At 40.6% G+C, this 144179-nt stretch overlaps 4 protein-coding genes across 7 annotated transcripts in view; all 4 read right to left on the minus strand.

The window, feature by feature from the left end:
- Positions 1-7716: 7716 nt before the first annotated feature.
- On the minus strand, positions 7717-102267 carry LOC124265712 (myogenesis-regulating glycosidase-like). 3 transcript variants are annotated; one of them, XM_046700517.1, is made up of 4 exons: positions 102150-102267; positions 59532-59757; positions 54540-54593; positions 7717-10234 (listed from the first exon to the last, which is right to left on the minus strand). In XM_046700517.1, the coding sequence occupies exons 2-4, from the start codon at positions 59607-59609 to the stop codon at positions 8303-8305; spliced, it is 2064 nt and encodes a 687-aa protein (XP_046556473.1). In that variant the 5' UTR covers positions 59610-59757; positions 102150-102267; the 3' UTR covers positions 7717-8302. The 3 variants fall into 3 exon arrangements, with proteins under 3 accessions (XP_046556473.1, XP_046556471.1, XP_046556472.1); XM_046700515.1 differs by lacking the exon at positions 102150-102267 and adding an exon at positions 96056-96132; XM_046700516.1 differs by lacking the exons at positions 54540-54593; positions 102150-102267 and adding an exon at positions 96056-96132.
- Positions 102268-114014: 11747 nt separating this feature from the next.
- Positions 114015-121156, minus strand: LOC124265659. 2 transcript variants are annotated; one of them, XM_046700456.1, is made up of 4 exons: positions 121056-121156; positions 120043-120367; positions 115832-116069; positions 114015-115163 (listed from the first exon to the last, which is right to left on the minus strand). In XM_046700456.1, exons 2-4 carry the CDS (start codon positions 120352-120354, stop codon positions 114757-114759), a joined length of 957 nt encoding a protein of 318 aa, XP_046556412.1. In that variant the 5' UTR covers positions 120355-120367; positions 121056-121156; the 3' UTR covers positions 114015-114756. The 2 variants fall into 2 exon arrangements, with proteins under 2 accessions (XP_046556412.1, XP_046556413.1); XM_046700457.1 differs by having other exon boundaries at positions 121045-121156.
- Positions 121157-122832: 1676 nt separating this feature from the next.
- LOC124265700 lies at positions 122833-131576 on the minus strand. Its single transcript, XM_046700502.1, has 3 exons — positions 131199-131576; positions 125098-125353; positions 122833-123828 (listed from the first exon to the last, which is right to left on the minus strand). Exons 1-3 carry the CDS (start codon positions 131520-131522, stop codon positions 123419-123421), a joined length of 990 nt encoding a protein of 329 aa, XP_046556458.1. The 5' UTR covers positions 131523-131576; the 3' UTR covers positions 122833-123418.
- A 10952-nt stretch (positions 131577-142528) lies between these two features.
- Positions 142529-144179, minus strand: part of LOC124265723 (kxDL motif-containing protein 1-like) — a 6234-nt gene continuing 4583 nt past the window's right edge. The window contains exon 4 of the mRNA XM_046700538.1: positions 142529-144179. This exon is cut by the window's right edge and continues 293 nt beyond it. The gene's annotated coding sequence lies outside the window, so the exon portion shown is untranslated.

Genomic DNA, 144179 nt, shown 5'->3' on the forward strand with positions numbered 1-144179 from the left:
CTGTAAATAATCGAATCTGTACCAGACAATCCAGTGATCAACAGCATGAGCATCGATCTGAGCAATTGGGAATCGATGACATGTGTCGACCAAGTCAGCCAGCTTGACCGATCCCGTTAGTCGCCTCTTACCACAAGCTGAAGGCCAATATTCTAACCCGGACCTTTGGATACGATTACATCGAATCTAATCGAATCCCCGTTCTCTCACTGAGAGACATACGCTCTGTCCATTGGACCACGTGTCTGTCTAACGCTCTGCTAACTGTACAACAGAGGGTGGCGGGTAGGGATAATAATAAATCACAAAAGACGGAGCAAAAACTGAAGTAAGTGCGAACATATTTTACCACTTAAACGTTCATAGTGGAACTTTTGTAAGGATTTGTAGCTTAGATGAGGTCACAATCCATTGCATTTGGCAGTATTGAGCGAATCTGCAATCCTAATGGTGTTTTAATCATGATTGGTGTTGAAGGGACTCCGACACGAGGATGGAGGAAATTGCCCTCATGTTTCAGTTCCCCTTCTGTGCAGTGTTAGGCTTTCTAGGTTTACTGCCAGCGCTATCCATATCATGATCGTAATTAAATAACATTTTCGGAGAGACATTGGTGCCTTGGGCTCCACTGGGAATATTTACGATTATACTCTTACCTTAGATCACATTACAGACGGATTAGCTTTTCTTGAAAATAACCATCGTATCACAGCAGCATCTCATGCAAGAAATTATTGCCGCTACTCGTCTATGGATAAACTTTTATATTTTATCGTTTACTGATTATCGTCAGCTGATGAGAATGAAAATATATGTGTGCCCCTGGGGTCATTAATGAGGGTTATTTAAGTGTGGTGGAGAAATTACGCTACAATAACCATGCTGATTGTACAGCAGTAAGAAGCAGATGCTATTTCTCTCTTCCTCTTCTGTGTCAGATGTTTAACACATACAGTGATCATAACATCACAGTAAGAGAATATTGTTTGCAGCCATGACAGGAATTCATTTACATCAGGACACCCCAGCATGTAGGAGAAAGTACAAGTTGATGTGGGTCTAATGGTAAATCCCAGGAGGTATGGTGTTGATTAACCTGAACACAGTCTGCCAGTTCAAGGCTAAGGTCATGGACACAGCTCTGCAGGTCAGATGTCCATCTCCACACTTTGCCATCCAGATTTCATCCCCAGATGAGCATTCTACTCAATGGTGGATCTTCCATAGATGTATTGGTTCGGAAAGTTGCCATGGTAACATCATGAATATACAACAAAGTTTGGCAAACAAAGTTTAATGTTTATTCTTAATAAAACAAGAGTCCATTTGAAAATACTGTAAAAAAGTGTAACAACCCAATTTGCAAACAAAACCGTGCATGGCCACACACTTCAGAATATGAAGCTACACTAAATACTGACTGGAACCAACAAATAATATACACATATGATAAGGTAATCAGTTTATATACCCATTATTCTCAACACAGCAGAACAATATGAAGCTGTAGCAGGTGAAACAGCACAATATAATGATCAGATTCTGTGATTTAAGAAGAAGTGATTTTGTCTCTTCTCTCCCTTTAAAATTCAGTATAACATAGTTAGATGCAGATGGTAATGGCCAGTGCAGCAAGAGTTATCTGCTCCTTATCATTCACAGAAGCACTCGGTGCAGCATCCCTCTCCAGTAGTTTTAGGTTTCAACCTGCACACAACACCTTCAAAGAAGTGGGTTCGGACTGTTTGAACAGATATATGTGTCAGCTTGACGTGGAAGAAGAACCTGATAGTGTTCAACATTTATCTGTTGGTGAAACCTTCACAGGTGCTGACATACCAAGGGACACTTTAACAGGTGGACATGCTGCACAAACACTCAGGGCAAGTGGGAATGAGTGAAAACCCTACAGCAAATCATGTCAGTTAACTCTATCATGGCTGGGTAAGTGTGAATTAGTGTAAAACCCTGCACAACTCTTTCAACTTTACAATTAACCCTTTAGCTGGGTATTGATTCGATATCTTATATATGATCAAGTCAATCTATAAAATCTCTCTTTTAAATATTACATTAAACGCATACAATCATACAAATAAAAGTGCAATCTGTTTTTCATGAAACCATGACGTAGATTTTTGCTACACTGACATTATAAAACGTAAGACCCTATGAAAAACTGTATGAAATTATGTCCAACTTCCACTGATGAACAATGACTGCTGGGTAATTTCCTAACCTCAGTAAGGGAGCAAATCACCTTTCCTCCAAAGGCCAAGGGACTACTCTTGTAGGTTGGTTTGTTGCTTAATGCCGCAATCAGAAATATACCAGTGATATGGCGTAGGTCTGTAAATAATCGAGTGTGGACCAGACAATCCAGTGATCAACAGCATGAGCATCGTTCTACCATCATGAATATACAACAAAGTTTGGCAAACAATGTTTAATGTTTATTCTTAATAAAACAAGAGTCCATTTGAAAATACTGTAAAAAAGTGTAACAACCCAATTTGCAAACAAAACCGTGCATGGCCACACACTTCAGAATATGAAGCTACACTAAATACTGACTGGAGCCAACAAATAATATACACATATGATAAGGTAATCAGTTTATATACCCATTATTCTCAACACAGCAGAACAATATGAAGCTGTAGCAGGTGAAACAGCACAATATAATGATCAGATTCTGTGATTTAAGAAGAAGTGATTTTGTCTCTTCTCTCCCTTTAAAATTCAGTATAACATAGTTAGATGCAGATGGTAATGGCCAGTGCAGCAAGAGTTATCTGCTCCTTATCATTCACAGAAACACTCGGTGCAGCATCCCTCTCCAATAGTTTTAGGTTTCAACCTGCACACAACACCTTCAAAGAAGTGGGTTCGGACTGTTTGAACAGATATATGTGTCAGCTTGACGTGGAAGAAGAACCTGATAGTGTTCAACATTTATCTGTTGGTGAAACCTTCACAGGTGCTGACATACCAAGGGACACTTTAACAGGTGGACATGCTGCACAAACACTCAGGGCAAGTGGGAATGAGTGAAAACCCTACAGCAAATCATGTCAGTTAACTCTATCATGGCTGGGTAAGTGTGAATTAGTGTAAAACCCTGCACAACTCTTTCAACTTTACAATTAACCCTTTAGCTGGGTAGTGATTCGATATCTTATATATGATCAAGTCAATCTAAAACCTTCTCTTTTAAATATTACATTAAACGCATACAATCATACAAATAAAAGTGCAATCTGTTTTTCATGAAACCATGACGTAGATTTTTGCTACACTGACATTATAAAACGTAAGACCCTATGAAAAACTGTATGAAATTATGTCCTACTTCCACTGATGAACAATGACTGCTGAGTAATTTTCTAACCTCAGTAAGGGAGCAAATCACCTTTCCTCCAAAGGCCAAGGGACTACTCTTGTAGGTTGGTTTGTTGCTTAATGCCGTAATCAGAAATATACCAGTGATATGGATACCAACTACTCTTTGTAAGGGTCTGTAAATAATCGAGTGTGGACCAGACAATCCAGTGATCAACAGCATGAGCATCGTTCTACGAAATTGGGATACGATGACATGTGTGTCAGCAAGCCTGACCACCCAATACCAACTACTCTTGTAAGGTGTATCCATCATGAATAAGGAATCATTTGGATTCAGTAACAATGACATGACATGTGTGTCAGCGAGCCTGACCACCCGATACCAACTACTCTTGTAAGGTGTATCTATCATGAATAAGGAATCATTTGGATTCAGTAGCAATGACCAATTTTGAAAATATCAGATTCAAACAGAAAACACAAAATGTGTTGCCAATGGCTGATTAAGTATAATACCGTTTTAGTATGTGACCTGGGTTGAATGCAAAGATCAATACAGTGGGTATTCATTTTGATAATAATGGAGAGGAAACAAATGTTTTTAAGGGGTGGACATTGTTCGAACCCCACTATTCCACCTGCATCAAGGCAGCAAGTAACCAACAGAGAACATGAAGGTCATCATCACGCAAAGCTGGTACGATGTTACAGTATCAACCAAGTCCGATCATCTGATACTCTTAAACAAGGATGTCTTTAAGGAGACATAAGGTTGTATTTGTTTGTTTAATACTGCAACCCACAATATTCCAGAAATATGATAGCGCTCTGTAAATAATCAAATCTGGACCATATACCAGTCATTGATATCAATGCAATTTGATACAATTAGTCAAGTCAGACTAGCCTGATGTTCCAAGTGGCTAAGTCACCTTCACACTAACCATAGGTTGCTAGGGACCTTCAGTCTTACCTGGAATCCCCATTTGGTTGTCAAGAGATTGGAAAGCAGATCCATGGATACAATCAAAAAAGACTTTGGACAGCAAAGAAGAAGACACAAGATGTTGTGACGTGGAAGGACAGGGACATTAGGACTAGCAGAATGCTACATAGACTCATTGTTGATTAAGACAGCTGACAAGAAACAGAGATCAATGGGAGTGAAATGAATGGAAGCAACGTAACACTGACATAGTCAGCAACAATAGGAAGCTTACAGAACATGACAACCATGAAAGTTATTGTCAAAAACCATAAAGATATATAAACATTTGTAGAACATGAAAAGGGCAAAAGTTCACATTTTCTTTTTAGATTGTGTTTCATGGAGATAATGAATTGATTGTATCAGAACACTGACTATATGGTGTTATAAAAAACAATATATCATGCAATGTATGTAACCCGATGTGATACATTAGTGTACAATATATAACATATCCATAGTGTGATTGTTCACCATACTAGATATCTACAGATAGATTATTCAACATATTACATATCTATAGATAGATTGTTCAACATACTACATATCTATAGATAGATTGTTCAGCATACTAAGTATCTATAGATTGTTCAACATACTACATACCCAAAGCATGATTGTACATTATATTACATAGCACTAATAACCAGTGTTCACGAAAAGTGTCTGATCATCTGACAAATCCGGCAGATTTGCCAACGGTCCAATAGAAGTCTACAACCCACCAGCCCCAGTGTCTGACTGTATATATCACAATACTTTGACTTAAGTTGTTATATCTGACATGTGACACTTGTTTGCTGTTCATATATCTTGTATTTGTTAATAATTTCAGTGCCAGTTATAAGAAATGTTAAATCTGAAATGTATGTTTAATTTCATTCCATGGGTCCTGTGAATTTTCAATGGGTCAGACAGACATCTGAAACTTGCAGGACCCAATGTCCTGTTACCTTGAAACACCATTCGTGAACACTGCATAACTGATAAGAAAGTTTGACAATAATTCTACACTTTTTCATCGGTACTACACAACTACGGTGAGATGTGTTAATACAGGTATAACACACTGTAACCTACCATTCATGAGCTGCAAACAATAGTTTCACTATGAGTTTATCAATCAAAACAATTACTACAAACACTGAACCAAACATTTCGGGTATAACTCACTAACTACCATACTTTAGCTGCCAGGTTTACACATCCACCTTATGCTTTTCAACAGGAACAGAATGATAAATAAGGATCACTGATCCCAAAACTCTCTGTGACATTTATACAATAAACAGGAAAATGTAATGACATACATATACTTGGGATAGAAATTTAGGATACCAAAGACTTAACACTGGAATGAATAAAGGATAGCTTAGTAATTGACATACACAGATCCAGAAATGTTGATTATCGAAAGTTATACTGAGGGAAACAAATAAGGGATCACATGAAAGCTCCTGTGTTCCTCTATTTATTCAGGTTTCTCCACAAGTGTTGTATCGCTTCGCTTGTGAAGAACACTGGAAACAAACCAAGGAACACTTGAGCTTTCATGTGATACCTTATTTTTTTCCCTCAGTATATATACCCTTACCATATTTAGTTGATGAGAAAGGAAAGGTCAAAGCCAGGAAAGGTCGAAAGGGGAAGGGGAAATAGTCCAAATGAGATAGATTGGTGAAATGGGGTAGTGTGTGGTATTTCCTTTTCCTGTCACTGACAGATACAATACCAAGAAGACACACTGGGTTTGTTTAACTTCTGTTGAATTTTGTAGCTAACATATATACATGGAGCCATGATCCTCTGTAGCTCACCTGCATGTGCTTAAATATGAACTGACATTTTCAGTTTGGCTGCCACCTTTAGAATCATATCAAAATTCCATCAAACACTGATTAGGCTGGTACCAAATACAAAAGGTTTCCACCTCTATAAACAATGTGGCAGTACTAGACTTGTGGAGATCTCTGTAGGGTAATAAAATCAAAAGAAATCAATATGTTACAAAAACTTGATTGATTTGTCTAAGGAATTATGACAGTACTTGGTTCTGATTGGCCAATGAGAAGTTTCAAATCACAAATACCACATCTGATTGGAGCAGTTTATTTGAGAGCTACATCACTGTGGCCAGTAATTTTCATTGAAAAGTACTTTCTCAGTCAATGTTAGTGCTTTAAAGAAATATCATTTTACAAAGTGCATTTGGTTTCAAATAAGCATAGTAAATCTGGAGGTAAAATATTTCCCCTTTGAGAACTCAGAACACTTATATCATACATCATGTCTGTCACTCATATATTTCAGTTTTAGTGTTATTTTATAAAGCAATCCAACCATTAAAATTCTATACAGTGGACTGACCTGAAGATTAAAAAGCATGTTTTTGAATCTCAGCAGAGCAAAAAATTCTTCAAACCAGTATGTAGGAATGCAAATGAAACACAACGCTGTTGCAAATTTATATTGTAAGACAATTTCACAATCAGTATAAAGAATGAACATTATGAAGACCCAACACTCAGTGTTGGACAATGATATGTGTAATACATTTACAGTCCTGCATTGAAAGAAATACTTGTCTTAACTATAACACAAAACAAATCTCAAATGGTATATGTACATAACACACAACTTCAGGAAAAAAAGATAAATAAATAATAACATGGATTTCTTTTCACCAAACATTCATGTACATGTATCAACAAAATCATTTTCGGCAAAATGCCCATGGATTTATTTTGGGATTTTTCCCGTTTTGCTCATATGAACAGACTCTGTGTAAATACTGATACACACGAGTCGGATGGAACTAAGTCTCGTGTAAACACAATGCATCGTCTCCATACATAACAGGCAGTAATCAATATACCGTGGCAGATAGTGTGTACAAATGCTGCTGTATGGCTACGCTCCTCTTCTCACATTAAACTGGCTAATTAGAACTCCTTCAACAAAGCAACTGCAACACTGGTTGCTAATAATCCCATGATATCACCGAAACATTGCTTTGTGGAGGATGGTTCAGGTGTACAACACCCATATATCACCTACATGTATGGTATCTAGGGATGCCGCGATTCAACAATACTTTTTCTAAGATGATACAATAATCGATACATTCAAAACTGTATCAATATTTAGTTTTGAAAGTATCGGTTTAAATATGTTTATGTATCGTTTACATTTTGCAATTGTATCATGTTTTTTGATGTTATGAGAGTTATAAATGATTATTTTTCATGCACAAAGATAGGAAATTAGAACCTTTTAATCTCAGAGAATAAAAGATGTTGATCTTTTCATGGACAATTATAAAATATGAAACATTAATGTTTCAAAATGTAACTAAATTTACGCAATAATGCCGAGAAAATAGGTATCGTGATACATATCGAATCGTGACTAGGGTATCGTGATATGTATTGATTCATGAAACTTATGTATCGTGACATCCCTAATGATATCTGTTCAGTTTCAAAGATCAACAAAATAATGAGATCCCCAAATATCCACACACAATTTCAAATGTGACAATTCACATATAACATGAACATCTCACTAAAAAATACCAATACTCTTTCATATCTGCTGTTGTAAACATTTCAACAGAATACTAATTTTGGATGGATAGACAAAAATATTTAATTACAAAAAGAAGCATGTGAAGGACAGATGCAATAGTTAGCCTGCATAACATGAGTATATTAGTAAACAAAAAAGCAGAGATTCAAAAATTCTAAAGAAATCAGTTTTTCGGTTTCCAACTGATACAGTTGTTTTAATCCAGTTCCTGACTTTATCTACAATGAGTACAGGATTCCGCCCTACAGAGCTTGCACATATATATACATAATATCAAAGGTTCCTCACAACTCACAATACACAACTCGGATTCAGTGAAACATGTCACATTCTAAACAGATGTCTATGTGGAATAGTGTCAAAATTCTACCCTGCCATGATCTATGGTATCTTGAAGAAATGTGGAACATTTGTTATATCTTTAACATTGATGGTGATGGTTTGTCCACCCTCAATAGGCTTATTCCCACTGCTGCGCCATTTTCCCTTCGGGAGGTACACCGAACGAGTTTTCTTGCCTTCACACAACACAGGTGCAACCATCAGAACATCCCCCACCATGAACTGATCATCAATGTTTTGTGCAACAGGATCATTTGGTTCCATCCACCAGACCGGTCGAATAATTGGGTCACCCTTTTGATTTTGGGCAGCAGTCTCTATGTAGGTCAAAATGCTCTGTCGTAGTTTGAGGGCACTTTCCAACAGATCCTCCACATCCTCCTCAGACAGAATTGATAACATTGGGATCCTAATACCTGGGAAAAATGCAGCTAGCTGCAACCATCGAGCAAATAGTTCCTTTGAGAGTTCTAATTCAGCCAATCCATCCAGAAGTATATTTGGGTATCCACCCATTCCATTCTGTAGAGCGAGGGGGATAACTGTATTGAAGCATTTGGCTCCATTGATTTCAAACAACTCTGCATGGATGGATGTGAACACTGACTCAGGGGTGAATCCAGCCACGTAATCCAAAACAACTGATGTATTCATTGCTGAAACAACTTCAGCAAATAGACGAGGATAATCCAAGAATGTGACGTTTTTATCCATATATGTCACAAGTCGTGGGATCTCAATGTGCAGGAGTTTAAAGCCTGCAATGTTGTAGTCCTCCACTAGTTTTTCAAGAAGTCCTTGGAACCACTGAATGGCATCAGGGTTAGTCACATCTAACACTGCACCTTCCTTCCCTCGCCACTTAATCATTTTGGTAACAATATCCATTTCATCACGCAAGAAGTAATCGTTGTCCATACCTTCCATAAAATGTTTAGATCTGTATGTGAAAAGTGTTGACACAGGCATCAAGACCTTACAATCAGTTCCTGCCAGATCGTCCAGAAGTGTCTGTAGCTTCTGAAGCTTCTTGGAGTTGAACTGAAGGTCCCCAGTCTCATTCTCCCAGTCCCAGAAGATTTCAACATAACTGCACTGTGTCTTAGAAGCCACAAGCTGGTCTCTCATCTCTGGAATGTCATCCTCTGACAGAAGTGCACGGACAGGGTTGGGGATAACTTTACCAACCTTTGGTCCTAAGTCATCACCATAATTTTCTCTAATATGCTGCTGAGATTTATGGTATGCATCTTTCATGTCCGTCCCACGACAGATAGTGTACTTCAGAAGGCTCCCTCCCAGACCAACGTCATCAAAAGCAAACTCAGACAGCATGCAGAACTGCTGTTCTTCAGTTGTGTTGACTGATATTAAGAATGGGGTGTTGCTGTCCACAAAAAGAGCAACTCCTTTCGACGATAACCACATTGGAATACGATTTCTCTTTTGACCTACTGGATATTTTGGATAAAATGTGGCATTTTTAATAATTAACTTTGACATTGGCCATATACCATGTTTGTCAGTTATTAATCCATACCATTTAAAGCCAAGCAAATAGTAACAATCTTCAGCTTTGAAATTGTCAGACAAGCCTTTCCACTCTAGGGTATAACAAGGCAGTGTTTCATTATCGTCCTTAGAGAAGTGTAGAGTTGCCATCTTTCGCCACAGCAGACAATGCATGTCGTAATCCAGACGGTGCTCGTCCCAGCAGTAATGATAGGATGTGGCCTTCAGATGCATGCCAAGGTCACCATACATTATTGTGTCCTCATTGTTGTTTTCCAGCTCCAGCGTTCGCATCTTCACTGTGAAGGTGAAGGACTCATCAAGCTTCACAGCTGCAACGTTGTCCTTGTGAAACAACCAGATGGCAAAGACACCAAGTGCAATGATACCAAACATGAAATAAACGGCTACTTTCATAATCCGCCGTTTCCGGCGCTTGCTCTCCTGGGCCTGAACAGCCTGAAACAAAAGAAAGAATTCAAATTACAAGTCACATCAATATGCCAACATGACAAAGTAGATATATGATAAAGTAGTCAGGGACATTGTAGACAGGTCAGTAAAAGAACATGAGCAGGTCAGGAAGGCCAGGAAGGTCAACATTGTACACGTCAGGTAAAAGAAAACATGTAATTGAGTGAAGTGGACAGGTCAGGGACATAGGCCAGGAAGGTCAAGTACATTGTACACGTCAGGTAAAAGAAAACATGTAATTGAGTGAAGTGGACAGGTCAGGAACATGAGCCAGGAAGGTCAAGTACATTGTACTCGTCAGGTAAAAGAAAACATGTAATTGAGTGAAGTGGACAGGTCAGGAACATGAGCCAGGAAGGCCAAGTACATTGTACACGTCAGGTAAAAGAAAACATGTAATTGAGTGTGGACAGGTGGACAGGTCAAGTACATTGTACACGTCATGGACAAAGGCCAGGATTGAGTGGTGGAAGGTCAGGAACATGAGCCAGGAAGGCCAAGTACATTGTACACGTCAGGTAAAAGAAAACATGTAATTGAGTGAAGTGGACAGGTCAGGAACATGAGCCAGGAAGGCCAAGTACATTGTACTCGTCAGGTAAAAGAAAACATGTAATTGAGTGAAGTGGACAGGTCAGGGACATAGGCCAGGAAAGCCAAGTACATTGTACTCGTCAGGTAAAAGAAAACATGTAACTGAGTGAAGTGGACAGGTCAGGGACATAGGCCAGGAAGGTCAAGCCATTGGTCATGTAAAAGAAAACGCGTAATTGAGTGAAGTGGACGGTAAAGTAAAAAAAACATGTAACTGAGTGAAGTGGACAGGTCAGGGACATAGGCCAGGGGTACATAGGCCAGTGGACAGGTCAGGGACATAGGCCAGGTAGGCCAGGTACATTCAGGGAAAAGAAGACAAAATTAATAAAGTAGACCGCAGACAGATCAGAGTCTAGGAGATAGCACACTAAGTATTGTTCAGGGACAAAACCAAAAGGGACAAAGTAGACAAGATCACAAACAATTTAAATGCAAGATAAGTGAGGGACATTGTAGATCAGACAGGGACTTGAAGATAGCCCATACACTGTAGAGATAGGTCAGGTGCAAAGCAGAAAGGTCAGGGGGAAAGTAGATGGGTAAAAAACTTGATAAGTTAGGGACATTGTAGATAGGCTATGGCCATATTAGATAGGTCAGGAACATGGGTGAAGGACACAGGTCAAAGCCCAACCAGATACGTCAAGGACATGGGTGAAGGACATAGGTCAAAGTCCAACCTGATAGGTCAGGGACATGGGTGAAGGACATAGGTCAAAGTCCAACCTGACAGGTCTGGGACATGGGTGAAGGACATAGGTCAAAATCCAACCTGACAGGTCTGGGACATGGGTGAAGGACATGGTCAAAGTGAAGTACATAGGTCAAAGTCCAACCTGACAGGTCAGGGACATGGGTGAAGGACATAGGTCAAAATCCAACCAGATAGGTCAAGGACACAAACATTTCTGATCATTGATATTTGCAACTAAGAACCTTTATCACTCAACTGACTAACTGAGTTTGGTTTTTCGCCGCTTTTAACAATATTCCAGCAACATCATGGCGGGGGACACCAGAAATGGGCTTCACACATTGTACCCATGTGGGGATTCGAACCCGGGTCTTTGGCGAGACGAGCCAACGCTTTAACCACTAGGCTACCCTAGCGCCCCTTTATCACTCAAAGCATTTGAGTCTATTATTACAGTTTCTACTGAATGGACATTAACATAGACAGCATGTCTACAATGTACTCCAAAGACTTTTTGTGTGTATCAGAATAAAGGTTCTGTATGAAAAGACATTCACACAAGAGTTGTAACACTTCTATGTTAAGACATTCACCTGTATTGTGATGCTATGTTAATACATTCACCTGTATTGTGATGCTATGTTAAGACATTCACCTGTCTTGTGATGCTATGTTAAGACATTAACCTGTCTTGTGATGCTATGTTAAGACATTCACCAGTATTGTGACGCTGCTATGTTAAGACATTCACCAGTATTATGACGCTGCTATGTTAAGACATTCACCTGTCTTGTGATGCCATGTTCAGACATTCACCTGTATTGTGATGCTATGTTAAGACATTCACCAGTATTGTGATGCTGTAGTGTTAAGACATTCACCACTATTGTGATGCTGTAGTGTTAAGACATTCACCAGTATTGTGATACTGTAGTGTTAAGACATTCACCAGTATTGTGATGCTGTAGTGTTAAGACATTAAACTGTATTGTGATGCTATGTTAAGACATTCACCAGTATTGTGATACTGTAGTGTTAAGACATTCACCTGTATTGTGATGCTATGCTAAGACATTTGCCAGTGATGAGGCAACATTGAGACATTTATTGGTATTGTTACCCAGATTGTAGTCCAAAATGAGATCGTGAAAATGTTTGCATCAATTACTTAGCCATGTTTGAGATTAGGGTCACACTACTCAAACAAGGCTACTCACTCAATTATTGTTAGGGGCTTGGGTTTTATCACATTAATTTGTTTGACATTGCGTCAGCACTCGCCATCATTTGGTCATTAGGTGATAGTATCCACATTAATTAGGTCACCAGGAGTCAGCACAAGGAGTGGGTATTTCAGAGAATTTTCATATTGTGATATATTGCAATGCGAAAGCATACATTGCGAAACATATTGCAATATATTGCAAGACGTTTTTTGTAACAAATACTACTTATAATTGAGTTAATGCTTGATTTATAAAGTAAATACACAACCAAATGACTATGCTTGATTAAGCTTTAATAAAAACTTTTAATCATGACAAAATAAAAATGTAAATAACATCTGGCACAAATGAAACAAGGAAAAGAACAATTTAACATCCCAACACAGTGGTTACTAGTTTGAACTACTTTCTCCACTCTCAAAAAAAGCCCCGAGATTTCAGACAGCAGCTTGACCTGGTCAGGACATACCAGAGACCACTGGTCATTAATGAGTAAATAGTTAACACATTCAGATCCCAAACATTGCGAAACACTTGAACAACAATTAAGAACACAACATCAAACCGAACATAACAATCCAGTTAAATGTAATTTTTACCACGATGATTCCCACCACCATTACCACAATTGCCACAATCATCAACGTTTCTGAGTGTTACGAAGTTTTCCGAATGCAAGTCAAAATACCGCTTTTCAATCAGCGCATTGCAATATGTATCGTTTTCATGTATGAACCGCTAAACCGGTTATATTGCACAGCCCTAGTCAGCATCCATATCAATTTGGTCGCTAGGGGTGAGCACTCCCATTAATTTGGTCGCTAGGTGAGTGAGCGAGTGAGTTTAGTTTTACGCCACACTCAGCAATATTCCCGCTATATGACTGCGGTCTGTAAGTAATCGAGTCTGGACCAGACAATCAGTCAGCAATGGCATTAGCATCGATCTGTGCAATTGGGAACCGATGACATGTGTCAACCAAGCCAGTGAGCCTGACCACCCGATCCTGTTAGTCGCCTCATACGACAAGCATGGGTTACTGAAGGCCAATTCTAACCTGGACCTTCACACTTCTTGGTCGCTTGGGGTCAGCACTTGCATTAATATGGTGGCTTGGACTCCACAGCTGACAACATTTACTGAAGTTGAAGTATCACTGACTATGACTTAAAGCAACATGCACTCATCTAAACACAGGCAGAGACTCACTTGACAAGGGTGAGATTTAATCTAGTCTTGCAATGACTCATGGACCTGAGACAAGTCAGACTGTGTGTCGTGAACACACGTTCCATTCAATTCTTCTTTATCACTTTCCCATCCTTCAAATTACACTACAATCACTTTCTTTATGTATCAGTATACTGGTGACCAGACTCAGCCAGAAGGTGGAAGACACAAGGCTAATTAAGACTCAGTAACACCTTGCCCCTGTCCATTAGTCATGTCACCTGTGGACACAGCGGGGACAAGACTGTCATGCTAGTCATCCTACAGCAGAATACAGCCATAAACCTACAGCCTCCCGATGCAAGGGTTGACAAATAATGTTCCCAAGATGTAGAGTATATTCCTGTAAAGCTCATGGAATCAATAAAGCCTAAAATACAAGACAATGTTGCTGTTTTCATGTTCAGGGAACAAAGCGACTTTAATTGTGTAACTGATTATGCGCAAGCATGCAGGTTTTATTTGTGTCTCCACTGCTGTTCCCCAGGCACCTGCTGGAGTCACATGTGATGCTATTTCAGCTGATGTGTCTCACAGTCCCTGAATCATATATCTTCCCTTCTGCTCAGCCCTTACAGTAATCCTGTAATGACGTAAATGAGGCAAGTCCAGGTTCTGAATCTGCCATTTCACAGGGCCCCTTTCCAATTACTACATGTCAAAATGATACACATTCAGACTAAGCATTGTCTTCATCTGATGGTGTTCCATCATCTTGCTGACTACAACATGACCAAACTGTTTGTTAATGTTTGTTAATATGATAGAGTGAGTGAGTTTAGTTTTACGCCGCACTCAGCAATATTCCAGCTATATGGCGGCGGTCTGTAAATAATCGAGTCTGGACCAGAGAATCCAGTGATCAACAGCATGAACATCGATCTGCGATTTGAGAACCGATGACATGTGTCAACAAAGTCAGCGAGCATGACCACCCGAACCTGTTAGTCGCCTCTTACGACAAGCATAGCCGCCTTTTATGGCAAGTATGGGTTGCTGAAGACCTATTCTACCCCGGATCTGCATGGGCCCATGGGTTGCTGAAGACCTATTCTACCCCGGATCTTCACGGGTCCATGGGTTGCTGAAGACCTATTCTCCCCCGGATCTTGGGGTCCATGGGTTGCTGAAGACCTATTCTACCCCAGATCTTCACGGGTCCATGGGTTGCTGAAGACCTATTCTACCCCGGATCTTCACGGGTCCATGGGTTGCTGAAGACCTATTCTACCCCGGATCTTCACGGGTCCATGGGTTGCTGAAGACCTATTCTACCCCGGATCTTCACGGGTCCATGGGTTGCTGAAGACCTATTCTACCCCGGATCTTCACGGGTCCATGGGTTGCTGAAGACCTATTCTACCCTGGATCTTCACGGGTCCATGGGTTGCTGAAGACCTATTCTACCCTGGATCTTCATGGGTCTATGGGTTGCTGAAGACCTATTCCCCCCCGGATCTTCACGGGTCCATGGGTAGCTGAAGACCTATTCTACCCTGGATCTTCACGGGTCTATGGGTTGCTGAAGACCTATTCCCTCGATCTTCACCCGGTCCATCTTATTCTACACGGATCTTCACGGGTCTATGGGTTGCTGAAGACCTATTCTACCCCGGATCTTCACGGGTCCATGGGTTGCTGAAGACCTATTCTACCCCGGATCTTCACGGGTCCATGGGTTGCTGAAGACCTATTCTACCCCGGATCTTCACGGGTCCATGGGTTGCTGAAGACCTATTCTACCCCGGATCTTCACGGGTCCATGGGTTGCTGAAGACCTATTCTACCCCCGATCTTCACGGGTCCAATATGATAGACATGGAGTCCAGGTCATAATCCAAATGTCAAAGTAAATCAATGAAGGGTCCCAAGATTCAAATATTAAAGACCTTAAGTAAAACAGGACAACCAGAAAATCGACTACCGTATGTCACAATTTACAAAAATCAATCTAAAAGAATATGAACATTGATGTAGAGTGTAAAATATTAGAGTTTTAAGACAATGTTTTTTGTCCTGTCAATATTAGCCTAATTCACTGTCATCTTCCTTCCTCAATCGTTCAAAAAAGACAGGCATAGGTAAAAAAACCAATCTGTCATCATAAAGAAAATTATGAATGAATCATCTGAGTTTAATACATTTGATGCAAACCGTTTTTAAACTGCACAAAGAGGTTCTGGTTTCATTTTTAATGAGTTCCTAATCAGATCCGGCATCATGGATGACAGGTGATTGATGAGTTCCTCTACAGATTGAGGTAGAAGCAGTGAATTAACATTAGTCCTCTGCACATATATTTGTGAGTGGTTTAATGCTGGGTCATTACAACAGCCTGTAAATTAATCCAGTCAGAACCAGCAGAACCAGAAACTCCAGTCCTTGATATCATATCAGCAACAAGTGTTTGCAGCTGATATGGCAATGTCCCCCGCCACTAAAGAATGGAATATCTATATTTACTACTTTTTATTTTTTGGTCACATACAAGATGCCTGAAATGATTAGTGTCTGCATAATCACCCCAGGTAGGCTGTTGACATAAGTGAAAACATTGGGTGTATTGTTTTATGAGATATCGCGTTTACAAGAGTTTGAAAAGTGTTCAAAGTGTCGTGGTGACCTTGAAGATAAGGTCAAGGTCACCCAAATCAACTGGTGTCTGGGTAATCCCCCAATGTAGGTTGTCACCAAATTTGAAGACATTGGGTACAACAGTTCATGAGATATCGCGTTAACAAGAAGCGGGACGTACATACATACGTACGCCGCTGAATACATAGTCCCCCGTTCCGCGTTGCGGCGGGGGACAACAATCAATGGCCTCTAGGTACCAATGACATGCTGTCCCATAAGTTGCTTGCCATCATCCACGATATCAAGCCTCCCACAAGTTGTCTGCCATCACACATGAGACCAAGCCTCCCTTAAGTTGCCTGCCATCACCCACGAGACTAAGCCTCCTACAAGGTGCCTGCCATCACCCAAGAGACTAAGCCCCACACAAGTTGCCTGCCACTTCCCACGAGACTAAGCCCCACACAAGTTGCCTGCCATCACCCACGAGACTAAGCCCCACACAAGTTGCCTGTCACTACCCACGAGACTAAGCCCCACACAAGTTGCCTGACACTACCCACGAGACTAAGCCCCACACAAGTTGCCTGCCACTACCCACGAGACTAAGCCCCACACAAGTTACCTGCCACTACCCACGAGACTAAGCCACTACCCACGAGACTAAGCCCCACACAAGTTGCCTGCCATCACCCACGAGACTAAGCCCCACACAAGTTGCCTGCCATCACCCACGAGACTAAGCCCCACACAAGTTGCCTGACACTACCCACGAGACTAAGCCCCCACACAAGTTGCCTGACACTACCCACGAGACTAAGCCCCACACAAGTTGCCTGCCACTACCCGAGACTAGCCCCCACTCCAGAGTTGCCCCACTACCCACAAGACTAAGCCCCACTCAAGTTGCCTGCCACTACCCATGAGACTAAGCCCCACACAAGTTGCCTGCCATCACCCACTTAGACTAAGCCCCACACAAGCCATGCCTGCCATCACCCACAAGTTGCCTGCCACTACCCACAAGACTAAGCCCCACACAAGCCACTACCCATGAGCTAATCACCCACGAGACTAAGACTAAGCCCCACACAAGTTGCCTGCCACTACCCACTTAGACTAACCCACTCAGAGACTGCCACTACCCACACTAAGTTGCCTGCCACTACCCACGAGACTAAGCTATTAAGCCCCACACAAGTTGCCTGCCATCACCCACGAGACCAAGCCTCTCACAAGTTACCTGCCACTATACATGAGACCAAGTCTCCATAAGTTGCTTGCCATCACTAACAAGACCAAACCTCGATTAAGATGCCTGCCATCACACATGAGAATAAGCCTCACAGATGCCTGAGTGAGTGAGTGAGTGAGAGTGAGTGAGTGAGTGAGTGAGTGAGTGAGTGAGTGAGTGAGTGAGTGAGTGAGTGAGCAGGAGTGAGTGAGGAGTGAGTGAGTGAGGAGGAGTGAGTGAGTGAGGAGTGAGTGAGAGGAGGAGTGAGGAGTGAGTGAGGAGTGAGTGAGTGAGGAGTGAGGAGTGAGGAGTGAGGAGTGAGAGTGAGTGAGTGAGTGAGTGAGTGAGTGAGTGAGTGAGTGAGTGAGTGAGTGAGTAAGTGAACTTTTTAGACCTATCCTGTAGGGGGACACCACAAATGCCCCACCATAGCAATTTTGGAAATCCCAGACGTTTGTCATGAGAGGCAAATGCTTTAACCCTCGTGGCTAGTGACCCACTGGCTCTAATGATCAACTACCCAAACCTGTATACAGACTTTTCTGTTTATGTAGTTTTGCAATATACTAAAAGAGCTATAACAATTATTCACTCACTCTCCGAAAACAAAGAATCCTATCTCTACTTCCAAAAATATCCTTAGCTAAATAGAAGGAATTGAGAAATGCAAACACCAGTTGCGAGAAGTCCCCAGACAGATTTACTGAGGATGTTACCAGACAGTCTGACTGGTCACAGCCCCTGGATACAGCACTGATCACAATAATTGAAATCTAAAACAAATGAAACCAGATCGGGATTTACTTCCTCGGGTAGGCCTGTAAACACATACTAAACACACTGTAGAGTAAAGCCAGCCACTAAACTGAGCCGACGGTAGTTCGAAGGCATGTTGCTCAAAGCTATCTCAGCCGTCAAATCTAAGACAATCTCCATACTTAAACATGAACATACCACTGTTGTAACACTCATTTTGTGATCATCAAGAATCAAGACTACTTGTCTACATTTCATGATTTCTGAAACACTCTGGTCAGTTAAAAAGCAACTATGTAACGTGAAAAGCCAAATCAATTCAAAACAACTACATGAGCTTTGTTGAGGCAAACCTTTTCATTTCTCCTGTATTATGGAACTCAGATGAATATAGGCTCATCACGGAAAGTTAACATGATCTTAGTCTCTGGTTACCATGAAGACAAGTGTTAGGCTGATAATATGGCAGCTGATATCAGAAGATTCACTGAGGTCAGTCTGACAGTCTCTGTATGGTCTTTGAACTTTTGTTGAAGAAACGTTCACGCTTACCTTTAAAACCTGCCAATAAATATGTCCCTTTTATCATTTACAGTTACAGCTTGATAATGTCAAGAATCATTTGCAGAATCTAGTAAAATGCAATACTTCATCACTTTCAAGGTTGACTAAAATGTTTCTTTAGCCAAAAGTCAAGATGTGTTCATGAATCAAATGCAATAGAATATCATACAGTTTGCCAACTCTGGCTATGAACATGCTAGTCAACATGTACTCAGTGGTTATTCACACTCAATACTTCTATACATACATACAGTTTACATGTATACACATAAATATTGAATCCAGTGAGCGAGGAGGAAAAAAACATAGCCTTTGACGGAAACCTCATGATATCTGTTCCTGACATGATGACATGTATACACATATGAATCCTTACATAGTTGACCAAACCTCAGATTCTGTTCCTACAGAGACATCATACAAGCATCTGATATATTTGTGAACTTCATCACGGTGTTCATACTATACTGTACTTCACATTACCTTCAGGTAAAAAACACAACTGCTGTGACAGATTGGAAATATTTTCCAACACCAAACTGAACTCCCTGTTTTGTTGAACTACATCTAGACTTTGTGTCCAAAAGAATCTGAATTTCCATCAGTGAAGAACTCAGGCCCTACAACATGAATACTTTATTGTTTCAGCCATTGGCCAACTGTAGAAGGAAATATAATCAGATTGAACTAAAAAGATCTTTCAATGAAGTTGCCCCTTCACATACACAAAAATAGTTTTGGTGACCCCCTCTTTTGCAGTGTCATTTTTTAAGTTTAATGAATCTCTCACCTGTGACTTGACTACAGAGTGAGTGAGTTTAGTTTTATGCCGCACTCAGCAATATTCCAGCTATATGGCGGCGGTCTGTAAATAATCGAGTCCTGACCAGACAATCCAGTGATCAACAGCATGAGCATCGTTCTGCGTAATTGGGAACCGATGACATGTGTCAACCAAGTCAGCAAGCCTGACCACCCAATCCTGTTAGTCGCCTCTTATGACAAGCATGGGTTACTGAACATCAATATTCTAACCCGGACCTCCACAGGTGACTTGACAACAGAATCTCTTACCTGTAGTATGACTACAGAATCTCTTACCTGTGGCTTGACTACAGAATCTCTTACCTGTGGCTTGACCACAGAATCTCTTACCTGTAACATGACTACAGAATCTCTTACCTGTAACATGATTACAGAATCTCTTACCTGTGGCTTGACTACAGAATCTCTTACCTGTGACTTGACTACAGAATCTCTTACCTGTAACATGACTACAGGATCTCTTACCTGTAACATGACTACAGAATCTCTTACCTGTGGCTTAACTACAGAATCTCTTACCTGTGGCTTGACTACAGAATCTCTTACCTTAACATGACTACAGTGGCTTGACTACAGAATCTCTTACCTGTGGCTTGACTACAGAATCTCTCACCTGTAACATGATTACAGAATCTCTTACCTGTGACTTGACTACAGAATCTCTTACCTGTAACATGACTACAGAATCTCTTACCTGTGGCTTAACTAGAGAATCTCTTACCTGTAACATGACTACAGAATCTCTTACCTGTAACATGACTACAGAATATCTTACCTGTAACATGACTACAGAATCTCTTAGCTGTAACATGACTACAGAATCTCTTACCTGTGGCTTAACTAGAGAATCTCTTACCTGTAACATGACTACAGAATCTCTTACCTGTAACATGACTACAGGATCTCTTACCTGTGGCTTGACTACAGAATCTCTTACTTGTAACATGATTACAGAATCTCTTACCTGTGGCTTGACTACCTGTAACATGAATCAGAATCCTACCTGTGACTTGACTACCACAGAATCTCTCTTACCTGTAACATGACTACAGGATCTCTTACCTGTAACATGACTATAGAATCTCTTACCTGTGGCTTAACTAGAGAATCTCTTACCTGTAACATGACTACAGAATCTCTTACCTGTAACATGACTACATGATCTCTTACCTGTAACATGACTACAGAATCTCTTACCTGTAACATGACTACAGAATCTCTTACCTGTGGCTTGACTAGAGAATCTCTTACCTGTGACTTGACCACATGATCTCTTACCTGTAACATGACTACATGATCTCTTACCTGTAACATGACTACAGAATCTCTTACCTGTAACATGATTACAGAATCTCTTACCTGTGGCTTGACTACAGAATCTCTTACCTGTGACTTGACCACAGAATCTCTTACCTGTAACATGACTACAGGATCTCTTACCTGTAACATGACTACAGAATCTCTTACCTGTGGCTTGAGTGCAGAATCTCCTTACCTGTGATTTGACTACAGAATATCTTACCTGTGGCTTGACTACAGAATCTCTTACCTGTATTTGACTACAGAATCTCTTACCTGTAACTTGACTACAGAATATCTTACCTGTGGCTTAGAGAACTACCAGAATCTCTTACCTGTAACATGATGATCTCTTACCTGTGGCTGTGACTACAGAATCTCTTACCTGTGGCTTGACTACAGAATCTCTTACCTGTGGCTTGACTACAGAATCTCTTACCTGTGGCTTGACTACAGAATCTCTTACCTGTAACATGACTACAGAATCTCTTACCTGTAACATGACTACAGAATCTCTTACCTGTGGCTTGACTACAGAATCTCTTACCTGTAACATGATTACAGAATCTCTTACCTGTGACTTGACTACAGAATCTCTTACCTGTAACATGACTACAGAATCTCTTACCTGTGGCTTTGACTACAGAATCTCTTACCTGTAACATGAACTACAGAATCTCTTACCTGTGGCTTGACTACAGAATCTCTTACCTGTGGCTTGACTACAGAATCTCTTACCTGTAACATGACTACAGAATCTCTTACCTGTAACATGACTACAGAATCTCTTACCTGTGGCTTAACTACAGAATCTCTTACCTGTAACATGACTACAGAATCTCTTACCTGTAACATGACTACATGATCTCTTACCTGTAACCATGACTACAGAATCTCTTACCTGTAACATGACTACAGAATCTCTTACCTGTAACATGACTACAGAATCTCTTACCTGTAACACTGACAACCTACAGAATCTCTTACCTGTGACTTGACTACATCTCTTACCTTGACTACAGAACCTGTAACATGACTACTTACCTGTGACTTGACTACAGAATCTCTTACCTGTAACATGACTACTTACCTGTAACATGACTACAGAATCTCTTACCTGTGGCTTGAGTGCAGAATCTCTCACCTGTGGCTTGACTACAGAATCTCTTACCTGTGGCTTGACTACAGAATCTCTTACCTGTGATTTGACTACAGAATCTCTTACCTGTAACATGATTACAGAATGTCTAACCAGCTTACAGTTCGATTCCTCCTGTTACTGAAAATGTTAGTCTATGACGATCCTTTTAAGAGTAGTATTTAAAAACATACCTTGACAACCTTTTTCTGAAAAATATTTCATTGTTTGCATCTGATAACTTCATTCAGCTCAGTTTCTATGTATATTCCAGTACTTTGGTGCGATCTTAGACCATCTAGAAGACTATAAGATAACACAATTCAAAATGACCCTCAGCAAACTCAACTTCATCAGTCTAAAAGTCATAAATTATGAGAAAGTTCTCAAAGTTGAAACATACAACTTAATGAAGAATCCTATAAATCAATTTGAAATAGAATCATGAAGTTGATGGTGGTACATTGCACACTATTTTCCCTCATACTCTCAAACAGAATGGCAATTGGCTCACATGTCAATACTTAAAGTTCCATGTCACAAGGCGTACACTCAGCTGAGTTCAACCCTGTAAAGAACAGCGTTTAACAAGGTTAATTAAGGGATCACTTCTACACTACCCGTGATGTGTACTACCGATTTGTGATAAAATCAATGAGGAACCACACAGACTTGTCACAAAAAAGTCAGCGTTACAGAATAATTACATGAAAAATCACATCCTCAGGCCAATCTGTAAATCCTATTTGCTTGCAATGGACGAAGGAGTTACAGCATCAGTGGACCCACCCAGACAGCCTTCAGTGTCAGTACCGGACAGATCACAGGTATGAGTATACACTTGGAGGAACTAATGGTTAGGTCTGCTAGCCTGTGCACAGATGAAGCTCACAGTGATGGTGTTAGATTATAGCAAGTAGGGTTGGGATGTGATGGTGTTAGATTATAGCAAGTAGGGTTGGGATGTGATGGTGTTAGATTATAGCAAGTAGGGTTGGGATGTGATGGTGTTAGATTATAGCAAGTAGGGTTGGGATGTGATGGTGTTAGATTATAGCAAGTAGGGTTGGGATGTGATGGTGTTAGATTATAGCAAGTAGGGTTGGGATGTGATGGTGTTAGATTATAGCAAGTAGGGTTGGGATGTGATGGTGTTAGATTATAGTGGGATGTGATGGTGTTAGATTATAGCAAGTAGGGTTGGGATGTGATGGTGTTAGATTATAGCAGGTTGGGAGTATGGTTAGATTATAGCAAGCAGGGTTGGGATGATGGTGTTAGATTATAGCAGCAAGTAGGGTTGGGATGTGATGGTGTTAGGTTGGGATTATGGTGTTAAGTAGCAAGTAGGGTTGGGATGTGATGTTGATGGTGTTGGAGATAGTAGGGTTGGGATGTGATGGTGTTAGATTATAGCAAGTAGGTGGTAGCAAGTGTTGGGATGTGGATAGGGTTGGGATGTGATGGTGTTAGATTATAGCAAGTAGGGTTAGGATGTATGGTGTTAGATTATAGCAAGTAGGGTTGGGATGTGATGGTGTTAGATATAGCAAGTAGGGTTGGGATGTGATGGTGTTAGATTATACCAAGTAGGGTTGGGATATGATGGTGTTAGATTATAGCAAGTAGGGTTAGGACCCGATTCACTGAAGTGTCACTGCATTAAAATCCTCAGTGCATCATACAAGGGCGATCAAAAAGTAGTCAGCCTCACCAAGAAAATGATACAAATGCAGCTGTTTTTATGTTGTTTTTTTCTTATTAGTATGTGTCCCCTCGAGCAAATTGGTTTTGCTGTGTTCCAGCCTCACAATCCCCATTTCGGTATACTTTCTATCTTGGTTCCCCCCAAAAACTCAAAATCTGTAAAAAATGCATCACAAACTTCAGGAAACAAAATATGCAAGAAACATTTTGTGTGAGATAGGTAGAAGTTCGCTAGAATCAAACTTAGATATCAAAGTGCATAAAAAAGCAATTTGAAACTACAATCGCTTGTTAAAGTGACTCCCCCTTTTGGTTTACTGAAAGAGCTTGTTTTGGGGACACTACCCACCCCTTTCAGATGACATAATTATAAGGATATAAATTGTGTTAATGTTTTCACTCATTCATACATGATGCCATACATGATGTTCAAACTAAATACTGAATGGTCACACAAGTGTCAGCTCTTAATATATTGTAAACAGTGCCAGCTTGAATATCTGGACACAATGGTTTTGGAAGACTAAAATGGGGGTGTCCTTAAAAAAAATGGGTGGGTGTATCATATGGGTGGGTGTATCTTGTGGGTGAATGTATCAGGTGGGTGGGTGTATCAGTTGAAAATATCAGGTGGATGGGTGTATCAGGTGGGTGGGTGTATTAGGAGGGTGGGTATATAATATATCATGTGGATGGGTATACATGTGGGTGGGTGTATCAGGTGGGTGGATGACTCAAGTATCAGGTGGGTGTATCAGTTGAATATATCAGGTGGGTGGGTGTATCAAGTGGATGGGTGTATCAGTTGAATGTATCTGTATCAGGTGAATGTATCTGTATCAGGTGGATGTATCAGTTGAATGTATCTGTATCAGGTGGATGGGTGTATCAGTTGAATTTATCTGTATCAGGTGGATGTATCAGTTGAATGTATCTGTATCAGGTGGATGGGTGTATCAGTTGAATTTATCTGTATCAGGTGGATGGGTGTATCAATTGCATGTATCTGTATCACGTGGATGGTATCAGTTGAAATTATCTGTATCAGGTGGATGGGTGTATCAATTGCATGTATCTGTATCGCGTGATAAATGTATCTGATCAGGGTGTATCAGTTGAATGTATCTGTATCAGGTGGATGTATCCGTTGAATGTCTATCTGTATCTGATGAATGTATCTGTATGGATGGGTGTATCAGTTGAATGTATCTGTATCAGGTGGATGTATCGATTGAATGTATCTCATCAGGTGGATGGGTGTATCAGTTGAATTTATCTGTATCAGTGGATGTATCAATTGAATGTATCTGTATCAGGTGGATGGGTGTATCAGTTGAATGTATCTGTATCAGGTGGATGGATGTATCTGTTGAATGTATCTGTATCAGGTGGATGGATGTATCTGTATCAGGTGGATGGGTGTATCAATTGAATGTATCTGTATCAGGTGGATGTATCAATTGAATGTATCTGTATCAGGTGGATGGGTGTATCAGTTGAATGTATCTGTATCAGGTGGATGGGTGTATCAGTTGAATTTATCTGTATGGATGGATGTATCAATTGAATGTATCTGTATCAGGTGGATGGGTGTATCAGTTGAATGTATCTGTATCAGGTGGATGTATCAATTGAATGTATCTGTATCAGGTGGATGGGTGTATCAGTTGAATGTATCTGTATCAGGTGGATGTATCAATTGAATGTATCTGTATCAGGTGGATGGATGTATCTGTTGAATGTATCTGTATCAGGTGGATGTATCAATTGAATGTATCTGTATCAGGTGGATGGGTGTATGTTCAATTTATCTGTATCAGGTGGATGGGTGTATCTGTTGAATGTATCTGTATCAGGTGGATGGGATGGGGTGTATCAGTTGAATTTATCTGTATCAGGTGGATGGGTGTATCAGTTGAATTTATCTGTATCAGGTGGATGTATCAATTGAATGTATCTGTATCAGGTGGATGGGTGTATCAGTTGAATGTATCTGTATCAGGTGGATGGGTGTATCAGTTGAATGTATCTGTATCAGGTGGATGGGTGTATCAGTTGAATGTATCTGTATCAGGTGGATGGGTGTATCAGTTGAATTTATCTGTATCAGGTGGATGGGTGTATCAGTTGAATTTATCTGTATCAATGGATGGATGTATCAATTGAATGTATCTGTATCAGGTGGATGGGTGTATCAGTTGAATGTATCTGTATCAGGTGGATGGGTGTATCAGTTGAATTTATCTGTATCAGGTGGATGTATCAGTTGAATGTATCTGTATCAGGTGGATGGGTGTATCAGTTGAATTTATCTGTATCAGGTGGATGGGTGTATCAATTGAATGTATCTGTATCAGGTGGATGGGTGTATCAGTTGAATTTATCTGTATCAGGTGGATGGGTGTATCAGTTGAATTTATCTGTATCAGGTGGATGTATCAATTGAATGTATCTGTATCAGGTGGATGGGTGTATCAATTGAATGTATCTGTATCACGTGGATGGGTGTATCAGTTGAATGTATCTGTATCAGGTGGATGGATGTATCAATTGAATGTATCTGTATAAGGTGGATGTATCAGTTTTAAATATATCTGTATCAGGTGGATGTATCAGTTGAATGTATCTGTATCAGGAGGATGGATGTATCAGTTGAATGTATCTGTATCACGTGGAAGGGTGTATCTGATGAATGTATCTGTATCACGTGGATGGGTGTATCAGTTGAATTTATCTGTATCAGGTGAATGTATCAATTGAATGTATCTGTATCAGGTGGATGGATGTATCTGTTGAATGTATCTGTATCAGGTGGATGTATCTCAGTTTTAAATATATCTGTATCAGGTGGATGTATCTGTTGAATGTATCTGTATCAGGTGGATGTATCTGTTGAATGTATCTGTATCAGGTGGATGGGTGTATCTCAGCTGAATGTATCTGTATAAGATGGATGTATCAGTTTTAAATATATCTGTATCAGGTGGATGTATCTGTTGAATGTATCTGTATCAGGTGGATGTATCTATTGAATGTATCTGTATCAGGTGGATGGGTGTATCAGTTGAATTTATCTGTATCAGGAGGATGGATGTATCACTTGAATGTATCTGTATCAGGTGGAAGGGTGTATCTGATGAATGTATCTGTATCACGTGGATGGGTGTATCAGTTGAATTTATCTGTATCAGGTGAATGTATCAATTGAATGTATCTGTATCAGGTGGATGGATGTATCAGTTGAATGTATCTGTATAAGATGGATGTATCAGTTTTAAATATATCTGTATCAGGTGGATGTATCTGTTGAATGTATCTGTATCAGGTGGATGTATCAGTTGAATGTATCTGTATCAGGTGGATGGGTGTATCAATTGAATGTATCTGTATAAGATGGATGTATCAGTTTTAAATATATCTGTATCAGGTGGATGTATCAGTTGAATGTATCTGTATCAGGTGGATGGGTGTATCTGATGAATGTATCTGTATCAGGTGGATGTATCAGTTGAATGTATCTGTATCAGGTGGATGGGTGTATCTGATGAATGTATCTGTATCAGGTGGATGTATCTGATGAATGTATCTGTATCAGGTGTGTGGACGTATCAGGTGTGTGGACGGATCAGGTGTGTGGATGTATCAGGTGTGTGGATGTATCAGGTGGGTGGACGTATCAGGTGGGTGTGTGTATCAGGTTCATGGACGTATCAGTTGGGTGGGTGTATCAGATCTGTGTACATATCAGGTGGGTGGGTGTATCAGGTGCATGGACGTATCAGGTGGGTGGGTGTATCAGGTGGGTGGGTGTATCAGGTTGGTGGGTGTATCAGGTCCATGGACGTATCAGGTGTGTGGGTGTATCAGGTGAGTGGGTGTATCAGGTGGGTGTATCAGGTGCATGGACATATCAGGTGGGTGGGTGTATCAGGTGAGTGGGTGTATCAGGTGGGTGTATCAGGGTGCATGGACATATCAGGTGGGTGGGTGTATCAGGTGGAGTGGGGTATCAGGTGGGTGGGTGTATCAGGTGAGTGGGTGTATCAGGTGGGTGTATCAGGTGCATGGACATATCAGGTGAGTGGGTGTATCAGGTGAGTGGGTGTATCAGGTGAGTGGGTGCATCAGGTGGTGGGTGTATCAGGTGCATGGACGATTGTGGGTGGATCGCATCAGGTATGTGGGTGTATCAGGTGAGTGGGTGTATCAGGTGGGTGTATCAGGTGCATGGACATTATCAGGTAGGTGGGTGTACCAGGTGAGTGGGTGCATCGGGTGGGGTGGGTGTATCAGGTGCATGGACGATCCAGGTGGGTGGGCGTGATCAGGTGTGTGGGTGTATCAGGTCCATGGATCGATCAGGTGGGTGGACGTATCAGGTGTGGGTGTATCAGGTGGTGGGTGTATCAGGTGCATGGATTATCAGGTGGGTGGGTGTATCAGGTGGGTGGGTGTATCAGGTGCATGGACGATCAGGTGCATGGACGATCAGGTGGGTGGGTGTATCAGGTGGGTGCATCAGGTGTATCAGGTGGTGGGTGTATCAGGCATGGACGTGATCAGGTGGGTGGGTGTATCAGGTTGGTAGGTGTATCAGGTTGGTGGGTGTATCAGGTCCATGGACGATCAGGTAGGTGGACGACAGGTGTGTGGGTGCACTCAGGTAGGCAGGAGTGCATCAGGTGGATGGATGTATCAGGTGGGTGAACCAAGTGGGTGGGTGTATCAGGTGAGTGGACGACTGATCAGGTGCGTGTGGGTGTATCGGGTGTATCAGGTGTGTGTGGACGATCAGGTGTATGATCAGGTGGGTGATGTATCAGGTGGGTGGATGCATCAGGTGGGTGGGGTGTATGAGGTGGGTGGGTGTATGAGGTGGGTGGATATATCAGGTGGGTGAACCAAGTGGGTGGGTGTATCAGGTGGGTGGGTGTATCAGGTGTGTGGATGTATCAGGTGGGTGAACCAAGTGGGTGGGTGTATCAGGTGGGTGAAGCAAGTGGGTGGGTGTATCAGATTAGGGTGAAGCAGAGTGGGTGGAGTGAAGCAAGTGGGTGGGTGTATCAGTTGAGTTGGTTGCATCAGGTAGGTGAGAATTATCTGGTAAATGAACTTACTGTCCATGTTGAACAAAATATTTAAAAGGCTGCTGCAAATATAGGTCATCAAACAAACTTTTAGAGACATTGTACAACGTATAACATGGATAAAGTGGGGAGAAATCACTCAAATCTGTTGATGCTAGTAGAATCAATAGACTCTCATGATTCCTCCATTATGGCTCCTGTGAGGAGGAACACCCCAGGTGGGTAGTCAACCATGAAACAAGCAGGTGGCACAAATTCATCCAGCACCACCTTGGACATCGCCACAACCACCGCGAACAGTAATCCAGGAACACGATGAACTGTGTCAACAGTCAACACCCTCATCGCCTCTCACAACATCTGCATTACCCGCAGATACAACTTATTTTGCCCGCCCCAGTCCAAAGCTCTGGGGAACTCACACAGTTGCTGTCCCTGCCCTAACACAATCACCCCTCGCCATTGTATAACTTGTCACAGGAGTTGTGGACGACACATTACTTACACACCACTTTGCGGGCACACCATGTCACAAGGAACACCGCTGTCTGACTTCCATGGTGAAGGAGAAATATGGTTAGCATCGGTACAATTGATTTCTGAAACAGTGACTACTCCAGCAGGTTATGGTGAGAGCTGAAACTGTGTATGTTGTCCCACATGAGGTTGCGTGGGATGTCAGAGACTTGCTGTTATTGTGCAATCACAGACCTACTATAGGTAGTGGCTTAGATAGCCTCCATCCATATTGATTCCAAGTGACTGGTCTCTCAGTGCCGCCACTGTTGCAGGAGTATCACATACACAGCTTGAAAGATTCTTCCTTGCTGATCCACCAAAAGACTCTCAGTGTTTAACTGACAGGCTCAAGGCTAAGTCATTAGCATTCTCGGTAGGTGTCAAAACTTAGATAATATAACAATATCACAAGGAAATTCTTTGACAAGGTCAAATCAAACTAGCTACTTTTTCTTCAGAAAATGAATCCTGGCAATATTGCATTCAATTATTGGTCAACATGACCTAAATCTTTTTGAAAAATGGATCTAGTAATCATTTTCTTTTGTCAAAACTTCCCATCATCTGACAAAATATCAATGATTTTGATCATGCACCTTTAGATATTTTAAAATGTCAGCATAGAGTGATATCAAAGCCAACTACCATCAGGGCTCCAGATAACTTTTGGGGTGCGAGTGAACTTACACACATCATATTGCAAGTGGAGGTGTACTGAGAATTTTGAAGGAGTACTGACATGTTTTTGTGTGAGCGAGTTGGTGATGAGGTTTGTCTGGGACGATTCATCGATCACTATTTTCAAACATGTATTTGTATTTGAAGACGCGTGGAGAAATAACTGAGCTGACCGTGTGATGCAACGAAATGTCAGGGTCCGACTGGATATAAATAGGAACAGTGCAGTTTCTATCCAATCGAAAAAATAGTGACGCTATATCGCTGCATGGCAACGCAAGTGATTCCTACCGTCGGGTTTCCTCATGTGTCAAATCGTGGTTTCTCGCAAAAGAAACTTGACAAGTATTTATCTGAAATAGATTTCCATTTGCACGATATGCACGGAAATTAAATGTTAGACATACAAAGGTATTTATGCGCCGCATTACGAACGCGCTTGAAATCTTACATTATGTCGCACTTAATTGATTTTGAGGTGCATTATTACTATGCTCTCTTTATCTGTAGCCCTGTACCATCCTGTGTTCCATGCGATTGTCAAAATATCCTATTTCTCCTTCATAGAGCAATGGTACAGGTAAGGAAGCTCAACAATGGCAAAGTGTCTTAAATAAACAGCAGATATACTTACGAAAGTAAATAACTTTGCTGTCTCAAAACATACTGACAAAATCTTACATCTTACATACTGTTCATTGTTATTCATGAGTTCTGGTTGATTCAAAAGTATTGTCTTGTGCTAAATCGATATACTTAATACATATGTTTTAATTGATTAATGATTTAAACATATTTTTATTCATGAAGATAAATTGGGATTGGTGAACAAGCATTACTGCTTATATTAACACCGCTCCCATGATTAATTGATTAATTAGTATAAGTCTGTGACTTTGGACACTTGTTTGTAGCCTGTGTGTAGTAAACTTTCTGTAAATGTCATGTGACGTGTTCCGAAAAATTGGACTCAAAAGTTTCAGGCACAGACATTTATCTGTATATTTGGCAAAGAGTTTATCAAATAAAGGAAAAACCGGTAAAGGCTATGCTTGCAGGAAGTGGAAAGAACGGATAGTGGAGCATTTAGACAGATGGATAGACAGGTCCAAGCTCAGAAATACTTTGTCACGGTGAACCAAATGGAGACAGAAATTCCAACCAAAACCATCTCAGTGCGTTGTGTCTATAAGACTACTGATCGATAGAACAAGAGTGGTTTTAGGGGCTTGTAGCAATATTGAATTGAATATGATATGGAAAAAAATCCCTGAAGAAACTGATCTCCACAGCTATGAACTGCTACCTCACTGTAGAACAATCCACTAGATAGACAACAGTGTGATACAGGTAAATCACCAAGCAACCTCACTGTAGTACAATCTACGAGATAGACAATAGTGGGATACAGGTAAATCACCAAGCAACCTCACTGTAGTACAATCTACGAGATAGACAATAGTGGGATACAGGTAAATCACCAAGCAACCTCACTGTAGTACAATCTACGAGAGATAGACAATAGTGGGATACAGGTAAATCACCAAGCAACCTCTCTGTAGTTCAATCCTGAGATAGACAACGGTGTGGATACAGGTAAATCACCAAGCAACCTCACTGTAGTACAATCTACTTAGATAGACAATAGTGGGATACAGGTAAATCACCAAGCAACCTCACTGTAGTACAATCTACAGAGATAGACAATAGTGGGATACAGGTAAATCACCAAGCAACCTCTCTGTAGTTCAATCTCACGAGATAGACAATAGTGGGATACAGGTAAATCACTGAGCAGTACCTCACTGTAGAACAATCTCTGAGATAGACAATAGTGTGATACAGGTAAATCACCAAGCAACCTCACTGTAGTTCAATCTACGAGATAGACAATAGTGGGATACAGGTAAATCACTCAGCAGCACCTCACTGTAGAACAACTCCACGATAGACAATAGTGTGATACAGGTAAATCACCAAGCAACCTCACTGTAGTACAATCCATTGAGATAGACAACAGTGGGATACAGGTAAATCACCAAGCAACCTCTCTGTAGTTCAATCTACGAGATAGACAACAGTGGGATACAGGTAAATCACCAAGCAACCTCTCTGTAGTTCAATCTACGAGATAGACAACAGTGGGATACAGGTAAATCACCAAGCAACCTCTCTGTAGTTCAATCTACGAGATAGACAACAGTGTGATACAGGTAAATCACTAAGCAGTACCCTCACTGTAGAACAATCTACACAGATAGACAATAGTGTGATACAGGTAAATCACCAAGCAACCTCACTGTAGTTCAATCTCTCTGAGGATAGACAATAGTGGGATACAGGTAAATCACCGAGCAGTACCTCACTGTAGAACAATCTACTGAGATAGACAATAGTGTGATACAGGTAAATCACCAAGCAACCTCACTGTAGTTCAATCTACGAGATAGACAATAGTGTGATACAGGTAAATCACTCAGCAGCACCTCACTGTAGAACAATCTACTATATAGACAATAGTGTCATACAGGTAAATCACCAGCAGCACCTCACTGTAGAACAATCTACTATATAGACAATAGTGTCATACAGGTAAATCACTCAGCAGCACCTCACTGTAGAACAATCTACTATATATAGACAATAGTGTCATACAGGTAAATCACTCAGCAGCACCTCACTGTAGAACAATCTACTATATAGACAATAGTGTCATACAGGTAAATCACTCAGCAGCACCTCACTGTAGAACATCCGATGACAGCCAGGTAGACAAGTGTCTGTCAGATTCCATTTGTCTTTCAAGCTGGAGCAAGCTAAAGTGAGCTAGATATGCTAAGAAATAATACACAGTTTGCTGTAGTTTACCATTTTAAAAACAGCTACACCAATTACCATTTAGCAATAATGACATTCAATTACTGTTCCCATGACTGCTGGCATCAAGCAAGACTTCCTCTTTGCACTGCATTGCTGTATTTGAGGCTAAAGTGAGGTGCAACATGGCAGACTTGATCATTTCACTCCTTATGTACAACCACATGTGCATGTTGCTGATTATACAAACCAGACTTACACCGGTTTATACAGCTCTTACAGTTTAACATAGATACCCCCTTCAGACACACTGTCCTGGTCCCAACTCTGTTAGTCATCATTACATTCCCTTAATGCTGAGCGCCAGGTATTAGAGCAAGGAACAACTTTTACTATCTTTTCTTGTAATATAGACACTTGATCTAACCATCAACCTTCCACTCTCCAGGCAGGTGCTCCATCCATGGAGACAGTCTTGAGGCTAAAGGAGTGTACAATTTATAGCATTAGCCTGACTCGACCCAGTACATATACTGCCCTCAGAATCACCCAGTCAAAGGGAATGTGTGGGCCACTAGAGGTCTCTTCATTACTGTTGTGCTGTAATACAATTTCACCAACGCTGTAAACTGCCAATAGTTGACAAATAAATTTATCTGTAATTACATTTTACCTCTCTCATTCACCAACTTTAATCTAATAATTTAAAACATTCATCTATTGAATTTTTAAAACAGAAAGTAAAGGGAAAATGACATTTTCAATTTGGTTTCAATGTAGGAAAAAAGCAAAAATCAATTAGATGAAATGTCAAATGGAGGCAACGAGTTGAAATCAATGTAATAAGAAACGCGAGACCAAGATCATTGCTGAGAGAATATCTTCTATCCCAAATGTATAATGTATTACATGTTATACACCAGCTTACATCAATACTTAGCATCTAGGTAGACTATACAGTAGGTGGGAATGATGGGTACTTTAACCAATCAATGATCTGGCTGTGAAACACCTACATTTCACCAAGTGGATTATTTTGAAACAAGGTCTTGAAGAGTCCCTTCTGTGGGGGTATGACGCATGCATGTACTCACATACTGTTAGGATGTCAGTGGATGATTGCTAATATTCAGGAAAGGGTCACTGCCTCTCAAGTTGGAAGATGAAGTGCAAAAATGAGCTGACTCAAAATGTAAATTGTGGTGGAAGCAATAACAATTACATCCCTGTAATATCTGTGCCTTCAATAGGATTTTTGGTTCAAAAGGGACAAAGGACAATTTTACAACTAGGAACCAGAGGTGAAATTCATTTGGCAACCCATTAAAGCTCCACGAAGTCCAAGCCATAATCACACAATTATTTCCATAAAGAGGACTTAAATTAGTTTCTGAATTATAGTTTAGAAACAACCTCATCATTGCAGAAGGGATGCCCGTCTGCTTAAATTATTATTCCCTAAAAAGGTCCTCTGAAGCCCTTTGCCATTTTCCAGGACAATAAAAAATGTTAAATGTTTTTTGACTCATACCTGATACCCAAAGCCAATTCATAATGTCAGGGATCACCTTGTGAATCCATATAACAGATCTCCACTGGTAGCACTACTGATCTCCTTTTCACTCAGGGATCTGCTAGCTGTTCCGACTTGTATGCAACCACACTACTGATCTGACTGTTGGGAGTCAGGCCCTTCACCCTTGCCATTGTGACTTCCGCCTGAAGGCATGTAAAGACTGAGTGACAGTCTCAGGACCACACTGTCTTATATTTCCAATGTACACATACAGTCAGGACATGACCACCACTTTCAATCTGCTTTGGAAGGTCTTGAAGGCCTTTATCGTGGGGTGGGGAGTGTGTTGTTCGAGGAAGAGGCTTTCGCATTGGGATTAGGAATGTGTTGTTCCTGAGGGAAGGGCTTTCCATGGGATGGGGAATGTGTTGTTCCTGAGGGAAGGGCTTTCACATGGGATGGGGAATGTGTGTTGTTCCTGAGGGAAGGGGTTTCACGTGGGGTGGGGAGTGTGTTGTTCCTGAGGGAAGGGCTTTCACGTAAGATTGGGAATGTGTTGTTCCTGAGGGAAGGGCTTTCACATGGGGTGGGGAATGTGTTGTTCCTGATGGAAGGGCTTTCACATGGGATGGGGAATGTGTTGTTCTCAGGGGAAGGGCTTTCATTGGGGTGGGGAGCGTGTTGTTCCCCAGGGAAGGGCAGCTTCACGTGGGGTGGGAGTGTGTTGTTCCTGAGGGAAGGGCTTTCACGTGGGGTGGGGGCGTGTTGTTCCCTCAGGGAAGGGCTTTCCGCATTGGGATTGGGAATGTGTTGTTCCTGAGGGAAGGGCTTTCACATGGGATGGGGAATGTGTTGTTCCTCAGGGAAGGGCTTTCACGAGGGGTGGGGAGTTATTGTTCCTGAGGGGAAGGGCTTTATCAGTGGGGTGTGGGAGTATGTTGTTCCCGAGGGAAGGGCTTTCCAGGATGAGGCTTTCACGTGGATTAGGGAATGTGTTGTTCCTGAGGGAAGGGCTTTCACATGGGATGGGGAATGTGTTGTTCCTGAGGGAAGGGCTTTCACACATGGGATGGGGAATGTGTTGTTCCTGAGGGAAGGGCTTTCCGTGGGGTGGGGGCCGTTGTTCCCTCAGGGGAAGGGCTTTCCGCGGGGTGGGAGTGTGTTGTTCCTGAGGGAAGGGCTTTCCGTAAGATTGGGAATGTGTTGTTCGAGGGAAGGGCTTTCCACGATGGGATTAGGAATGTGTTGTTCCTGAGGGAAGGGCTTTCACATGGGATGGGGAATGTGTTGTTCCTCAGGGAAGGGCTTTCGCATTAGTGGGGTGGGGCGTGTTGTTCCCCCAGGGAAGGGCGTGGGGTGGGAGTGTGTTGTTCCTGAGGGAAGGGCTTTCCACGTGGGGTGGGGAGCGTGTTGTTCCTCAGGGAAGGGCTTTCCACGTGGGATTGGGAATGTGTTGTTCCTGAGGGAAGGGCTTTCACATGGGATGGGGAATGTAAGTTGTTCCTGAGGGAAGGGCTTTCCGTGGGGTGGGGAGTGTGTTGTTCCCCAGGGAAGGGCTTTCACGTGGGGTGGGGAGTGTGTTGTTCCCCAGGGAAGGGCTTTCACGTGGGATGGGGAATGTGTTGTTCATGAGGGAAGGGCTTTCACGTGGGATGGGGAATGTGTTGTTCCTCAGGGAAGGGCTTTCACGTGGAATGGGGAATGTGTTGTTCCTGAGGGAAGGGCTTTCACATGGGATGGGGAGTGTGTTGTTCCCCAGGGAAGGGCTTTCATGTGGGATGGGGACCGTGTTGTTCCTGAGGGAAGGGTTTTTACGTGGGATTGGGGATGTGTTGTTCCTGAGGGAAGGGATTTCACAACGGATTGGGATGTGTTGTTCCCCAGGAAGAAGGGCTTTCATGTGGGATGGGGACCCGTGTTGTTCCTGAGGGAAGGGCTTTCACGTGGGATTGGGGATGTGTTGTTCCTGAGGGAAGGGCTTTCACATGGGATGGGGAATGTGTTGTTCCTGAGGGAAGGGCTTTCACGTGGGGTGGGGAGTGTGTTGTTCCCTAGGGAAGGGCTTTCATGTGAGATGGGGAGTGTGTTGTTCCTCAGGGAAGGGCTTTAATGTGCGGTGGGGAGTGTGTTGTTCCTCAGGGAAGAGCTTTCATGTGGGATGGGGAGTGTGTTGTTTCCTCAGGAGCGGTTTTCATGTGGGGTGAGAAGTGTGTGGTTCCTCAGGGAAGGGCTTTTAGCGTGGGGTGGGGAGTGTGTTGTTCCTCAGGGAAGGGCTTTACGTGGGCTGGGGAATGTGTTGTTCCTCAGGGAAGGGCTTTAATGTGGCATGGGGAGTGTGTTGTTCCTCAGGGAAGGGCTTTAACGTGGGGTGGGGAATGTGTTGTTCCTCAGGGAAGGGCTTTCATGTGGGTCGGGGAGTGTATTGTTCCTCAGAGAGGGCTTTCATGTGGGATGGGGAGTGTGTTGTTCCACAGGGAAGGGCTTCCATGTGGGTCGGGGAGTGTATTGTTCCTCAGAGAAGGGCTTTAATGTAGTAAATAATTAGAAAACGTAGCAGATACGCACCACAGCAATGGTGTACGGTCTTAGAATCATATACAGACATGTTTATCTGAAAAGTATTGTTTTATTGTTTATTGACCTGTTGTAAGTAGCAATGTTGTGGTGCATATATGAAACAAAACACAAGATTACTGATACTCCATTCATTTCCATTCAGTACTCTAAATGTACTCCTAAGGTTTTCCGGTACCCCTATATTGAAAAAATAAGTAGTACATACTCCTGATGTTGAAAATTTATCTGGAGCTCTGTAGTGTGTACTAGTTTTGGTCCTGGATTTTTTAACTGTTATCAAAAACCAACCACTATGTATTAATTCAGTTTGGTGTAGTTGAAATCAACACAAGCTGTCTTGGCTTTGAGTGATGAACAAAGTACCCTTTATTTTAACAGTTTGTTAACAAACCGCATAAAAACAATTGGTCAGGGATCCCCTGAAGATATGCTGATATCTATACTGAACAAATAAATTAGGGATCATGAATATTTTGGGGATATCACTACAGGAAAAACATCAAATTATTTATGTCCCTAACTTTGTACATTTGTTCAGCAATGTCTCAAAACAAAAATGTCTTTGCTGAAAACCAACTTTGTAAATCTGCCGACTCGGGTTTATGAAGCTGCTGCGTGTTTATTCACTGATTCCTTTCAAATGTTACCACACAGCACCTACAAGGTGTGGGTCATGGCTGGAAGTGCCCCTCATGCAGTGGCTTCTCCTTCAGATAATTTGTACATTATCAATCACTAATATTATTGTATCATGCATGGTGTATGTATCTAATGTTATCTATCCTAAAAATTTCTTCACTTGTTAAAACTTGCAAATACTCCACACAATTATTGGAATTTTCTGTACATCATTACAAGTCAAAAGAATAATTATAATATATTACGACATGTATAATTCTTTTATGTGCTGTCTGTAGTACATTTATCATTCATGTTGTGCATTATCTAATGCTATCTTTTCACCTGTTGAAACTGTCAAATACTCTATACAACTATCGATATACTCTGTACATGTAGTACATTATCATTTATGCTGTACATATCTAATGCTATCTTTTCACTTGTCAAATACTCTATACAACTATCGATATACTCCAGTACATCATTGCAAGTCAAGATAATAGGTATAGCGTTCTATGATTTGTATAACACTTCTATGTGCCATCTGCTGTACATTATCATACATGATGTCATTTAGTGCTATATGTACATCATAATTTAAAACCTCACTAAAAATATGCTATGCTACAATGGTCCAAAATAATGTTATGTCGATTTATACACATTACTGTATATCTACCTTTGTTATGGTGGAGTCTACTAATGCCTACCACAGTGAATAATGCCTACAGTGTTAAAATAAACAACTTTGCGCACCAGTGCTGCTGATTGCACCTGCCTTCAATCTTTCAATAAAAGTGGCATGGTCCTATTTCAAAGTGCACTAATGCCTACAGTATATAGAAAACAGTAACTTTCTATGTTGAGACATTTTATTTGGTCATTCATATACATATCTTTCACATTGTTGTCATATTTTCTCTTTAAGTTTCTTAAACTTTATTCATATCTTTCACATAGTAGTTTGTTTTGAGATAAATAAATTTACATAAATAAACATAATCATTTATTTGGATTAAAATGTAATTAAAACTTAATTTGATTCATGATTATATATACATATATACATCTTTCACACAGTCAACTACCACATTCATTAATAAAGTCATTGTGGTAACCAAAAGTAATTTACATGTATGCACACAGTTTCACACATTCATCAACATAGTCATTTGGTTTCAAGCTAAGCTTGATCAAATATCCTGCAGCAGTCAGGGAATTCCAGGGTGTCTTGATACCAGATGTCAGCTGGGCCTTCAGACGAGTGAGTCTCTGGTCAATTTCTGTGTACGTCCTCTTGATGGGTGGGGGCCGGAGCCATGAGCCATCTGCACCAGCTTATTTCTCTCCGCTTTCTCCAGCTTCTGCAGAACCTTCATAAGAGCCGAAAATGTTCGGGTGGGCTCTTGTTGAGATCACGAATGCCAACCCTCGAGATGATTGTTCGTCCTTGGGCAGCTGGTGAACCTTGAACACACTTCCAGTGTACACACGTCTGTCGCCTGTTGTTGTTGAGTCTGTAGCGGTATCCCTCCAAGAGTACCTGCTGTCCTCCCTTTCTGTGATGTGAAGTATTAGGACTTTCTTGGGATTTGCCATTATTTGCAATGAAGATTTGTATCACAAGCATTTTTAAAGCAATACATTTCCTTCTCCCTTTAATAATCTCTCAATTAATTACTCTATTCTTAAATTTTAAAGCAATACATTTCCTTCTCCTTTAATAATCTCTCTATTAATTACTTTACTCTTCAATTTCCTCTCGTAGTGAGAACTAAATGCATGGAATTATCAAAACATAAGCTAGCTAACGATTTAATACTCTTGATCTTACTCTTTACTCTCCTTGCTGGCCTCCCCTAATCCGCTTTTGTAGGCAATAGTGCACACTAAAGTGGAACAATCTACTTGTGTGCAGGTAAGAAGCATTGTATCGCTGTCACTGCAAACGTTGTAGCTATTATTCCCTGTAGGCATTATTCACTGTAGGCATTAGTAGACCTAACCTTTGTTATACATGAAAATGGGAAATAAATGACTTAAATTTAAAATAATAATAATTATTGTACGAAATATCTATCATTTCTTTAACATTAATAGGCTAACAATGACTAGTTTCAACCATCCTAAACTGCCAACCACACTGCAATGTCAGTTAACAACTTTGCAGAGTACATTACATTTCACTTTGAAAAACTAACTTGTTTGAAAAGGTGCTGTGTCATCCAATCAGAAAATGTTCAGCTGAGCACTATTTCAGGCTGCAATGAGATCTCTCATTTGGCATGACGAGTGATTATGCTTTTACCACAAGGCTATGACCCACTCATTGAAAGTAGATCACAGTCACCTGTTTTCAGTTTTTTCAAACACTAAACAATATTGGCTGGAAAAGGAATGTCATTGAAAATGGCCAACAGACTTCTTTGAAGGTGACCATGGCTGTACACACGGTCACTCCCCTGTTTGTATCTCCCGATGAAGATGTGTTCCCAGTTTGTTTTACTTACAGCAATTTCACTTCAGTTAGGTGGTAAACAGATTTTTGACTAAGGCTATGTCCTTGAGGACATCCTTGACCTTTGACATATCAAAGTGTCAAAACAATTCCCAGAGCTGTAATGCCACCATGTTGCTTCAAACAGATAGCATGGGAGAGGCAGCAAATTCAGCCGAAAACTTTCAGCATCTCAACTTACATTTGGTTCCTTAATGGCGATGAACCAAATAACAGATATTGCTATCTACCTGATCCAGTAATTACGGCGTGCATCAAGTAAATATGTTGAAGAAGACCTATTCCTACCCAAGTCCCTTCAGGGAAAAACACAAGTCTGGCATGATGGGAAGACTGAGTAAAGGTCAGATGGGCAGACTCAATGGACTCAGTAAACAGAATGCTATTCCACCTTTACGCATGGATCACAGCTCATGCCGTCAGTCACTGGGCAATCATTTACAGTTCATTGTTATATAGCTGAAATAATGGCAGAGTTAGTCATTAGCGAAAGGTCTTGTGACATTAACCTGTGGGCTTCTACCATTCCTACTGTACTGTAGATCACAACAGTTGTGGAGATGAGTCAAAATACCAATTATAGACTCAGCCTGAATGATACATACATGAGTGAGTGAGTGAGTTAATATTTAACGTCACATCGGCAATATTTCAGCCATATCGTGGCGAGAACATTTGATATTGAAATGAAATATATGTATATTATAAAAACCTGCGGCGAGAGGACAGTAAAACAACTAGAATATCACAGATATGTATGTAAAACTAGTAATTAAATCTAAAAGCGTTATAACTATAGGGGACAAGAATACAGTTTTAAAATGGACTATAAATCGCCAATAACTGAAGGTAGATCACCAGACCAGGGACCATGGGGACTTACATTACTTTTGCTACCTGCATGGACCCTAGATGGATTTACACCATCCCTTCAGCCATTGGCGACAGAAGAGAAATCTAGCCATAAATTAAAAGCACACATATTCTCTCTCGATTAAAAACCTGGTACACTTAAATTGACTAAATGTTTTGGGACTTACGTATGCCCTCTCAGGAGGACAATAATTTTACAATACTTCAACCCCTTTGAGGGTACAGCCACTAACAATCTCAGTTACTAATTCAAACTACCAATAATAAAATATATATCTATTTACAAATCACTTAACAAATCTAATTCTTTTAAAAAGCAATAATTAAATGAACACTGACATTATTAAAAAGATCCTTCCATAGTGTTTTACTTTGAAATAGATATCCCTTGTGATGGAATATTAGATGCAGTCAAAGCAAGACATGCTTGACTGTGATTCTTTCATCACAAGGGATGCAAAACGGAGGATCTTAAGCCTTTAAGCAAATATTCATGGGTATACCTTGTATGGCCAATCGACATCGCCCACGATAATGACCTCTTCAAATCTGGACTGACAACCCAAGTAAGTGTAACCAATGTAGGGTTTTATTTCATGTAATTTTATTGATACCTACTTGGGTGTCCCACTTCTTCTGCATCAGATCACCAGGATATAGGTTTTAATACAAGCTTTGTAATCAGAGTAAGGAATAAGAAGTGGTGTCACAGATTTGTTGAGTGCTGCCTTGGCAACAATATCAGCCATTGTGTTCCCAGAAATGCCAACGTGGCTGGGTAACCAACAAAGAGCGATGTCACATTGGCCAGTAGCAAGTTCATTGTACAATTCAATAATTTCTAATAAAAGTGGATGTTTGCAAGAAAGATTTTAATAGCCTGAAGACACGAAAAGAGAATCTGAAAAGATGATATATTGTTTATATTCACGGTGTGTTTATTAATATATTTAAGAGCTGTTAGTATTGCGTTTGCTTCTGCTGTGAAAACTGAACTGTCATTGGGTAGTCTGGAAGATATTGTTTTGGACCCAATGACAGATACATACATGAACTGTATGAGTGAGTGAGTTGGCTTAACACCATCTTGAACTGGATGAGTGAGTGCGTTGGGCTTAACACCATCTTGAACTGGATGAGTGAGTGCGTTGGGCTTAACACACCATCTTGAACTGGATGAGTGAGTGAGTTGGGCTTAACACCATCTTGAACTGTATGAGTGAGTGAGTTGGGCTTAACACCATCTTGAACTGTATGAGTGAGTGAGTTGGGCTTAACACCATCTTGAACTGTATGAGTGAGTGAGTTGGGCTCAACACCATCTTGAACTGTATGAGTGAGTGAGTTGGGCTTAACACCATCTTGAACTGTAAAAGTGAGTGAGTTGGGCTTAATACCATCTTGAACTGTATGAGTGAGTGAGATGGGCTTAACACCATCTTGAACTGTATGAGTGAGTGAGTTGGGCTTAACACCATCTTGAACTGTATGAGTGAGTGAGTTGGGCTCAACACCATCTTGAACTGTATGAGTGAGTTGGGCTTAACACCATCTTGAACTGTATGAGTGAGTGAGTTGGGCTTAACACCATCTTGAACTGTATGAGTGGAGTGAGTTGGGCTTAACACCATCTTGAACTGTATGAGTGAGTGAGTTGGGCTTAACACCATCTTGAACTGTATGAGGAGTGAGTTGGGCTTAACACCATCTTGAACTGTATGAGTGAGTGAGTTGGGCTCAACACCATCTTGAACTGTATGAGTGAGTGAGTTGGGCTTAACACCATCTTGAACTGTAAGAGTGAGTGAGTTGGGCTTAATACCACCTTGAACTGTATGAGTGAGTGAGTTGGGCTTAACACCATCTTGAACTGTATGAGTGAGTGAGTTGGGCTTAACACCATCTTGAACTGTATGAGTGAGTGAGTTAGGCTTAACACCATCTTGAACTGTATGAGTGAGTGAGTTGGGCTTAACACCATCTTGAACTGTATGAGTGAGTGAGTGAGTTGGGCTTAACACCGTCTTGAACAGCATTTTAGTTACATCACGGCATGTTAGCTGATTGTGTGATGAAAGCCCAAAGTCATGCAGCTCACAGCCATGAACCACTGAGGTTTCTGTACAGCGAAGTGCAGACGCCCATGGACCTGAGTAAGTAGAAGAATTAGCACAGTGGCTTCTAGACAGATTAGGTCAGATGTAAACAACAGTGGGCAGTCATAATCCCCAGAAACCATGGTGATTCATGTTATATGTGACTGCAGGACTGCTGATTAAACAAACTTGGAGTTTGTCATGAAGAGAGTGGACATAAAAACGAAGTCTAGATTTAGAGGCTGACAGAATAACAAGGCAATCTGTTCATATACAGACGTTATGATTTACAGCATTCAAGCAGTTTGTCATATCTGAAGTTATTGCCAACTTGGAAAGCACTATGTAACATGGGCAATGCTGCAGCAGTGGGAAGAGAAGATCATTTAACCTGTTTCTGCTGGAACAATGCAGTCTGGTATGTTTTACGTGCAGTCATGGCCCAGGAAAATGGGCCATCTGAGAAGATGGTTAAATTGATTTGTAAATTAACCTCAGACTGATCTTAGTTAATTTCCACTATTGTAAAGCAATAACCTGCACAATGTATTTTGCATCATTTTTCAGAGCTATCCATCCACCAGCAATCATCAATGTGATATGGCACCTGGCATTTGCAAAACAGAGCAGGAAGTCCCGTCCCAAATGACCTAATCAAGACTAGAAATGCCATCATATTGGGGGTTTTGTCCATTAGGAGTGAGCATGCATCAATATTTGCAAAAATATGCTGTCATCTGAAGCTAGTTGATTAGGTTTTTCCTTAAGAGTTTCTTTGTTGGAGGCAGACTGCAGACCTAGCTAATTATGACAGCAGTTCTTTACATATCTGTTGAAATGCAGCATTAAGTCCCCTATTTGCACCAGTATTCTATGTAAGTAGGTATAAATTTCAGATATTCTTTCACCCGTGAAGGTCAAGGTTAGAATGAACCTTCAGTAGCCCATGCTTGTCGTAAGAGGCGATTAACGGGATCGGGTGATCAGGCTCGCTGGCTTGGTTGGCATATGTCATCGGTTACCAATTGCGCAGACTCGATTATTTACAGACCGCCACCATATAGCTGGAATATTGCTGAGTAGGGCGTAAAACTAAACTCACTCACTCACTCCAGATATTCTTCACGATCTCATGTTGTCAGCCACACCTGTGGGTCTCAGTGAAGTGGTCAACATGTGATCACTCCAGCCTGCCTCACAGGGCCCCTGCAACTTACACTGGTTGACAAAACGGATCCAGTGGCCCGGCTTGGTAGCTCGGACCATTGTATGTCATTGCATCCTGACAATGTACAGTCTTATTAAACTTAGGCTCCGTATTTTTCATTACACTGCTATACTGAGTCTAACAAACCCTAGTAGAAGGTTGTGTCAGCTAACGTTTTCAATTGGCTAATCAGAACACAGCTTAACAAATCGCGAAAGTTAGCATTTGCACATACTGTTTGAACTTTAAACTTGAAAAAGCTTGTACCCATACGATTCTGAATGATATTTTCCTAATGATCGCTTCCGAGTGATACACATTATTCAGAACAGTGAGTAAACAGTCGCTGAAAACAGCATCTTTGCCAATATTCCAGGAAATCATCTTGCGGAAATATAAGCTAATAGTAACCATGTCATCAGAAACTCCTAAAACTTATATATACTGCAGGTCAAATATCTGTGTTTTATGCGGATTTTCGTTTGTTGAGAGATCAGTGTCAGCAACCGGGGAAGAGAAAACCCCCAAACAGTTTGTAAGTCCCCCCGAACCCTTAATAGTAGCTGTTGTCTGATTGGTTAAATCCTTTCGGCCATCTCGCGTTTGATTGGATGGTCATTGGTCACTCAAAGGTTAGCTGACGCGACCTTCTACTAGGGTTTGTTAGACTCAGCATCGAATAATTCTGAGCCTAAGTTTACTTAGACTGGACAATGTAGAACGTTAACTGTATTGTTTCAGCCTGACTTGATTATTTACAGGCCATCATAAAACTTTGATACTTAATAGACAAACTGAGTCAGTGACTGATTGCCAGCATATATCCTTATAGACAAACAACATGGGGTATGAATGATGATGATCAAGGTAACTTGGGACTGCTAATGTATTTTAGCCCTGTCAACCCTTCAAAGTTGATACAACTGACATGTATGAAACACAGTATCATCAACAAGGTGATCCTAATGCTACAGATGATGTAGATCCGTAGTACATACGGGAATATGGAAGTTACAATCGTCTTAGCTTTGGGGAATGGGGCAGTAATTTGCATCATTACATTTCTGTCTGCAGTAGGACTTTGAATGATTAGAAGAAACTACCAAGGACTGCCAACCTGCTTGAGGCTGGTTTCCATTAAATACCTAAATTCCTGCATTTCCTGTTGAAGACATGGCAGTAATGTAAGGGAATTCTCCTTACAGTGAAGTGGGATATGTGTACAAACCTGGCTACAAGGAGGGTGATAAATTTCACTCATGTTGACCACTGAGTGAATGTCGATCAATACCAACAGAGGAACCGAAGTGATCGGTACAAGTGCTGCACTGGAATCGCCACTGACAATTGGCCCCCATGTGCGGGCAATGATTAGAGAATAAAATAAATCCTATTACAGTCTGGAAATATAAAAGTTTTTGATCTGATCTGTCTCTCATGACCGAAAACCCATCTGCCATGTATTTGCACTGGTTATACAATGATGTGATCATCTGCTGCCTTTTCACTAAGCACGAACCTTCAGCTCAACTAAGGACACAATCGATAATCATTCAGAAAAAGCATAGCACTTTCAAGTGATTGTTTAATCTGAATCGAAGTATCCATAAATGCTTAGACACAGAATTGGTAATGGTATTGGTGAGAAAGAAAATTCTCAAGTTCATTATGAGTCCAATATAATTCTTGATCTGAGTCTTGAGATTGTTCATTTATTATATACTTAAGTGTGAAAGACTAAGATTTCTGGGCATTAAAAAAGTTATATTTTCACGACTGTGACTGAACTTAGAAATGTTAACTGCAGTGAAAATATCACTTTGCTGGAATGACTTTATGGCTGAACAAAGATTTCTGTCCAGTATCTTGTCACAAAACACAATAAATGGCAAAGTAAACACATACACTTTACCAAATGCATTTGGTCAGCAAGTATGGGCATCAGATGACCAACCTGAGCTTAGTAAACTTGCACCGATCAGCTGATCACAGTCATTCAATGTACCAGCACTGAGCGAATGAGACCATGAGTGACTGTCAAGTCCACATCTCACTTCATGCAAGATTATCTCAGTTCAGAACACTTGAGTTATAAGTTGGCAGCATTCAAAACTGACATTTTATGTACAAGTGACTTTATTTCACTCGGTCAGCAAAGGTCATTACCTGTATTTATGCTGATTGACACTGTAAATAGTCAAAAAGAATTCTCAATTATTCTCTTCTCTTTCTCTCGCCATGTTTGTTCGTGGTTCTGTTTGATGCTTACGAAACCAACAGGATCACTTGATGGGTATCCCTGTAAATGTTGCTTTGATTTTTATAAAATTTTCAGCAATACAACTATGTCCTATCTGTGTCTTTAGTTTGCACTGGGACAACCTGGAATTCCTTCATTTACTTTTGTAGGATAAATATTGTTCAAATTAACTCAAACAAAAGTTGGAAGCATATAATAAATAGAATATTTCATTTGTCTAGTGAAATAAGATGTATCTGTCAAATACATCGAGAGACGTGAAAAATGTGATTCAGAAGTATATCAGGAATATATTAATTTTTCTAGACGCATGAAATATTCTGTATATTTTATCATTCATATTAAACCATTTTTGTCAGCATTTACACAATGTCGCAGAGGGCCATGGTGTGCCAGGAAGGAAGATGGAACAGCCTATCGCCTGCATTGTAAACTACATATATACTATTTAATAGCTGTAAATTCAAAATAATCGGTATCTATTATTTGTTAAAGTAAATTCAAAAATGCAAAACAGCGATGAAAATGATACAAATGACATGAATGATGACTGATGATGACCAAGACATATTTGTGTCCATCCTTGCACACCGTGTGACCAGTGACGCATTACTCAGCTCTTCTTCATAACTGCTTTTTCACAGAAACAATCAGGAAAATGAATGGTGAATACTTGTCCACTCACGCTAATTGAAAGATTGATATGTGTGTTTTTAGTCTCCGATAACACGAAGCCAAAGCTCAACACTGTTAGTCTTTCCACCAACATCTCCTGGAAATGGAAAAATCATCAGCTCAACAGATTAGATGAATTAATTCTGAATTGTGAGAAACGATCATGATAAATTTGAAACATTTTTTATCAGTAAAGTAAGTTTGCATTGAACATGGTAACTTGTAGCTGTGTTGTGTGTTGAGTCATTGTGTTGTGTGGTGTGTCATGGAGAGGGTGCCTCACCATTGTGTTGTGTTATACAGGAAGAGAGTACCTCACCATTGTGTTAAGTGATGTGTCATGCATGGAGAGGGTACCTCACCATTGTGTTGTGTGGTGTGTCATACACAAGGGTAACTCACCATTGTGTTGTGTGGTGTGTCATACACAAGGGTAACTCACCATTGTTGTGTGGTGTGTCATACACAAGGGTAACTCACCATTGTGTTGTGTGGTGTGTCATACACAAGGGTAACTCACCATTGTGTTGTGTGGTGTGTCATACACAAGGGTAACTCACCATTGTGTTGTGTGGTGTGTCATACACAAGGGTACCTCACCAATGTGATTGTGGGGTGTGTAATACACAAGGGTAACTCACCATTGTGTTGTGTGGTGTGTCATACACAAGGGTAACTCACCATTGTATTGTGTGGTGTGTCATACACAAGGGTAACTCACCATTGTGTTGTGTGGTGTGTCATACACAAGGGTACCTCACCAATGTGATTGTGTGGTGTGTCATACACAAGGGTAACTCACCAATGTGATAGTGGGGTGTGTCATACACAAGGGTAACTCACCATTGTGTTGTGTGGTGTGTCATACACAAGGGTAACTCACCATTGTCTTGTGTGGTGTGACATACACAAGGATAACTCACCATTATCTTGTTTGGTGTGTCATACTCAAGGAAAACTCACCATTATGTTGTTTGGTGTGTCATACTCAAGGAAAACTCACCATTGTGTTGTGTGGTGTGTCATACTCAAGGGTAACTCACCATTATGTTGTGTGATGTGTCATACACAAGGGTAACTCACCATTGTATTGTGTGGTGTGTCATACACATTGTATTGTGTGGTGTCATGTCATACACAAGGGTACTCACTCATTGTGTGGTGTGTGTAACTCACCATTGTGTTGTGTGGTGTGTCATACACAAGGGTAACTCACCATTGTGTTGTGTGGTGTGTCATACACACAAGGGTAACTCACCATTTGTGTGTGTGTGGTATGTCATACACAAGGGTAACTCACCATTATGTTGTGTGATGTGTCATACACACGGGTAACTCACCATTGTGTTGTGTGGTGTGTCATACACAAGGGTAACTCACCATTGTGTTGTGTGGTGTGTCATACACAAGGGTAACTCACCATTGTGTTGTGTGGTGTGTCATACACATGGGTAACTCACCATTGTATTGTGTGGTGTGTCATACACAAGGGTAACTCACCATTGTATTGTGTGGTGTGTCATACACATGGGTAACTCACCATTGTGTTGTGTGGTGTGTCATACACATGGGTAACTCACCATTGTGTTGTGTGGTGTGTCATACACATGGGTAACTCACCATTGTGTGTGTGGTGTGTGTCACACACATGGGTAACTCACCATTGTGTGGTGTGTGTGTGGTGTGTCATACACATGGGTAACTCACCATTGTGTTGTGTGGTGTGTCATACACAAGGGTAACTCACCATTGTGTTATGTGTTGTGTGGTGTGTCATACACATGGGTAACTCACCATTGTATTACACAAGGGTAACTGTGGTGTGTCATACACATGGGTAACTCACCATTGTGTTGTGTGGTGTGTCATACACATGGGTAACTCACCATTGTATTGTGTGGTGTGTCATACACATGGGTAACTCACCATTGTGTTGTGTGGTGTGTCATACTCAAGGTACCTCACCATTATGTTGTTTGGTGGTTCATAAACGAGGCTACCTTACCATTGTGTTGTGAGGTGTGTATTACACAAGGGTACCTCACCATTGTGTTGTGAGGTGTGTCATACTCAAGGAAAACTCACCATTGTGTTGTGTGGTGTGTCATACACAAGGGTAACTCATCATTATTTTGTGTGGTGTGTCATACACAAGGGTAACTCACCATTATTTTGTGTGGTGTGTCATACACAAGGGTACCTCACCATTATGTTGTGTGGTGTGTCATACACAAGGGTAACTGATCATTGTGTTGTGTGGTGTGTCATACACATGGGTAACTCACCATTGTGTTGTGTGGTGTGTCATACTCAAGGGTAACTCACCATTGTGTTGTGTGGTGTGTCATATATGTTGTGTGGTGTGTCATACACAAGGGTAACTCACCATTGTGTTGTGTGGTGTGTCATACACAAGGGTAACTCACCATTGTGTTGTGTGGTGTGTCATACTCATGGGTAACTCACCCTCATACACCATGGGTTCACCATTGTGTTGTGTGGTGTGTCATATCAAACCATTATGTTGTGGGTGCTAACTTACCATTGTGTTGTGTGGTGTGTCATACACAAGGGTAACTCACCATTGTGTTGTGTGGTGTGTCATACACAAGGGTAACTCACCATTGTGTTGTGTGGTGTGTCATACACAAGGGTAACTCACCATTGTGTTGTGTGGTGTGTCATACACAAGGGTAACTCACCATTGTGTTGTGTGGTGTGTCATACACAAGGGTAACTCACCATTGTGTTGTGTCGTGAGTCATACACAAGGGTAACTGATCATTGTGTTGTGTGATGCATACACAAGGGTAACTCAACATTGTTTTGTGTGGTGTGTCATACACAAGGGTAACTCACCATTGTGTTGTTTGGTGTGTCATACTCAAGAGTAACTCACCTCTGTGTTGTGTAGTAAGTCAAACTCACAGATAACTCACCATTGTGTTGTGTGGTGTGTCATACTCAAGGGTACCTCACCATTGTGTTGTGTGTCATTACACGAGACTACCTTACCATTGTGTTGTGAGGTATGTCATACTCAAGGGTTACTCACCATTGTGGTGTGTCATACTCAAAGGTATCTCACCATTGTGTATCGTGTGGTGTGTCATACACAAGGGTACCTTACCATTGCATTGTGTGGTGTGTCATACTCAAAGGTAACTCACCATTGTGTTGTGTCATACACAAGGGTAACTCACCATTGTGTTGTGTGGTGTGTCATACAGATGGGTACCTCACCATTGTGTTGTAAGGTGTGTCCTACACGATGATTTCAAAATAATGATTTGAATGTAAAAGGTTCCAAAAATATTTATTTTTTTCACTATTTTACATTCATTGTCAAGGTCTTGTCCTCGACGATCCATAAAATGTAGTGGTTCTTTTCTAAAGCAGCAAGTAATACCAGTGCCTTCCTGTCTTTTAATTCTGACCTAATTAGAATAAAATAACCAAACCAGACATATTCTTCTGCCTGAGATTTAGTTCTATTTCAACAAAGTGCACATTATGTCTATTTTAATCTGGCATTCACTTTTATAATGAGAATCTGCATACATGTATAAATTCATTTCTCATTACCAGCATCGTCTGACTTGACACTCATAGAACAAGTCTTGCAAGTTCCAATAGCTCGAAGAAACTCAATTTCATTCTAGCAAATTGTTCCTTCAAACATCAGATTAATTTCAGCAAATGGTCACATCTTCAATCAGTCCTCTAACCAGGGACAACCAAAACATACCACAACGATCATGGATTCAACAATATTATAGCAGCCAAGTTTACCAATTCAGTTGTGAGGAACGCATCAAGAAGATGAAAGCGACAGTGATTGTAAGAAAGGGAGAAAAATCCATAGCAGCCGGGCAATTGGGTTCCGTTATGTAAGGCTCTCAACTGATGGCTATATTGGGACAGAAAACAACAAGGCTGTAGCAGAGGGAAGCTGGTTTGAGTATGTCCTGAGAAATGCTTCCTCCTAGAGGCTGAAATGAAATTATTGCTTTCTCTGCATTGGGAATATAAAATATTGTTCTTGATGACAATGTCACCCATTGATTTCAAGTGTCAATATTGTCAGTACTAAGTCACACTTGAAGAGCTGATCTAGGGCTTAGCTCATCCCATACTGGTCGCTTAGCTTTAACCAATCATGGAAGCGAGATATGCCTGCTTGGAGGAAAGGCCACTAAGTCGTAAAACATACTCCTTAAAAATACAGGATGGACGCATGGAGGAAGGTATTTTCAGCAGTAACATTATACTGTCTCATTTATTTTGGGTCATCTTCAGAAGTTACAATGAAAAAATAAATCAAGCAATTAAGAAGTAATGTTCTGTCTTCTGAATGTGTTTTTATCTGTAGCACCAATTAACTAGATTACTTCATGGGGCAAACTCAGTTTAAATCTTCTTGTCGTTGGGTGATAAGTCAATGCGATGATCACTTGTGTCTTATGCAGTCAGAGCTGAACAGCCACTTTCATATGGAGGCCAACAGAGGATGAATGCCAGCAATATTACAGCTGTATCATCAAGGTCTGTAAACGACATGGTCTGGGACTGACAATATGGCTGACAGTCTGTAAACAACATTATTATTATATTATTATATTATAATATATTTATATAGCGCACATATCCACGCAACTGGTGCATGCTGAGGGAACTGGTATTTTCCCCTCGATCATTGGATGTCAATCTCAACGGCACATCGTATTATCAATCTCAACTCCCTGGGGAGTATACAACTCTTGCTACTACTGGGCGCACCAAGTTATTGTGGCTTTCTCATTCTTACGAGGTACCCATTCACAGTTGGGTGGACTCAGGGACACATAGTCACAGTACTTTGTCCAAGTTTACTGCACGTTGCTGTACCCGCAACTAGGTGTTTGCACGTATTCATGTGGCCACCATCTGGTCATCTACCAATGGATTCGTGGGTTCTTTTAAGTGCACAGGGGTTGTGACAACACTGAAAGAGTCTGCACACAAAGTTGACTCCAAGGTTTTTACACCCGGTCACAGGTGGGCTCGATCTCGGCACCTCAACCTCGCTGGATCACTAGCCTGGTGCTTTAGCCAGTTTGGGCACACACACCTCAACCACGCTGGATCACTAGCCTGACGCCTTAGCCAGCTCGCCCACTGCACACACCCACACACACATGGCATGGGACTAACAAAGGTATTAAAATTAAGCAACATCTCTGAGGCATGTTCACAGAACAGGGCAATACAGCTGATCGCCATTAGTTATAGTCCATTTGATATCATTTGAGAACGATGAATTGCTCACTAACACAAAATGTAATAATTGCAACAAAACCAAATTTTGCTCACTCACATGGAATCAACAGACCAACTGTGATGATTTGTCTCATAATTTTAATAATGCGACATCATCAGAGTTGGTCTGTCGATTTCATGAGACTGTGCAAAGTTCGATTTTGATGCATTTATTAGATTAACAATTAGTGAGCAATTCATCGGTCTGAAATGAAGTCAAACAGACTAAAGCTATCATGGCCATGGGGTACTGGCCCTCAGGTGTGTGTCAATAGTTTGATGATTGGTGTTCCAGTTGTTGTTGAATGTACGACATCCTGGAATTCAAATTTGGTAAGAAAATAAACATGTTCAAATTTCAACCGTACTGACTTTATCTACAATACCTACAGGATGTACAGGTAATCAGGTGGGTGACAGACCCTTACAACAGCCATCTGGGGGTGGGGTACTCTATTCTCACCTCCTAGTCCCCTTTAGGACTGACAGATAGCTGGAGTGGGTGAAAGGAAGAGGATGGTGGTACAGCAAATATTGATGAGAAGATTACCTTCACCAGGAACCTACAACTGCTTTGCATGTACATGTAGTAGGAAGATACACAACTGTTGAGAGTTGGTCTGATTGACCTTCAGAGTTGTGTGGGGTAATGAGAAGCAACCATGAAATCATAAGAATAATAACTTAGTAAAACATGTACTTACAGTAAATATTTTGTAAAAACAATGTTTTTACAGAAATAGTTATTCACATTCTAGACTTCTGGAGTCTAACAGAGGTCTACCAGAAGATAAGATGCTAAACAAAGCTTTAGTTTGGGGTAAGATTGGGGTAATTATCTAATCATCTGAAGATGTAAATTGTTGATCTATACTTGGAAGTCAATATGTTCCTATCTGTAAGACTAATAAGAACATCTTGTTAGACTAGTCAATTTTTTTTATAAGTAAATTGGTAACCATGGTTACAGATAATTTCTTTTAAAAAACTCATTCCCTCTGACAAGAGAAAGAGCATAGCATTAAAAATCTATATAGCAAATTCTAAAGGTGCAAGTGTGCGCTCCAGACCATGCTGAGCTGCTGCCTTGTGTTAGGTATGTTTGCTCTCTGCTGATGTAAATGACATGGAACATCACTTATACCAATGACAACATCATATAAATGACAACCTTTAATCAAGCACCAGTGACATTAGTGACAATTAACCCAGTCATGCTGTTACCATGGAAACACAGCACACGTTTACACGATCCATGTCCACTCACATCAACATCAATGAATGAAAACGCAGGAGGCAAACACAACAGTTTAATGTTGATTATCCGCAGCTTTCAAAATCTGAGTGTTAAATGTGGTTCAAGTCGAAATTCAACGAGAGAGGTGCAAGAAAAGTCAGTCATGCAAATTCATCATTCTGGTTCCATTGAATTTCTTCAGCATTTCAGAGGCAATTTTAAACATGAGAAATCAATTTTCACTTACTTCTGAAAATGACAAAAGTTTGCATTCAATGTTTTTCTTGAACAACCTCAGAATGTGATAATAAAATATCATATGAGTACTGAGCTTGAGCTTGTGAGAGTTTCATTGTGAAAGAGAAAATCAAGGCAAAGAGATTGAAAGAAGGGATTTGGTATAGATTACAGCAAGTTAAACATGACACCAGAGAGGAGGAAGGAGGCACAACATCTCACTATACCTCCTCCGACTGGGGACCATCTGGGTTGTCGAGTGACGATGCCGCTAGTTTGGTCTGTCAACAAAGTAGTCACTTAGTCACAACTGACAACATCAGCCCCCTTAGTGGGCTTAAACCGTGAGTGCATCATTCAGCCATATTTGACATAATGCACAAACTCATTTGTCACCTGTAAGAAAGGTGTCCTTCAATCATAGGTCAATGTGACCTTTCAATCACAGGTCAATGTTACCTTTCAATCACAGGTCAATGTTACCTTTAAATCACAGGTCAATGTGACCTTTCAATCATACATCATTATCTTGCCTCACACATAAATGTTGTTTTCTGATTGGCTGAGCGTTCTATTATTTTCAATGTTCCCCGCTTACAAGCGAGTAACATTTTCTATGTACCCTGCTGGGAATGCCGAACTCATTTGGTACTTCGTAGTAGTAATTCTTTATCTCGAATAACATTGAATCACGTATGATGTACAGAAATTACTGATGTTTTGCGAATGCAAATCGATGGAAGGGAAATAACTCTAAATTATTTTTCTTGTCGTCTGGTACTCAATACTATGAACCAATACCTGTGCTTCAAACAGTTCAAAATTACCATTGAGGTGTTCGGTAAGATAAATACGTTCACTGGTCCCTTGGGGCCCATGGGTTGATGTACCCTCGATGTTTTTTACGGGCTCAGAGAACATAAACAAACATCAAGGGTACATCAGCCCATGTCCCCCTCAAGACCAGTGAACAACTTATAATGTTACCTTTCAACCATAGGTCAATGTGACTTCAATCACAGGTCAATGTGACCTTTCAATCACAGGTCAATGTTACCTTTCAACCATAGGTCAATGTTACCTTCCATTCACAGGTCAATGTGACCTTTCAATCACAGGTCAAAGTGACCTTTCAATCACAGGTCAATGTTACCTATCTATCAAAGGTCAATGTTACCTTTCAATCATAGGTCAATGTTACCTTTCAATCACAGGTCAATGTTACCTTTCAACCATAGGTCAATGTTACCTTCAATTCACAGGTCAATGTGACCTTTCAATCACAGGTCAATGTTACCTTTCAACCATAGGTCAATGTTACCTTCCATTCACAGGTCAATGTTACCTTTCTATCAAAGGTCAATGTTACCTTTCAATCACAGGTCAATGTTACCTTCCATTCACAGGTCAATGTTACCTTTCAATCACAGGTCAATGTTACCTTTCTATCAAAGGTAAATGTAACCTTTCTATCAAAGGTAAATGTAACCTTTCAATCATAGGTCAATGTTACTTTTCAATCACACATCAATGTTACCTTTCAATCACAGGTCAATGTTAACTTTCAATCACAGGTCAATGTTACCTTTCAATCACAGGTCAATGATATGACAGCTATGTCATCATCATCTCACAGGTTGGATTGTTTAGGTAAAATGTCAACCATTTCTTATAGATCACTATATTCAGGAAATGAATTGAAACAATGCTGCTGCTGCTGCTGCTGCTGCTGCTGCTGCTGCTGCTGCTGCTGCTGCTGCTATAACAATATGTACAGGGCTCCAAGTCCATATTTCGACTTAAAATTTAATAGCCAAAATTTAATGTTACTTGCCACATAGATTTTCAGTTATTGTTGATATATTTAACATATGTTCTATTTGGGATTACATTTTCTCAGTAAAGTAGAGATTCTAGTACTTTTTTTGGGTTGAGTCCCACCCGGGATTCGAACCCACACCTTCAGAGTTGATATATTGCCAGATTTACTCAGTTCCACTATAAGAGATAACTATTATTATACATTTTGTAAACAGTCCATTGTTTTTTACTATTGGATATCCACAACCTAAAGATTCTTGAGTTCGACTAAGTTCATAGATAATAAAAGTCATTGAATGAAGGCATGAATGCAGTTTTAAAACAAATCTCCCTCAAATGACAAAACAGTCCCAACAGTTCACAGTTTCTTCTTTAAAATTTGAATCAAGAGTATGTTTCTTAACTTTAGCGTTTGCCCATCGCGACTTTTGCCGCTGACGTATCGTTTTGACAGATGCGACTGGCATAATGTTTTGTATGCGAAATGTAGGGATCGCATAACTAAGACAGAGCCCAGTTAATTGTTTATCGCACTAAGCATTAAGGGTATAGGTGAAACATTAGGAGCTACTCCCCTTGGACTCTAGCCAATCGGTACGTCTCTAATTGCTAAACAATTAATCAATACATTTTTAGATAAATCAAGTTGAAATCATTTATGATGAAAACTGGAAAAACTACCTTAATCTAATTAAATTTTTACCTCACTCGCCAAAGGCAAAGGGTTTCATATTATTTTGCTGCATTTCTCAAATTTTACTCGCAGAGGCGACCAATTTACTCTCGAGTTGGAGCCATGATGTATGTTCAGTGATCATGAATATTGATCAACCTGTATGGGACCAACCTTATAGAACTTTCTCACACAGCGCGCCAACACTTCAGCTGATGTGATCTTTTGTGAATTGTTTTCAACCGAAAAGCAATAAAGTAACAGAAGTCACTGATGTTAAAATGTTTATCAGATTGATGTGAACGAGATAAATGCCTTTCCTTTACTGTACAGTACTGCAGTTTATAGACTTCTATCGTCATCACTGGTGAAGCAAAGCAGTGTCCACAGTACAGAGCTACAGATAACTTTTTGGGTCATTGAGTTATGTACTCTCTTGAATTCATTTCAATTGGGTATCCTAATTTTCCTTTAAGTAACCAAATAAATTGTACCCACCTCACTCGAACTCAATTGGGTATTTTGCCTTTTCCATGAATTGTAAAAATATAATAAAGTTTAAATGTTGGTTTACGTGTTTGTTATTTATATTTTGATCTGTAATATCTGAAACGATAAGAAACACTCAAGTTGCCTTGTTCATGTGTTGAAACAGAACCTCTCAATATACGTCAGTTATTTCATCTACCGTATATGTCCGACTATAAGTCGGGCCCCTTTCTCAACCCTCTAAATTCTTGTCAAAACCATGTAACTCAAGTATATTATAGTCGGCCCCTTTCCCCGTACGAATCGGTATCGCCGCCTCAATCTTCACGCTCGGACACGATGTTTAATGCGAAAATATATGCATGAAGTATTTTTGTCACAGGTCATAACCTAGCACGATACGTCAAATAAGTCCCATAATTTACGTATAGGTAGCGATTTCTTGCAAGCTAAGATTTGACATTTTTGTGTCCTAGCTTGTAAGATCAAATTTATTGAGTATTTACAAAAATTCAAGCGTACTTGTATGCAATAAACTTAATAGGAATTAAGTTTTCACATAAATATTTGCATAATTTATGCAGATACGGAGCTTATCTGTACCTCTGAGTGTATTCCATAAAGAGTAAGGGTAGCTCTGTAGCTCACTGTAGGAAACAGTCTGAATGTCAACAAAGTCTCTACACATTGGTTTCTCATATTCCATATGTTGTTTTATTAAAAAAGATAATAATAATTGATATAAATGAAGTTCATACACTTCAACAATCTTTCCTTCCCAAAATGAAAAAGTTTTTATCATTATTTGTGTAAATACATTTTACAGATACTTTGCATATTTTTAAGAAAATATTAGGGAGACAAACATTAATGCTTAGTTTTAGCAAAGCTGATTCCCTATATTCCAAGAAAAGGAGGTTGTTTTTGTGCCAGCAATACTGAAAACCGAATTGAACCTCTTAAAACAAATGTGATGTCTTCATTAGTTGGAACGTGTACTTCATCAATGTAATGTATTTATGGAAGTAGATGTTTACGACAGATGTCTCTTCACTAATCTCAGTCAACAGTGGCTGACCTAGATAATGTCAACAAAGAAAGCCACAGTTGGTAACAGTATTGATATTCAAGTATTTCTGCATTATACTGATGGTGATAAGCTGAGACAAAAATATCATGATCTGAACCAAATTTGACATTACCTTAAGTAAAAATGTAAACAACAAAGTTCAACTCCCTCAATCCATAAATATTTGGGGAGAATGCATTGACAGACCAAATATGCATTTTGAGAGAATTGAAGAGTGAATTGAGTAATAATCATAAATAATGGCTGCAAAGGTGGTCATATTGAAAACCTGTTTCATATCTTTTGAGTGAGTGAGTTTAGTTTCATGCTGCTTTTAGCATTATTTCAGCAATATCACACCAAAAATGGGCTTCACAAATTGTACCCATGTCGCGAATCGAGCCCAGGTCTTTGGCATGAGAAGCGAATGCTTTAATCACTAGGCAGCCTCACCGCCCCTCATACCTTTAGAACAAACTGAGGTATGAGTGAGTGAGTGAGTTTAGTTTTACGCCGCACTCAGCAATATTCCAGCTATATGGCGGTGGTCTGTAAATAACCGAGTCTGGACCAGACAATCCAGTGATCAACAGCATGAGCATCGATCTGCGCAATTGGAAACCAATGACGTGTCAACCAAGCCAACAAGCCTGACTACCCGATCCCGTTAGTTGCCTCTTACGACAAGCATGGGTTACTGAAGGTTCATTCTAACCCGGACCTTCACTGGTCAACTGACGTATGGTAACTGGTGGGAAGAAGCATGTGAAGTTCATGGAGATCATGGTTTCTGAGGAGTGAGTGAGTTGGGTTAAATGCCACTTGAACAGTACTCCAGTTATACCATGCCATGTTAGCTTAATATGGGAGGAATCCTGAAGTGAGGAATGACTTGGAAATTTATTGAACTGTTTTAGAGGCATTCTAGAAGTTGTATCTAATAGGAATGACAAGTCTTCATGGATGATCAACGTCGCCATTGTACAATAAAGAAGTTCATCAACCATAAAGACTTGTCATTCCTAGAAGTTTATTGTTTCCAAAGAGAAATGGCCACCACATAAGCTCACATAATTTTCATGCAAGCTAAAATGGATACAGCAATACACAGAAGAATCTTAATCATATTTGTACAGTTAAAATTGTCATAAGGATTTTATTACACACCTTGCAAACAGGTTCATTTTCATTTGGTTCCCTTACAAGGGGAACGTTAATGTCCTTGCCCTTCATTGGTTGCGACATGTTGTTGTTGCGACGTGTGGCAGGGGAGTTGAGGCGGAAAAATCTACCACAGCTGTCGGTGTTGATAGGCGGACATGCTCGACTCCTGCCGTCCCGGTGCTGACTACGGTAGTGATCCTTTAGCAGGTTCTCAGACTCTTCCTCAGATCTGTAATACATAAAGTGTGAGTGAGTGAGTGAGCGATTGTGTGTTTGAGTGGGTGAGTGAGTGTTTGTTTGAGTGAGGGTGAGTGAATGAGTGAACCTTGCAAAGCAAATTACGTCACCATCCGTGCCCCTTTCATGCCTAAGATTCCAGCTCATTTCAAATTGTACCACAAAGGAGATTTAACGCTTGCATTATCTGATGTGCGGGAATTTCATGGGTTACACTTTAAGTGAGTGAGTGAGTTTAGTTTTACGCCGCACTCAGCAATATTCCAGCTATATGGCGGTGGTCTGTAAATTATGGAGTCTGGACCAGACAATCCAGTGATCAACAACATGAGCATCAATCTGCACAATTATAAACCGATGACATGTGTCAACCAAGTCAGCGAGCCTGACACCCGATCCCTCTAATCGCCTCTTACGACAAGCATGGGTTACTGAAGATCAATATTCTAACCCGGATCTTCACGGGTTGTTAAACTTTAAGACACATAGAGAGTATATGGTACAATTCTTTTACATCAAATGTTCAGCAATACAAGCAAAAAATAAGAAATAGTTTTTTTGCCATCAGAAACAAATGTTATCAGAAATGTTTGACAATCATCTTCTTGTACTTATATTGCTTCTCACTGTCATCAACCAGGTATAAAAGTATCCATATTACGACATAGTTCAACCAATCACATCGCAGCCCAGGTTCATATAACCAGTACAAATAGCCCACAATATTAAATGCAGAAGCAAAAAAAGATAAATGCCTTAAAGGACAAACAACACCTGTTCAACATCTGGTTGATATTTGTGTTAAATACCATGAAACAAACTGTGGCTGATATTTTTAATTCTGTCCTGGAAACGAAGTCCGTCTTGTTTCCATGGAAATACAAAAATGAGTCGTACACACATACTCAAATACAAGTATACACACATTATACTGCAGAGGTATAAAAAAGGGCCAAATATTCTACTTATGGGAACCTGCAACCACCAAGATTCTAGGATCTGATGTCCTCAAATATGTATGCATCCAGTTGAAAAACATTTTGTAAATTAATCCTATTTCTAAGCCAAAAGACGACAGTAACAATCGGCAAACTACATTGGTCACTTACATGACAAACATGGTGGCGGATCCTGGTGAAGAGCCTCACAAGACCAGAAGACTGCACAATGCAGCTCAACTTGTTGAAGGTATCTCTGTCACACATGCAACATCAACCATGACTGAATGCACTCACACAGTTCACCGTAAACAAATTAACTTGCATTAACTCCTGTCAAACAATGAAGTACAATGTTTTATCATCGATTGATGAAAGAAAAGTCATGCATGAAAACCACTGGGTGTTGACTTCTGTCTGGGATCACTGAAGAAGCAGTTTGAAGTACATGGTAAAAAGTTTTCACTGGCACAAACGCAGACCAAGAAAGAAAACCAGACAAAAACAAACAGAGGAGTGTATCCAGTTGTCATCTACTGAATTAACATAATGATCTCATGACCAAGCAGATAACACTTCATTCCGAAAACTGATCAGTCAACCATCTTTGATACCACTTAGCTGGAGAAACACACCAATCAGCAGAATCGCTGACTGAGAGTCGATTGCTTGGAAGGTTTTTCCACTACATACCATATGGAAAATGCATGTCATTTGTCTCATGTGAGTATGGTTCAAGCTTTATCCTAGAAGTGTTCATGGAAATCCAAACCAATGCCAAATGTTCAATATGTTCAGTTCTCTGTGTTTCACATTTTCTAGAAGCTATGTGGAGGCTTGATGGACTGCCCCACGTTGTGCTGCACACCCTTAAAGCTTCTGTTTACTGTATTCATCACAGAAGTATTGAACAGACCCCATCTTTATCTGGTATGACACGACTGACTTACTTATGATATGTCATGTATTGCGTGTTGGCTTACTTTGGGAGATAAGCCCAATTAATCACCTAACAAGTGAATCATGGCATGTGATTGGATAGCTATGCAATATATTTTGTAGTTTGATGTTCCCATGTATGCTGTCTCCTGACAGGCAAATAGGATGGGTGCACCTTGGGTTGTGTCACCATCAGACGTCATATTGTTGCCTACACTTGTGTGTTAATGATTAAAAAAGAGCTCTGTAAAGCCATTATTAAGTTTGGAAGATTTATTTGTTGACATTCATCAGCTGATACAACTTCAATCCTTATCCTTAAATGTATTTATTTGAAGTGAACTATATTAATGGAGAGACATACTATTGTCGCGACGTCATCCGTCCCCAAAACAATTCTATTCAGGGTTAGGCCGCTTCATTCCCTTGAAATGGAAGTTAAACATGTAAAGTTCGAACTGGACACACAGAACAGGGCTAGATGAGCTGCTGAAGATGGTGCATTCCGTTACACCACACAGAACAGGGCTGCTGAAGATGGTGCTGCTGAAAGATGGTGCATTCCGTACATTCAGTTACACCACACAGAACAGGGCTAGATGAGCTGCTGAAGATGGTGCATTCCGTTACACCACACAGAACAGGGTTAGATGAGCTGCTGAAGATGGTTTAACCCACAGAACAGGGCTAGATGATGCTGAAGACGTTACACCCACAGAACAGGGCTAGATGAGCTGCTGAAGATGGTGCATTCCGTTACACCACACACAGGGCTAGATGAGCTGCTGAAGATGGTGCATTCCGTTACACCACACCACAGAACGAAGGGCTAGATGAGCTGCTGAAGATGGTGCATTCCGTTACACCACACAGAACAGGGCTAGATGAGCTGCTGAAGATGGTGCATTCCGTTACACCACACAGAACAGGGTTAGATGAGCTGCTGAAGATGGTGCATTCCGTTACACCACACAGAACAGGGTTAGATGAGCTGCTGAAGATGGTGCATTCCGTTACACCACACAGAACAGGGCTAGATGAGCTGCTGAAGATGGTGCATTCCGTTACACCACACAGAACAGGGCTAGATGAGCTGCTGAAGATGGTGCATTCCGTTACACCACACAGAACAGGGCTAGATGAGCTGCTGAAGATGGTGCATTCCGTTACACCACACAGAACAGGGCTAGATGAGCTGCTGAAGATGGTGCATTCCGTTACACCACACAGAACAGTGTGAAGCTGTAGGATTTGGGGGTTAAGTGCAGCAATTTCTGGAACTACAAATAAACGCACTGGTTTTTTTAAAAACTTAATAAATACATGACCTTTCTAAAGGTAATACAAGACGAATCTTATGGATAACAACTCCGTTCTTTATTTGTTTACCACAACGTTTCTGGGCTAGTTCTTGCCCCATCTTCAGTTGAATGGTCTAAAGGTCTTGTGATACCGTCCCAACGGGACAATATTTTTAGCAATTAAGTAATTCACCAATAGACAGTTTTGTCTGCCTTACAGCGCTTACGCTCATCACCACGCTACATTGTGCACACATAATGGGGAAAGGGAAGGAACTAGTCTATTTCCTATTTGTAGTTCTGTAACTCTCTGCCTGATTGACAATGAAAAAACACAAGGCCAACCGTTACTGTCAATATGAAGGATCTGACTAGAGAAAGAAACAGTATGCAGTAAAACCCCTACTGAAACAAAGACCCATCTGTCCTATGAATATCAAATGGAAGGTCCTTAAAAGATCACTTGGCTCTAAAGTTGAAGATTGTTGACTTGTTTCTTGTACTTGTTTCTTGTGTAGAGCAGTGTGTCACTGGGTTTTTGACAATACCATGGCTGCTACTGCTCATGTTTGTCTTCATGCAATGTCCTCATGCAGAATTGGCCAAGTACTTCTGATGAACAATTTTGAAATATACATTTTCTGGGAATTCATCTCAAAACTTAGGCTTCTCTACAGGGATGCATCGGTAATGGTGAAGGTTTGGAAAGCAATTTTTTCGTCAACCTGTAATTTTTCTTTTAGTTTGTGTTGGACACCCAGCATTACTGAGACATAAAGTCAGGTGTATACACGTCCGAAACTAAAAAGCAGATGAAAGCAATGACGTGGTTGTCTGTCTTGCAAGGACAAATTAATCATGATAATGTTAAGGATTGAGAATGATTCTGGTCAATTCTACATCAAATAAATGACACTACTTGGAATATTGAGTTGAAGTGCATAACAACACCGAGCCATCCATTATGACATAAGATCAACAGGCAAAAAGACCAGTCGATGTCCAAGTCAAATACAAATTACATAGGCTAAAAAACACATCCTTTTCTGCTATTAGATTTCTTTTATGAAATGATCCAGCAGTTTATTTATCATGCTACTGAATGATGCATCAAGTAGAAACACCATTTTGCAGGCTAGCTAAAAAAGTGATGTCTTGACTTTGCAATGGGCACTTAAGTCCAGAATGTAAAATTGAAGATTCAATAAGGATTGCTTCAACAAATTTGGTGGGATCAGGTCAGGAGATGGTTATGTCACATGACAAGATTCATGCCAACGCTTGCAACATGGGCTGGAACTCTTGACCTGCTAAGATACTGAACTATAAATACTGAGTCCAGTAGTTGACTAAACATGGGCACCTGATATATATTCATAAATAAAGTCACTGGATACCCAAACCTGAAGACTTAGGGCCAAAACGTAAATCTGTGACCTGATTCTACTGTTCTACACTGCCTCCCGCTGGGGTGGCTAATGTGACACAACTGAGGACATGCCACAGAGCATGTCACATTATCACCCTGGAAATACATCCCTTGTCCGTGCAACCTATCCTCTATCTCGGTATTTATGGATATTCTCCTAGGATCACACACAATAGATTGATGGCATCAAAGCATGCAACAGTCAGCCTTAATTACATCACCTCTTGGCTGACAACTAATTCCATAAGATGAACAAGAATAAGAGCCTGTTTCAGGGTTATGTCATGCCTCTGTCGCAGGAAACTTTGTATATGTATAATACAGAAGTGATTATTCAGAATTGTAACAAGCATTGTCACTAAGGTGACATAATCCCCGCCGCAAATTATAAAATCAAACTTATAAAGTAATGAAAGTTTAAGTTAAATGTCAACAAAAACATGACCAGTCAACCTCTCTTGATGTCTTGCTCTTTAGGTGTTCAAACACACACATATTTTCAAGACTGACTTTGACATGAATGTCATAGTGTATGAAATATGCAAAAATAGTACTAAAGAAATTGCTTTTTGAAAAACATTTAAGGGAAGTCTTGAAAGTCTTTGAAGAAAATCCAGTGAACTGTTTTTGAAATATCTTGCTGACAATTCAGGTTAACATGCTCAAATCTTCAAAGTGTCTCTGTGACCTTGAAAATTAAGTGAAGGTCACCAAAATCGACTGGGCCCTGCGCCTTCCCTAGATTAAGCTTTGTATTAAATATGAAGAAAACCCAGTGAAAGGTTCTTGAGATAGCTTAACATGCAGGTTTACATGCTGAAATCTTCAAAGTGTCTCTGTGACCTTGAAAATAACGTGAAGGTCACCAAAATCGACTGGGCCCTGCGCGTTCCCTAGATAAAGCTGTGTATTTAATATGAAGAAAATCCAGAGAACGGTTCTTGAGATAGCTTAACATGCAGGTAAAATGTTAAAGTCCCCTTGTGGCCTTGAAATTAAGGTCACCAAACTTGACTTGCACCTTTCTTATACTGTGATGAACCTAGGTACCAATTATGAAAAGAATCTAGGGAACGGTTCTTGAGATATTCAAATTCGTACGTAGCCTAATACTATATCCCCCGCTTCGCGCTAATCGTGCGGCGGGGGATAATGATCTACAAGAATGAATCTTATAGCGTTCTGCGCAGTTACTCCTGCCAGACCCTACACCAACCCCTGTACAGTTACTCCTGCCAGACCCTACACCAACCACTGTACAGTTACTCCTGCCAGACCCTACACCAATCCCTGTACAGTTACTCCTGCCAGACCCTACACCAACCCCTGTACAGTTACTCTTGCCAGACTGTACACCAATCCATGTACAGTCACTCCTTCAGGCCCCTACACCAATCCCTGTACAGTTACTCGTGCCAGACCCTACACCAACCCATGTACAGTTACTCGTGTCAGACCCTACACCAATCCCTGTACAGTTACTCCTGCCAGACCCTACACCAATCCCTGTACAGTTACTCCTTCAGGACCCTACACCAATCCCTGTACAGTTACTCCTTCAGGACCCTACACCAATCCCTTTACAGTTACTCCTGCCAGACCCTACACCAATCCCTTTACAGTTACTTCTTCAGGACCCTACACCAATCCCTGTACAGTTACTCCTTCAGGACCCTACACCAATCCCTGTACAGTTACTCCTTCAGGACCCTACACCAATCCCTGTACAGTTACTCCTTCAGGACCCTACACCAATCCCTGTACAGTTACTCCTTCAGGACCCTACACCAATCCCTGTACAGTTACTCTTGCCAGACCCTACACCAATCCCTGTACAGTCACTCCTTCAGGACCCTACACCAATCCCTGTACAATTACTCCTGCCAGACCCTACACCAATCCCTGTACAGTTACTCCTTCAGGACCCTACACCAATCCCTGTACAGTTACTCCTTCAGGACCCTACACCAATCCCTGTACAGTTACTCCTGTCAGACCCTACACCAATCCCTGTACAGTTACTCCTTCAGGACCCTACACCAAACCCTGTACAGTTACTCCTTCAGGACCCTACACCAATCCCTGTACAGTTACTCCTTCAGGACCCTACACCAATCCCTGTACAGTTACTCCTTCAGGACCCTACACCAATCGCTGTACAGTTACTCTTGCCAGACCCTACACCAATCCCTGTACAGTCACTCCTTCAGGACCCTACACCAATCCCTGTACAATTACTCCTGCCAGACCCTACACCAATCCCTGTACAGTTACTCCTTCAGGACCCTACACCAATCCCTGTACAGTTACTCCTTCGGGACCCTACACCAATCCCTGTACAGTTACTCCTGTCAGACCCTACACCAATCCCTGTACAGTAACTCCTGCCAGACCCTACACCAATCCCTGTACAGTTACTCCTGCCAGACCCTACACCAATCCCTGTACAGTTACTCCTGTCAGACCCTACACCAATCCCTGTACAGTTACTCCTGCCAGACCCTACACCAATCCCTGTACAGTTACTCCTGCCAGACCCTACACCAATCCCTGTACAGTTACTCCTGTCAGACCTAACACCAATCCCTGTACAGTTACTTCTTCAGGACCCTACACCAATCCCTGTACAGTTACTCCTTCAGGACCCTACACCAATCTCTGTACAGTTACTCCGGCCAGACACTACACCAACCCCTGTACAGTTACTTCTGCCAGACCCTACACCAATCCCTTTACAGTTACTCCTTCAGGACCCTACACCAATCCCTGTACAGTTACTCCTGCCAGACCCTACACCAATCCCTGTACAGTTACTCCTGCCAGACCCTACACCAATCCCTGTACAGTTACTCCTGTCAGACCCTACACCAATCCCTGTACAGTTACTCCTGCCAGACCCTACACCAATCCCTGTACAGTTACTCCTGCCAGACCCTACACCAATCCCTGTACAGTTACTCCTGTCAGACCTAACACCAATCCCTGTACAGTTACTTCTTCAGGACCCTACACCAATCCCTGTACAGTTACTCCTTCAGGACCCTACACCAATCTCTGTACAGTTACTCCGGCCAGACCCTACACCAACCCCTGTACAGTTACTTCTGCCAGACCCTACACCAATCCCTTTACAGTTACTCCTTCAGGACCCTACACCAATCCCTGTACAGTTACTCCTGCCAGACCCTACACCAATCCCTGTACAGTTACTCCTTCAGGACCCTACACCAATCCCTGTACAGTTACTCCTGCCAGACCCTACACCAATCCCTGTACAGTTACTCCTGCCAGACCCTACACCAATCCCTGTACAGTTACTCCTGCCAGGCCCTACACCAATCCATGTACAGTTACTCCTTCAGGACCCTATACCAATCCATGTACAGTTACTCCTTCGGGACCCTACACCAATCCCTGTACAGTTACTCCTTCAGGACCCTACACCAATCCCTGTACAGTTACTTCTGCCAGACCCTACACCAATCCCTGTACAGTTACTCCTTCAGGACCCTACACCAATCCCTGTACAGTTACTCCTGCCAGACCCTACACCAATCCATGTACAGTTACTCCTACACCAATCCCTGAACATGACCCTACACCAATCCCTGAACAGTTACTCCTGCCAGACCCTACACCAATCCCTGTACAGTTACTCCTGCCAGACCCTACACCAATCCCTGTACAGTTACTCCTTCAGGCCCTACACCAATCCCTGTACAGTTACTCCTTCAGGACCCTACACCAACCCATGTACAGTTACTCCTTCAGGACCCGATATCCATCCCTGTGAGTGTTGTAGTTACATTAAACACACTGGTTCAGTATACAGACATTGCACTAGACTCCCACCCCTGGGGCTACTAGTTGGTGTCTGGCTACACCTAGAAGTATGCATGAACCCTATGATTCCATGGACACACTCATATGAGAACTTACCAACAAATTGGCACTAATGAAACAACAAAGTGAATTACTTAGCCTAATCATGGATGACAATTGCCATGAGCAGAATGTCCCCAGTTACTCAACATAATGAACAGTCAGTGATCACCAAGGCCGAATGTTTCACATTGTACAATGTAATGATTCCAGCTCGGTGAACTTCATCCAGGTGACATATTTCCACGTGTTTTCTCAAATTATAGAAATGATTTGAAAGTCTGAACAAAATATTTACAGCAAATGACATTATCTCAAGCCTTAGGTTTAATGTTTGAGACAAATCAACTCCATAACAAAGAACATTATTTGAATTCAACCTGATTTATTACACATACACAGCATTTCAGGTTACATTCTAAAATGCTATTTGTGTACAGGAAAGACATTACCCATAACACTCCTTGTCATGCTTACATCCAGCCTCTAAATGATTGAAAAGATTCTCCATGCAACAGCTCATAACAGATCCTACACCATCCAACAGAATCAGTCCATTTGCATCAGTGGCTACATTGCTCAAGTTTCAATGACCTCAGGTCTTTCATTAAGTTTACCAAATCTGACTGTATTCTCGGTATCTTTGGTTCATTACTGATTTCAGTTTGTAAATGTAGCTGACTTAGTTGGAACATCATGAAGGGCCACACATTTCCTGGTGCCATCATCATTGCTAATGTTTTAAAGAGTTGAGGACCCAGGTAACCTAACATTCAGGCTACTGATGTGTTACTGCAACTATCCAAACAGTGGTGGAATGTCATAGGATATCATAAGGTGTTACGCCGACATTAGCAATAGTCTATTAATATCACAGCAGGAAAATTATACCCTTATGGTAAATGAATCACGACAAGTGAACACTTTGACCACTATGTGACTCCGCCACCTAAAGTATTTCTAATCAGGCAAGACTGGTAGCATGAGCAATGATAGGTGGGGCACTATAATCCATGGGCATGATGATCCACGGCATACGAGACATAATGCCACATTGATTTAAGTCATATTATTCCATGGAACTGGGAAACTATCTCTAATCTCTGCACTGCATGTGTATACAGACACCTTAAACCCCTTTTGAGTTTCCTACATAATGCAGAAAATTTCCACTGTAAATTTGTCAGTTTTACAGAAGCTCTACAGAAATCCTATAGATCTACTTGTAGTATGATGGACGCTAAAATAACACACATATATACTTATGATCATGAGACCCCTGGGAATCTCCAGATAACCTCATCAAGAAACACCAAGATCGTATTCTCATCGTGTCTGCTAGAAAGATCTAAAGCATTCCCACGGGTGAACCGGCATGGTGATTTATATTACTTTCACTAACCTAAAGGCTATCTTATGCATTCTTTAAATAACAGATCATTGGTGAAGCTGTCTAACTGCTTCTTCACAATATATTCACCGTAGAAGCACATGATTGGCACTGGAACTGCCTGCAGTTGGCTCATCATCTATAATGTTACATGAGCCAGAGGTTGAGTGAGTGAGTGAGTGAGTGAGTGAGTGAGTGAGTGAGTGAGTGAGTGAGTGAGTGAGTGAGTGAGTGAGTGAGTGAGTGAGTGAGTGAGTGAGTGAGTGAGTGAGTGAGTGAGTGAGTGAGTGAGTGAACCTTGCACACAAAATGCAAATTACATCACCTTACGTGACTGGCCCATCCCTGCCCCATTCCATTTATACCCAAGATTCCAGCTCCTTTTCACACTTAGCACTTAGGAGATTTAACTCTGAGTGAGGTATGTACTGCTTTAAGGACTAATGCAACTGTACCACCATACAAGGCTCAATGACGTATCTGCCGATGTAAATTACAGACTATCATAGTGATCCCTGATCCTGGACATGTTCAAAGTGAATGGTATAAGGAAACTATTTATCAAGTAAAAACTTAAAACCCACTGCCCTACCTTACTCCATCTCACGATGTTTGTCAACACTTTATCTACAGCTCTACTTTTCTCCATCTCACGTTGTTTGTCAACACTTTATCTACAGCTCTACTTTACTCCATCTCACGATGTTTGTCAACACTTTATCTACAGCTCTACTTTACTCCATCTCACGATGTTTGTCAACACTTTATCTACAGCTCTACTTTACTCCATCTCACGTCGTTTGTCAACACTTTATCTACAGTCAACACTTTATCTACAGCTCTACTTTACTCCATCTCACGATGTTTGTCAACACTTTATCTACAGCTCTACTTTACTCCATCTCACGATGTTTGTCAACACTTTATCTACAGCTCTACTTTACTCCATCTCACAATGTTTGTCAACACTTTATCTACAGCTCAACTTTACTCCATCTCACGATGTTTGTCAACACTTTTGTCAACACTTTATCTACAGTCAACACTTTATCTACAGCTCTACTTTACTCCATCTCACGATGTTTGTCAACACTTTATCTACAGCTCCACTTTACTCCATCTCACGATGTTTGTCAACACTTTATCTACAGCTCAACTTTACTCCATCTCACGATGTTTGTCAACACTTTATCTACAGTCAACACTTTATCTACAGCTCTACTTTACTCCATCTCACGATGTTTGTCAACACTTTATCTACAGCTCTACTTTACTCCATCTCACGTTGTTTGTCAACACTTTATCTACAGTCAACACTTTATCTACAGCTCTACTTTACTCCATCTCACGATGTTTGTCAACACTTTATCTACAGCTCTACTTTACTCCATCTCACGTTGTTTGTCAACACTTTATCTACAGCTCTACTTTACTCCATCTCACGATGTTTGTCAACACTTTATCTACAGCTCTGCTTTACTCCATCTCCATCTCACGATGTTTGTCAACACTTTATCTACAGCTCTACTTTACTCCATCTCACGATGTTTGTCAACACTTGATCTACAGCTCTACTTTACTCCATCTCACAATGTTTGTCAACACTTTATCTACAGCTCTACTTTACTCCATCTCACGATGTTTGTCAACACTTTATCTACAGCTCTACTTTACTCCATCTCACGATGTTTGTCAACACTTGATCTACAGCTCTACTTTACTCCATCTCACAATGTTTGTCAACACTTTATCTACAGCTCTACTTTACTCCATCTCACGATGTTTGTCAACACTTTATCTACAGCTCTACTTTACTCCATCTCACGATGTTTGTCAACACTTTATCTACAGCTCTACTTTACTCCATCTCATGTTTGTCAACACTTTATCTACAGCTCAACTTTACTCCATCTCACATATCTTTTTCTCAGCTCACTTTACTCCATCTCACGCGATGTTTGTCAACTCTTATCTACACTCCATCTCATCTCGACCGATGTTTGTCAACACTTTATCTACAGCTCTGCTTCCTCCATCTCCACGATGTTTGTCAACACTTTATCTACAGCTCTATTTTACTCCATCTCACAATGTTTGTCAACACTTTATCTGCAGCTCTACTTTACTCCATCTCACGATGTTTGTCAACACTTTATCTACAGCTCTACTTTACTCCATCTCACGATGTTTGTCAACACTTTATCTACAGCTCTACTTTACTCCATCTCACGATGTTTGTCAACACTTTATCTACAGCTCTACTTTACTCCATCTCACAACGTTGTTTGTCAACACTTTATCTACAGCTCCACTTTACTCCATCTCACGATGTTTGTCAACACTTTATCTACAGCTCTACTTTACTCCATCTCACGATGTTTGTCAACACTTTGCAGTCCAAAGTGAACCTAAGTGTCCAACTTGGTCAATCTGATCAATGTCTTATGTAAAACACTCTTACCTGACAAAGTATCATAGAAAAACCCACATACCTTAACCCTTTCCATAAACATGTTACCAAAGAAATTACTTTGAAGGTCCTTTAACTATTGAAGTGATGGATCTGGATTCAAAATAACATCAAACATCTGTGTTTTTCTTTGTGGCAGACTCCCACATACATCTTTACCAGTCAGTCACTTCGTGGCTATCAGAGGATGTCCTCTTGAGACCGAATAGTACATGACTATTACAACCACTACAATCAGTTTGGTACATGGCTATCAGAGGACGGCCTCTACAAGCAGTTCGGTACATGGCTATCAGAGGACAGCTTCTACAAGCAGTTCGGTACAGTATCAGAGGACAGTCTCTACAAGCAGTTCGTTACATGGCTATCAGAGGACGGCCTCTATTAGCAGTTTGGTACACGGTTATCAGAGGACGGCCTCTATTAGCAGTTTGGTACATGGCTATCAGAAGACGGCCTTTACAAGCAGTTCGGTACATGGCTATCAAAGGACGGCCTTTACAAGCAGTTCGGTACACAGTTCACCTCCTGCTCACATCCAATCTCCAGATTAATTTACTCCTGATAATAATCCTGTTTTAGGGAAATGCGTTTCTCAAAAGGCCTTTAGCTGCACAGTGAAATAACCAAACAAGTCTAAACTTCATAAGTGGTGATGAAATGAATCAATAGTCCAATGCAAGAGTTAACCTGAGATCAAACAGTCCCCAGTAGTTTAAAACAACTTCTAAGTACACAAAGAAAATAACCAGCAGTATTGAAAGACTCTAATTTCATTAAAACAGAACTTAAAAAGCTTTACTGGCATGAAAAACATGTACTTTGTGAACAGGCTCCAAATTCTCAAAACAAACTTAAGTTTTACTCAAATTTCAAACTGGGTTTGACAATTTGAAACAGCTGAATTCTAACTAAACTGCATTTCTAAAATCAAAACGCCCAAACAGCTCAAGTAACCTATCTACTAAACTTAAATTGTCTGCTATGTTTGAGTTTAATATCAATTTCTGTTTAACCTGGGAAATGCATTTTCCTGTGTTTTCTCAAATTTGAATAACAACGTTAACTTAAGATAAAACTCAAACTTAAGTTTGTTTCAAGAAATCGGGGCCAGATTACATTATATCAAACAACAATGAGCATACACACCAGTACTTGTGAGCAACAAAGGGCATTTTGATTAAATTGTCTTCACAATTGGATATTTGACAAATATAGGTAAAAATTCTCAAGTTCTACCGAACATATTCTAACAAAGCAGTATGTTTTACCATCTTCACACAACTATCCATACCTGGTCTGCCAGTCCAGCCATAGCTGAAGCACCTGGAAACATGCACCTTCTCTGGGAGAAGATCAGAAGTTTATCACACAACTCTAGTAAGAAGAAACCTGGCCTACTCGTATCAAATATTGCCTCCTATAATTAGCTCAGCTGGATCGGCCTCTTCCTCCGAGTGCTAATTAAATGATATGTTCTTTCTAATAATAGTTATCTCTGCAAGGCAGCTAAGAGAGCCACTACCTACGTTAAGCTCAACATTGTGACAGATTGTTTTACAACCACCAGAAACAAGACTGGATACTCTTATGTGAAAGTACAAAAGGTTTGAGTAGTCATTATGTGATAATATGGGAAGGGTGACCTCACTCGGCAACACCGCTCCTGCCAGTTTCTGGAGCTCTGGTCCTGCCTGATGCTGAAGCACATGCTGTACATGTAAATATGGTGTCTCCGTAGGCAAGTTACCATGTACAGGCCTCCATTCACCCAGCAGCTACTGGGTATCTGGTAGTTTGCAATGATTACGTGACCTTCTAGCACCCAACAGGCAAATTCGGTTGATACTCCCCAAGGAGTTGAGAATGAAAACTGAGAACAAAAAGATCTATTGATAAGGTCAAGAATGGAGCACTTTTGGCATGTGTGAATTCCGAGCATTGAGCACATTATAAAGATTTTTGTTGTTGTTGCTGTTGAGAGCCATGGGATATGCAGTTCTCAGTAAAACTATTTTTATGCAGTTTCTCTGGAAGAAAAATCCAATATAAGATAAATAAATGTTTGCAATGTAAGCTCCACTGCATTGTTTGTAGTTTGATACCAAATGCAGCCAAACAATCTTCTGTTAAATGTGCCTCAAACATTTCATATCAGATATCCATATTATGTTATCCTGAAGAAACAAAGAAGATTAACATTTAGTTTTAGCCATCAAATTTGTACTGGTTTATATCGAAGATATATCTGATTATCAAACTTGCTCAACATGTAATACATATGATAATGGATGTTTCAGCCAATCAAACATGGTTAAGATCTATACATGGTTGCTGATACTATTATCTAGGACACAGTGTCAAGTCAGTATCTGCCATTAGTAGGGGACTTGTTGCTTGGTTGCAATACAGGTATTGCCGAGTTTGAACTAGATCTATGTTTACTGAAGACATTGAAAAAGTTAATTTCCCTTAAATCAATCCATACCTGTTAGCACTGTCAATAACTTGTTTGAGGCCTGTCTATTTAGTATCACGGAACATTTGCCAGGGCTGGTTATCATACTAATCATTTCGCCCTTTCCTGATTTAATCATTGCTTTCAATCATCACTGTGTTGTCTTTTCTTTCTGAACAAATACGAAAAAATATGTTCACAATACTGACAACTAACCAGTTAGAAAGGTGAGGTGAGGTGAAATTGGGTTTAATGTCGTGGTTGAGAATATTTCGCTCATATGACGACGTGCATGCGTGTGTATGTGTATGTGCGGCTGTTTGTACTAGCCAAGACTTAAGCTGGTTTTATAGTGCAAGCCCACCATGCTATGCCGCAGTGAAGCATGAATACCCCACTCAGACACATTATACTGACTCCGAACGACCAGTCCTTGTTGTACCCATTAATGCCGAGAGCCAGGCAGGGCCCAACAAGTACCATATTTTAACGTCTTTTGGTATGACGCGGTCGGGGATCGAACCCGCGACCTTCCGCTCTCCAGGCAGACGCTCCAACCACTACAGGACGGAGGCGGTGCAGTTAGAAAGGACGTACTGTAATCATATATATTTTTAAGGGGTGCAATTTGTGCAGAAAATTCACAAAAGATCTGTTAGCGCAGCATTTTTTTTCACGCATTTGTGATCGCTATTACTAGTATGTAAGCCTCTATTCCTTTATAAATTGTTTTGATGTTGTTACCTGAGAGAATAAACAAATTGCATGTTGTTCCTACTTGAGTATTTGTCATGACTTGACCATGAATATTTCGCTTGGTATGATTATTGACGCTAAAAGCGCGAAAATTAATCCCACGGGGAAAAAATACGATTACAGTACCTTTAAAAAAAAGTCATCTAAAATATATTCCACTATTTTTCAAGATTCACATTTTGCACCAACTGATTTATTAACTTTCCTGTATTCAAACAGCATGTTCAACTGCAATGTTAGCTGTACCTCTTTTCTTCCATATAGTTTACATGTAGACGCCATTTTCACATGCGGCACCAGCAGGAGGTCATCTGACCAACATTTAAAACTCGCAACAGCAAAGCATAATCGACCACAAAGTCATAGGCAGGGGTATTGTGCAGCTAATACTCCAAAGGAGTTCGTCATTCGTAACTACTCGCCTCTTTCTGTGACCTACTAGAAGAATCAGTACCTGTATAGTACGCCATTATTGCAAAGAACCGTGGCAAACCAATCAAATTGCACATAGTAAAATGTGAAATGAGGTCAAATAGTTACTATGCGATTATCAATTTTTATTATTTCCGTGATTATAAGGCTCATCTTGTTATTGATATTTGTTAACAACATAAGAAACTTACTTAAAGTGACTTTCATGTTATCATAAATTAATTGGTGTTTTCTAGGAGTAAATGTTTGGAAATTCAGAGTTATGTTTCCTTGAAAATAGTCCTAGACTATTTTCATCTCTGTGCCCGTTTGCGCATAGACAAAGCCCAGTCATGAACATGGGCATTAGAGGGTTACGAGTCGCCATCCGGCTTGCCGAAATGACATGAGTAGTTACAAATAAGGAGTTTGTAGCTGTCATTTGATTTTAAAAGTATTATTAATTGGTAGACAAGCTGAAAAGCCCTCATTGGTAGTTATGCATGCTGTTTTAAGACAACTGGGTTTTCCAAAAATGCAAACGTACTGGTACACAATAAAATTTTATAGTAACTTAATTTTCAACATTATATTTGTGTAATTTAAGCAGATATGAAGTTTTTCTGGAGCTCTGTATAACACAATTACTTACACTAAGTTACAGACACACAAGGGCTTGTTGATATCAAGCTTTTGATACTTCATCTAAGTATGACCAAGTACCAATGAATATGAGGACTCAAGACGTATCACAGATCAGTCAATATCAGGTAGTTATCAGTCAGAAGCTCTGGAAAACATCTGCATACATATGGGCTATGCAGCCAATAAACAACCAGCCTTGTAGATATGAGAGAAAGGTATTTCTCAGAAATGAACAGAACTGATGGGAACATATACAACTCAAAAAACTTTGAACTAACACTGCTCACAATTTGACATAATGATAATACAGTGTTATCTTTCTTTGCTATTTATCAATACCCTCTAAGCCCAAATACCATGTTGATTTCTTCGTTACAATGTTTAGCCATCAGGGCAAGTGAAATGATTAGTGTTCTATACTTTTGTAATGATTGATTTCATAGGTCAATCACCTATACAAAAGTCAACTCGACAATTTAGCACAATACTTCAAACGTTAAGATTAGCCAACAAAATTAAGGATGATTGCTTTCATAGGTCAAGCATTCAAAAAACTGAATCAATCCTTGAAACAGAAGACAATCCTTGAAACAGAAGACACTTGTCAGACCTGGCAGCTATGGCCGTGTGTCTGTGGAAGATATACTTGTGTCTGCGTCTAAACTCCCGTGGGTACCATTAGGTCTACTTGTTAGATCTAAACACTACAGACAAGGAATCTATTTCTACCAGCGGCCACTTCTCATTGTTATGTGGCAGTGTTATTCAGAATAATTTCACAAATTCTCTTCTGAACAAGTATTAAAAAATTGCAACATGCAATAGCATGAACAGTGATTTATTCTCTCATGTAAGGTATCCATGGCAACACAATCCACAAAATCCCCATATAGTTAATTCACATGTCCAGTACAGCAAAGTAAGTGAAATATTTAAATCTCAATTATAAAAGAATGCAATTCATCAAAGCTGCATGTTTCAAATAAGATTCCTTTTGTTCCATTTAAGCTGCATCATGAAATTTATTTCCTTCACTGCCATTAACAAGTTTAATGGGACAAACTAATTGTCCAGCCTGAAGCACTGGGCATGTACAATCGTAACAGTTCTCAATCAATACAAAGAATGTCTCAAGGACCATCCTCTTTATGAATAATTGGTAACAAAACTGAAATCAACAATTCAATCGTTTTTCTTATATTCATTGAATTCTGGAACATTCAAGCTGTCAGTGAAACTGGCCAACAGGCCAATTAATATTCAAAAGATGACTCATCTGACACACTTAACTTTCATTACCGACAGATTCTCTATCAATATTCGGTGCTTCAAGATGCCAGAAAACCTTGACGCCACACTAGCAGACGGTCTTGTTTTCCTTGCGACACAAGGCTAACTGTGACTCCATGGTCTCTAGAACTACAATGTATCAGGACAGACATACTGTGGCTACTGTATCAAGGTCTTGCTGCTATTTAGAACTACAATGTATCAGGACAGACATACTGTGGCTACTGTATCAAGGTCTTGCTGCTATTTAGAACAACAATGTATCAGGACAGACATACTGTGGCTACTGTATCAAGGTCTCGCTGCTATTTAGAACTACAATGTATCAGGACAGACATACTGTGGCTACAGTATCAAGGTCTCGCTGCTATTTAGAACTACAATGTATCAGGACAGACATACTGTGGCTACAGTATCAAGGTCTAACTGCTATTTAGAACTACAATGTATCAGGACAGACATACTGTGGCTACTGTATCAAGGTCTTGCTGCTATTTAGAACTACAATGTATCAGGACAGACATACTGTGGCTACAGTATCAAGGTCTTGCTGCTATTTAGAACTACAATGTATCAGGACAGACATACTGTGGCTACAGTATCAATGCTATTTAGAACTACAATGTATCAGGACAGACATACTGTGGCTACAGTATCAAGGTCTTGCTGCTATTTAGAACTACAATGTATCAGGACAGACATACTGTGGCTACAGTATCAAGGTCTCGCTGCTATTTAGAACTACAATGTATCAGGACAGACATACTGTGGCTACAGTATCAAGGTCTAACTGCTATTTAGAACTACAATGTATCAGGACAGACATACTGTGGCTACTGTATCAAGGTCTTGCTGCTATTTAGAACTACAATGTATCAGGACAGACATACTGTGGCTACAGTATCAAGGTCTTGCTGCTATTTAGAACTACAATGTATCAGGACAGACATACTGTGGCTACAGTATCAAGGTCTTGCTGCTATTTAGAACTACAATGTATCAGGACAGACATACTGTGGCTACAGTATCAAGGTCTCTGCTGCTATTTAGAACTACAATGTATCAGGACAGACATACTGTGGCTACAGTATCAAGGTCTTGCTGCTATTTAGAACTACAATGTATCAGGACAGACATACTGTGGCTACAGTATCAAGGTCTGCTGCTATTTAGAACTACAATGTATCAGGACAGACATACTGTGGCTACAGTATCAAGGTCTTGCTGCTATTTAGAACTACAATGTATCAGGACAGACATACTGTGGCTACAGTATCAAGGTCTTGCTGCTATTTAGAACTACAATGTATCAGGACAGACATACTGTGGCTACAGTATCAAGGTCTTGCTGCTATTTAGAACTACAATGTATCAGGACAGACATACTGTGGCTACAGTATCAAGGTCTTGCTGCTATTTAGAACTACAATGTATCAGGACAGACATACTGTGGCTACAGTATCAAGGTCTTGCTGCTATTTAGAACTACAATGTATCAGGACAGACATACTGTGGCTACAGTATCAAGGTCTCGCTGCTATTTAGAACTACAATGTATCAGGACAGACATACTGTGGCTACAGTATCAAGGTCTTGCTGCTATTTAGAACTACAATGTATCAGGACAGACATACTGTGGCTACAGTATCAAGGTCTCGCTGCTATTTAGAACTACAATGTATCAGGACAGACATACTGTGGCTACAGTATCAAGGTCTCGCTGCTATTTAGAACTACAATGTATCAGGACAGACATACTGTGGCTACAGTATCAAGGTCTAACTGCTATTTAGAACTTCAATGTATCAGGACAGACATACTGTGGCTACAGTATCAAGGTCTTGCTGCTATTTAGAACTACAATGTATCAGGACAGACATACTGTGGCTACAGTATCAAGGTCTTGCTGCTATTTAGAACTACAATGTATCAGGACAGACATACTGTGGCTACAGTATCAAGGTCTTGCTGCTATTTAGAACTACAATGAATACCTGTGGCTACAGTATCAAGGTCTTGCTGCTATTTAGAACTACAATGTATCAGGACAGACATACTGTGGCTACAGTATCAAGGTCTTGCTGCTATTTAGAACTACAATGTATCAGGACAGACATACTGTGGCTACAGTATCAAGGTCTTGCTGCTATTTAGAACTACAATGTATCAGGACAGACATACTGTGGCTACAGTATCAAGGTCTTGCTGCTATTTAGAACTACAATGTATCAGGACAGACATACTGTGGCTACAGTATCAAGGTCTCGCTGCTATTTAGAACTACAATGTACCAGCATATACTGCAGGCTATATACTGGACACCCAAGATGAGCTCACACAATGCATATGTTTGAAAAGGATTTAACACACACAATACATGTGTAAGAACCAATATGTTGCTAGGTTACCATTGACTGTTCTTTCAGTACAATTCTAGCAATATCTGTGATATATACTATGAAAAACAAACTTATATGACATATTTCCATCACTAGGCAGCGTATCCCAGTGTCTCAGAGTACACAGCCACATGTTATTTCACACACTGGGTACTGATGGTTTTCTTCCCAAGTTGGTATTGTTCACTGCATTTAATTTGGTGAACCCATTCAGATTGAATCTGTTAATCGATGAGCAGAACATTTTTTTAAAATTCTGTTTCTATGCAGTTGAAGTAACGTCTTATTAGCATATATATTTGTGCAGTCACATTCCAATTTTTTTGCATAGCCTTACTCTGATACATGTCTAAGTTACATTTGTGTATAATTCACTGCTGTGGATTTCCAATGTCTGCATTCAGTAAGTAAGAAAAGAGCTGAAAAGACATACATGCATGCAAATCTACACTGAGTTATAGCACACAGTCATTCCTCAAAAAACTCTTGATTACGCGTATGCAATGGTTCTATGACTGCTGTGTTCTTCTTTCGCTTTGTCTACATTTCCACAAATATTAATTTGGGTTATTTCCCCACATTTACATATTTTTTTCTCTAACATTATTTTTTTATCTTGCCCCTAAATGGTAAAGAAACACAGTTAATATATATATGCCAAGCCCCCATCAGCCAGGTTACCAAGGGAGATAACTCTTCTGAGACACGACAAATGATGGTGGCTATCAATGTTCTCAAGAACTTAAGTAAGTGAGTAAATTTGGTTTAAATGTTGCTTTGACAGTTGATGCATGTTAATACCAAGACTTGGACATGAAGTTTAACCCAGAAATCTTGATGAAGTACTATACCGGGAGTCAATCAGTAAATAACCAGGCTAGATTAACGAACAATCAACAACTTATCCTGAAAATTATCAAACCTTGCTTATCTGTTTTCTGACATTTTGTCCAGATTGGAGATTTTCCGGATATGTCAATCTCATCAGTTACCTCCATTTCCCAAATTCTAGGGAGGAAACCTCTATGATATAATGCAAAATTTGAGTCAGCGAATTCAGGGAAACAAACAAGTGATAAGAAACTTGGTGATTATATCTGCTATAATTTCATGGAATCTTCATTCAATGGTCAGAATATTTTGTATCTGAAACCAACATTATATCAGGAATAATATATTTTAATATTGTGTTATTTTCCTTACAGCATTTACAACATATTTCAAATAACATCGACTATAGGAGAAGCACGTTTGAGCAAATGATTGCTGCAACCAGATATTTTGACGAAACAAACAATCTGATCAGTAACCACTATCTTGCTAACAAGGTCTCAACAACAAGCAAGTCTCTACCTATAAGTATCCTAATTGGTGACATGAAACCTGAGCAGTTTGACCAAGAGGTGGCTTGAAAAAAAAGCATGTTTGTACATGACTTACATCACTGTGTGTAGTTGCCTATGGCACAATGGTAGAGAACTGTGTGAGGTCCTCAGTCCAACTTGCAGCTGCTGTGACAGACAAGCTCCTTCCTTGCCTGTCACTATCTGAAGGTGGCTCATACATAACTCATGCTAATTGTTATTGGCAGACAGCAATTATCACATTCCACATCACCATATGCAACAGTACACTAATGAGCATCAGATATGTTGAAGAGAGAGAGCTTCATTACAGTTCAACGTCAACACAACCATTAACACACATTGGTTAGACACACGTCACACACCAAGACTTTCAAAATACTACCACCACATTTCACAGGCCAGGCAGGTTACTTCTGCCCTTATACTGCATGAGTGAGGGAGTTGGGTTCAGTGGTAAACAAATGTTCTGTTGTATCACTGTGTGTTGGAGGAACAGTCCATAGAGACTGTGATGTCATCCTCTTTGGTGAAACATCCCAGCACAGTTATGGCGTTGACAAACCGAGAAACATTTAATCAGCTGGTATAATAGGTTTCACGCCTTGGGGAATTACTCATTTGCTTTTACAACAGGATCAAATGTGCTTCCCTTTTTCAGATGGCTTGAGAGTAAAGGATCCCACCTGTTAATCAGCAGAAATACAGCAGGTTCCCAGACATGCAAGACTTAACGACTCTAAGAACAGACCCAGAGGTTTCAAGGACACCTTAAGTTCAAACTGCTGGTTAAATACTGAATAAGAGGTCAATATGTGGTGGCGTGTGGTCCTGTACATAGAGCTCAGGTCACAATCAGTTGAGGTTAGCAACACTGGGCACGGAGAGTCCATGGATGGGTGACCGTGTTTGGCAGTTTGACTCCTGAGAATTTCTAGGACTTCAGCCTTGCCCCACAACGAAGCGCATGTGATACATGTGGTCTCACCTTAGACAAGTGAGTTTGTTCAAAATTGCATCTCTTCACCCAGCAGCAAATGGGTACCCTGTGAAATAAGTCGTGAGACTATTAACCTTCTAGAGCCTAACAGGCAGCTTGGGTTATGAGGGGTAATAATGATCAGATTGTGAGCTTTGAGCAGGATATCTAGCCTGGAAAAGGTATGTTATAAACATTCTCATTATTATTGGAAAAAAGATTGCTACAGCTGCAATCCTGTCCATAAAAACAGATACTGGCCTTGAACAAAATGTCTAAAAGAGACAAGGCCAATTCAACATCTCAAACATTGTACATATTTGTGCAGAAAGTTCCAGCAGTATCTGACTGGCTTGTGTTTAAGAATACCACTTACAGACAATTTCCATTCAATTTTTAAGAATTCAACTCAACCCTGTAAATTATCAGACTCCACAAGGAGTTAATATGAGTTTCTGCTGAATGCCATGTGACCACTTCAAGGCCAATGAAAATGGTGGAAAACAGACTCCACAAGGAGCAATGGCACGGTAATATATTGAAATTTAGATTAAAAAGGTTCGGTGCATGAATTTTTTGACATAACCACCTTTAGTCATTTAATGACACACCACGAAAATAACAAACAAGCCAAAGAAAATGGTGATGAAAACTTAGAGTGATGCTGATAGTTAGTTATGAACAGTGAAACATTGTGTTTGTTAATATATATTGAACAAGTGTAAACCTGTCATTTAGCTATTAAAGATGTTGGGTTTCAGAACAAATGTGCTTAAGAAAGCCATCTTAAACAGAAGACATATCAGTGAAAACAGAAAACAGGTTACATTTGTTTTATACTAACAATAAATTTCAAATGATCATCATCATTGCTACAGTCATTTATTCTAAAACAGGTGGGCACACTTGATTTCTGAAAGGCACATTTAAAATATTTGCCTGGTGCCCTCATCGATGGCACACCTCTGCAAAAAAAGTATTTCTATGATCCCCTGTAATAGTGTTAGTCTGTTTTGAAGTCGTACCGATGAATTTCACTTTTAGGAGAAATTAAGAAATCCTTACCTTGCCAAATCTGTCCAACATACGGGATAAAAGTTGTTAAACAAGTCAAGATTCATATACCATATTATTATTGGTTTGTAGATGGCTGAAACAAACTGGGAGTGCGTGATGAGTGTTTTAGACCAGTACTTTGTTCTGGGTTGTTTTACGCAGCACCCAGCAATATAGTCTGTAAATATTCTAATCTTAATGCAGTCAGGACCAAACAATCTGATTATCGATGAGCATTTCACGCAATTGGGATACCATGACAAAAAAGTCAGTGAACCTGACCACTGATCCTATTAGTCAGTGAAATTAAGAGTTGCTGAATACCAATTCTATAATCTCGGGTTTATGCCTCAAGATAGCCAAATAGAACATTTAAAATCTGCTAAAAGCAATTACAATTGTGACTTTATCATGAGTATAACTTAGCTGTAATACATAAAATGTTGTTTTAATCAATTCAAGTCTGACCAGACCATCCAGTGACTGGCACCATGTGTTATGATGACAGAGCATGTGTTTATGAATCATTATGAAATATAACATATGTTATATTTGGATTACACTTTCTCAGTAAAGTACAGATTCTAGTACTTTTTGGGGGTTGATTCCCATCCGGGATTCGAACCCACTCCCTCAGAGTCAGGCACCTAATCGCCAGCACACACATTATGAAATAGTGATGATACCAGGTGTTCGCGAAAAGGCGAGTGTATCCTGACCTACTGGTGGCACCCGTCATAAACATATGCTAAGTCTAGTCTAATAAATCGGGAACTTATGGTAATGGTCAAAATATGGAATTGAATCGGACATGAAACTGAGCTTAGTAAACTTTAATTGGACCAGAAACATTACCGTTCACTTTGACTGGGTCCTGTATGCTTTCAACACTGAAATTATGCCGACATATTTAATGCAATCCATCCAGAAACAATCATATTCAAATGCCAAAAGAAGTTCTGATAAGTCTTCTATATCACCATGACAATGTATTTTAAGCATGATCAATTGCAAACTGTCTGTAGTGAGTCAGTTGACATGCCGGATCACCAGAAACACCAGTATAGTACCACAATCATGTAATCAGCCAGCTTCATGAAGGGGATTATGTTTTTATGAACAAATCAATGTGAGAATGATTTACAACTATTTTTAGACATAATGTAACACAATCAATCATGCACAACATCTTCCCATTAATATGGGGATGTGTTTTTGGCTAAAGAACAACATTTAAAAACAGCTGCTAATGAAAATGTGGTAGAAGCCGCCCAAGTCAATATTGTTGATTACTCCAGTGTGAAGCACATGGCAAGATGGATGGGACCTGCCGTAAGGGGGCAGACGGACATAACGCACTCTGAAACCATTGTTATACTATACAGTATGCTTCAGTATTGATTACAGACAATTCATTTTTCCTAAGGCCAAGGCCCAAATTGTAACACTGTTAATTTAAGAGCCAAGTTGATCAATACAACTAATTGGTATGCAAAGAGACAGCAGCACTGCTAAATAAACAACAGAACATCCTTCACAGGTGAAGACTTTAGAAAATCAACAGAATCCAATATCATAACACTGGAGCAACTCAACTCACATGAACAAAACCAGGCCATAACTGGACAAAATGGCAGTCTTAGTACATGTGACAGGAGCATGGTGACTGTACTTTGGCTGAAGGGGTCGTTGTCGGCACATGTACTACAGATATGTACCCCAGGTACGTTTCTGTATACAGACATGTACCCTAAACAAAGTCAAAATACAGAAACGTACCCGGTACCCTAAACGACGGACGAGTCCATATTCCCATAAACCCAATACCGAAACCGTGATGTAGTTAATCCCGTTCAGCTGATTGCGAAAGTGGTGTACGTTGTGCACCGTGAAATATTCGTTATACTGTGTATGCTCTTATATAACGCAATCAAATGCATCTAATACAACAGTATGACAGTTCCGATCAAGAAAACTCCAAAATGCAGAATGGAATCGTCCTAGGGTACATTTCTGTATTCTGATTATGGCCAGGGTACATTTCTGTATACAGAAACGTACCTGGGGTACACATCTGAAGTACCCGTGCCGACAACGACCCTTTCAGCTGTACTTTGACACAGATGTACTAGTCATTATTCCAACTTCATGTTCCAAGACAACAATACAATTACACACCTGTATGCATATGTCGCATTTAGGGCCCCAGTCTAAGTAAACTTAGGCTCAGTATTATTTATTACACTGCTATACTGAGTATACTTAGTATAAGGTCGCGTCAGCTAACATTTGAGCGACCTATGAGCGTCCAATCAAACGCGAGATGGCTCAACGGATTTAACCAATCAGACAACAACGGCTACTAATTAGGGTTCGGCAGGACTTACAAAATGGTTTGGGTTTTCTCTTTCCCGGTCATTGACACTGATCTCTCAAAAAAACCCCGAAAATCTGCATAAAACACAGATATTTGAATAGCAGTATATACGCTTAGGGGTTTCTGATGACATGGTTACTATTACCTTATATTCCGAAAGATGACATCCTGGAATACTGACAAAAACGCTATTTTAACTGCAACTGTTTACTCACTGTTGTGAATAATGCGTCCTCTATCTGTATCACTCGGAAGCAATCGTGCAGAAAATAGCATTCAGAATCATTTGAGTTTTTGAGGTAAAAGTTCAAACGGTATGTGCGAATGTTAACTTTTGCAATTTGACAAGCTGTGTACTGATTGGTCAATTCAAAAGGTTAGCTGACACGACCTTCTACTGGGGTTTGTTAGAGTCAGTATAGCAGTGTAACGAATAATACTGAGCCTAAGTTTACTTACACTGCAGACAGGTTTTTTATTAGGATACTACCATCAATGTGATAATCAATTTGTTGCAGTTTGATGATAACACTGAAGTCATATTTGTTGCAGTTTGATGATAACATTATGCTTGAAACAAAGTTATGAACTGGTAGGGATAGTTGTCAATGCATTATTTCAATTTGAAAAGTTTTATGAACTGGTGTCTGTGCATATTTCTAAAATGGGGAGGGAGCGCTAAATATGTCGAATACGGTAAACTAAACTTAAACTATTTCAACATTCACAGAACTGTATAAATGTAATATGTCTAAATAAGTAAAGATTATGAATTCTGAGAAATATGAGGTCATTTATACTTTGTATTTATACTCTGCTATAAAACCCCGCAAAAGTCGACCAATTTAAAATGTCTGATAGTTTTACTGATATTCATACAAAATGAACACCAAATATGAATTTTTCATGTCAGCATGTATCAGGAGTAATCTCTGACGGTATAATGAAGTAGTACCAAAATATACCGAAAAGTTGGGGAAATGCAAAAACACAGCCATGTGGGAGCATGGTGGAAAAGACACAAATTTAAAATAAATGTGAAACATGAATTTATGGGCTATGAAAATGATGTGTTTGGGAAAAGTGAAAACAGGCGACGCCAGACAGGTCAACACAACAACACCATCCTCCGACTGCAGACAGGCCACATGGTTTCGGGGGCTTTCCACATATCGGCAAGCACCATGGAACCACTACAGACCCAGGGGTCAACACATGACCTAGCCTGATCAGGTCAACCATATGTCACAACTGCAGCGCAGGTCAGGTTTATACTGGTTCATCACTTGCGCCTGACAGACTCATCACAGTCACCTCTACCACTACCAGGCCGATGCTGACCTGGAACAAGCGGGCCAATATATGTTGACTGATACCCGTCCACTGTAGGTTAATTGTTGTAAGTTCACTGAGCTGGTAATGGTGCAATGCCAGCCCTCAGCAAGGCGATAAGGGACCAAGAATGGCACCTCTACAGGTAGGGCTGCACAATATAACGGTTTACCGGTATTAACCGGTTCAGACATGAAAACGATACGTATTGCGATACGCTGATGGAAAACCGGTATTTTGGCAAGCATTCGGAAAGCTTCGTAACACTCGGAAACCTTGATGGTTGGTGCAATTGTGGTAATGGTGGTGGGAATGATCGTGGTGAAAACTACATTTAACTGAGAAAAGCAAGATTTATGGATGTCAACTTCTATATTGTGAATGAAGTTGACATACATAAATCTTGCTTTTCTTATGCATTCCACTTCTAAAGGCCCTTCAAAGATTTTACATTTAACTGGATTGTTAAGTTCGGTTTGAAGTTGTGTTCTTAAATTTTGTTCAAGTGTTTTGCAATGTTTTGGATCTGAATGTTTTAAATATTTACTCATGAATGGCCAATGATCTCTGACATGCCCTGACCAGGTCAAGTTGCTGTCTAAAATCTCAGGGCTCTTTTTGAGAGTGGAGAAAGTAGTTCAAACTAGTAACTAGTGTTGATGGTTTCCTTGTTTCATTTGTGCCAAATATTATTCATATTGGTTAGAATTCCTTACATACCCCCCACCTAATTTCAGCGTGAATGTAAGAGAATGTTCACAATAAGACGGGATGCATAAAATAGGCGGGGGGTACGTAAGGAACTCTTTCCTGCTTTATAAATAAGGCGTTAACTCGATTATAAGTAGTTTATTGTTATAAAAAACTTCTTGCATATATTGCAATACATATCGCAATACATGCTTTCACATAGCAATATATCGCAATATGAAAATTCTCTGCAATAACCACCCCTATCTACAGGCCAGTATGCTGTTAGCAAGGTAGACACAAGGCAAAAGCCCTTTGAAAATATACTGGTCAACATTTGATAGGGATAATAACTTTGGAGGATCTCACATGACACAAGCAAGAAGGCCAGAACATGGAGGGAGAAGAGTGTAGGAACATCTCAGGATGGATATGGTGGAGGTTCCATAATGATATGGCTTGGATCCAAATGGCTCGGAGAACAGACCACGTTTTCTACGGCAGGGTACATTAACAGGAGTAACATTAACTTTGCCTTTGATTTACTGGTCCTGAACTCACTATTAAAGACAACAAGCATTGTCACTAAGGTGACATAATCCCCCGTCACAAATTATCAAAGCAAACTTAAAAAGTAATGAAAGTGAAGATTGTAGATTAAGATGAAGTTAAATGTCAACAAAAACATGACCAACCTCTCTTGGTATCTTGCTCTGTAGGTGTTCAAACACACAATTATTTCAAGGTCACTTTGACCTTGACATGAATGTCATGGTGTATGATATATGCAAAAATAGGAATAAAGAAATTGCTTATTAAAAAAAATTCAAGAGAAGTCTAGAAAGTCTATGAAGAAAATCCAGTGAACCGTTCTTGAGATATCTTGCTGACAAGCTTAACATGCAGGTTAACATACTGAAATCTTAAAAGTGTCATCATGACATGAAGGTCACCAAAATTGACTGGGTCCTGAGCCTCCAATAGATGAAGCTTGGTGTTGAATATGAAGAAAATCCAGTGAATGGTTCTTCAGGTATCTCGCTGATGAGCTTACCGTGCAGGTTAACATGCTGAAATCTTCAAAGTGGTGCCGTGACCTTGAAAATTACTTGAAGGTCACCAAAATCGACTGGGCACTGCGCCTCCCTAGATGAAGCTTGGTATCAAATATGATATCCAGTGAACGGTTCTTGAGATATCTCGCTGACAAGGATAAAACGTTAAAGTCCCCTTGTGACCTTGAAATAAAGTTTAAGGTCACCAAACCTGGCTGGGACCTTTCGCCTACTGTGATGAACCTAGGTACCAAATATGAAAAGAATCTAGTCTATGGTTCCAATTCATACGGACGGACGGACGGACGGACAGAGCCTAACACTATATTCCCCACTTCACGCTAAATGCACGGCGGGAATAATAATGCAAGATCCCATCAAGCCCGGGTTGTAACACAATACCTTTAAGACAATTTGCATGATGTCAGATCCTTGACCATGTCAGGATGTGTAAGAAAGAACACTCTCATAACTGGGGTGAACAAGGAGTCCAACCAACAATCATAGTTTTCTGACTTGTCCATGGGACGCAACTCTGAACAGCAGATGCAGCTGCTAAGAGAATTTCTCTTGAAGACAAGAGGACACATATCCCACCTGATCAAATCCAGGGTCACATTACAATCAAAAGCAGCTGTTGCCACAGTGGCACATGTCTGGAAGATATCTTCAATTGATCTGTAACATTCCTCTATTGTATTGTGGTTGCAGTGGTACCAGTTTACTAGAATACCTTTCATTATTCAACTATTATACAGACCTTCTGTATTTTGTACATGTATTTTGAATCATAAATGATTCTATCTCTACCAATGTTGAGTGATACATTTGTAAGAATTCACACTATGGTTAATGAATATTTGATTACTAAACATTCAACCATATTAAGTCACATCCACAAATATGAAACTCATAGATCAACTTAGCCTCAGTTCATCAGGTGAGGGTCCTAATCAGCTCGATGTTTATTAATATTAATATCTTCAGCACAGCACTGGAGAAGACATGGCAATCCAGTAGTTGAGGCTTAAATTCAGGAGTGAAAAGCACACACTGCTAACCTTATGTCATTGGGTAAAGCACATTGTTTGATAACAAACTTTCATCTTCAAAATATTGAGATCAATTACAATCTAATATAGGAACAGAAAAGGACTAGAGTTGGCTATTACTATAGATCATAGAGATTATGATCGTTATGATAATGATAATTGTTAACTAAATATCGATCGATTATCAATAAATATCGGAGACATAACTTTGAGCAAAAATGTCTGAAAGAAATGAATATATTTCACATCACTGGTGAGTGGTGACATGTTTTTGCATGTATTACCTATTTAGGCCTAAAAAAAAGCTTGTGGTTCGATTCCCGCTAACTAAAACAGCCTAACAATTTTGTCATAATAAATTAAATTTATTTTCTGACACATGAGTAATGTAAAAATATTTTGCAAAAAAGAAACAAACCTACCTACCTACCCTATGAAATCGGAACCATAACATTTTTTTTGGGGGGCCTTACTAACAAAACAGTGTCCTGAACAATTTGTTATAAATTTGGACTTGTGTGAGAAAATTAACACAATTTTCGAACACAAAAGTTAATCATTTTTCCTATCGACTACATTTCCAATTATCGTTCATTTTATCCATCCCTAATCTGCAGTGGACCGGAATGTGCCAATGAAGGCTAAACAATGTAGGCTAAACAAGCTGTAATGGACCGGAATGGGATAATGTATGCAAAACAAGTCAATAATGGACCGGATATAGCACCAGTATAACTTACTAAACATTTGCTTTGCAAATATTGCTCAGTTCAGAAGTGAGTTGATATTGACTGAATGACTGAGTTTGGTTTTACGCTTTTAGCAATATTAGCAATACCAGGAGACACCAGAAACTTTACTCATTGTACCCATTTGAACCCTTCTTACCAAATAACGCTTTAACCACTATACTACCCCAAGTGAGTTGATATTGATATATAGTACTGAAAAATGTATTTTCATTAACAAAAGCTGTAATGCTGAATTTTATTCTAAATGGCTCTTGTATCATGGCTTATTCAAAGACGACTGAATTAATTATATTCTTAATTAATTTGTTTGATAATTAAAAATAATCTTGTGTTTGTGTGAATGGTGAGTGAATTGTTTGTCTTGTTTCGTTAGAATGTCCACCTGTATCCCATTAGATTGCTGCATATCTTCAGACTGAGCGGTTACCCGGATACTGAGTCTTAACTGTAACAGGGATTCAGAAATAAAATTTAAATTACAAAAAAAATAATTAAAAATTACTAAACATTTGATCAATGTGATCCACAGCATAATCCAGTAAAGCTGAACAAAACAGTACCACCTCAAATACATACAGTGTTGACATAAATAAAATAATACCACACAATGGCCTACCTTTAGAATTCATGACCACAAAGTTTACAAGCACGTCACAAAATGTGATGATGTAATTTGTAAAATGTTCTTGAACGATACACTAGAAAATAATGCCCTGTGATGTCAACCTCGTAGTCAGGCTGCTTGTGTCATCGAGTATACATGCGCTCCTCTTAGTGATGTGTCATGTCGACATGCCTTGTCATTGAGCAGTCCCAGTGTTGATGCATGGTGTCAGTACTTGATAGTGACACTACTGTAGGCAGTAGATAAGCACTGACTATGGTATTAAACACTGTGTAATACCAGCTTAGTGTTGTTAAACAGTGGTTTCTTTTTGAAAGGTGATAAATTCTTATGAAAGAGCTACAAACTGGTATTTAAGCATGTGATAATTTGACTGACTGACTGAGTTTGGTTTTACGCCGCTTTTAGCAATATTCCAGCAACATCACGGCAGGGGACACCAGAAATGGGCTTCACACATTGTACCCATGTGGGGATTCGAACCCGGGTCTTCGGCTGTGACGAGCCAACGCTTTAACCACTAGGCTACCCCACCGCCCCTGATAATTTGAGGTCCTGCCGAAAGGTATTATTTAACTGTGAGCCCATACAATGGATAGTAAGGTTTTTAATTTTGCCTGACAAAACTATTCTAGGTATCAGGTAAATCCTTGTCATGCTTCAAAATTTATACACAAACACCGACTTCTGTACAGTTGGCAATGCTCCCAGTATAGTCCCATCAGGATCACACATAAAATAACAGAATATCAATAATCATACAAAACACTTCTCAAATAGCTTACAGTTTTACTTTGTCTGCATATAATTAAAAAAATACATGTTGATTAACATACAAACGAGACATGATTAGCATAGTGGAAGACAAATCTTACCTGAATTGTCTAGGTCACTGGGACCGATAAATATTGATCTTGTCTTAACATCATGTAACTGGGCACGAACTATATTACTCCTGATCTCTTGATATACTGTGTTACCACAGTCAGTGTACCACATCATCCAACAGACTGTGACCACTGCACACTGGCCAGCATTACAGGGAAGCTAGTCATGTTTTAACATTGGGACCAGTGGCCTATAAGTTACATGAAATGTCCTGGAGAGAAAAGTTAATGTAGGACAAATCCTGTCACAAACTCTCCAAAGAAACATTTTAGCACCTCAACCATGTTTTGGTAGGTTAAAACCTCAGGATCATCCTGATATCTTTATATGTACCAGAAATGACACATAACTTTAATATACACATAATAATGTTCTGATCAGTCCACATTGAAATTTGATATGTACTGGGTTATGTGTAGTGCACAGATGGCATCCAATATATCACAACACTAAATCCAATACCATTTACAGGCATCATATATTCAGTAACAAGCACAAACATAAAGTCTATCCTCTCATAGTTTTTCCTTCTGCCCACTTTGGAGCTGGACGGACAGCACCAATCCCTTGTGCCAACTTGTCCCCCCACCCCCACCCACCCCCTCAGCACGGGATAAAACAGTTTAAACTGCCACATTGACCCCCCTTCCGCAAATACTATCGAGTATGCTACCAAACTGAAATAATATACATTATCCTTACCTTTCTTAGGTGAATCATCAAGTCCTGGAAGTGGTTATTGGAAATTCTACCATGACTACGTGAAATATTTGAATTTGATTGGAGAATCAATAAAATCAGACACTATCAACTTGGATTGAAAATGCGGCTGATTTCATGACCGCTTTACTGCATATATTCAACACTGCCGCACTATTTCAGCTTGACCACCAACATGGCTAATATCAACACAACACACGTGATTGAAATGCTAATAAAACATTTATTAAAACTCAGTTATATGATTTTTCCTCCACAGTTATTAGAGAACCTCACTATCACATTACCTTCTATTATAAAAGTATTCAAACTCAATTACAATGTACAGTCCCAAATATAAATAAACAATATAAAACTTACAAATCAGAAAGCCTTGTACAAATACATTAGTAACATTTGCCTACCTGGTAAACAATATATTTGTTTCCATTTAGAATGGTTTACCCAACATGAGATATCCAATAAGTTTGAAACACTTACTTTGCGTCACACTTTCGACACTTTCATGCAGAAATTCGCAAGGTAACGGTCAGACAAAACACCTAATTTATGCCACTCACTGCACGTTCAGTTTCAAATGAAATTTAGAGACAATCAATTTGGTCTAACATTCATCTAATTTCCAAACACAGTAAGCTTATCTCCTAAATGCATACTAAATCAGGGCTCCAGATAAGGGCCGTATCGGTGTATGTACGGATATAAAATAAGCACGATACGGTAGGAAATATTTTAGAAAACGTAGCAGATATGCACCACAGCAATGGTGTACGGTCTTAGAATCATTTACGCACATGTCTATCTGAAAAAGTATTGTTTTATTGGTTATTGACCTGTCGACACAAGAGTAGCACTGTTGTGGTGCATATATGAAATGAAACACAAGATTACTGATACCCCATTAAATTCCATTCAGTACTCTGAGTGTACTCTTAAGGTTTTCCAGTACTCCTGTATCTAAATATAAGGAGTACATGCTCCTGATGTCGAAAAAATATCTGAGCTCTGCTAAATGTTTGGACATTTGGGTAAAATGCATCAAGTACTGCTAATTTCAGATGTAATTGACATAGTTCCAGGGACCGGCCATTTATTACTGCGCTACATCATGTGAGAATCCAGTGTGGGTCATAAAACAAACATGAAAGAGTTTAACGTGATTTTTTTGTATGGCTATCTATTCAAACAGACACATATGCTTATTAGTGGGTTTCCAGGTTTCTTTTCTCAAATCCATGGATTTGTGTGAGAAAAACTGCAAGAAATCAAGTCAAAGGGGATGACAGAAAAAACAGAACCTGAAAAGTACCATATTTTATATTCTGCCTAATGCCCATTTGGCAGAAGACAAATGCAATAAGCCTTATTATCACAGCTCACTTTCAACATCTTCAAATAATATGCTGCCAAAACATCATCTAAAGTCTATTTTATTACAATATTTTGCTTACAAAACACAACCTATTGACCAAGATTCATAGAAATCCATAAATCTACAAACCATGAATGATAAAAGTCTTAGATTATTGTTTCGAGCTTTGCACCACTGCCCATGTTTGACACAACCTCATTAAAATGGGATCCTTCACTTCCAATATCTTACCTCACTGTTTAAGATGTCACCTCCACAGAACTTCACGACAGTTGAGTCCTGAAAGATCTCTGACCACTAAACTGAATGTAGGATACACAAGTTCTTGAGCCAATCTCAGATCTGATATCATCTCTCAGCTTGATTTCAGAAATACTGATTAAAAACCCTGAAATTTTTTAAAAAACAAGTCTGGACACAATTATGCCTTTGATGTTACTCCCTTTTGAATGCAGATACCAACAGCTTGTATGTTTACACAACAACATAAAGGTTTGGCATTCCTCATGTATATTTTGGAAAGATAAGCAAGGTATGCTGGTCTGATGTTTTAAAGAACTTAAGGCCAACTGACTGATAAAGAAATGTCAGCAGGGAGGTATCAGAGGAGACGATCTGATCTTAATGAGATCATTTGCGTTTGATCCAAATATCTTACAAACAAACTACTAGCTTGTATGTCCGTAATAAATACATTGATGTTTCTTACAATTAGCTATGCATGGAGATTGAGATTCTATATTATACTGACATCATTACAATAACAAACACATCCCACCTGCACGGAAAGTTAATTGCCAGATCCAAAACAAGTACACATTACTTAAGAAATACATATAGTCCTTGAATTACAATGATAGTTCCTGAAGACATCAAAGAAAGAACAGGGTAGAAATATTTGGAAAGACAACTGATAAGATTTACGATCAGCATTTTTTATAATGATATATTTAACATGAAGTGAAATAGGTACTCAGGAGTCAATGTGTTCTTGGCACCTTTAATATGCAGACTGAATAGATTCTACAAATCAGAACTTGCTACTCTGGGAAATGACCTGATTGCCTCCATCTTCCTGATGCAAGGGAAATTTGACAGCCTCATAGCTGTGTATTATTAAAGAAAGAGGTTGGGTACCCTTTAAAATATTGACTTCTCTTCTGCTATTGACTTTATGTACACTATATTGTATTGTGAATCAACTCAAACTACACTGTATGGATTTCAGGCCACATATATCTGGAAATTTCATTGGTACATCTTTTCCATAGTTGTGCTAAAACCACAGTTAATACTATTCCATTGAACTATATTATATCTCATCATATGCAGCAAGATTATACAAAAAATACAGAAGAACTTCATCTATGTAAATAATGTCATAAACAGAACTTAAAAGTATCAAGTAATGATCATCAGCAGTCTGATTATGTTGCATCAATAAATACATTAAGTTTTCGATTTACATTCAATAAATATGAGGACCACACTTCAGAAATCAACCTGTTGAAATAATAATGGCATCTACTGGGTGGTACGTTGTTAAGGTATTCAAGTACACGTTGTGTTTTCAGCATCGTACTCTGACAGGTGCCCCTCCACCCCGCCGGTGCTGTCAAACCACATCACTTGGATCTCAGCGTCCATATTGCTGCACTGACACATTCTGACATAAAACGGCAGGCAAAAACATTGTCTTTAGAACTGATGTGTACGTTACCCTTTGGTGTCCGTGTCTTCGCTAGTTTTCGAGTCCATTCCGTCTTGTTGTCGAACTGTCAGCCTCCATACTCGCGCTCATTAATGGGTTATTTAAAAGTAGCATTGAAGCGAAATACGAAATTCTACAAACTAAAACGAAATAGGAATCGCTTATTCCCAATTGTAATGTGAATGAATGTGATGATTTGCACACACATCAGAATAAAAAATAAGCGATTGTACGTATATCGCTACTTAATCCTAATATCTAAATCTTAACGTTGCCATGTTCTTTTTATTTACGTTTTAAACGTCCTCTTTATATAACAACATCAAGTAAGGTATTGGAGAATTTATAGTCACTAAACACATTTGGAAATAAGTGAATGCGTAGAGTATGTCACGATCAACATTACTCAAATAGACGAACAATGAGCAAATCCATACCCACGTGCACTCACTTCACTGCTTTACTTCGAATTGGTGTCCCCGCCGTGATGTTGCTGGAATATTGCTAAAAGCGGCTTAAAACCAAATTCAGTCAGTCAGTCAGTCAGTCAGTCATCTTCGAAAGAATAAGATTGAGATGCCGAGGTCCAAGGGCCGCAGATTCCGGACAGATCCAGGTTGGAACCTAATTGAGGGGGTCAAAGTTTGGACTGTTACCGAAACAAGTTCAATTTTGATTCGAGAATCGGATATTATTTTTTATTCTTATGAGAACCCAGTTTGGCTTTAGATTTATCAGTTTTGTCGTTGAGAACGTGACATGAGTACTAAAGGCGTGAGTCTCAAGCCAAAGGTGTGAGAGTTGGCAGGTACATGATGTTGACAAACCTAGAAACATCATCTGAGAAAAACATCGAACACATTCCAAGGTCATGTAATAATAAGTAGGCCTACCCATTCTCATTATAAATACATCAATTTGAATGTTTTTTTCAAAGCTGAATATACACACACGCACACGCGCTTATGATTGCAGAAACATGACATGACATTATGTACATAATGCGTACGTACGTACACACATACAGTACCAATACATACATACATACCCATCTCATTATAAATACATACATTTCAAAGCTACATACATACATACATACATACATACATACATACATACATACATACATACATACATACATACATACATACATACATACATACATACATACGCATGTATAACGGGATCGGGTGGTCAGGCTCGCTGACTTGGTTGACACATGTCATCGGTTCCCAATTGCGCAGATCGATGCTCATGCTGTTGTTCACTGGATTGTCTGGTCCAGACTCGATTATTTACAGACCGCTGCCATATAGCTGGAATATTGCTGACTGCGGCGTAAACCTAAAATCACTCACTCAATCACGTACATGTATATACTTGTCTTCCACCGAGATCTGATGTTACACACACACACATTATGACGTAATTACATACCAAAGTCATCTTTATTTGATGCACTATTCATTTATCAGAAATAAACTACACCAGAGACCATATAATAGATGTCTCTGATTACACAGGATTGTTTAATATGAATAGGCGATGATATAAAATAACTCGTAAAGACGTAACAAAACTTGTTACATTGCGTAAAACTTTTAACATCGCTTCACAAGCTGAAGGGGCAGCATTTTCTGATAAGACACATTTGTCTTTCACTCGTGTTTGATTGATACAATTAATTTCACCTGGGATTAAAAACTATGTTATTTCATGGCAGTTCAACTGAATTGTGCTTCATACATACGTTACACGTGCGAACATACGTACGCACGCACGCACGTACGCACGCACATAGACATCCCTGCCAGCATGACAAGATCATATGCACCAAGTTAGGTTTGGGTGCAGCGAGCATCGATACCTATGTCTGTACTCACACAGAACCCCTCGCAGTGCTTGTACAGACATAACCTGTCTGACAGCTGCTTACAGAACCGGATGTGCACTGTCTCTATTTGGAGAAAACCACGGAGTCATTTGATCCCGTGTTTATAAAGGTTAGAGCGGCCACACATTCCCCCGGCGGTGACGTCGTCTGCGCGTCAGTCTGGCGAAACGTTGTTATAAGTAGCCCAGCCCAGTGTACCGCGGTAAACTAGAAAAACTCCACGTCTGATTATCGATCGCAATGACCACAGCATGGACTAAGTCATGGCAGTAGGGACAGAAAATCTAGCATCTTACACTCTCGATATACATACATATACATAAGGTAGTTATTTATAGTCTGTGTGGTATTTTAGGTGATGTTTATGAGACAGCATACACAAGAACAGGTGTAAGTTTTTGCGGACTTATGATGCGGTGGTTTTCCTGTTATAATCCCGAGGTTTATACTAAAAAGTGACATTGTGTTCTATACTGGACAACATTAGAAACGCACCATCCATATAATACGAAATATCCCCGTCAGACTGAAATGTACCCATGATATCTGAGCATCTTCGGTGCATTTTAGTGTGGTGCGTTTCTAATGTTGTTCAGTATATTTGAAACTATCCCATCAACCATTGTTGATTGATTGTTTCTTATTTAACGCCGCACTCGGCAATATTCCAGCTATATGACGGCGGTATGTAAATAATCAAGTATGGACCAGACAATCCAGTGATCATCGATCTACGCAGTTGCGATACGATGGCATATGCAGTCCACCAAGTCAGCGAGTCTGACCACCCGATCCCGTTAGTCGCTCTTACGACAAGCGTTGGTTTCTGAAGACGAATTCTAACCTGGATCTTCACGGGTCAAGCATGATTAGACAGTGTATTGCATAGACAGTAATTCATTTGGAAGCACGGAGGCAGCTTCATCAACATATTCAGAAAGAAGTGTATTTTAACCTGAAGTAATAGATTATCCACAGCAGCGACTATTTCACTCTCCTCTTGCAATAACAAGGCGGTCAAGAGTTGGTGCACTGATGAAACACAACGCTTTGGACGGGAAACTAGACATGGTATTTTGAAAAGATTTCTTGGCAATATGTTCTTCTCACAAACAAATGTTGCATAAACAGGGGAGACGCGCCCACGATATCGTTCTCTGGGAGCATTTACGAGTTTACGATTGTTCAACAAGTTGACGGTGAATTGAATTATGATAATTTAACTATATGTATGTCACAGGTCCACCATTTTACGCTTCACCATGTTTATCTTTAACCTTACGAACATCACAGCACGTGATGAATTGATCAGTCTACGTCTTAAGTACGGGAACGCGTCAATCTCATCGACAAAGTGGCTAATGGAAGAAAGTACCCAGTTCGCAAGAACCTGTGGCGCCACATACAACTATTTACAGAGGGAGTAAGCTAAATTCGTAAGTCATTGTACGCTGACTAAGTAAATAATTTAATCATTCTTCGGTCTGTTCTTTAACAGAAATGAGCTTGAGAGAAATCAGACTAATGCAATATTCAATCTATTTCCGTTCATGCTAGTGTTGGACCTCAGCTAAACATTACAGGTAATACTTGCCTGAACTGGTGGGCCTCGACATACTTATCTGATTTAGATAGATTCAGATTTCAGTTTACCCAAAATTATAACCTGACTTTATCAGTTAATTAATTCGTGAAAAAATTAAACATTGTAAGGATTGCAAGAGTCAGATCTTTCGATATGCGTCCACGCATGTCAGTTTTCCATGCGCTTTTCATGCCGATTTAGCCGAAACGCTTCCAATTGTAACTATGCTACGAGCTGCCACAAGACGTTTTATACGGTTCCAAGAAAAAAATGACACTCTGAAAGCATTTATCAATGCTACTGAAAGTTTTAATGATTCGTGGATACAAAGGGGCATCCCACATCATGGCCGACGCCATTCTTGGGAAAGTCACATTCGTGCCTGTGCATTGGTATAGTGCCCCGCGACGAGGCACTGAGATGCTTAATGTCAGGCCGAACCAAATTAATATACAGGTTCTCTTTCCTGGTTGCGACTTTCGTGTATTTCCATGCACTATAAACTCGTGTAGTTGTATGGTATGGTATCCGTTCAGTAGATCTCTGTACAAGTTTAGTACGTTTAAATGTCGCTTCATCGTGTCGGTCCTAAAGGGCCCAGTAACGAGAAAGGTACAAAGATTTGTAGGCCTTATATTTTATCTTGTACGTATCCTTCCTTGCGTTTACAAAACGAGATTTTAAACCTCTTAGGCAGCTTGTAGTGGAAAGTGTTCAACTGAAAGTACTAATGATGATATCATGTGCTAGCACTTCATGGCATCAAGAAAATCTATTTGTTTTTCCAATTATAAATGTTTTTATAAAATATGCAATGAAAAGGAAATTGTAGTGGAAAGTGTTCAACTGAAAGTACTAATGATGATATCATGTGCTAGCACTTCATGGCATCAAGAAAATCTATTTGTTTTTCCAATTATAAATGTTTTTATAAAAATATGCAATGAAAAGGAAATTGTTTATTCTTGGCGTTATTCCAACACGTATGCGCTCAGCAGCTCTGTGGGATACCAAAGATTGGTATCACGTTAAGTAAGGCTTCAAAACAACAGAATAGCCGTGTTCACAACGTTAGACTCAATCGTTCGCGCCATACGAACTCTTAACCTTTCGGAAATGAATTCGGTCTCGCACAGTCTCACCATCTCTAACTAACATGGCTATCGGGGACCTTTGCTTAATTCTCCAAATGTTCTGTTAAGTTTAGGTCCATATTCTTCGATTGATTTATGCGCGCGTTACATTATCTACCACTTGAACCTCTCGCAGTCGCGTCCGTCATAAACTTTCTTCCATGGTTGAAGAAGTCGCACAGTTCAAAGCTTCTTTCAGTCCACCGAATGTCTAAGCTTTGGGTGAAAATGCATTTGAGCCGTGAAGCAAAGAGGTTAAGCTTCCCGAACCTATTGATTGTATAACCACTATACGGAGTTGGGTCATTGTACAAATCACTGTGAAAAGCATCGATTATTGACCAATTTAGCCAGAGCAACCCTATGTGGAACCTAAATGGCCCTACAGGACAAGCACGGACTGGGAGAGACCCCCATCAGTTTGTACTGGCTCGCTGCCAGACAGTCGGGGTGGTGCGGTTTTACCGAAGTCTGCGCCATGTGCACTGACCATCCTGTGTTCGATTACCGAGCCGTGAATATGGAGGTGTATTTGAACAGTCTGTTTTCCTGGTAACCACGCATCGAACACGTGGGACGGAATCTAGCCTATCAGTCCGGAATATTTTCAAACTCTCTCGGGACTAGTTTTTTTAACCAGAGAACATTAGGGTAATCTTAGAGCGTTTTGTGAGCTGTATTTGCGCTCATCTGGTGTAACACGTTTACTCAGCTATTGACCTTGCGGAGGGTAGAAGGAGATGTCGGCATGTGCTGTAGGCGTTTAATACCGACTACATATTGTGTCACGTTGTTAACCCATTACGTCAAATTAATTCTGTTCTGCTGTTTCCTGCAAATATTTGATCGGTGGGCATAACAAAGAAAATGGAAGTCTTGCCGTTAAAAAAGTCAAATTAGCATGAGTATAGAGTCCCGGCCAATCTGTAGTAATCATCATTGGGAGTTGGTGATTGACAGCGTGAAACTTCTGACTCGCAAGTTGTATACACAATAGATCATCCATACAAAGTAAACAGGAAGCACTTTTGTTCACATGAAAATTTGTCAAGAACGTAACACAGTCAATTATGACAGGGTCCATTCAGCCAAGTATGTTTGTGTATGTATAAACATAGCATGTTTAGACACAGCTTGACCATGTTTTCTCCACTGTGGAGGTTACTTGAATGGGTACAAGACCATAGCTTTTGAATCCATAGCGGTACATCTAACACGCCCTGTCATACATGCACGTATATATCCATATTCAACCTCACAATACAACTGATAAATATTATCCTAAATATTATGATACTTTTCCGAATACAGCCCCTACCTATTTATGAAAGACCAAGCCTTCATGTTTTCACCACCGCTGTATCCTTGTCATGCATCAGCCACTAATTGTTCATTGTAAGACTTAGATCTGACAAAATGAAACTATACATGAGATAGCGTCACTGTGGCATCATGTGGGCTCTTGCATGCACTGGCTACAGTAAAACTTACGGTCATCAGGACATCGGCTACTTTGGTCAAGTCAGCACCAAGTCTTTCATGTTCATCGGATTGATTGCGATGGTTCAAACTCTCATCTAACTGAGGCAGGGATCGATCTCTCCATCCTGAACGTGACAAATGGTGGGAACAGACCTCCCCTGGCCCAGCTCGCCACACTCACGCCGGACTATACACTGATGTATTGGTACCGTGGTTGTCCGGTCCGGCATTATGGCGGTACTCCAGTAGCCCCTTCTCTCCGTGTTTAGACGTTACACAGCCCGATGTACATAACTGTATCTAACTTGTCTCGATGTTCAGTTAGGACACACACGTTTTGTCTCCAGTTCCAATTTGTTGCTTAATGTCTGACTCATTTGTTTGCAGACGCTTTAGAAAAAACTCACAGTGGGCACACACGCTTCTATACACGGAACGAGACGTGGGAGAGTACAGAGTCTGCCCCTGCATGCAACGGATAGCTTTGTACAGAGTGGGTAGAGTTAAGTCTATGTTACTCCATACATGTGCACTGACTGCTGATCTAACAAAGACACACACAGTGACCGTGTGACCCCGCACAAATACATATTACTTATGGTCCAAGATCGGTAATATTGACTATGTTCTACCACATGATGGTACAAGATTGGTCACATCGACCATGTTCCACCACATGATGGTACAAGATCGGTCACATCGACTATGTTTAACCACATAAAATCATCACATGATGGTACAAGATTGGTCACATCGACCATGTTCCACCAAATGAAATCACCACATGATGGTACAAGATCGGTCACATCGACCATGTTCCACCACATGATAGTACAAGATTGGTCACATCGACCATGTTCCACCACATGATAGTACAAGATTGGTCACATCGACCATGTTCCACCACATGAAATCATCACATGATGGTACATGCTTGGTCACATCGACCATGTTCCACCACATGATGGTACAAGATTGGTCACATCGACCATGTTCCACCACATGATGGTACAAGATCGATCACATCGACCATGTTCCACCACATGATGGTACAAGATTGGTCACATCGACCATGTTCCACCACATGATAGTACAAGATTGGTCACATCGACCATGTTCCACCACATGATAGTACAAGATTGGTCACATCGACCATGTTCCACCACATGATGGTACAAGATTGGTCACATCGACCATGTTCCACCACATGATGGTACAAGATTGGTCACATCGACCATGTTCCACCACATGATGGTACAAGATCGGTCACATCGACCATGTTCCACCACATGATGGTACAAGATTGGTCACATCGACCATGTTCCACCACATGACAGTACAAGATTGGTCACATCGACCATGTTCCAACACATGATGGTACAAGATTGGTCCACATCGACCATGTACAAGATTGGTCACATCGACCATGTTCCACCCATGATGGTACAAGATTGGTCACATCGACCATGTTCCACCACATGATGGTACAAGATTGGTCACATCGACCATGTTCCACCGCCGCATGATGGTACAATATTCCAGCAATATCACGGCGGGGGACACCAGAAATGGGCTTCACTCTTTGTACCCGACCATGATTCGAACCACCACATGATTCACCAGAAAAAGCTTTAACCACTAGACTCGACCATGTTCCACCACATGATGGTACAAGATTGGTCACATCGACCATGTTCCACCACATGATGGTACAAGATTGGTCACATCGACCATGTTCCACCACATGATGGTACAAGATTGGTCACATCGACCATGTTCCACCACATGATGGTACAAGATTGGTCACATCGACCATGTTCCACCACATGATGGTACAAGATTGGTCACATCGACCATGTTCCACCACATGATGGTCACAAGATGATGGTGGTAAGATTGGTCACATCGACCATGTTCCACCACATGATGGTACAAGATTGGTCACATCGACCATGTTCCACCACATGATGATCACCATGTACAAGATTGGTCACATCGACCATGTTCCACCACATGATGGTACAAGATTGGTCACATCGACCATGTTCCACCACATGATGGTACAAGATTGGTCACATCGACCATGTTCCACCACATGAAATCATCACATGATGGTACAAGATGGTCACATCGACCATGTTCCACCACATGGTACAAGATTGGTCACATCGACCATGTTCCATCACATGAAACACCACATGATGGTACAAGATTGGTCACATCGACTACCACATGATGGTACACAGATTGGTCACATCGACCATGTTGGTCACCACATGACCATGTTCCACCACATGATGGTACAAGATTGGTCACATCGACCATGTTTCACCACATGATCACATGATGGTACAAGATCGGTCACATCGACCATCACATGAAACACCACATGATGGTGTTTGGTCACATCGATGGTACATGTTCCACCACATAAAATCACCATGTGATAGGTACAAGATCGGTCACATCGACCATGTTCCACCACATGATAGTACAAGATCGGTCACATCGACCATGTTCCACAAGATCGATTCAAGATCACATCGACCATGTTCCACCACATGATAGTACAAGATCGGTCACATCGACCATGTTCCACCACATCGATGATTCCACATGATGGTACAAGATCGGTCACATCGACCATGTTCCACCACATGATGGTACAAGATGGTCACATCGACATGTTCCACCACATGATAGTACAAGAGATCGACCATGTTCCACCACCTGATCGTACAAGATCGCTCACACTGACCGTGTTCCACCACATGATGGTACAAGATCGGTCATATCAACCATGTTCCACCACATGATGGTACAAGATCGCTCACACTGACCGTGTTCCACCACATGATGGTACAAGATCGGTGATGGGTTGTGTACTGTACACTAGGGGCTGTGACAACACTGAAATATTCTGCAAACAAAGTTGACAGGTGGGGTCGATCCGAGCACCTCAAGCTCACTGGAGCACTAGCCTGGGGCGTTAGCTCGCCCACCACGCCCTCGCAGATATGCAGATTGTGGCGTAAAACAGCACACATTCTCATTCGCCCGCCCATCAACTGACTCAATATAGTGAGCACCCCTTGCATATCAGTTTCACCAATTCCAATTTCTTTAAGCGCTCAGCTTGCTAGAGATACACTTTACGTGATTGTCAACATTCGTGTAAATGTTTGATTCATGGCCCTGTCGTCAGCTGTCCACACAGAACGTCCCGGCATTCAGGTCTTTCCAGGGTCTAGAGTGTGGTTGTCCGTGGACGCTTGTCTTGAAATACATACCCCAATCAATCACTGACTTTCAAATAATCGAAAGCTTCTTCATTTCGGTAGGTGTGTTGTTTGTTGGTGAAAAGACACAGGGTAAATGTGTTTTAAGGTCACGATACGTGATGGATAAAAGCTGTACCATGCGGAAGTAGGTGTACAGGATGCTTCGTCTGCAGGGGGAGAGTGCAGCCCACAAATTTGTTTGTTGTTGTACCTAGACTGAAGTACAAAAGAAAGTTAACACCTGAGGTTTGGGAGCTATTTTCCAAAAACAATGTAAATATTTTGAAAAGTGTTTTGATTGTGACGTACAAGTAGAAGGTAATTAAAAACAACTTGACAGTGTTGTGCAGGGGATATCATAGACTAAGGCTTAGTCTCTGAATATATATAATTTTGATAGTAACAAACAAGCCCATTTAAATTGAAAAGGAGCCCTAATGAACCTGGGGAAATCTAGACTTGCTTCGTTTAGGGGTTTAGCACTACAGGGAAGGCTAGGGTGTAGGGAAAATAATGTGGTTCAGGGACTGTGAGACAGACTAGGGATATCATGAAAACCATTCGTCTTATGTGCTGTTAAAGTTCAAAATGTGGAACGAGAACGAACCGTTGGAATCTCGCAGACAGCTACACATGTTCGTCTGTACAAAGCAGACGACCAACTGACAAATGGGACGCATCAGTCAGACTGGCCAGACACCTGACAGTCCCAGACCCGGAAGGCCGAGAGCGACCTCCCTGCAAGATGACATTAGCTGCGCATTCTCCGTCTGCACAACCGGATGCTCACCTTCATGTCATCAGCACCAACGCCGACGACTGCCTGCTGTCGGCATCTGGGTCTGTCGATCAGTCTGCTCATGTCATTAACATGTCCACATCGACTGAATCGTCCACGCTGGGCGAGGGACGTGAGGCACTGGGAACATCGCAACTGGGCACGATGTTTGTAGTGTCTGGGGAAAACGTACAAACTGTTTGTGCCTGGTACATGTCACAATCAAAATTCTCTTCATATTTACGTTGTTTTTCTTTAAAAGGGAACCAAAGGACCAGGTGTGTATTTTATTTTGTGTGTCAGTTTATAACAGATAATAATAATTGCTTTGTATAGCCCCTATTTCCAGCTATATGCAGCTGCTCAATGGTGCTTTATACGTTAGAAGTCACTTTATTACAGCTCAATCAGTAGATGAGAAAAGAAATGTTTTGAGTTTTCTCTTAAAAGGTGGGAGAGAGTCACTATTCCTTATGTCAAAGAGGACCGCGTTCCACAGGGCGGGAGCTGCAAGTGAGATAGCTCGATCTCCAGCCTTTGTTGATGTTGATGGAACAACCAGTTGCTCCTTCTGGGCAGAACGTAAGGTTCTAGATGGGTGGTAGACCGATAGCAGGTCCTTTAAATAAGCAGGCGATGACACAACATAGAGAGCATTGTACGTAACATGGGGACTTGTAAATAATGATATTTGGGCAAGATAAACTATTCACTGATATCACGCCCCACGCTGTCGAGGAACATTGACATACAACCTAACGAGACTCGGGGTTTTGCCATCAGGGCCTCGTTCCACAAAGCGATCGTAGCGCTACGACAGTCGTAAGTCTATGTTAAAGTACGGGAGTTACGATCATCTTAGCGCTACGATCGCTTTCAGGAACGGGGCCCAGATCACCATTTTGACTGACACCTACGACTGGAACTGAGGTTCAGTTCCCATCTCGAATCCCCATGCTTGCAGTAGCAGCAGGAAGAGGCGGGGGCAGGGGCGGAGAAAACCATTGTTATTGAGCTGTTCACCGAATCGATCGCCAGATTCTACAGAGCATCCTAAATACCTGTATCTTCAATGAATCAGAGTAGCAGACTGGTGCCCTTACAGTATACAACAGTTTTAGATTCACCAAACAAACAGGTATTACCCAGAGGCCGATTACAGACACATCTCAGCTCACGATATAGAAGGCAAGGAAATATCGGATGTCATGAAGTACAGATTTATCTGATTCCATAGAATACAAGGGGTTCTACCGAAGAACCGTTGTGAAACATAGTCCTTGCTGTTTCACGACGTTCACCTGAGAGACATGCTTCTGTGGTGTGAATGTTGGCTGTATACTCTACTCCAGTGGGCAATGTGATTGCAAGCATCCACTCACCTTACATCAGCGCTCATCAGAACGTCACTCAGTGTGATGGTATCCGAGATCCTGTCTGGAGGTACGTTATTAGACTGCCACCCCCTGAATAATTAGTACATACATCTACATGTGGGTCGGACGTGTGGCCACCGATCCAGACCTCCTTTCAATGAGTTTCTGCCAATACCAGGGGGGCTTAAGAAGAGAGTGTCCTTCAGACGTAACAAAGGGTGGACGTTAATGAAGGGATGAGCAAGATGCAATCTCAATCTCTCGTTTTTCTTTTATTGTATTGGAAACGTTTGCCGGTTTAGAGGGGGCTAAAGACGTCATCTGTGCAAGAATCAATGCTTCTCAGACAGTCAGACCGACACCGACAAGCTAGATTTAATTTCCCCAAACACCTCAATTCTCCTCTTTCTTCACAGATTCAGCCAAGGTCCGTCACTGTTGAGCCTGTATATAGATTAGAGGTATTCTAGTGATTAAAATGCTCAACGTAATTGAAATGTCGAAAGTCCATTTTTAACTCTTCAGAAAACGTCACAATTGGGTTACCTTGCTAAAGGCTTCTTTTTTTGGTAAGAGATGCGTTGTAAGAGTGGTGGGGTGTTGTTTTATACAGAAATACATTCGTTTTTTCTGTTACTCCCACCGCTGACAATACATATTACTGATATTCTAGACACAACCCTGTAGTGTGTTTGCTGCAGGGCAGGGATTGGTGTCTATTTCGCGTGGAAATAGATGAGATTTAACATACATTGTTTTGTTGAATATTTACACTTTAATCAAGTAGATCCATTCCAGACTAGTTTATGCTATACATAATTCTGTCAAACATCCCTCACACTTTCCTTACTATATTACAAACCTGCCACGATCCCAGGCTACATAACTCTACATTAAAGTAACAGGGAGGAGCCGGGTCGGCGCGGCGTAGAATACTGACGTCATCGTCAGAAGGTAAAGTATTTATTGAATGAACTCTTTAACCAAGTAAATTGATCTCACCCTAAGGTCATGGGGTTGTCATTAAATCTCTGAATGTATACATGATTTTATTCACGAATGGTAAACACACAGGATATAGGAATTATCTTCCGAGATCGGACCAGAACAAATGGAGGAATTCTTCAAAACTTCTAAAACATTGACAGGCCATTTGAGTTCTATATATTTAATGAAGGCGATCATAAAATCTTTTAAAATTCGCTCTTTTGTCAAACCTTTTATACTATATTTATTCATATATGTGTGCCTTTCGGTACAATATGACCGTTTATCTCACAGTGTGAGGAGACCCATATATCTGTATATTCATATATGTAAATAAACCACATCGGAGAGCACTGGACTATAAAGAGGATGAAGGATGACTCATCTCCCATAATCTCCCGTCCCTATAACCATATATCCTCATCACATCAGCCGCGGCTGTCGTGCCAATGTGCTTTGTTTCATAATGATTCATGTTTCAGATAAGCGTGATGGTACAAGGTAAGCCCTGCAGAAGGAAATGTGTGTCGCCAGCGTCCGGCCTTGCCTACCCCATGCATGACAAGTAGCCGGCAACTAGCTTCCTCAGGAAGACCGATGTTCGGTATTGATTCTGTTGTATGTGCTAAGCTTGTTCCGACACTGGTTACTGATATGCTGACGAGGTGGAAACATTTTATGGGGCATTTTTTTTCTTGGACCTGCAACGACTACACCGGAAGAATATAAATGAGAACACTAGGTTTAAAACGGAATCAGAACAGTTTCCCATGAGTGGCAAGGGAATTAACGTCAGTTTCTGCTTTAGACCCCGCTGAAGTATACATCTAATTGTTTCAGTTTTCCAGAAGGTGTTTATCTTATACAGCAATCAATATCACATATAAAACATTTATACAACATTACTCTTATTATCCGTTCACGTTCGTGAATTGAATGGTTGTTACAATATATTCTGTAATCAGAGAACATAAATGTTTGGGGGTCTCTTTGGTCATTGTGAAGTCATTTGAAAAGGTAAAATGTGTGTATTTTACGACAGCTTCAGCAGGTACATGTAAGAATTGTTAGATTTGGTCACAAAAGCGTTATTTGTTTATCGAGATATTTTTCCCCTATTTCTCCATACACATATACTTTGGAATATTTTTCTCATCATGAATATGATCGGTTTACAAAACAAACTGATAAATATGTAGAACTCCCCACCACATACATGTAGATAAAGTCAATCTGAAATCAGAAAATTTAAAACCGAATCAAGTTCATTCACCTTTTTCAACCAATACGATTTCATAATGGAGAACACTTATGTATGTCAACTTCTGAAACATGAGGAACGCATTTCCCTTTTACATGTATCTCTCCTAAATGTCTTAAAAGGAAATTGATAATATTGCAGCAAATACCCCCGTCCTAACGCCGTATTATATTGTGGGAACTTACGATATGTGGATCATTTAAACTATACTCCATCCCATAGGCGGTTCCAGAGGTGTGTGTGTGTGGTTTGTTTTGTTGGGTTTTTTTGCAAGGGTGCCCGCCCCCCACCTCCCCCTGTCCTGAAAGTTTAATAAAATGACCCGTGAAAATGTAGTGTGCACCCTCTTTTTTCTCAAGAGTGTACATCCCCCCTTCCCAAGAAGCTGTATCCGCCCTAGTCTGTCTCACAGTCCCTGAACCACATTAATTTCCCTACTGCCAAGCCCTCTCTGCAGTGCTAAAGCCCTAAATAAAGCAAGTCTAGATTTCCTCAGGTTCAGGCTCTGGTCTCCCTAGGGCTCCTTTTCAATATAAATGGGCTTGTTTGTTACTATCAAAATTATATATATTCAGAGACTAAGCCTTAGTCTATATCCGCCCCTGCATCCGAATATGTTCTTGGTATTCCCAATGGAGAGTCCGATTTAGAATGTTGACCCTCAGCACCCTGCTCCAGTCTGCCAGGCCACTAACTAAAACACTCACACTAAAAAGTCTCAAGTCTTCAGTTTCAAGTCGCAACTGCAGGTCTGAAATGAAATATTCTTCTGGGTTCCATTTCGATTTGATATTATAACATTTGTTATATACCATGTTTTAAATGTCCTTGTTTTGAGGTGTGTGAGGTAGGAGTCAGCAATTCAGGAACGTATCTTTGGGACTAAATACTGGTCCTACAAGGGGACGTATCTTTGGGACTAAATACTAGCCCTACAAGGGGACGTACCTTTGGGACTAAATACTAGCCCTACAAGGGGACGTACCTTTGGGACTAAATACTAGCCCTACAAGGGGACGTATGTTTGGGACTAAATACTAGCCCTACAAGGGGACGTATGTTTGGGACTAAATACTAGCCCTACAAGGGGACGTACCTTTGGGACTAAATACTAGCCCTACAAGGGGACGTATCTTTGGGACTAAATACTAGCCCTACAAGGGGACGTACCTTTGGGACTAAATACTAGCCCTACAAGGGGACGTACCTTTGGGACTAAATACTAGCCCTACAAGGGGACGTACCTTTGGGACTAAATACTAGCCCTACAAGGGGACGTATGTTTGGGACTAAATACTAGCCCTACAAGGGGACGTACCTTTGGGACTAAATACTGCTCCTACAAGGGGACGTATGTTTGGGACTAAATACTAGCCCTACAAGGGGACGTATGTTTGGGACTAAATACTGCTCCTACAAGGGGACGTATCTTTGGGACTAAATACTGCTCCTACAAGGGGACGTATCTTTGGGACTAAATACTGCTCCTACAAGGGGACGTATGTTTGGGACTAAATACTAGCCCTACAAGGGGACGTACCTTTGGGACTAAATACTGCTCCTACAAGGGGACGTATGTTTGGGACTAAATACTGCTCCTACAAGGGGACGTATGTTTGGGACTAAATACTGCTCCTACAAGGGGACGTATGTTTGGGACTAAATACTAGCCCTACAAGGGGACGTACCTTTGGGACTAAATACTGCTCCTACAAGGGGACGTATGTTTGGGACTAAATACTGCTCCTACAAGGGGACGTATGTTTGGGACTAAATACTGCTCCTACAAGGGGACGTATGTTTGGGACTAAATACTAGCCCTACAAGGGGACGTATGTTTGGGACTAAATACTGGTCCTACAAGGGGACGTATGTTTGGGACTAAATACTAGCCCTACAAGGGGACGTACCTTTGGGACTAAATACTAGCCCTACAAGGGGACGTACCTTTGGGACTAAATACTAGCCCTACAAGGGGACGTATCTTTGGGACTAAATACTAGCCCTACAAGGGGACGTATCTTTGGGACTAAATACTGGCCCTACAAGGGGACGTATCTTTGGGACTAAATACTGGTCCTACAAGGGGACGTATGTTTGGGACTAAATACTGGTCCTACAAGGGGACGTATAGAATAGTCCCCCAATGTTAGCTGTGAGTAGTGATTGGGTGGTCAGAAGTACTCCGAAGACGATGCTCCTTGATAATCGTACATGACAGCTGGTTTATTGCCGAGTGTGTCATTAAACACCAGTCACTCAAATTAAATACCTGAGAAAACATGAACATTTTGGAGTAATATTATCAAACAAATAAATAGAAATATAATGAACTATATCGTTGTCTGTTCTGAGGGTTTCAGAATACTTTGACAAATTCCTCAAGTTTGTAAGGGCAGATAATGCTCAGTTCGTCCTGTGATGCAGCACCCACACTCGTATTCAGTAGGATACTGCCTCACACATGAATCCACGCACGAGAAACTACCCTTTACATATCTCAATTTAGTTGTATAAATTGAGAGTCATATGCAAATGCCCCCATGCGTATTGCCCGACTGAATCGCCCCTGTAAGATTTTAACCCATTCGGCAGAACTCGCCCTTTTCCATAGCCTACTGTCTCCAAATGATAATAAACCAGACTCAGCATAATCCCTGATGAAGTGTCCGGCTGTGATAAGATGTGATCCGTACGTTTGACAAGGACTGATAAACAATATTATGACATAAAATTCTACTACTGAAGAGCGAATCGATTGAATGGGGAGGTTAATACCTTTGAAGCCCTCGTAAATTGTCTGACAATGTACCACTGCACATTATATAATTACATACTATTTAAAACAAAAACAAGTAAGGGGATATTCCTACATAGCTACATAGAGTCCGCCGTGATGATGCTGGAGATGCTCTCCCGAAGGCCCAGTTGATTAAGTCGCTCAGTTCCCATCCAGGAAGCATTGATCGTTGGTTTGAATCCCAGATTGATAACGGTTGCTATGTTTGCCAGCACCATATGCCTGTACGGTTTAACAACTGACGAGACCAAGAATGAGCATCAGGAGTGGTACCAAAGTCAGACCTTGACCCTTTGGGAACACCCCCTCAGGTTGACACACATAATTAATTTCTGAGCAACCACAACACTGCAAGCTCTCCATACAGAAAGTAGAAGTGAATCTGTCCGGAGTGCAACATACATTTATTGAACTATGATTTATACCTTGTCATTTCATATTTGAATAAATAATTTCATGATATCTTTTAATTTATTGCATAAAAACTAAGTAAACCATAGTGAGTTTCCGTAACTATACAAACCAACCAACAAATACTTTATACTCCGTCATATCAAACAAATAGTGTGCATTTATATACATGCTGTACCCAAAAACTTCAAGTAATCTAAACATATAAGATGTTAATAAATACAAATCGGTGTACAACAACGTCACAGGTGGAATCTTAAACGATGGTGGACTTCGATAGACTATATACAGTGGAGTGGAACTAGAAACAAAAAGGCAAAATATTGCCGTAAATATATATATTTGTAAAAACCAAATATCCTCATTTGCAGCTTTCTCGCTAATCCAATGAACGACGGCAATACATCTAACTCACTTACAAAAGACATGTAAAACATTATCAATGTATTTGTGACGTTACCAAAACTTACACCCATCTAACCGCGATAAATTGCAATAAACAATGCTGTCTGAAAAAGTCACTCGACCTAATGTCACTCGACCTAATGTCCAGTTCGTTCGAATCGGAAGCAGAAATATAATGAGCATCAAACGAAGGGGCGTACTCAACTTACCGAGATTTGGTCAACAAAACGCACGACCCACGATTATTATCCAATCTGGACCTGCGAAAGCCTTTGCCTCATCAGTTATGCTACTGACATGAAGACTCAAAATGGGGTCAAAGGAAAAATGACTCAAAATGGGGTCAAAGGAAAAATGCCTTGGCTACCCAAAAACTTCAAGTAATCTAAACATATAAGATGTTAATAAATGCTAATCAGTGTACAACAACGTCACAGGTGGAATCTTAAACGATGGTGGACTTCGATAGACTATATACAGTGGAGTGGAACTAGAAACAAAAAGGCAAAATATTGCCGTAAATATATATATTTGTATATATATTTGTAAAAACCAAATATCCTCATCAGGAAGGGGCGTAATCAACTTACCGAGATTTGGTCAACAAAACGCACGACCGACGATTAGTATCCAATCTGGACGTGCGAAAGCCTTTGCCTCATCAGTTATGTTACTGACATGAAGACTCAAAATGGGGTCAAAGGAAAAATGCCTTGACAGTGCTTCCGTCGAAGCTATCTTTCTTCACCAAAATAGTGCTACCATCAATATACGGTTGGTTTTCACGGGCAACAAAATATGGTTAACTTTTCAAATATCCTCTACAAAGAAAGACCAAAACGCAAAAGTATCGGAAGTGATTTGTGCGGGTAGAATAATACCAAAAATGTGAGTGAAAGGCAATAGCCAAGCCACGCTGGAGCATTGCGGCCAAACACAGCAACATTTACAATTATGGCATCGGGCATTTCTCGCGTACATGATATAAGGCTCCCGAAAATTGAAGAATGATCACAAATACATACGAGAAGTATCAACAAGCTGGGTACAGCAGTTATTGAGAAAAACTGACCATATTAAAGTGCACATAATGGTAACAGTTAAATGATACACAGTTCCAGTTCATCCGTTTCTCTTTTTTGAGGCATAAACATATTAGATTTTTATTATTTACAGGACAGGAACTTAGGACGTGTTACTTCTTACTATCTTTGTTGTGTTAGAGGACAAAGGGTGGACGGAAAGCGCGTCACCAAAATGGTCATACAACTTCTGCAGTTGGACGTCATGTGCAGTGGACAGCTTCAACGCTGCAGCCTAGGACACGATGACGGGACACAGGTGGCCTCTCTTCAGAATGGCGTCGTTGACGAAGTCGTACACGACGTAGTAGTGTCGGGTTATCAAGATTGCAGTGCTGAAAGAATTTGGTTGTTTGACGAACCATGCAGCCGCAACCACTCCCCGGGGTATGTCTGTCCATCCGGGTGTCTGGTTGCCTGGAGACAGGTCGATGGTACCTACAACTGGCCAGGTTTCGTTGAGGGTGACATTTACCATGGTCACCTGGGAATGACCGAAGCCGAGAAGCACGTTGCCGTCATACCGTTGCAGGAGAGCGTTGATGTCATCAGTTCCAAAGATGGACGTCACGGGTTTCAGACCAGAACAAGGTGTAGGAGGCGAGTCAGAATATGGGTGATGGAGGCAGCGTACCATACCATCTGAATACAAAGGAACGCCATTGTTACGTGTGTATATTTGTCGGGGTTGGTAGTGGAGTGTTTGCGCATGTATGTAAACAGTTCCAAATCAACGTTTATTTCATCCGAAAGGTTTATAGGGCATAATAATTGTGTGGGGATTTCGCGTCACGATCGGACGCCAAGCTTGCTGTGAATGTGACTAAATATGGATGGGGTAATAGCTGAAATTCTGTTCTAAGCAGCGTTGGACTTCAGTTCCTACTGTTTTACTCCAGAATAAACATGATGGTCAATCTTCATATCTTTAATCCAGTAATGCAAGAGACACGAATATTCAAATGATTGCTTTAGGAACGCATAGCTTGCTATGGCCGAGGTTGTTCGGCGATCTTGTTGCAATCAACCAAATAGCATGTGACACGAATATCGAAAATATCAAAGAGAAGCACTTAAGAAGTCCTTAATATGGTCGCCTACTTGAAACGTACGTAATACACATACAATGAACCAACATCAATCCAAAATTCCACCAATCAAAACTCCATCATTATAATGTTGTGAAAGCGAGGTTAATTTCTGGTGACATTGCTTACTAATACTTTGCGTTAAACCTAACACACTTACACACTCACTCACCCAACAGAGTGCTGAGAAAGAGGAATCCAGCAACTGCTGCCATCACTTACCAATCACACTGACTTCCCGCACTCCGTCCGCCAATATAATACCAGCCATGCTCTGCCTCTGGTCTGAACTGCTTCCCGTGCTTTCATACTCAAGGCTGGATGTTTCGTAAGTATCGGAAAGGTTGAAGACGTACGTCCTGCCGCGGTTGTCGTCGATGAGGATGGAGTTCTGGACGACCTTGTATCCTTCAGTCAGATATACTGTCGCCATCGTGGGATAAAACATCGTCTGACATGTCTGTGTAGGAGCATAAGAAGAGATTGATGCACAACCGGAAGTTGCTTGCAAGTAAGTTCAAGTAACATTAACGGTTTGTCAAAGTAGTGGGTGTCAGTGACGTATCTTTAATGCAATCTTTAACTGAGAATTAATTCACCATGACAACCGTACTATCAATGTCAAAGTGTATTACCTGATGACATGTACATTCCTCTTTTGTTCTGGATTCCACACTGAGCCAGACATTGATAGCTAACGTACGAGTAAATCCTTATCTCAAGATTAAGCAAGGACGTTCTACATGTATATATTCACAGTGTTTAGAATGGAAATTATTAAATGTAAATTTTAGAGAGAAAAAACTCAAAGGATTACGTAATTTTTAACGGATGTCACTAAAGTACTGTCGGAAATAGAAAGAAACTGATTTTTCGCATTGATATCTACAATTTATGTAGTAAGTTAATATGTGTAAGTGTGAAATATCTGTAAAACTAAGTTTGGCCTAACTACAGTCTCAGTGGTAGGGAGATAGGAAACGTAGAAAAAGGACTTTACTGAGGAGAGATTAGTGCAGAAATGAGCAATGCGGACTTATTTGGAACAGACCATGTCTTTATGCAAATTAGTGTGTGATGATATTATATTACAAAGGGCAATTTTTAAATGTCCATTTTTAAATTAAACTTAGCTTCATTATAAACGATAGGTGGCGTAAAATATAATAACTTTAATACTGAAACTATGAAGGATGTAGCTACCATGGAGTCTCACTTTCACTATAAAAAGAAACAGGTAGGAGGGGTCGTCTCAAAAGCAAATCTAGGACGGGTGTCGCAGACGGTGGTTGGGGTCGGGCTGGGGGATAAAGATAAAAACTGAGATAAGATATTCCTTTAGGGGAAGCAAACGACATGTCATAACTATTTACAAATAATATCCAGTTCTGTCGATCTTTGGGTGGTCATGCCACCTATATATTTTGAGACATTGAATACGATGGCTGATTTAAGCTTTTCCATGTGTATCATACCCTTTTACACATCTCAACATAAACGTTATATCTATAGATATTAATCAATAGATGAGACATAGTCAACACACATGAAAATGAGATGAGATGAGATGACCCCTGGTGCTTGTAGGCAAGACTTGCATTTCATGCCAGGTGATTCGACGGTCCTTCGTCATACCTGGCTGAGCGGCCTAATTGTCATCTATAGTCCGATCTACTGTTTTGAGCAGCTATTAATATTTTTTGTAAGTTTTGCCCGGTTTTACGAGTAAACATGCTTTTCTGGATATCCTATTACGCATCCTACTGAATGCCCAGTTAGGCCGATGTGGGTTATTTCGATATATGCCTTTTATAAATTTGTCAATTTTAGGGACATAGAGTAACAGCCTAAAATCAGTTTTTTTTCTATTGCCAGTACTTTAGTGTCTACCACTATTCAATACTCAGTAGATTAGGAGTGGCAAAACCTGTCTGCAAGACTGCATGACAAAGGGGATGGGTGCAACTTTCCCTTTTTGACGAAAAATTCCATCAGGTCAGGCCTTAAGTATCTAAATTCATAATTCACTTTTGACGACTTTTGTACAATCCTGTATAATCTTTCGAGGAAGATGTTCGGGAGATAACTCTTGCTCTAAGTTTGTATAATCAAGGTTACAACTAGGGCTTCGCAATATAACCGGTTTACGGGTATTTACCGGTTCAGACATGAAAACGATACGTATTGCGATACGCTGATCGAAAACCGGTATTTTGAAAACGTCGTAACACTCGGAAATCTTCGGATATTTCCTTGTTTCATTTGTGCCAAATATACTCTCCAAAAAAAGAAACGCATATAGGAATTTCAACTGTATTTTATGTTAATTTTGAAACATCTTGTAGGTTTTTGAGTAAATGAAATATAGCGAAATTGCACACTGGGAATGCAGACTTATCCGCCTTTGGCACCAACTCGAGGAAAGTCGTGTGGTGGCGCTGAAGTCAATACCTCGTGTGACCACCGTGGGCATCCAGAACTGCACAGCATCGCCTCGGCATCGAGCGAATTAGTCTCAGAATCTCGCAATCGCAGCCCACTCTGCCTGTAGTGCCTGTGCGAGTTGCTGAAGAGTCTTGGGCTGAGGGTTACGGCGTCGCACCCGTCTGTCCAGGGCATCCCACAGATGTTCGATCGGGTTTAAGTCCGGTGATCTTGAGGGCCAGGGGAGCACATTGATGTTGTGGTTCTGGAGGAAGTCTCTAGTGTGACGTGCTGTGTGGGGCCTGGCATTGTCCTATTGAAACAACTCCCTCTGGCTGTTCAATGATTGGAAGGAGGTATGGGCGTAGGATTTCGTCACAGTACCGTTGTGCTGTCAGGTTGCCCTGGATCATCACCAAATCACTTCTCCTACGGCAGGTGATAGCTCCCCACGTCATACCACTCCCCCGGCCGAATCTGTCCACCTGGGGAACGCAAGCGTCGGCGAAACGTTCACGTCGACGTCTGTACACCCGCATTCTTCCATCGCGTCGTTCCAATAGAAATCGTGATTCATCACTGAACCAGATTCTACGCCAATTCGGTAGGTTCCAGGCCTGAACGTTGGTACACCATTGAACTCGATGTCGACGATGTTGTTGTCGAAGCACAGGGCCAAAGTAGGGTCTTCTGGCACGTAAACTAGCCTCTCCCAACCTGTTTCTGACGGTCTGTGCAGAAAGCCTCCTCAATCCGGGTATTTGTCGAGCGGTACTGGTCGCCGTAGCTGTTCGATGACGCAGGTGATGTACCCGGATGAAGCGATCCTGCGCCGCAGTGGTCGCTCGAGGTCGCCCACTACGAGGGGTATCTGCTACCGCATTCTGCCGGCGATATCTCTCCCAGAGCCGTGAAATGGTGCTTTGATGAACATTCCTGCGTCGGGCAACTGCACGTTGAGACTGGTCAGCTTCAAGCAAACCAATGGCGATATGACGGTTGGCTTCACTTAGACGTGGCATTTTGCGTTCGTCAACAATATTCCAAATACAGTAAATAATCGACAGACAGCAATCAACCTTTTATTCCCATCATTGAGACTATCGGATCCCCAACTTTCACGTGCATTGTATGTGAATTGTGTATTCTGTGACACTACACGCCGGAATTGAAAATCATGCTGTTAAATACGGGTGTTTTACGCATGGTGCGTTTTGTTGTGATGCCTCAAAACATAAACACCATAGGACTCATAAACAGAGCAAAACCTTTTGTAAAATGAATCACGTTTTTATTCATTGCTACGTGAAATTGCTATTTTCATGATGCGTTTCTTTTTTGGGAGAGTGTATTATTCACATTTTTATCTTAACATGATTAAAATTTGTTATTAAAGCTTAATCAAGCAAAGTGATTTTGTTGTGTTTTTGCTCTATAAATCAAGCAGTAACTGGATTATAAGTAGTTTTTTAAGTAGGTTTTAAAAATACTTCACGCAATACATGCTTTCGCATCACAATATATCGCAATATGAATATTCTCTGCAATACCCATCCCTAATGTAACATTCAAAGCCTCGGTGAAGCTTTCAAAGTGTTTTGACATGTTGTGAGCATTTGCTGGGATAATGTGGAAATTGTCAGTCTCTGATATACGGAGTACGGGAGACTTGAAAGATATGCCTATACACTGTTCTGAAATGGGGCATGTGTCGTGCCGTGAGAGAAAAATAATCCCAGCGTGACGTATTTTGTCATGTTCAACTTGCAGCTTGGCTTCAAGCTTTCGTGGGGCGGTGGGGTAGCCTAGTGGTTAAGGCGTTCGCTCGTCACGCCGAAGACCCGGGTTCGATTCCCCACATGGGATCAATGTGTTAAGCCCATTCCTGGTGTCCCCCACCGTGATATTGCTGGAATATTGCTAATAGCGGCGTAAAAGCAAACTCACTCACTCACTCAAGCTTTCGTGTATCGCCGACATATTGCTGACATATTGTCTCAAGTACCCACCTTTTCAAAGTAGTCAATCCCTGGTGTAACAGTCAGGTTCCTCATAGGGGAGACTGGGATGTCAGACAGAAGGTCACACGTGACGGCATTATCTGCTTCCGGTCCAATGTTGACTGCGAGGCAGCTCCCAATGCGAAGGCATTCTGTGATGCAATTACTACGACTGGGTACGTTCATTGTCCCTATGACAGTACCGGAAGTGAAGGATCTGTCGGTATCGGAAATGCGCACAAAGAAACTTTGAGAAAAGCCGGTGACTTTCCTTGACAGCCATAGGAATGCAAGCAGCGTGAGAGGGGTCAAGGTCTTCATGTCGTTATGTGAACTGTAAACAAGGAAAATAAATCAATTTCTGTTTTGTGTGTATTGTTTTATGGACATATGTCATTTCTCTGATTTCGCTAGTAATGACTAAGTGCATCGTGCTGCTATGTTGAACACGAACGTGGCTGGTAAGTCCAATACTCCATATTGAATATGAAAACTGTCAACTATGGTTTCACAAGATATTAAAATCAGCAGGTCGATGGTGACTAAGGGCAGATTAGTGGAGTTTAGATTACATCCAAGGAGGATCTTAAACTAAGGCCACGTGAATGGCCACGTGGTCTAAAAGCGCAGCCAATCACGGTAGGCTCAAACATTCTTTTAGTGGGTTCGACTTAACCGCTGTGATTGCTCACCAACTTCAAAGAATTGGAAGTTGGAGACCACTGGACCCCTGGTAACATTAACTTCTGAATGTGACAATGGCAAACAACTCAAATATAAATGATGCTTCAGTCGATGACCCACATGAAGCAAATATCGCTACTTTATATACTGAACAAATAAGAAACTTCACATTTGGTGAAAATCAGATTGGAAAATGGGTAGTACAAGGTAGTTAATATTGGTGAAGACCATAATGGCCAGGTCTAACCTACCATGAGATGCAGCAGACGGACAATTCACAACCTTTTTATATCACATGTAAATGGATACAAAGTATGGGTAGACTACCTTCCACTCACCGGTTATTTCCAGGTCTGTAGATACAGCAAGTACACTCTGTACAGCTTGAACATGAAAAGTGTGTGTGTCAGACGAGAGAAGCGCTACGCAGTCAATGCGTGCACCATAATGGCCCTTCGAAAACAACTGATCAAAGTAGAACGCATGCGCAACTAAATATTTTACGCATGCACCAGCGAACCTGGGAAGAAAATACAGAGCAATTTGAAACATTCGAGACAAAAGTACTCACATGGAGTAGACAAGTCGTTTGTGAAAGCATACGGCTAAATATTTGATATGAGAGAAAGTTTTACGAAGTAATACGAACTGAGTGGCCGGCTGACGTGACAATTATAGGTGCAGCATGATAATTTACAATAGCATTACATTATGTTCGGAAAGTCAGGCAGACATAATGTTGTTTGACTGTTCAGTCCAGTAAAAGAGCAGAATTTCTGGTGCAAGATTCATTGATTTCATACGCACGGCCGTGCTTTTATCATCACGTGACTGGCGTATGTAGTGGGGTGAACAGGTGACGTATATCCATGGAGAGGTTCGAGCACCTGCTCAGTGGGGTTGTGCTTACTTTCCTGTCTGAATTCAAGTGGAGTTCGAGTAGTGGCTGAGGTAGGAATTTGAAGCCTCAAGTGTCTGAGTTCCAGGTCTTAAATGGAAAAACATATCTTACATTTGGAATCACACTCAGGGGAAGATGAGTCCCATCCGGATTTTAAACGCACATATTCAGAGTCAGCCAAGTAATCGGAAGCACACAAAGTCTAACCCACTCAACCACCGACACTTGCAAAAATGGAAGTCTGACACCAGGTACCCCCCTGACAAGTCGAAATTGGCACCTCTCCCATGGTCCGTGGTGTGAACACACAATGCCTTTTAGAACTGGCCCTTTAAGGTGTGATCACAAACATAAGATATTGACCACTTTCTAAATAGCATTGTCTGATGTTAGTAGAGGCTTATATCGGGTCTTGTTACCGCCATAGTGTGTTCCATTCGAATTCCAATAGGGACTAACATGGGAATAGGTTACCGCCATTGTATGTTCTAGGGTTCGAACTGGGGCTAAGGTGGGAGTATGTTACAGCCTTCGTGTTTTACAGGTGGGTTTGAGTATGGGTGAGTATGGGAACTTGTTACAGTCATTGTTTGTTCCGGGTGGGTTTGAGTAGAGTTTCGGGTGGGAACTTATTACAGTCATTGTTTGTTCCGGGTTGGTTTGAGTATGAGTGAGGATGGGAACTTGTTACAGACATTGTTTGTTCCGGGTGGGTTTGAGTTGAGTTTCGGGTGGGAACTTATTACAGTCATTGTTTGTTCCGGGTGGGTTTGAGTATGGGTGAGTATGGGAACTTGTTACAGTCATTGTTTGTTCCGGGTGGGTTTGAGTATGGGTGAGGATGGGAACTTGTTACAGTCATTGTTTGTTCCGGGTGGGTTTGAGTAGAGTTGAGGGTGGGAACTTGTTACAGTCATTGTTTGTTCCTGGTGGGTTTGAGTATGGGTGAGTTTGGGAACTTGTTACAGCCAGGCACTCCACATCTGCGGCATATGTGTGCGGACCTCGAGGATGACAATAATTAGCAACCAATGCAGCCATCCGCCGTAAGTCTGAATGAGTGAGTTTATGTTAGTCCGAATATGTTAGTCTTAGTCCGAATATGTTAGTCTTAGTCCGAATTAGACAGAGTGCACTGTACCTAGAGACAACTGACCGTTCGACACATGATAGTTCGACACAATGGTGTTTGACTGCATTTCATAACACTGACATGTGAATAAATTGTATTTATTACTAAAATGAGGTTACAATTGCAGGTTTCTGGAGTCATAGTTAAGATTTCGATCTTTAACCTTTATCGCATGTTCCATTCGTACTGTGAAATGTTCTCGGTTGAAATGGCACATAGCATAGGCAAACAATCAAAGAGAAATAGGTAGATGATGCTGTAGTTATTGAATATTTCAGTTTTAGGGACCGTTAATAATTTATGGCTAGGGGGGTGATGTTGATTTTAAGGAGGGGGGGGCACCCATTTTGTTCTGTGAAGCTGGAGGGGGCAATTCTGTACACTCGTAATTTGGCAGCAATTTTGTACATAAATTTATGTTTACAATTATGCTTAGAAACTATGGGAAGGAGAGGGGGGGTCATTGATTTTGTACATGACATGCAGGTACTTATTTTGTACATACATTTTAATGGGGGTGGGGGTAGGGGAGGAATTCACTTTGTACATGCTTCTCCATAAAAATCATCATCATCCTAGGCATAGATTATGGACGGTTCCTTCTTCTAGTTGTTTATTAATTTATAAGAGAAAACAAACCATTTGTCTGATTTTACGATAGTACTTTCTTAATCTGTTGCACACAGGTGGCCCCTCTTCAGTATCCTATCGTTGGGGAAGTCGTACACAACGTAGTAATGTTTGGTTATCAGCAACGCCGTGTCGTAGACGTACACCGCCGTGGTGTCTTCCCTGACGAGCCAAGCGGCACCAACCAGTCCTCGTGGGATGTTCGTCCATCCGGGCGGCTGGTTGCCAGGAGACAGGTCGATGGTCGTGTTGACGACCCAAGTTCCGGGAGACAAGATGTCAACGATGAGGATCTTAGAGTAGCTGAACGCCATCAATCCGACATGGGTCTTGGTTTCTAACAAAGCCGTGATGTCATCGGTACCAAAGATGGTGGGCATAGGCAATTGACGGGATGTGAAACACGGCTCCAGGTCTGGTATCTCGAAAGTGCACCTGACATCAGACCCTGTAGATACGAAGCCTGATTAGCAAACACTTGTTGGTATCAATGACAAATCCACATGACATAACGACGTTAAACAACAATGGAAATGAATGCACACAGATGCGCCCATCAACCACTTACATTATCAGAACTAAACGGATATGCATAGGAGGACGTGGAGGGGTTGGTTTATTTCAGTTATTTTATCGCAGAAACTTAGCGATGCCCCAAGTATCACGTGACCTTATCTGGGTTAGCTGTACGTATTAGTGGAGAACTTGTGATCCCTTGAGGCACATAATGATAAAGTAAGCTTCGTTGTGAGATTAACCGGCACTCGATGACCGCCTTTAAGTTTGAGACAGGCCATTGGCGGATCAAGAGAGGGTTCGAGTTCGAACACACACACACACACACACACACATTTTTGAAAATGACTACAGACCACACATCCACGATAATCTCCAGGGTATACGTTACGATCACTCTCCACTATACCCTGGATGCATCCACGGCTTGGCCCGATGATTTTATTACCTCCCTTGGCTGGCTTGTTAATCCAATCAGGTGGGAAGTTGAGCGAACCAATCACAACTTACTTTCGATTCTTAACTTATCTAACCGTTTAAACTTGGCAACACAATTGATGCAGAGGTACTCCGAAAGAGTTGGAAGGAGTTTTTAAAAAAAATATTTTTAAAGTTTTAGATCTGTCAATTTGTCTGTATTATTTCCTCAAAAATCTGAGTGGCACTGCGAACAAACCTTCGCGACTGCGACCGCTATTTGTGTTGACACTGGCAAGCTCGGATGTAACGGCTGCTAAACTGATTGGCTACTGTGAGAATGCGGAGCCAGCAAAGAGAGGTAATATAATCATCGGGCCAAGCCGTGGATGCATCCAGGGTATAGTGGAGAGTGATCGTAACGTATACCCTGGCGATTAGCGAGGATGCAGACCACATTGAAATTAATGTTTTACATTGGCGGAGCCAAGGTGGGCTTCAGGGGGTTCAACCTCCCTGAAAACACGCACGCTCGCACGCACACGCGCGCGCGCACACACACTTTGAATATTCCTGGATCCGCCTATGCAGGCGCAAGCTACTAGTATAGAAGAGGCTAAAGTGGCCCAAACTATTGGTATTTGTCTGATAATGATACTTGATTCTCCTCATTGCCGAACTGTTTGATTGACGGGGCACGTGTGTCTAACGCGCACGATTTTCTGGTTTGTGAATTAGTATATAGAGAAGTTATAATGTATACATCACGTATGAAGTACAGTACCTATTATGAAGACTTCAAGGTCGGTTCCGTTCCCCAGATGGACTTTAGCCATACCATGTATCTGTGTAAACTTCCCGCTGCTCATCTGTGCCACCGTGGCCACTTGGGACACAGAAAGTATCTCATAGGTGGCAGACATGTTGACGATTGTCACGTCGAGGCCGTTGTTACTCGCCACGTACACGAGGCCGGTATTAACCACACCCATTTCCTTGACCTCTGCAGCTGTCGTTGGATTGAGGAAGGGTTGACATGTCTGAAAAATACCCTCGGAAATGTAGCTGACTTGATTGTTACAGATCAGATGAAACATTCCAAATGTGATGACATCAAAACGGCCGTAGTAAGGTATTTAATGAGACCCCACCAAACAGACGTACCTTGAAGTTTAGAAAACATTCCACACTGCTCTTTACATTCAAGAACTAAATATAGGACCACAAAGGTCAAAGGTGATTCCACAGTTTCACAACAACAGGTATGTTGAAAAACACTTTGATACGCGAAGAAATGGATCAGTGACAGACTGACTGACTGACTGAGTTTGGTTTTACGCCGCTTTTAGCAATATTCCCGCAACATCACGACAGGAGACACCAGAAATGGGCTTCACACATTGTACCCATGTGGGGATTCGAACCCGGGTCTTCGGCGTGACGAGTCAACGCTTTAACCATTAGGCTACCCCACCGCCCCATCAGTGACAGAACTGATGATACTTGCAATATGGCTGCCGCAGTGGTCATGTTATGACACCTCGAAATTCTATCGTAATCAGATCGGAGTCACTACAACTTAAATAAAATCAGTTTCGTAATAGTAAAGACTTTCTAATTGGCAACACGATATAAACGATTGAATAACTGACGAGTACAAAATTAATAAGAAACTCTGAAGGTGCTTCCAACCTATATTGGAGAATTAAATGTGAGCTACATATTTGCATAGGAATATGGAATTATGTAACTGATAATTTTTAGTGTATCCCCAGAAAAACAAACTAAATCTTATTCCGCGCATAGATCGCCTTAAGTTCTAGAGTTAACAGGGAGCATTGCTGCAGTAAATAGGGTTTTTTTCGAAATTGTGGACTGTTTATCCCAGTTCTGGTCGTATCCCAGTTCTGGGCCCGATTGTTCAATACTCGGTTATCTTAACCGCCGGTTAACTCCTAACGGCCGCGTTAAATCCTTAACCGGCCGTTAGGTAACCGAACGTTAAATATGCGTTGTTCAAAACATGGTTAGTCATGCCGTTAGCTAACGTCGCCGTCAAAGTTTAACAGTGTGGTTAACGTCACTGGTTAGCTTCCATATATCCCATAGTTCCAAAAAAATTGTAATGTATGAACACACATTGCCAAATCTTTTAACATCAAACAATATAGATGTTGTGACAATAATACCATTAGCTTTTATCTGAAATATGCATTCAATGCCAAAAGAAACTTAATATGTTACTAGCACCGCGTGCAAGCAGATCAAACTGTAATTATACTATAGGCCTCAGGGCCAACACTGCTGAATAAAAATCGATCTATTATCCGACCTTACTGTTGACAGGAATCTCATGAATAATACTGTGCAATATCGTCATTATCTGAACGCCTTCACAGACGCATATTCCGGAAAGATGTCTTGAAAAACATGAAGCTGCGTCTAATTTATAGATGAACATAATTTCCTCGATACTCATTAATCAGATGCACCTTCATTTAGTTCAATTCACAAGTGACTGCAGAAAATGCATACTAGTAATTCTTTTTAATGACTTCACGGTCGGAAAACATGTATTATATACTCTCCCAAAAAAGAAACGCATATAGGAATTCAACTGTATTTTTATGTTTATTTTGAAACATCTTGTAGGCTTTATGAGTTAATGAAATATAGCGAAATTGCACACTGGGAATCCAGACTTATCCGTCTTTGGCACCAACTCAAGGAAAGTCAGTTTGAGTGTCACATGGAGGCGTGTGGTGGCGCTGAAGTCAATACCTTGTGTGACCACCGTGGGCATCCAGAACTGCACGGCATCGCCTCGGCATCGAACGAATAAGTCTCAGAATCTCGTGTTGCCCAATCGCAGCCCACTCTCTGCCTGTAGTGCCTGTGCGAGTTGCTGAAGTGTCTGGGGCTGAGGGTTACGGCGTCGCACCCGTCTGTCCAGGGCATCCCACAGATGTTCGATCGGGTTTAAGTCCGGTGATCTTGAGGGCCAGGGGAGCACATTGATGTTGTGGTTCTGGAGGAAGTCTCTAGTGTGACGTGCTGTGTGGGCCTGGCATTGTCCTGTTGAAACAACTCCCTCTGGCGTTCAATGATTGGAAGGAGGTGTGGGCGTAGGATTTCGTCACAGAACCGTTGCCCTGGATCATCACCAAATCACTTCTCCTACGGCAGGTGATCGCTCCCCACATCATAACACTGCCCCGGCCGAATCTGTCCACCTGGGGAACGCATGCCTCGGCGAAACGTTCACGTCGACGTCTGTACACCCGCATTCTTCCATCGCGTCGTTCCAATAGAAATCGTGATTCATCACTGAACCAGATTCTACGCCAATTCGGTAGGTTCCAGGCCTGAACGTTGGTGCACCATTGAACTCGATGTCGACGATGTTGTTGTCGAAGCACAGGGCCAAAATAAGGTCTTCTGGCACGGAAACCTGTTCCTGGCGGTCTGTGCAGAAAGCCTCCTCAATCCGGGTATTTGTCGAGCGGTACTGGTCGCCGTAGCTGTTCGATGACGCAGGTGATGTACCCGGATGTAGCGATCCTGCGCCGCAGTGGTCGCTCGAGGTCGCCCACTACGAGGGGCATCTGCTACCGCATTCTGCCGGCGATATCTCTCCCAGAGCCGTGAAATGGTGCTTTGGTGAACATTCCTGCGTCGGGCAACTGCACGTTGAGACTGGCCACCTTCAAGCAAACCAATGGCGATATGACGGTTGGCTTCATTTAGACGTGGCATTTTGCGTTCGTCAACAATATTCCAAATACAGTGAATAATCGCCAGACAGCGATCAACCTTTTATACCCATCATTGAGACTATCTGATCCCCAACTTCTACGTGCATTACATGTGAATTGTGTATTCTGTGACACTACACGCCGAAATTGAAAATCATGCTTTTAAATACGGGTATTTTACGGATGGTGCGTTTTGTTGTGATGTTTCAAAACATAAACAACTTAGGACTCATAAACAGAGCAAAACCTTTTGTAAAATGAATCACGTTTTAATTCATTGCTACATGCAATTGCTATTTTCATGATGCGTTTCTTTTTTGGGAGAGTATATTTCATAAGTGAATTATAGAACGCTGTAGCAGATGAACATAATTTCCTCGATACCCATTAATCAGGTGAACCTCCATTTAATGCATAGATAGTTCTTTTCAATGTCTTCAAGGACGGAAAACATGTATTATATTTCATAAGTGTATTATAGAAAGCTGCAACGATTCGGCAGAGAAATACTATTGTGCCAGTGTATCCCTTATATGAACCTATCAGTGTATAACATTAGCATTCAGATATTGTTATAAAATAAGTTAAAAATTCCAAATATGATCGTGTAATGTGACAAGAGATAGTGTTGTGTTCGCTGTGACAAAAAGGTTTCGATATTCAAATATAACATTTAATCAAAGTGACTACGAAGTAGGCCTGCATATCACTCACAACAGAAATAGATACATAATAATGTTTTGTTTCTTTTCCTACACATCAGTTGCGAGAGCAATGTTTACGCTAACTAAGTTTTCGTCAATTTATATAGCATTTTTAAAAGATGATTTGCTTCAATTAAAACATTCGAAGAATGAAAAAGAAATTAGGCCTATTGCTGAAATGATTAGTAAAAATATAATTAAAATGGGAAGGGATGCCAGACGGACATATCAAAACAAAATCGGATAATTACTTGGAGTATAGACTTTCAAAAATAGTATATTAATTAACAATGATATCAGTTTTTCATAAAATCACTAATAATTCTGAAACGTTGCCGATAAACCTGGAATCGTGTTCAAATGTTTTCATAAATACACTCACACGAACACCCAAGTGCACTTTGCGCCCTATTGGATAGTGTTTACAAAATCACGTTTCGCGAAGGCCGGTATTGAAACGCCAATTACATCACTTATATTTCATATTCAGCGGCGACAAATGAATCACTGAATTCTAAGGCTGGGACGGGTACTCGGGTACTGGAATCCGGGTCGGGTACAGCTGGAATCGAGTCCTATTTCTAGGAATCGAGTATCCGGAAAGGGAGAGAGCTCTGTAATGACAAGGGCAGACAATAGCTTGTCTTTTTCATTTTTGACGTAACACACAGTTACATCATTGAGTGAGTGAGTGAGTTTAGTTTAGTTTTACGCTGCACTCAGCAATATTCCAGCTATATGGCGGCGGTCTGTAAAGAATCGAGTCTGGACCAGACAATCCAGTGATCAACAACATGAGCATCGATGTGCGCAATTGGGAACCGATGACATATGTCAACCAAGTCAGCGAATCTGACCACCCGATCCCGTTAGTCGCCTCATACGACAAGCATGGGTTACTAACCCGGAAATTCACGGGTTTTTACATCATTGGTATTGTCCGATTAATGGAGCATAGTTTTAATGACTGTAATTTATCTGTGCATGAGCAGTGAGTAGTTAAGTTACAGTAACAGCAGGAACGAAAGGTTCGTTGTTATAACGAGGAATGTAAGTAATGGTGTTACTCTCTATATTGGTTAAACAGTCGTAAAGTAAATAGCGTGAGGTCAGTTTTAATGTCTTATTACCAACTGTTCAAGTTTTCTATAATAATCTCTGTCAAATCGTGATTGAATACTGACCCGAATGTATTTCTTACATTTCCGGGTACGTACTCGATTCTGATTCGGGTACGTACATGCGGGTACTCGATTCCATTTTTTCCTACTCGTCCCAGCCCTACTAAATTCCTCATACATTTTAGAATCTAATTACAACTGGTCTTTGTCACCAATACCAAGTGTCTAGATAAAGTGAAACGAAAGATATAGTGGGTGGAAACAAATGCTGTGCTCGAAAGACAACACCTGTTTGAAATGTAAACAAAGACAATTTCAGACTTTACACTGTGTAGCATTTTCTCAAATTTTCAGACACCCAATTTGCATGAGAAGAGCATAGTAGCAAGAAATAGGAAATTAAAAATAGATACAATACAGGAATGTGATGTGTTTACACGAAACTGTCAAGTTTCTGTGCTGTGTGACGCCATGACCGACGCAAAATCACGCAGAACGACAACGGTAATAATCGGCATTTCTGGCTTCTTCTCTTTCTTAAAAAGGGAGTGTATTTGGCAATTTCTCTGAGGTGAAGGTCGGTAGAATAAGAGTATATACAATCACCATATCCCGCCGATTACACTTTCAGTATCATAATGTAATCGTTCGGATATTTGTTTCATGAAACTAATTTAATTATCTACATTTAGCCTTTTTCAATATCATATCATACGTGGGTATAGGGTGTACGTGTTATATTCTTTGAAAGAGTTTGTTTGAATAATATTTACAGAAGAAATTCACACATTTAGTGTAGTAACCTTCCACAAGTGTTAAAAGTTGAAACGTAGGCATCATGTACTTGTACAACATGTATTTTAGTTCCTATGATGTGCATAGTTACAGTTTTGTATGTAACTCTTCGTCAGAATAATTTCCAATATCGAAGTCCAGTCCACGATACACCCTATCCTTTCTTTGCTGAACTGGCATCATGAAAGCAGTGTCAGCCATGAACGCCATTTGCGAGTTAACCACACTGTTAAAAAGTTAGCGACGGTCCTTAGGTGTGTTAACTTAACGTCACGTTAACAGCCTGTTAAAAGTTAACAGAGTTTTGAACAACAAGATAACCCTCTGTTATAAGGTAACAGTCGGTTAAATGTACTTAACGGCTGGTTAAAAGATAACCGAGTTTTGAACAACCGGGCCCAGACGTCTACGCATCACGTCGAGGCATCCTCGCAAGCCAATCACACAGGCCTTGGTGTAAGTGAAATACTGTTTAGCCGGGGTTAACCCAAACTCTGTCACTCATCCCACCTGTTCATAGTACTCTGCCCCTGCGGCAGGAGACAGGTCCGTCATGGGAGACAGCGGGATGTCGGATAGGAGGTCACAGGTGAATGTGGCATCAGACTCCAGTCGACTGTTGAAGGAGAGACACGTTTCCAGCCGGCGACATGCAATGCCACACGCAATAGCACTGGGTGTCTTTTGAGTGTGTAGGACTGTCCCGGAAGTGAATGCTCTGTCGGCATCGGAGATACGCACAAATAAATGTTGCGCTCTAACTTCAGGAAGCAGCAATAAGGACAAGACGACAATCCAAGTTATGCCGATGATCGTCTGCTGCAAACGTGCCATGGCGACCTGTAGAAAAGTCAGAATTATATCAATTATTGTATGTTTATTTAGGGCTGGACGAAAGGCATGTCACTGGCCCATTCCAAATATACATCGGCATTTGATGGTTATATTGATTGTTGTCAGATTGTTGACATATTGCAGTTATATAACGTCTGGACCAGACAATCCTGTGATTGATATTATGGAGAAAGAATAGCACGAACGATCACACTCAGTGAAGTCACTGAACCCGACCATTTTAGAAGTGTTTCGGAAACCTTAGTCATAGAGTCATACTGTGGCCCTAAACCCTCACAGGAAATTAGCAATCGATCATTATTCTCGGTTACCCATAACCCCTTCCATCTGTTACCAGCGGTTATGTATGGCACAACATGGACCTCTAGAAATGTCTTCAAATGTGCGCTGTAGGATTCCATATCGGACTGGCAACTATCATACAATATGTTATATAAATAATTTATCTGCTCTTACCTCTAACGGGGCGGTGGGGTAGCCTAATGGTTAAAGCGTTGGCTCGTCACGCCGAAGACCCGGGTTCGAATCCCCACATGGGTACAATGTGTGAAGCCCATGTTGCTGGAATATTGCTAAAAGCGGCGTAAAACCAAACTCTACCTCTAACACTGACGTATAACTGGAATATTGAGGCAAGCGGCGTTAAACAACAAACAAGCGGGCTTCGAAATGTCTGTTTGCGGTATTTCATCGAAAGGAACCTTGGTATTCCAGGTCTAAAATAAAACATTGCTGTGGTTTCCTTAGAGATTTCATGTGGGTTTTGTCTTAAAATGAACAGCTGTTTTCATGTTAGATTTTTCATTCAAACTTTTTTTGACATATAAACAAGTGAATTCATCTTCGTGTTGCAAAATAGTTGTACAAAGGATGTGCTTTGTACTCTGAACACATTTGTTGATATTGAAATAGACAGACAGACTGACATTTTATTCAGTATGAAGGCCAAAGGCCCACAATAAAAAAAATTAGTTGAAATAAGCGCACATAAAAGTGACAGGTTTATGTTTTCACAGTTGCAGCTCTAGTGTTATGTATACATTTCAAAACTTAACAAACATTTATGATAATATTTTTATCTTTACTGTTAAGTATGTGTATTATGTTTTGTTTCCTGACATTATCATACAAAAAGGGAGTAATAAACCTGTTTCTAGCATCATAATATAATTTACAATCAAAAAGGACATGTGTTTCATCTTCAATACAGTTCATATTATCTAATTTACAGTAAAAACAGACTCTGTCAGCCTTTGGCATGTCATTATATCTTCCTACCTCTATACCTAACCCAAAATTGCTACACCTGAACTTTGCTAGGAGAGATTTTAGATAGGGAGAGATAGATAATGATAGGTAGCTTTCTACATGCAGTAATGATTTAAAGCGTTTGTAAGCAAATGAATCTGAAAGGTTATGAACAGTGGCAGACCATGATTGTTTGAGATTATCCGAAAGCCGAAGTTTAAACTGCTGCATAAATGCCTTGCTATCACCGAAATATTGATATTGAAATATGATGTAACAAATAGGCTGCGCTCATAGTGAATTGTCTGAGAAGTGTGAACAACGTTTTTCAAGGAAAACTTTCAAAAGATGTGACTCTACTGGCTGAATTTCCATTCTTTATTTATTTGTCCAAATTATTACACCATTAGAACTGATATTTATATCATACATTTAGATTCGGTCTTAAGACGAAATGTTAATCGGTGGCTCATCACATCTCGCAGTCTATGAGATTAAATGCCGTATTATTTGCCATCAAATCAGTAAACGTAAGCTCGTATGTCATGCAATATATCATACACTTGATCAGTACAAAGACGAATCATAATTTGTTTGCCAATCCATTCAGATTGCATGAAATATGAATATGTAAAACAGAAAGCGAGGGTAGCTTTAGACGTTATAAAACTTCACAGTCAGCAAAACTGATTTTTCGTTGGACAAAGTTGAATAACTAGAAACTTGGACAGAACTAAGGACTTACCGAGTGCTGGTTGTGATAACGTGAAGAATAATTACAGGACATCACTGTCAACCAGCCTCAATATATCACTGTGTTAATCGTTATGAACAACCTTTCCAATCACACATGTGGAATCAATTCTATTTCAAGGAAAACCTGTGATCAAATATGACAAATAAATGATGCCAGTTCGATTAATGTTGAATAGCGACAGTCTGAATACCATCACAGGCTCATACGAATTATACATATAACGGAGTATAAAAGCAGTCGATAATAGCAGTGTGTTACCGTCCTAAATACGGCAACAGTGAATGGTTGCGGCCACCAGTGAAAATGGATTTACACCACTGTGTTTGGACTGTATATACCCTGTAGTGGTATTTGTTGACAGATCCACATATCAAAGAGCGTTGTTAATACCGACTGACAGCCGGTATTAGAACAACTCGGAAACATTACTGTTCATGTTTGCAGAAAACACTTCCATCACCATAGAATGTAGCCATAACACAATGGGCTGTGTGTTGCTGCATAATGAATTATCTGACACGTATCGAATATACATTGTTGTGTGTAATAGATTGTACTTATTGACGGTTAGGAGGACGCGGTGCGCTCTATATTTAGAGGGAGAGAGTGAGTGAGTGAGTTTGGTTTTACGCCGCTTTAGCATTATTCCAGCAATATCACGGCGGGGGACACCAGAAATGGGCTTCACACATTGTACCCAATGTATTCGGCGTGACGAGCGAACACTTTAACCGCGAGACTACCCCACCGCCCCGGGGAGAGAGAGTGTGTGAGAGAGAGAGCGTGGGTTGGGGTGGGATAGGGTGGGTGGGGGCTGGGGAGTACAAATTCAAAGGCAGTGATTATAGAAATAAATATAATGATGGTAATAGTCACTTCACTGCTACAGTGGCCACACTTCCCGACTACGCTGAGTATCTTGTATACATACCTATGTATCTGCAAGGGTATAAATATCAACCAAACATTTACATAAACATATAGCATTGTGTCGTTCATTGTGAAACTATGTTCCAGGTGCAATATAGACAGACAGACAGACAGACAGATTGTTTATTTCGAAGTCTCACCTCACATTGTACATTTAAAAACATCGTAAAAAGAAAAACAAACAAACTGTTATATGAAATGAGGCATCCCTTATGGGATTATGAGAGACTATTTACAAATATAAAATTATACGAAATATACAAAGAAATTTACAAATATTAAACTAATGATAACGGTGAACGCGTCGTTCCTTTAATATATCAGAGCAGGTCTTGGCTGTTAATTTAAATAAAATAGGACTAGACATTAAAAACGATAGCATTTCCTCATCTGTAAAATATATAAAATTGCCATTTAAAACTATGCACTTATCCAACAGACATTTTGTAAAAGACTGATATAAAGGGACAGTATAAAAGTACATGCATTTCATCTTCTACAACATTCAAACAGCTAAAACACACTCTCACCCTTAAAGGCATGTTATTGTAGCGACCTATATCTACTAATAACGGGCCAACACCGCTTCTAAACATGACTATCGCTCTTCTGTGGCCTTGTGGGATGTAAACAACGTTCCGCTCCATAATTCATCTAGAGCCCCGTTCACATGCACCTGTTTGCACACTTATGTATAAATACACACATGAGCAAACTTGACATACGTGTGTACATGTGTCATGTGAACGCATTTACTCACGTATGTAAATATACACTAGGTGCAAATTTACATGTGGTCAGGACCAGGTGCAAAAGTATATTTACATATGTGCAAAAATACACTGTGAGTAAATTGTGTCATGTCATCTTCGTTTAGGTGAAAAGTTAATTATTCTGGAAGCAAACATCACATATGGTCTGACAAACTTCATGAAACCATTTACAAACGGTTAACTTCCCAACGCCAAACACATTTCCCATAGTTCTATATTCTGACGTTGAAGCCATAAAGTATGGCTTCAACTTTCGTTCGTGCATCCAAAGGTTGGCGAACAGCTTGGTCACTAGCTTTTCTTTGTCGTCATTAGATTTATTCATGTCGTTCCACCAAACAGACTGTCTTTCTTTCTTCCAGAGAGGTCTATCTTGTGACAGACCTACTGCTAGAGCAGTACCTATCTGATACTGTGTCTTAAGCGCCAGTGATAAGAGAACATCTTTCTCTGTTGAAGTTCAGAGAAAAAATGAGACAATCTAATACATTTATTATTTACACTTTCAAGTTTACTCACACTACATCAATTCAATGAGAACGCAAAGTAAATTTACTATTACATATGTATGTATGTTTACACATGTGAAAATTTACTTACATGAGTAAATTTTGTGCATGTGAATGGGGCTTTAACAGTTCTGTAATGACGGAGTTCATTACCTTCCTTGCCATCTCGACTGGTCGGTCAATCTATCTTCTTCTTCCAGTTCTCGTAATATCCCTCTCGTACTGCACTCTGAACTTTGTGTACAAGTTCCTTCACGCGCAATCCATTATGAACTTCTTCCAAAACAGTCAAGTTTAGTGATGTCAGCTTCACGTGTAAGCGTTTTATCCAGTTATTTTTCTTTCGTGATGTCATCTGTTTGGTCCAGTTAAAAATCTTAAACGTGCGTCTATTGGGGTTTAGGCTGTTGAGTCTGGTCTTGTACATACGGGTAATTATTAGGGTAGGGTAGGGGCGGGATTATATTTTGGGAAGATCCTGAAGGGTTGTACAACCCCGTGGCCTTTCTAATACATTCTGACCAAGGAAGTTGGAGTGAGTGAGTAAGTTTACTCAGCAATATTCCAGCTATATGGCGGCGGTCTGTCGAGTCTGGACCAGACATTCAAGTGATCAACAGCATGAGTATCGATTTGCGCAATTGGGAACCGATGGCATGTGTCAACTAAGTCAGCGAGCCTGACCACCCGATCCCGTTAGTCGCCTCTTACGACATGCATGGGTTACTGAAGATCAATATTCTATTCTATACCCGGACCTTCACTGGTTCAGGAAGTTGGAAAATGTTCTGGAGTCTTTGTCTATACGATGAGCTAGCTCTTGCCTCGCATCTTACATCTCCAGTAACAAGAAGACCGGCAATTGTGTCATATCATTGTTACTCTGGATGTTGGCCATGTTGAGCTGTGTACATATGTACACTGTGTGAGTCTGTCACAGGTTGGGTGTAACCGACAAACAAAGGGGTATTATACAGTAAACAATTGTATTGTTAAATCAGCTAGGTTTCCAGTGTCAGTATAAAATAGAGTGTAATATGTACAATGACAATAGCAGTATGACATAGAATGACAGTACAATGACAATAGCAGCATGACACAGAATGACAGTACACAGACAATAGCAGTATGACATAGAATGACAGTACAATGACAATAGCAGCATGACACAGAATGACGGTACAATGACAATAGCAGTATGACACAGAATGACAGTACACAGACAATAGCAGTATGACATAGAATGACGGTACAATGACAATAGCAGTATGACATAGAATGACGGTACAATGACAATAGCAGTATGACATAGAATGACAGTACACAATGACAATAGCAGTATGACATAGAATGACGGTACAATGACAATAGCAGTATGACATAGAATGACAGTACACTGACAATAGCAGTAGACATAGATTGACGGTACAATGACAATAGCAGTATGACATAGAAGACAATTACACTGACAATAGCAGCATGACATAGAATGACGGTACAATGACAATAGCAGTATGACATAGAATGACAGTAAAATGACAATAGCAGTATGACATAGATTGACGGTACAATGACAAAAGCAGTATGACATAGAATGACAGTAAAATGACAATAGCAGTATGACATAGAATGACGGTACAATGACAATAGCAGTATGACATAGAATGACGGGACAATGACAATAACAGCATGACATAGAATGACAGTAAAATGACAATAGCAGTATGACATAGAATGACAGTACACTGACAATAGCAGCATGACACAGAATGACGGTACAATGACAAAAGCAGCATGACACAGAATGACAGTACACAGACAATAGCAGTATGACATAGAATGACGGTACAATGACAATAGCAGTATGACACAGAATGACGGTACAATGACAATAGCAGTATGACATAGAATGACAGTACACTGACAATAGCAGTATGACATAGAATGACAGTACACAGACAATAGCAGTATGACATAGCATGACAGTACACTGACAATAGCAGCACGACATAGATTGACGGTTCAATGACAATAGCAGTATGACATAGAATGACGGTAAAATGACAATAGCAGTATGACATAGAATGACGGTACACTGACAATAGCAGCATGACACAGAATGACGGTACAATGACAATAGCAGTATGACATAGAATGACAGTACACAATGACAATAGCAGTATGACATAGAATGACGGTACAATGACAATAGCAGTATGACATAGAATGATGGTACAATGACAATAGCAGTATGACATAGAATGACGGTACAATGACAATAGCAGTATGACACAGAATGACAGTAAAATGACAATAGCAGTATGACATAGAATGACGGTACAATGACAATAGCAGTATGACATAGAATGACAGTAAAATGACAATAGCAGTATGACATAGAATGACGGTACAATGACAATAGCAGTATGACATAGAATGACAGTACAATGACAATAGCAGTATGACATAGAATGACGGTACAATGACAATAGCAGTATGACATAGAATGACAGTACACTGACAATAGCAGTATGACATAGATTGACGGTACAATGACAATAGCAGTATGACATAGAATGACAGTACACAGACAATAGCAGTATGACATAGAATGTCAGTGGTACTGGCAATATAGTTAGTGACAATATGACAATATGTTTGCAATATATTCATATATTTTGTTCAAGTACATATAATAACATAACATTACGTCTGTAATTGTAACTGTAGATATCGACTGAATACCATACTCAGATATTATCAGTAACGCAAATGTCGGGTCTAATATGGGAGACAGCAGATAGCTTTGTAATCAGCAGGTAAACATCCAACATCGCCGCTCTAAATATTCATTGTCTCGAGGCGAGTATTGCTGGAGAATGTTTGTATAACCCGTCAAAAATAATGGTGCAAAGCATCGCCATACTGGAAGTGTAAAGTTTTCAATATAAGTGTTTTCACACAAGCCAACCGAACAATTCTCTCCCATGCCAGTGTCATGAATAATACCTCAGAGCACGTGACAAGGGCACTGTGTAGATCTTTTCTGATGCATAACTGACTGGTAAGAAGTTGTTTGTTTTCCGCTTCATTACCGTCATAATGGGATGGTGATCTTCTGTTGAAACGGCGTCTGTTGATCAATACAGCGAAGTGGTCTTCATCACTCTTTTGCAAATGGCGTCGTTAGTTGGGTTGCATGGAGTTGACTGATCGTCAGGTTTGCGACGAGTTCACCTTATCAAAACATCTAGAGTAGATTATCCGCAACGCTAATTAAGCCTAATCAGAACCTAACCTTCAAAGGAAACCGCAGGTCGGCGTCCTGAGACTAGTGGAAAATCGAAAGGGAGAGCATACATCACTAGTCTATAAGAACACATTTGAAATGATAGAAATTTATCTGTACTTGATTCCTATGTGACAATACTTCAAACTGTTCTTATAATGAGGAATAGCTTTAGGAATTTAAAAGTTTAAATCCGCTAAAATCATTATTATACCTAAGGAGTGTAACTCTGCACAGAGAACAGTCTAAGTGAAAACCAGGCTCAGTATTATTCGTTACACTGCTATGCAGTATAGCAGTATAGCAGTACAGCAGTGTAACGAATAATAATGAGCCTACTAGTTTAGTTAGACTGGCACAGAGAATTATGGACAACAAGACAACCTTCGACCCACCCGTTAAAACAAGTTCCTTCATTAAACATACAGAAGCCCACTTCCTTATGTGGATTACTGCCCGTTCTGGTGTTGTATCATACTTGTTAATAGTTACTTACTGAGCTTATTTCAGTCTGGTTGGGGATATGTCTTGTATTCTAGTGTCTGCGATGCCAGGATATTTGAGATTAAAAATCCTTCAGTTACATTTCTGATATCAAACTTGAACTCTGGTAGCATGAACTCTAAGTATTCAACCGAACATTCACAAACTCTAGATATACTTGTAATGATTTTCAGATCAGAGCCGCCAGGTTTTCAAAAAACTCCGGAAACCCTGAAACAGAATACAGCGTGCTTATCCTGCAAGCATATTACATAACTAATTTCGCTAGAGATTAGTGTCACTGGTATTAAGAAATCGTGTCATTTGCTTAAAGGGGTATGTTGTCTTCTTGGCTGTAAACTCATTCAAACGTTCTTCACATGCGGCGTCCGTGACGTCAGGAACGTGCAGTTGCATATAAGTAGATGGAACAGGACTGAGCGTTGTGACACGATCTCTTGAGGTTTCAAAATCAGTAATTAGCTGATTACAATCATGATACATGGTAGATTGATAATGTGGCACACTAATCTTGAATCTCACCCAAATTGCTGCGAAAAATGCAGAAACTACAGAAAGGTTGCTTCTCACGGTCAAGATGATATATGTACGCAACTGTCAAGACGTCACAAAGCAACTGTTGCTTAAAACCGTTCACTTCCGAAAACACTCATTGAAACACTTCTGTGTGGGAAACGGAATATTGCAATTAGGGGCACACAGAGGACAAAGGTAACTTCCTTGCTCTCTTGCAAGACTGACTGACTGACTGAGTTTGGTTTTACGCCGCTTTTAGCAATATTCCAGCAACATCACGGCGGGGACACAGAAATGGGCTTCACACATTGTACCCATGTGGGGATTCGAACCCGGGTCTTCGGCGTGACGAGCCAACGCTTTAACCATTAGGCTACCCCACCGCCCCTCTTGTTATGTGCGTGATCACATCCTAAAAATCATTTGGACAATAGTAATAAATATTTGTCACCACAGATTCAAAAAGATCTCCTTCAGTTATGTGCATCACAAATAAAAAAACCCATAGCAAATGAATCCAATGCTCAGAAATGTTTTTCTCTTATCGCTGATGAGGCCACTGATTTTTCAAACAAGGAACAGATTTCACTTTGTGTCGGGTATGTGTCGGTTAATGAGCAAGGCCTCACAATATTAAAAGATTAATGGTGTGTTCAACAATTTGTTGAACTGCGTCAAAGCGACATTGAGCAGCTAAAGGTTGAAGTCCGACGGTGGAAATGCCGTTGACAGGATGTAGCTATTGAAGAAAGGCCATCTTGTCTGCTAACTATCTCGACTTTGCCAAGGAGGATCTTCATCCCAACATCCATGTGGCCATGAACACCCTGGCTACAATGCCAGTGTCCTTTGCAACAGCTGAGCGTTCTTTCAGCGCAATGAGACGCATTAGAATTACCTCAGATAAGCCATGTGAACTGGCTGATTCTCTGCACTTGCCCCGCCGTGATGTTGCTGGAATATTGCTAAAAGCGGCGTAAAACTATACTCAGTCAGTATGCACTTGCACTTATTCACGTACATCGTGAATTCGTGGTAGATATTGACAAAGTCATTGACATGTTCGCACAAGGTCAAACTAGAAGACTGGCTCTTCTCTTTGACTAACATCTGTGATGACCTAATGCTGCACCGACACTTTGTTGAATCATCTCAGTCGTCATGAGATTCACCTTATACTTTAAAGCTGAAGTGTTTCATTTACCGAGTTAGCTTTAAGTTGTTTTGGTACTTAACTGTTTACAATATTTACTTGGTCTAGGTTTGCTTGAGGTTGATCCGCTTGTTTGGAGTTATTTTTTATGTTAGCATATTTTACCATGGTATTGATGTTTGTCTTAACTATATCTCGTGTTCAGAAGAAAGATTTACTTTTAGGTGAGGTATACTCTCCCTCATTTCAAAACGTATTTTCTTGGCTACGTGCCTGAATCACTGCAAGATGTCTTTGGTGGCAAGAGCGGAAGCGCTTGACAAATCTTCGTTGGGCAAACGTTATGTCTTAGGATGAATTAAGGTTTACTGTGGATTTCCTTGATAGGTGCAACTGTATTGTAGCCGACTGTGGCGTGGGCGCAATGAGCGTTCTCATACCGTCAGTGTGAGAATGAACCATTGTTTTGGAGGTGGCTCGGTGTATGGTGGGATCAATGTGACTGGCAGAACGCCTATTATATTCGGGAACATACGTGTCACTGGTCTGTACTACCGTGACAACACCCTGGAGGCACACCAGTCCCCCAAAATGAGAAAAGTCGCTGAGAACTCGTGTTGTTTCATGAGGACAGTGCACCTGTGCACAGATCGGTCATCAACATGTCTGTACTGCATGACGGTGGCTTTGAACGTATTGGGTAACCCCTATAAAAAACGAAGAATTTACACAGGCTAGGGGGGTCCAGGTACTCCAGCATGGCTTGAATAAGTGTGTGGACCTTGGAGGGGATTAGGTTGAAGTACAATTAGCAATCCATTCACCATAGTTAGACCCAGAAAGCACAGCCTCTCTCTTATATTCACACAGTTTGCTGTAATCAACCCTTGCTGGGGTCAACCAGCCATGTTATACATCACGGTCACTGTGCTGTCATCAGTGATACACCACTAAGCAATGGACAACAGACAAGGCCCAACACTTGTACCATGCCACCTGGAAAAAGTATACACACATTGTTTTTGTCAGACCCTTTAACACCTTAACCTCTTTTGTGTTCTCAGCATGCAGTTGGGTAGTGTGGTTAAAGTGTTTGCTTGTCACCTTGAGGGCCCTGGTTCGATTCCCCACATTTGTACAAATACAATGTGTGAAGCCCATTTCTGGTGTCCCTTGCCGGGATATTGCTGAAATACTGTTAAAAGTGGCAAAAAACATACTCACTCACTTGTGGTCTCATCATAAATATGTAGATGCTGACAGATGGACAAGGTTTTGGCCTGCCAGAAAAAAAATCAACAAGTAGTGAATACAGTGACACTTTATTCTCACATCCAGCCAATCTAGATCGTCCACAGTAACAGCATTCAACTCATTTGTCAGGCTTCCATAGCATGGAAAAGCAGCTGATGAACCAATATAATGAAGTATGAAGTATGATCTTGATGATATTCTCCTCTGGATGATCGCATGCATTATTTACAACTGTGGAGAGATAGTGAGTGAAGGCCTTGTCCTGCTTTTAGCAGGGTTGCAGCATGTTCAAGCTCTGTGTTCAGTGTTAGAAATAGCTTCCGTGATGATATATCATCAGTGTTGACATCACAGAACAAAATCAGTCATAATAACGAGACTGAGATTTTAGACCTCTCCAAACCAAACACTCCCACTGTCCATGATCAGTAGTCCCTTGGTTGCAGCCAAGGGGCTGTAACACTGTTTCTAACAGTATCTGCATTATACCACGGCATGACCGCTGGGAGGACAGGATCAAGTGATTTAGTCTTTGACCACTTTGGCCCATCTCAATATTTCCATGGCTGAGCTATTTCTAACACTGATAAGCAGGTGGTGCACCAGTATGGATGTACCAGTCATTAACTGCCTGGCCATGACAACTGTTAGTCAATGTGTCCTCATTGCACAAAGCCCCCATGGCTACTCATGTTCCTAGGCATATCTTCTGGATGAAATTTACAGATCCATTAACAGAGAAACTTTCCCCTAAAATATTATATTTTTTGTATGGATTAAATGGAAAAGCCCACCTGCAATTTAACTGTTTAGTCATGATAACCCATCATATGAACTGAAAAGTCTGGCAATGCAAACACTTACAAGTCAATACAAAAGTGAATACTTTTACTCTAAACAAAGTAAGCATCTTGCATTTTTAACAAATTTAGCATGTATTTTCCCTGGCAAAAAGAACCATCAACACACTGTTATTCAAATATAAATAATCCAATAGAAAATAAATTATTGAGATTAACATAGTAATTTGTTATGAAAGATATACAGGACATAAACTAACAAGTGTAACCTAACACATGTGGTGGGCCTTTCATAGACTGTATAATCATTGCTTAGGTAACATGAAGCTTATTTTCTAAACAGAATGTCCACCTATAGAAAATCATTTCAAAATCATTCTTATTCAATCAAAGTGATATGTAATGTACAGAGTTTTGTTGATACCTTAATCTGACATAAATGCTGTCACGTGACAGGAGGGATTTTTTAAGTTAAATACATAATTCTCCAAAATATACATAATGGTAATGTGGAAGCAGTAGCCTCAGAATCTTGATGAAAAGCTGAATATTCAAATGGTCCCTGATCTGAGCTCAGATCTCAACCTGATGATGCCAGGCTCGTAGCAAGCCAATATTTTCGTGTAAGCCTGATAGGTTACAAAGCTATGCATTTAAATAGTATTGAGAGCTTGCCCCACTTTCATTTTCAAAATCATGTGTAAGCCTGGGCTTTTTTTATAATGGTAGCTACGCCCCTGGATGCTAACAGACAAGATGAGACATAGGGTGGACATTTTCAGTTGATGGCTATCACACCACTAGGTATTATCACAGACAAAGTTAGGATGTTGATAATCCTCTCAGGGACCTTCGCTGAGAGGTGTGTTGTCATTTAAAGACAACACATACATCAGTGGCTAC

The sequence above is a fragment of the Haliotis rubra genome, unplaced genomic scaffold, assembly GCF_003918875.1.
Source record: "Haliotis rubra isolate DU_JTF1 unplaced genomic scaffold, ASM391887v1 Scf99, whole genome shotgun sequence".
Lineage (NCBI taxonomy): Eukaryota > Metazoa > Mollusca > Gastropoda > Lepetellida > Haliotidae > Haliotis > Haliotis rubra.

Excerpts from the sequence above, each read along its gene's own strand:
- LOC124265700 (XM_046700502.1), bottom strand. The coding sequence starts at position 131,522 with ATGGCACGTTTGCAGCAGACGATCATCGGCATAACTTGGATTGTCGTC. Across the intron at positions 125,354-131,198 it reads GGGCAGAGTACTATGAACAG|ACATGTCAACCCTTCCTCAA; the intron begins GTGGGATGAGTG and ends GGTATTTTTCAG. Across the intron at positions 123,829-125,097 it reads CCTTGAAGTCTTCATAATAG|GGTCTGATGTCAGGTGCACT; the intron begins GTACTGTACTTC and ends TCGTATCTACAG.
- LOC124265712 (XM_046700515.1), bottom strand. The coding sequence starts at position 96,093 with ATGGACTCGAAAACTAGCGAAGACACGGACACCAAAGG. Across the intron at positions 59,758-96,055 it reads GAAGACACGGACACCAAAGG|ATCTGAGGAAGAGTCTGAGA; the intron begins GTAACGTACACA and ends TATGTATTACAG. Across the intron at positions 54,594-59,531 it reads AAAATGAACCTGTTTGCAAG|ACCAAACTAGCGGCATCGTC; the intron begins GTGTGTAATAAA and ends CTTTGTTGACAG.
- LOC124265659 (XM_046700456.1), bottom strand. The coding sequence starts at position 120,354 with ATGAAGACCTTGACCCCTCTCACGCTGCTTGCATTCCTATGGCTGTCA. Across the intron at positions 116,070-120,042 it reads GGATTGACTACTTTGAAAAG|ACATGTCAGACGATGTTTTA; the intron begins GTGGGTACTTGA and ends GCTCCTACACAG. Across the intron at positions 115,164-115,831 it reads GCGGGAAGTCAGTGTGATTG|ATGGTATGGTACGCTGCCTC; the intron begins GTAAGTGATGGC and ends CTTTGTATTCAG.